Consider the following 144,179-nt stretch of genomic DNA (forward strand, 5'->3'; position numbering starts at 1 on the left):
TTGCCTTCAGAAATGACTTCATGTGAGCAACAGCCTACAGAGCACTGCAGAAGAAGTGGCATTTCTCTCTGAAATCCTCTACCCAGCTCTGGAAATGTTATACCCAGTTCTCAGGGCACATCAAATTCCATGGCAACCGGGATGCTTTTCCCCTCATTTCCCCACACTGATGCTGAACCGCAGCCTTTTGTTTAGAGCGCTAAGTGCAAGTAATTTGAGACGCCTTTCAGAGGGCTCCTCAGCAGCTGACCCAGTAATTTGTACGCATTTCTTGTACTTGGTGCTTTTATGCTAGAGCTTTCAAAATAGATTAATACTACATGGTGGTGAGAAAACACAGCCAGTAGTCCTGTCTACGGTGAGACACAGCCTGGCTCTTACAGATGAGGACACAACCATTGAAGCAGATACATACTGGAGAACTGGCTTACAAATCTCCTGCAGCATGTGGACAACCTCCCATGAGAGTTCACACTTCTCAGCACTACAAGAGGTCTGAAACAAAACCAGACGATGAAGCCTAGCAAAACACTCGGTCTTTCACTTATGGTGCATCTCCAGACCTCAGGTACGGTGTATTTTGCCTCCTCCTAGGCAGAAGAGCCTTTCTGGGCCCGTCCCTTGAGAGGGACGGGCTATGTGTAGCACACCCACAGATCAGCGGCGCAGTTCCACAAGAGTCCATCCTTCACCATTGCTTTGTGCTGCAGGAGCATCCCAATACGCTCTCCACCCCCCACTGCTTCCTACCTGGAAAGCTCATCCCAGCTCTTCCGTTCCTCAAAGCTATGTCAACACGGACACCTGCCCCTGCCTCCCAGCGGTGCTTTATCGCCCGCGGGGCCGCCCACCCGGCCCCGCCCGTCCCTCACGCCCCCGCAGGGCGAGCGCAGACCCCCGGCGGGCGGCGCTCAGCCGCCCCCGCCCCTCACGGCGACCCTTCAGCGGTCGCTTCGTGGCCCCGCCCCAACGCCCCCCAGGGCCCGCTCTCGCCCCGCCCTCTTATCGCCCGGCCGCAGCCGCCTCCCTTATCGCCTTTCTCTGCCTTATCGCCTGCGGGCAGCGACACTGCCACTCGCCCGCCCGCGCCCCGCCAGCGGCAGCCCGGCTCCGCTACGGCGGTGGGCGCACGCTGAGACCCGGCCCGGGGCGGAGCAGGGCGGAGGGGAGCGGCGCCCGGCCCCGCCCGGCCCGTCCCAGCCCCGCCCCTCCCCGCCCCGCGCGGGGCTTTGTTCCCCCGCATGCAGCCCCCGCCCGGGAGGTGGTTGTGCCCGCCCGGCCCGCGGAGCGCCCGGGAGGCGGCGCGGCGGGGGCGCCCCGGCGGCAGGCCCGCCCCGCGCGGTGCCCGCCGTCACTGCCGCGGGCGCTCGGGCCGCCGGCGCCTCCCCCGCCGCGGCGGCGGCCTGATGCGGCACCCGGCACCGCCCCGCCCGGCTTTTGCTCCCCTTCTCGCCGCGAACCCTCTGCTCTGATATCTCCGGGGGCGAGGCGGGGGCGGTGACGCCCCGTGCCCGGAGCGCCGGACATGCGGGGCGCGGCCCCCGGCGGCCCGGCGGCGGGCGGCGGGCGCTGAGTGCGGGCGCGGCGATGCCGATGCCGGGGGGCGACGGGGCCGCGGCGGCCAGGCAGCCCCCGTCCGGCGAAGCGGCGGCACCGCGGGACGAGGAGCAGCAGGAGGAGGAGGGCGAGGAGGATCTTCGCGACGGCGGCGTCCCCTTCTTCGTCAACCGCGGCGGGCTGCCCGTGGACGAGCCCACCTGGGAGCGGATGTGGCGGCATGTGGGCAGGATCCACCCCGAGGGGGACCGGGTGGCGCAGAGGATCCGGGGCGCCGCCGACCTGCCCAAGGTGAGACACCCCCTCCCCCCCCCCCGGGGCTGGTGCGGCGCGGGGTCCCGGCGGGAGCGCCCGGGGCGGACCGCTCCCACAGGGCCGGACGAAGGGAATGGGGAAAAGGCGGCATCCCGCTGGGAGGAGGCGCCCGCATGTCCCCTTAGGAGGCTGGTCTCCCTGGCTCGGGAGCGATCCCTCGGAAAAACGGGCCCCGGGAGTGCTCTTGCGGGAAGCAAAGCCACGCTCTAACTCGGAGTGCGAGAGGGTGCCTGCGGGGCTCTGCCCTGTCTGGTGCGCCAGCAGCACCCTCTTTTTCTGCGGCCTTGCTGGAAAACGGACTTCAGGTAGCTAATGTATGAGCAGCCTGGAGGGGGGATGGGGGGAAATGGGCAATGCCTACAGAGAAAGACTGAATGAATGATGAAAAGATGAGGAGAGTTAAATTTAGAAGAGTCCAAATACTTGAGGTGGGGGGTTGAGACAGGCGGAGGTGAGCCTTTGAACCTGAAGAAATTCGATTTGGGTACAGTCTCTCACACCAAAAGGCATTCTGGAATAGAACTGTGTCAGTCAAAAAAGATTTTTGATGCCAAGCGTTTTAAGAGGACTTAGCAAACGCTTGCAGATCTTATTGCTGGTGTATGGTCAGATGCGATTTCGAAGCATGTTCCTGGCCTTGCAGCAGAGAACTCTACAAAAGAGGAACCACCGACTATTTCACTGAGCCTTGTACCATACTGAAACCTTCGAATGTGAATTCTTGTGATTGTTGCTAGCTGTGTTGCACCTCAGCTGGAGAAAAATCTCTCCCTTTCATTGGCATACTGTGAACAAAAGACACTGCAAACATTTGGTGTGTCACTCCACTGGCGGGTAATAAGAGCATTCCCATTACTCTAATAGGGGAAACTCAGATACAAAAAGATGAAGCTTTTTCATCTCAGGCTTTTTTAGCAAGGACTTACCTCCTTGGGAAAGTAATTTGAAGTATGGAAAAACATGCTATTACATAGTGCACAGATGATCTATACTGCTTTCCATGAGGAATTCTGGAGACGCATGTGATGCAACATCCTTTATGCAGTAAAGTTATAGGTATCTGTGGCAGCAACTGGAACAAATCCTGAGTCCTGATTACAGTCCCTATTCTAACTCCACTAGACTTTTCCTTTTCAGATTTCCTTCCTTTCCTCTGACTTTGTCCTGAGTCTAGGTGAAGGCTGGAAACATGTTTCAGATCAGTCAGAACACACACTATTTAATTTCCTAACCATAAGGACTGATTTGGCCAAAAAAGGTGAGGGAAATAGAAGAAAGAAGCTGTCAAACAAGACTCCAGTGAATGACAGGGGGGAAATACAGTGTTCAGTCCCTTCTTTTGGTCTTACATGAAGAACTTCCACTGTTCTCACTTTATAGTCCTGATCCAAGAGGGTTACAGTTAGGGGACACAAGTGGTCTGAGCTCTTGCAACAAGAGGTGAAACTGAGCTGTTTTCTTTTGGGGGTTGTTGGGTTTTGGGTTGTTGGGGGTTTTTTTTTTGCATCTGCTAGCACGCCTGGGAAATAGACTTATAAACTGTATTCAGCACTCCACCATCTGAGATCCCAAGCTCACTGGGCATATAGCTGGGATGATACTGGAATTCTGGAAACCACAAGGATGGATGAGCTCTGATTCCTTAGCTCCTTCTCCCCTGTAGGGATGTATTTTTATCTTTGAGGGCTGCTTATTGCCATTTGTCTCCATGCCATCAAGTTTCTTTGAAAGGCTGGTGCAACAGATGAGAATCAGGGTAGTAAGTGTACTCTGCAAGGCTAGCTCCTTTGAAAAGCCAGGTTCTCTCCATGTGCTGGAGGGTGAATAGTCCTTTTTAGGTGTTGGGAATGGGACAGTGACTTGCCTACTCCAAAATTTTGGCCATGGATCATAGCCAGCATTGGGTTTTGGGGGAAATAACTCTCAAAAAAGCTGTCAATAAACTAAAATACCATAAAATGATGACTGCAGGAGGCTGTGATTAGGCACATGTTTACTTCAGGGGCTGTGTCTCTCACTGGCGTCTGAGAGCTCAGAGATCTCCTCTAGTCTCCATTTTCTTCCAGTAGATTTGGGGTGAGTGGGCATCAATTGAGCAGGCTTGAGAGTGCCACTCTCCTGTAGGTTGTGTTCTTTCCAGCAACAGGGTGGGGTATTGCTTTGCTTCAAGCTGCTAGAACCATCAAATGGGTCCATGCTGGAAGTACAAAGTGATGTGTGCTTGGCTCACTAAGAAATTATGGATTTTAAATGAGATGGTTATGAGGGCAAAGACAGGAAGAGTTGCATCTAATGGAATCAGACCGAAGGAGCCGGAAAAAATAATCTGTTTTTTTCAGTCAGGCTCTCAACCGAGACTGATACTGCTCCTGTGTTATTTGCAGAAGGAAGAATAGGGAGGAGCTTGGATACACATAAATACCATAAAAGAAACTGTTGCTAAACTAGGCTGGCCAGAAGAGCACCTCTGTGATAATGATAAGGGTGGAGCTTTGCCTGTGCCTCATTCCCATCTGCCTTTCCTCACATACAGCGTGGCCCACTTAGTATATGAAAATCTCGGTTGTTCTCAGCATCCCCTTTCTAAAAGCAGAGTACCAATCCCATGCATATAGACAGCCTGCCAGGGTGTGTGAATCTAGGAGTGGGGTGATGCAACTACTCCACACAAGTGATGAGGGACGAAGGATGTGTTCATTTGGTCTCCTAGGCCTGGCAGCAGTTACATACTTTGAGAATTCTGGGCTCTCTTCCTTGATCTCTCTCCAGCTTTCAGAATAACTAGAGGGAAGTCAAAATAGATCTGATTTCCTATCTTTTCTGTTATAAATACATTCGCCTCTGCTTTCTGAAGGACTGTGAAAACTACCTAATATTTATAGCTCTTTTGAGATGTGCAGCGGATGATGCTGGGTAAGAAAAAAGTGTAAGGGTCTCTCATCGTGTCAGTGTGGGATTGAGGGATGGAGACCCTCTCCTCCTGCTTCTCTCGCCCTATTAAAATGCTATAGACCTGATGCAAAAGAAACTGTAGCCCAGTCTGGGCTGCAGGCCCAGATCTGAGAGAGCACAGTGTACTTTCATCAGTTTAATTACTTGAGGTGCAAAAGGCTCTTCCGCATTAACTCCTCCCCTGCTGAATTGATTGCCATTATGCTGTCTCAGTGTTGCACAGTCCTTTGAGGAAAAGGGGATTTGGGGGTCTGTACTAGTAAAGGGAGGAGGAACTACCCAGAATCATTAGTCTGTGCTGTCAACATGCACTTAATCTGTCTGTCTCCACTCAAAAGTATGAAAGTCTCCATGCCGAAGAAATGAAACAAAGTTAAATAGTCAGCCTGCCCTGATTGTTACCTCTTTCGTTGTTTCTGCTGGGAAATTATTTCCTATGACTCAGTGTGTCAGCTCACAGCATCCAAACTGACTCAGCTTGTGCGCTTCCAGAGATAGCTCCATTCCTGTGCCACTCTCTGGAGCCTTCCCTGCTCCTGCTGCAGCTGAACAAACCCAGTTTCACATCTGCTCCCACCGTGGCTGCATTGCCCCCTGTGAGTGAGGCAGCCAGTGCCTCTGCTTGATGCAAGAGGCAGCACCAGCCCATCTCAAGGTGAAGTGGTTTCTGGTCCTTGCACCGTGGGGGAGCACAAGCAGAGTGCAACCGTGTGGCAAGCCAGGATAGAGAACTGATCTGGCTGAAAACTACCCATGCTTGCTGGCTCAGCTTTCTGCTGCTTCAGGTGCCTGACCTGGTTCACCAGTCAGTTGTACCAATACAGGGCAGAAGAATGAGGTATATGGAAATGAGTGGCCAGAGAAATACATGTGAAGGGTGCACTAAGCAGCGCCAGGCTACAAAACCCTGTCCAGCAGAGGCAGTTGCACACAGCAGAGTGGAAGGCTCAAAGGAAGAACTGGCTCTGACTCACTCTTTCATAGCTGTGGATAGGCCAGCTCTGGGGGAAGTCTGAGGGGGAACTGATGTTAAAAACCAAACTGCTGAGAAAAGATGCGGTCTGATATGAGCAAGGTGCATGCAAGGCACGAGCTATCCTTTAGAGAGAAAATACTGGGCTGTTTCTCCAAGTCTGTCAGTCATCCCAAATTTGTCTTCTTTTTATTTGTCCTGTGGACAGGTCCCTTCTCTTTCCCTAGACACATTTTCTCAGCTGCTGACAAGACTACAGTTATCCCTGTGGAGCAAATGGTGAGGAAAATCTGACTGGACCCATAAGGCTGAGGCCTCAGTGGGACAGCAGTCTGAAAAGTGAACATCTAGAAGTCATTCTTGCACCATGTAATTCAAAACACCAGACACTGCAGGGCAGGGAGTCATGCTGTCAGGCCTGTGGCCTAGCCAGTGCCAACTCACCTGAAATGCCAGGAAGCAGCAGAGGACCTTTCTACCCTTGCTTGCAGGACTGTTCCACCCTCTGGTGATACTGGAAAACTCATTCTCCGTTTTTGCCTTTCTCTTTATTTTTATTTTGTGCATTTCAGTTTCAATACTCAAATGAGGCCAAGCTCCCTCAGGTGATAGCTCTCCTGTCTTGTATCTTGCCTTGTCAGTAATTCTATTTTTTTCAGTGTAACATTGCATAAATGCAGGACCTTTTCACATAGTTTCTCTTGCAGCTCTGTGGTGATGCTTCATTCTGAATCCCTTCCCAATTTCCATTGTGGAAACAGAGGAATGTTTCTGGTGTGGTCACTTTGGGCAGCAAAAAAGGTCTGGTTTCAGAGGAACATGTTCCTTATAGCTGTGTGCCACTGATTTCAGCAAGAAGCTGGAGAAGTTTGGAAGCAGTGGTTTATGTTCCGCTCCTCATTTCAGATTCCCATACCAAGTGTGCCTGTGTTCCAGCCATCCACCCCCATCCCTGAGCGCCTGGAAGCTGTACAGCGCTACATCAGGGAACTTCAGTATCCTTTGCTGTTACCTTACTCACTGGTGTGGTAACTCAGGAAGAGAGATCAAGGGGACTTTCTTTCCCTGTGACAAACAGAAAGGCTCCTTCTGTTGTAGCTGGAGGAAAACTGAAACTTTTTCCCTGAAAACAGGAAGCTGGACTGGGGATAATGTTTTGGTTTGGTGCTTTGTTTCTTTTTCTTTTTTTTTTTTTTTTTTTTTTTTTTTTTTTTTTTTTTTTCCCAAGTTACCTTCTGGTTCTGTTCACTCCATGTAACAAATGGGCATGTTGTCAAGGGCCTTTCCCCACTACCCACTCTTACAGGTCAGTGGCTTTACAGTGGTATTTCGTTAAAAACACATATCTGAGATCCTGACAGCCAGGTGTCAGATGTACCACAAACTGCATCACCTCACTGTTAAGATGTGGGTGAGTTGCGGTGATGGGAAAACCTTCTCAGGTCATCCTACTCAATCAGTGTTCTCTGTACCTGTCTAAATGACCCTCGGCCACTTTGCTTTTGCTCATCTGTGGTATCCTACCCATTTATTTTCAGAGCTGCCTGTGTGACTGTGTTCTGCGAATGAGATTTCTCCCTTCCTGTTGTGCTGGAGAGCAGGTATATGACATGCAAACACAGTCTAATCTCATTGATGAGATACAGATCTAGCTCTGGCTTCAGCCCTAATTCAAGATCAGAAAGCTCACCTTTTGGCACCTCTCACCCATCCAGGGTGGTTGTGCTCTGGATTGGATCCCAGTCAGTCTTAGAATAAGGTACCATGAATGTTTCATTGCTGCATGTATTATGTGCAGATAGGAGCAGGAAGAGATTTATCAAACTGTTCTGCCCTGGTAACCAGAAAGCTGGGCAGAGCATGTGCTGTCAGCATGAACCTTTGGGAATTGGAGTGGAAACCCGTGTGTGCGTATGAGGAAGAGAAGAATTGACAAGGAAATACAGTGACAGTAAGGAGGGAATATAAATAGGAGAAATGCAGGAAAGGGAGGTAGGGATTTTCTAGTGTTGCTGCTATATTTGTGGGATCGTGATTTTGCTGTGAGAATAGTAAATAACATGGAAGTCCTTCAGACAAGTTTTCTTCAAACCCTACTTTCCAAGCTGCCAAGCCCTTAACTTCTTGCTTCCAGGTACAATCACACTGGGACACAATTCTTTGAGGTTAAGAAGAGCAGACCTCTGACTGGGTAAGTGCTGGCAGCCTCTACAGCATTTAATCCTTTCTTTGTTGTTGGAGCCCTGCTATTCACACTGCTTTTTCTCCATCCCCTACCCAAGGTCTAGTGGCACTCAGGGCTTTCAGTACTGCAGCTCCATCCTGCTTTAGGTAACTTTACTGTTTATTGCCTGGCACATAGCTGGGCAGAGCTGCGTCTGGTCTTTCTCAAGAATAAGAGTAGGGGTTTTTTTTGTCAAGAATCAGTAAATCCAGTAAACCAATGATAATGTATTGCAAAAATGTGCATATTCTGCCTGCTTCTAATTGGAATGTAACTATATGAACTTCTGAGGGATTCTGAAATTAGGTCCTGCTCTAAGAATGCTCTGTGGAAGCCAAGTATCTTTACAGGTCTGATTTCATAGCTCTTGTAAGTGCCTCTGCAGAATCTAGGCTCACTAAGCTTTTGGTGACTCATACTTTGAACAAGAAAGGGTATTCTCCTCATTGCAGATTTTGGGAACTGCTGTGCCCCAGAAGTTCCTGGCAATAAGCACCTGATGTTCATTGACTCTCTTGAAGAGCATACAGAGAATCTCCCAAGACTGGCTTCTCACTATTGGTCTAGTCCATAGATTTATGTGACTCTAAATGCCTTGTTTTATAATCAGTCCAATGTCTCCTCCATGGTACTCATTGAACAGAGACTAGGGTTAATGCCAGAGAAGGCTTTATTGTCCTTGAGCCTTGTGAGGCAAACACTGCTGACTCTCGGTCCTTCTAGGGTTTTACTTGTGGATGCATTGGTGTCCATCCAGAACTTGCAGAGCCAGTGCTGTGGTCTCCCTGAGAACCCAGGTTGGCCTGGGAAGCAATTTTGCTGCAACCCACTGAAGAGAATTCCTTGGAAGCAACAACAGTGTGTGGCAGAGACCTGGTTTGGATTTAGTATCTTCTTAAAGAAGATACTTTGTTCTGTTCCCTATCGTCTGTGGGCCACCCTCTATCCTGGAAACCTACCTTACATCTATAGTGCTAAAGGGCTGAACTGGCCACATTGCATAGCATAAGCCCTCTAACTGTCCTCATCTTTCCTTTGTCCCACTCTGCAGGCTGATGGACCTGGCCAAAGAAATGACCAAAGAGGCCCTGCCAATAAAATGCCTGGAAGCTGTGATCCTGGGAATGTATCCTTTCCTCTTGGAGTTGTGTATGTCTGCCCATCCTTGTGTTTTTGCCTCTGCTCTCTTGCTTGTGATGCTCTGAGGGTGATGATACCATTGTCACCAAGCCCCACGTTCCTCCTTTTTCCTCCCCAGTTCTCCCATAAAAACCCACCACTGAAATCCAAATCCAAGCAATTCTATAAAGTATCAGAACTAGTTCTTTGGAATTGCTCCTCCTTCACCAGGAAGGGTAGTGCTGTTCTGGTCAGCTATACAATATCGTAAAAGATAAGAGAACATCTAAAGAAAGGCAAAAACACTACCTAGAATTAGGTCAGGAAATCCTTTGTGGATAGCATTGTTCCCTTACAGCCTGCATGTGTTTTGCATTAAAATAAGTTATGGATCCTCCCCAACTTCTAATTATGATGTATGTCACTTACTAGCTTAGGCAATACTTTTATTAGTTCTAGATATGTGTTGTCTTTAAGTAGACATCTTTCCTAGCTATCTTCCAGGTTTAGTTTGTGATACTTGGGCTATAGGTTCTTCATGTACCTGGAGGGGCAGAGATGGTGAGGGAATGGTTCAAAAGTGGAGGTTAGTGACTTTTTATCCTGAAGGTGTGTGAAACAGTAGCTAGTGACACAGGTGTGTGAAACAGTAGCTAGTGACACAGATTAAAACAAACTGAGGAATAATGCTGCAGTGTTAACAGTTTGGGAGCTATGGAATACAGTACACTTAAGGTGCTAGCATTGCAACTTCTGCATCACAAAACTGCATCAAAATTAACTTTGTTGACTGTTTCCTTGAAGAGGCCAAGTCTGTTTTCCCCATAACCCAGATGAAAGTAGGGCAGCTTGCAATGAGCTGGACTCTTGACCTGGAGAACAAATCCTGTCTGTGTGATGCCTGAATCAATGGGGAGTCTGCAAAGCAGGCTGGGAGGGTCTGGAGCAGGTAGGAAGTGTCTTGTCAGAAAACTGTTGTCACCGGTTGTTTCCTGAATAGTGGCTGCTGTCAGTTACCTCACCAACAACATGACCACACTGGACCGTTTCCCCATCAGCTTCAAAACCCACTTCTCAGGGAACTACTTCCGACACATCGTGCTGGGGGTGAACTTCGGAGGCCGCTATGGGGCACTGGGCATCAGCCGACGTGAGGAACTTATGTACAAAGCACCTGTCTTCCGCACACTGAGTGAACTCATCTTTGACTTCGAGGAGGCGTATCGCCGCTGCTGGCACACTCTGAAAAAGGTGAAGCTGGGCCACTGTGTGTCCCATGACCCACACAGTGTGGAGCAGATTGAGTGGAAGCACTCCATCCTGGATCTAGACAAGCTAACCCGGGAGGACTTTCGCAAAGAGCTTGAGAGACATGCCCGTGATATGAGGCTGAAGGTAAGCAGCAAGGATGGAGTAACTCACTGCTGCATCCACTGTCTGGCCTGGCTGCTGGTGTACTAGGGGAGTGAAGTGACAGGAAACTCTTCTAGATGCACAGAGTAGAAAGCAAATTGGAGGCTGGGGCCTCTTTCTCACTGTATACCACCCACTGTATACAGGCTGGTTCTCTAATGGATGCTTGTGCAGTGCTGCAGTTGTCATTAGCTTGGACTGTATACAGTCCTTGGAGCCATAGCTGTCACTGTAACCTGTTTTTTCTGGCTTTTGCATTTTTGATGCACTTGCTTTGCCTTTTTGTCTTTTTTTCCCCATATAATAAATCATTGTTAGGTTTTTTTGGTTTTGTTATTGCTCATATTGGTTTTCTGCTCATGTAGCTGTTTAATTTTATTTTTCTGGCAGATTGGGAAAGGAACTGGACCACCATCTCCCACCAAGGACAGAAAGAAAGATGTCTCCTCCCCACAAAGAGGTCAGGCCAGCCCCCATCGGCGAAACAGCCGTGGGGACCGACGGTGAGTGGGGCTGCTGGGCAGGAGACCTATCTAGAACATCTGTTTTACTCAGACTCCACCTTGCTGTTTGGTTTTGGATCATTCTGATGTCCTACTGGGTTTCTTTAGAACAGTGGATATTTCTCTGACCTGCAGTAGTATTCTTCCCTAGTCAGTACCACTGTGAGTTTATCATTGCTTAGGGAGTTGAGGGAACAGCTGGGTTTTTTTGCTTGCTTGTTTTGGCAGGGAGAAGGAAAGCAGCTCAAACAGACAGTGATGTTGGTAGCTGACTTTTAACCTTATGCATGGGTCTCAGCTCTGGTGTTTCACAGACCTGTGCCTCAAAGAGATTCCAAAAATTATCTTGCTGTCAGCAAGGTTGTTTTTCCTGATAATGACCTGGGGTTCCAGAGTGGACTTCCTACTTCCTAACTTGCATTCTGTTCTGTTGAGATCATTAAGAGAATTACTGGAGGCTGCAGAATAGTCCTGTCCTCAGTAGTGCAGGATCAGTCTCTCTTCTCTCTCTCAGACACTCTCCTGTACCTTTTCCTGTCCTGCTATCTCTTATGTGCAGCATCTCCTGATTGAAAACAGTTTCTAAAGAGTTATTACCCTCTTTGCTCACAGGCCATCTGGTGAGAAGAAGCCTGCCGATTCCAAAGCCATGCCAGACCTCAATGGGTACCAGATCCGGGTGTGAAGAGAGCTGTGCCTTGTGTGCCTGGCTCCATGGACTTCTTGCTGGCCACAGTTGGGACCTGGATCTACCTGCAGTGATTCTGACAAAGGGGACAGGGGAGTGGGAGCAAAAGAGAGTGCTGATTTTCCCAGGTACTTACTAGTGGGCCAGTCCCAGAGCTGGATCCCATGGGTCCCAGAGGATTCGCCTGCCTGATTCTGGGAGAGGTGGCCATCTTAATTCACTTGAGTATTTTTAAAAAAAAAAAAAAAAAAGAAAAAAAATCTCTACGTTAGGGGGAGTTTGCTTCAGAAAGAATATGAAGTGAGTGGGGTCAGTGGACTTGCTATCTTTACCCTCACAGCAAGCAGATGAAGTATCTTGTCAACAGTACTTCTTCCCTGTCTGCACAGAAGTCTTCAACCGCTGCAAGGCCTGCAGGGCTGAGGGAGAAGTGATGCTGGAATGGTATGGCCCCTGAATCTTGTACAAAAACTCCTGGGTTTGTCATTATGAACACTTTGTTTATCATTGCTCTTGTGAGAGATAGGTCTGAATTTGCTCAGCCTGATTTATTGACCATACAAAGTCTTCTAATCCAGAAAAAACACATCTTGTATGTTTAGTCCCGCCTATTTCAAAGCATTTCATTGTCTCTGAGGGAGTAGACAGTGGGATCATTGCCCACGGCAATGCTGGTGAACTCTTGCTGTTGGTCCTTTCGTGGTTGAGTGGATCAGGATATGCCTATAACACTGCTATATGATAACAGGCACAGAGACCTCAACTGTTCCAGAAATGGAGATGGGGCAGGTGGGGGCTGGTGTAAAACCTGAACTTTGCATCTTCTCTTCATCAGACTTCTCTCTGTTAACTTCTAGTGACTGCTACTCAGAAAGCTTGTGGCAGGCACTTCAGTCACTGAGGTATGAGTTTTATGAGTAAATAGTTAAAGAAGGATGTAACAATGTGAACAGGTTTTACAAGCAATTTTTCCTTTCCGCAAGGGTCTTGCTCCTTCCCCCCTATAGTGTTAGTGCTAGAGTTACATACACCTGTTTGTGAGAAGCCCTGCTTGAGGAAATTGCAGCTGCTTTCCTGACAGCTCAGCCTGGAGCCTCCTGAAAGCAATTCTCTACCCCAGTGCCAGAGCTGTGCTTGTGTCCTGGCTCTTGGGGTTGCTGCAGTATGTAACAGCGCCACTTACACTGCCCTTCCCCAGAGGGCTGGGCTGGGCCTTTCTGCCACTTATGGCCTTGACTCTTCCTATGCTTCTTTTGGGGGAGCGTTGTACTACCGGTTAAGCAGCGTAATGCTTGTCAAAAATCTGGAGTGTTGTCAGACCTCTGTTTGAGGCCTAGGGCATGGGAACAGTGGGATTTCCAGAAGTCAGAACAGCATGGTCTTGAAGTGATTTGGATGCATGGATCTAGGGGATGCAAAAACTGAGCTTGGGAGTGGGAGTATCCTTGAGAGAAACAGTCTTGTTTTATCAAGCACTGACAAGGAGCTAAACTTTCTGAAATACCACCATTTAATTTTGTTAGAACCGGGCTTATTCTTTCCTTTCTTTCTTTGTTAGAAACATGATGGAGCTTAGCTCTACTACTTTTTTTGTTGCAGTATTCCTGTGCCACATCTTCATAATAAGTAGAGCTATTTTGGTGGCAGAGAATGGGTTCTTAACCCCAAACAAATCAGGTCTTCTGTCTAGTAAAGCAGTTAATCCTTGAAGCACCACCCACAAGCGATTTAGCTCAGGCCTTACAGGTTCCTAACTGTACATCCTTAACTGTGATGTAACTTGCAAGGCATATCCATGCCATTGCAGTCTGTCCTTCCAATCTCCCTTTGTAGTCTGTACTTTCCTGCTGTGCTGTACAACCAGGAGGAAAATCTGTAAGAAGGTGGCAGAACTTGCTGCTGAGCCAAGAGAAGGTTAATCCAGAAGAGGATGCCAGTTTCCACAGTGCAGTGCAACACCTGTCCACTCCCTTATATTCCAGCTATATGCAACAATTAAAATTAACAGCAGTAGTGAGCCAAGCACCCATTTGAATGTGTCCTCTGGTAATTTTTGTGTGGCTGTAAATTAACATATTTAGTGTCTGGATTCTAACAATGATGTTAGCTGTAAAGGTACCACAGTTACCTGTAAATAATATGGGCCACTTGGAAGCCACAAACTGCCTTTGCATGTTTGCTATGCAGCGGACTGAAAGTTCAGATGCCACTGTGAATCATATGATAAATACAAGCAGCAGTCAGCAAGAGGAAACTGCATGTCAGGTTTTACTACAGTGGATGAAGTCCATAATTAAAAAAAAAAATTGTAAAAGGTGACTAGAATGCATCCTTGCCATGACTTTGGTTAGTCAATTGGTTAGTTAATTCAGAGTAACTGGAGAGCTCTTGAGAGTAATTAGTAGCTTAATACAGAGAACATTCAATAACTGGACAGACTTGAGCTTTTTTAGATGGAAAGGGGAAATGTGGGGGTGGGAGGAAGACTTTTAAACAGATGGGACAAGTGAGGGGTCAGCTGCAAGTTAATGATGCTTCCTTGAGAGCAGGGCAACAGGGGTGTTCAGCAGTGTTAGATCACCAGGGCAGAATGGCTTAAAACAAAATGCTTTGTTTTACTTTGTAATTAAGTGCTTTCCTGCGGGATGTAACTGAGGCCAATAGCTTAGGAAACCAAAGGAAATGGATGTTTAAGATATGAATGACAGGTAGAGTTCAAGGTCTCTTAACTAGACAAGAACATCCTCTCTCAAGATTTAATTGCACAATTATATATGTTAGGAGGTATTTAATTCTTTGCATGTACCTAATGTTGATAAACTTCTCAAGATGGACACAGGAGCAGACAAGTACCCTCTGCTAGGGTTACTATTTCAAGCTTTCTACTGTGTTTCTCTGTGTCATAGAATTCCTGCTCCTTACTGTTTCTGTATCTCCAGTTCAGCAGATAGCGCAAGAAACTGGAAAAAGACCACAGAGTTCTCCCCTTCTTGCTCTTGCTCCCCCCATCTTTGTAACAGGATGAATCACTTCAATACAAAGCTTTGCTTCCTTCCTAACAAATAAGACCACATCCTTCCATGACAGAGAGGATTAATGCAATCTAGCTTTATGCAGCAAGAAACCTGAGGGTACAGTGCAGGACAAACTTTAGCACTTCTTTCCTCCCCCATCTATTTGCTCTGGTTTCTGATCTGTCTGCCTTTAACTAAGAGGAAAAAAGGCTGGTGATGAGAGTCTTTTTCACTTCTGCAGGCTTTAGAGCTACAAAGAAGGGATGACAATGTAACTCATACTCTTTAGTGCCTGCAGAACAAGAAAGATGGATCTCAAGGAGGCCTATTAATTTTTTAATGTTAAATATTAATAGGGTCACTCATGTAGCTCTGTGATGTAAATTTCACTGCTCAGTAGGTCTCACCTGATATCTGTTCTACAGTACAAGTCCTGTGAACTCTGTGGAAGGGAGCCGTGTTTGTACACTAGGAATGGATAGACACTGTCTGCATTGTATGTAAAGCTGAGTTGAGTTTTGAAAGACTTCAACAAATGCTGACCTATTACTGGTGAAACTATTTTAAATGTAATGTAAGCCTTGAAATAAGAGTCCCTCTTTATACTTTTATGTAGACAAGTCCCTTGATACCTGGCCAACTGCAATTTTTTAATGGGCATATTCATTAGTGAGCAAAACTTTCTGCTACAGCATCACTCTGATACAAACTTTGTATTTTAAAGAGCAGGGTTGGGTGTTCATCAGTTTGTGACATACTAGCCTTTTTTTTTAACTGGTAGAAGCTAAAGGAGTCTTCAGGAACTTAAGGTATGTTAGCAAGTGTTTTAGATGGGAGTGGTTTTTTTCAGTTACTATTTTACATGTGTGCCAGGTTATGGGTCAGTACATAGTATCCTTGGATCTATCGGAGTAAGTGATTACAGAACTGTAGTTGAAACATAGTTTCTGTTCACGTAGTAGCTGTATTGCTGTTATCAAATCTGCTTAACTCGATTAATTTTCTTCTAAGTATTTCAGGTGAATGCCTTAATCAGGTGCCTGCCCCCTAAGGTAGGCTCATGTGTGGTGTTGTATAGACTGGAACATGACTGTCCTTAAAATTTCAGAGTTTAAGAAACCATAAAGAACAGAAGAAAGCTCCTGTCTGCCAAAGGGCAAGAGTCTGGATTAGATTGGCTTGACCTTGCTCCAGTGGCTCTGGCTAATCACTTCGGGTGGTTGCTTTAGCCACCTGCTTCTTCTGAGTGAAGCATTTCAAGTGTCCTGATGATCAAACAGTAGATACAGGCACGGGGTGTCCCAGGTGTACTGTGTGTGCAAGTCTGGCTGAAATAACACCACACATTCCAGTGGCCTTGCACTGTTGTCCTGACAACATTTAGACCTGCATTATGGATTTACAATTTTCCTTAAAAAGCAAGTGCTATTCTGGCTTGATGTCTGCTCTCCCAGAGCAAGGTGGAGATAGCCCCTCTACAGCCAAGCTGAACTCCTTAGGGAATTTAATATTTTTGTCTGTCTTCTGAGCAGGTGTTTACTTGTATCACAACCATTCTCCTTCAGTGGTGCCCTGGCCCTTTCTGCTCAAGAGCAAATCAGTTTAGGCCCAGAAGGCTACTGAATCCCCCATAATCTCTGCAGAGCAGAGCTTCTCTCCAGGTCAGGGTTGAGATGGTGCTAGCGGGACCAGAGCGGTCCCCTTCCATGCACATCAGTATTCTACTCCAGCACTGATACGGTGCTCCAAAACCATTTACATCTTTATCACTGGTACAGCTCAGAACTAAGAAATGGAAAGTTTCTTTCTTTAAGAACAGTATCATGTGTGTCTTTTTGTAATTAATCAGTGTGGTTCTGTGTTCTTATGTAGCCAACACGGAAGTTTTATTTAGATTTAGTTCTTACTGCATTTCCCATGACCCTCATGTGTTGATACTTCTTCCTGCTTCCCTTGACACTTAGACAATAAAATTCCCTCTGTACTGCTCTCAGCTTGTGCAGAGAAAACAAGTTGTCTGTACTGTCCTTCTTTCTGCTTCCCATTCCATGGCAGCTGAGAAGTCAAAGGGACAGCCTTGAGTGATAGTATCAGGCAGATTATGTAAAGATGTCCTGTACTTGCTAGACTAAAGAGGACATGGAAGAACCCTCATTCTCCTTTAATCATCTGAACAGGTGAGTATGTCTGTGCACACAGAGGCAGCTGCCAGAGAGTAAGTATGTATGTATGTATGTATGTATGTATGTATGTGGCTGTTTAGCAAAGGCCAGAACTCACATTTTCCTCTTGAATTGCCATCAGTCAGGCTGGATGGGGAAAAAAAAAATCGGTGCAGGCAGCATCAAAAATTTCAGTCTTACAATACTGTAAGGGTTAATACAAACCTCTGCTTGCACTGCTCAACTCTTCAATGTACAATTCAGTCTCCCTTCCTGGCCTGAAAAGCAATTCTGCTCCAAGTCTGTGTTTAGTGACCTTCCAAACTAATGACTTCACCAGGACTTCTCAAGACAAATACTGGGTTAATAAAGGACAGTCAGCTGCAAGATCCAGTGCAAGGATCCCCAGCAAGGGGATCCAACTTTATTCAGGCTATCATCTTTCAGGCATAACATACCTCTTCTCTCTAGGGAAATGAGTAATAACTGGGACCAGGGCCAGGATGTAGGCAAGCCTACAGTGTGTATAGGAAAGGAATAAACATTCTCTGACCTGTTACTCCAAAGAGAAAGGCACATGCAATAGTCCCTCTTAGTCAAGTTAATTATATGAACAGCTTCTGCCCTGAGGGAAAGTAATTGTACAGTATTAAACATCTACTTCAGATGCTTGCTTGAAAACATCCTCTGCCCCATGTCTTACAGATTTTGCTTTAAATCAGGTAACTCCTATATGCCCTATGGATGTATAGATCAGGGTGATTGCTAGACAGTGGAATGAGAACAGCAAAACAGTGATGTGGCCACAGATTTCCTGCTCCCTTTTACATCGGGTTTTTCCCCTGCTACTGGTTGGTCCTGCAGTTTTAGGTTTTCAAGTCAGTTAGAGATTATGCTGCTTCAACCTTAAGTGGGAAATCTTTATTGTGGGAAGGATAAACAATATGTTGAAGCAGAAAATTAAAAAAAAACCAACAAAACCAAAGCACACCCTGTCAGTTTTTACACTGAGAGGCCCAAGACTTAAGGCTCTCACATGTCTAAAAGCACACTTCAGAAATTCATTCATGAGAGAGTGAGACTGAGTCTTAAGAGCACCATTCATGCAGAGACTGCAGGATTATGGTAGGCAAAGGCATATGACATGCTGTGGATAGCAGGCCATCACAGAATTAAGTTAACTCAGCCAAGTTTGCTTTACTGGATTGTATTTTTATTTTGGCAAAGAGTGAGTGCCATCCTATTTCTACTCTCATTTTAAGGGAGGAAAGGAGGAAAGGAATAACTATAGAATAACTACTGCGGTCGTCTACTCCCAGTTCAAGAGCAGCTTCAGACACTGGCCAATAACTGACTATATAGAAACACAGAAGTAGAAGGCTTTGCATCCAGAAAGAAAAGAAGTAAAAAACTGAATAAAATGGCTAAGGCTTGAAGACAGGTTTTTTGTTTGGTGGTTTGGGGTTTTTTGTGTATAAATGAAAGATTGGATGAACAAATACATCTTTTGTTGTAGCACAAGCCAGTGTCTTGCCTAGCCCTTCTCCTATTTGCCAAACCCAGACCTTGAACGCTGTTGTGTTTGTCGTGTCAAAATTATGAATAATTTTCCAGCTATTATACAAGAGCACAGGAATGTACAGTCTAAATCTGAAAGAAAATAAATAAATTTTAAAATAAATAAAAAGAAAAATAGCTTCAAGACTAGAATGACATTTTCAGTGGAAGTTAGAGGACAACTTGCCTTGACCGGAGAAGCCAAATGTGTACAGCTGACAAAAGGAAGGAGTTTGAGGCAGGCCAGCTGTTAAATCTGTCATCTTGGTTATCATTTTAACAGGTGAGTTCTCTACAGAAACTCAGTATCATAATTTGAAACACAATGCATTACATTCAATTCGGCTTGTGCATTTCAGCATGACAGTGCTATGGGAAGCACTACAGGCCAGGCAGCTACAGTCTGGTGAGATCTGTAGGTGCCAGCCAGCAATTCAATTAGTCTGCACAACAGGAAGCCTGAAAAGAGATGGTATCCCCCTAACGCTTGTGTGCTCCCCCTTTAGGTAAGCAACAAAAGAGTTCATCTGCATTTGGATAACTCATGGATATGTCTGCAAATTTCTAAACAGTACATCCAATAAATGTTCAGTATACTGAGATGGTGGCAATGGGAACAGATACTGGACTGTAGCAACACCCTGCTATGCAGACTGTTTGCCAACACCATCATCAACACATCGTTAAGAGCAGGACTCATACCTTGATCCATTCTTAAAAGAGATTCTGAGATGCTGAACTTCTTACGACCTCTTAGAGACTCCTCAGGGAAGAGACACTAAGGTCAAGTATATTTCAGAGTTCTGCCTTCAGAAAGCAGGTGGCATACAGAGCACTAACAATAAATCTGAAACTCGGGGTTTTTGTTTTATATAACAAGTGTTACTCCCATCTAAGTGTTCGTTTCAGAGCTCCCACTCCTCCCACTTAATTCTTCAGGGGTGAGGAAACCCACTATCTTACATCTTGACACCATTTAAATGTTGCATTTATAATAAAACTTAGACCTAGAGAATTGAACCTATAACTTTTAAATGAAGAAATACAGCTGCAGAAAAAATAAACATTGGTAACTCAGAAAGATAACTGGATCGAGCAGTCATGGGAAAACAGCTGCTGGAGAGATAGCTCATAAGAAAAAGGCATGGAGAAAGAAGATCTCAAACAGCAGCCAAGTTTCATTTATTAAGAACAGGAAAGAAGCTAGAGCAACTATATTGTGTACCACTCCTCCCATCCCATGTAATTGGGAAAACTGATTATGAAGGGCAACCTCCTGAAGCAATGAACTTAAAACTGAGAAAATGAAGGAAGTCCAACTTCTATCTAAATAGCATAACTAAATACAACCAAGCAGCTGTGGTGCAAACTAAGCTGGTTTTTGGCAAAGATACTTTGTCAAATACGTGTTGGCCTCTACAGCTGCATACTCCTGCAGTTTAGGAGGCTGCCAATAGGGAATATACACACGCTGCCAGTGGTCTCTGGCATCAATTCACCTAAGCACCAGTGTCCCTGAACTCTACATCACTACGAAGGTGATGTAGTTGGTTAATTACCTCTGTGACACCTTCCCCTTCTGAGCATTGCAGATACTGCTGTTCTACTTTCATAACCATTTACAGACCCCTCCGTAATTCATCAGAAAGCTGTGTTAATGACAACTCATCATGCATTTAGGTCCAGAAACAATGCTAAGAGCTACATCTGGAATCTCAGTTCTGCATCCCATTACGATGCTCATTACCACAGGCTCTGATTGTATCTCTGGGTGCTACTCTTAAAGCATCACAAAACACATTATTTTCTCCCAAAAACTATATGCTAGTTGCTATTTTACAGTTGGGAACTTTCTACCCACCCCACCTCCAAACTTCTCCTATAATCCCACACAGTCAGAGGCATTCACAGGTCTCCAGATCCATTTGATATTAACCCCAAATTGCTCTAGAACACAGGGATTTTTATTTTCCTGAAACAGACAACCTCCATAAGAATCTATACTAGAGCTTCTGGGACAGTGGTCAAAATAAACACAGAGATCAAGTCTTCAACTCTGCCTTTGTGTCTATGCAGTCACTAGCAATGGTCCTGCATTTCTGCCATAGTTTTACCTATGAGTGCCCAACAAAGCAGGTCTTTGGGAGCTACAAGTCACCCTGGGAGCACTATAACCTCCAGAAGAATAAGGGGACTTGTACTCATACTCCTGGGGTTTCTCAGCACGACTCCATATCTAGTGTTCAAAAACGTAACCATTCCAAGTGCATACCACATTACTTCATGCATGGAAAGGGAAAGCATTAGTTTGACCCGTGCAACATTAGATTTTCCAGCAAAGTATAGCCGGAACCTAAAAACCTCCCTGAGATGCTTCCATGCAATTTGCCCACCAATCAAGGCTTTAGTTTCCATAAAATGGAAAAAGCATTTGTGAAATTGGAACATGGGTCCTCCACCTGAGTTACATCACAGGACTGCAGGGTGCTTCAGGCAGTGCAGGGGCAACCAGTTCATTTGCTGGTGTCCAGTGCACACCTTAGGGGTCTCAACAGGGGGGCGAGCAGCTTTCATGCATACACACCCCCACACACACCCCCCCCGCCTCATAAACTGACTGTCAGGCCCAGCCAGCAATTACAATGGAAGCAGATAGTTAAAAGTTCCAAGTGCCAACACCATGTGTCACAGAATTTTTTGTTGTGCTTTTGGTTGGTTGTTGTTAAACCTTTAGCATCTTCTAAGCTTCCTATTACAATGTTAACAGCAGGAGGGAGTCATCTGCAACCAGGCTGCCTTCTGGTAAGCTCTTTTTGAGCCAGATAGAAAGTAAAGCTCTCAGTTCACCCTTTCCTTCTCTCCCTTTTTCTAAATACAACTGCTTGCAAAATAAGAGTACTTGCAGAAATCAGTCAAACTGTGACATAAACATAGTCATATAAATGCACACCTCTGCATCCCTCCCCATGTACCAGTGACATGCCAGAACTATTACCTAAGGGCAAAATTATTCACATGCCCCCAAGACTGCTGTTCACTTACAGAAACTCTCAAGTGGTAGCAAAAGCTATCCACACATCACCAGACAAATACCACACCATCTGGCAGGGCAAGAAGGGAATATGGAGTCCTTACACACTCATAAGGGCACAGAACACAAGCCCCCCACACACACCTTGTTTTGTAGTTTACAGAAGTGGGCTGTAAAAGATCAGCAGTATTGCTTTCTTTGGGAGGAAGGCAAGGGTTCCCGAATGCAAATCTTTCTTTGTGGGGGGGAGGGGGCAAGACAAGCCCAAGGCCAGAGAAGCCACCTCTGGGATTTAGGCATGTGCTGGGAGATAACAGTTAGGCTCACTTCTTCCCTCTCTTCAACTCTCACTACTTTCTTGTGCAGTCAATTTGCCCTTTTTGACCTCCCAGCCAGCAAAACTTTGTTGAGCAAGTCCTCAGAGGTTCGGCTGCCAGAAATACAAGGTGCTGCAGTTACTTTGTGGTATTTTCTTAGATTAGCAGTATTTTATTTTTCAATAAAGAAAGTAACATTTAAAATATCAAAGTCCCTCAATATGAAGAACAGTGTTTCAAGTCTTCTGTACCTTCCCACAAAAACCTGAGGTTCCTGCCTCCTTTGTGAACAGAAGAACAGACCAATACTGGTCTCATCTCTTAGGGAAAAACTGAGCACCAAATGTCAGGCTGAACTGGGGAATTTACTACAGGTACAGCTCAACTGCTTTTGTACTGGCCAAGCCACTGCTGACAAAACCACACCAATAGGACAACAAAGGTACACTGGGATGCGAGTGACTGCAGTCTGGCTCCAAGTTACACAGCCTTCCCCCTCCTCCCAGTGCATGTCAAGAGACAGGAGTTGATCCTAAGTGTTCTATCTACCTAAACATGGCTGGGTCCAGAAGAAGGACACAGCATGGACTTCAGTCTGGTGCAGGAGATGGATGCTACAGGTTGGCTATTGACCCCTGGCAGGCTGAATGCAATAGGGAGTGCATAGAGAAAAGAACAGGGCAAGTGGCAAGATCAGCTCTTCCATCTGATGGCTCTGCTGACTCTCACATGCCTTCCATTTTCATCTCTCTTTGGGACAACCAGAGTTATAGCCTTCTGGGGTTGTCATGCCTTACAGGGTACTTTTTTCCACAGGATATCCACTGGGAGGATCCTAAATATTTTTCCTAAAAAAGACAAATTAGGTACCATTCTGAGACTGCTGGAAAGGAAGGAAGCCTTCCCCAAGGCCTCTAGGCTTTTGCTGCAGTTCTAGAGCTACTGTTGGTGGCTCACTAGAACCCCTGGCTCCATTCCTGGCAATCCCATTCCCTAGTCCATTAGTCACAGCAAGCAGTTTCTTGTAGAAACTGTTACACCACACAAACCCTTCTGTTAGCAAGTCACCCCTTACAGATTATTAAGTAAAACACATTTCTAAGCAGCTAGCAGATCCAATCTAAAAGGCAACACAACAACTAGCCCCGAAAGGACTAAACTGTAACTGAGAAATTTTAAAAAACTATTGTTTTGGTGTGAAGAGTATTGGCGTATACATCCCATGCTCCTTGGTAGCACTTAAACTAACCACAAGCAGATAGCATTGCCCCTCTTTTCCAGCTCCTTGAAAATCTCACACAGGGACAAATAAACATGGGAGTTACTTTGGTTCCTGTAGCACAAAACCACCTCTGCTAAACAAGGCAGTGGAACGAGGTTCCCTTTAAGAGTTGCTAATGCCTGAATACACTTGGCAGCCCACTGGGAACACAGCTCAGGTTTGCAGAGACCCAGAAAATACCAACACAAAAAACGCTCTGACTCTCTCATCCCTGCTTTTAGTAAGGGTGTGAGGGGAGAAAAGGACTTTTAGGGCATAACAAGGAAAAGGGTTTTCTTGCAAGCAGGTTGTGCAATCCAGAGCGTCAACTCCTGTATTCAGAACAGCTTTTCTTTAGGGAAAGGGTACCAACACTAACTCTCTCTGAGGCTGGAGATCTCCAAGCCAAAGCTAGCCAGCAGGCAGAGATGGTCAGATGAACAAAAATGATTTGGTAAGCCATTTGCCATCAAGAGGACATCTTCAGAGAGAAGAGAAAGACGGCCAAGCAGCTTCAGGGCTCCATCCTTGTACAGCCTGCGACCTGACACAGAAAATGGAAAGAAACATCAACCAGAGATTGGCACTGTGGATTAACTCTATACACTCACAGAGGGATGCTTGTCAATACTTTCCTGTTCTTTCCCTGATAAATGAAGACAGCCTGCACAAACACTACATGCACCTTGGAGCCTAGATGTGAGAGCAGTGAGCATCCTACAATACTGCTGTTCATGGTTTCATATACCTGCAGGCATAGGAAGCAAGAACATGAAATTCGCCAGGTAGTTGCTTACATGAGAAGTTCCTTTCATGCTACTGTGCCCTAGCAATAGCTTCAGTTTTTCCCCTGAGGAGGAATTAATCTCTTCATTCATAACCAGTTCCCCGAACTTGATTCTGACATGACCCAAATCAGCTCCAAGAGAGTTCCTGGATACATTTACATGCAATCTTTCATCAAGACAATTCCTGTTTCAGGTAGCAGAGAGAAAGTGCCATTGTAAGGGAACCAGAGTCACCTCCTTCCAAGAACACCATATGGTCTCAGACAGACCAGAAGTCTTCCAGTCCAGTTCAAGTCCAAGCCTTGAACTCAGGATGCAGCACTGCCTGTTACCAGGAGCACAAGTAAGATATTTATACAGAAAAAAAAGAATCCATTCTGTTCTAGCTTCCTCAAAAGTCTACATGAACCTAAGCAGCCTCATTTTTTACACAGCAAAGATAAGCAGGGTCTTCTCATGGTACATGAGCAAATGTTACTTCCACTTTGTGTATTATTTCAAAGACACATCCTGTAGATCCACTCCAGCTTAATGAAATGCACTGCCCATCTGGCCTGTCTCACAGTCCTCTTCCAATGTCACAGGGATAAGCCCTGCGCTGCCACACTCACCCGCCTTGTTCTCCACAGGCTCTGCTGAGTAGAAAATGTAATCAACAGTGGCTCCAAGCCCCATGGGCATCGTTGTGACCTCTGGGCGTCCCCTCTGTGGCAGGAAGTGGCTGTAGACAGAGGTCAGGTTGAGACCATGCTGGATAACACCTGAACACCTGCACACAAACAGTCACTGTTTACCAAGCAAGGAAAGAGAATTATGCCTTTTCAATACTGCACTCACAGCTGAATAGTCCCTTGCTGATGCAATTGTCTAAACTATTCCTACTTTGTGAGCACATAAAATCTTTCAGAACTATTCACTCCACTTACACCAAAGCAAGACAGACTGTGACCTTTGTCTTCAATACCCAGTCCTGTATATGTCTATGCCCTTCATTCTCTATCTCACCAACACAATGCTGACATAGCAGCACCCAGTTGCTGGGACAGTCCTGGATGGATCTAGCTCTTCCAGATAGCCCTCCTTACTCTCTTTCACTCACATTTATTTCAATCTTTACTTTAGCCAGATTTTCAGTGTTGAGGAAAACAAGGCTGAGTTTGAAGACTGGGGCCATTGAAGGTGCACCAAGTTACCTTGGGATGAATGGCTGGGGATCAGGGTCTTTCACCATGGCAGCAGGCTTGGGCCAGTGTGCAGGGCGGTCTGCAAAGGAGCAAAGAGATTCCAACCAGACCTACATAGATCCCAGAACACGCTGCTCATCCCAAGTCTGAGAAGCTTCTCCTGAAAACAAATTAATCTTTTTGCCCAAGAAGAGCAGATAGCTTCCAGTCACAAGCATCTTAAAGGAAAATACCCAAAGGAAACACCAGCTGTAAGACTAACAGGAACATCCTTAGAGCAGATTAGTGCAAACAACTGAGAAGTCATATTCTGTCCTGCTGAGGACATGTCCATAAAGCATTTAATATTATCAAAGTTCAGGGTATTTCAATCTTTGCTCTCAAAGAAAGGTTGCTTGTCTTAGCCTACAGGCTACTCAAAGGGTGTCTAGAAAGGCAGAACAGAAATGGAGAAAGCAGAACCAACCACGCCACAAGGCCCAGAGGTGCAGCAATGTCTACTGGGTACCAGCTTCCAGAGACATCTATATTGTGGCCATTGTGTATCATTACAGTCTTCAGGTTGTTCTCCACCATCAAAATCTTGAAGCAGAAAAAAGAAATATATGTATGTGCTTCAGCTTAAAAGAAGTTTATAAGAAACAGCCTCAAAAAGAAGCTGAATCTCAGTGCATCTCAAGGAACACAGTCAGTGTGTATGAGGGAGGTAAGAGTGTACTTCTCTGAGCTCTCATAGAACCTAATCACAGTCACAGAAGGCACCTTCTGCCTTTCCCATTCCTTACCAGGCATTACCTCCACCTCATGTTTTCCTTGAAATCATAGAATAATACAACTATAGAATGGCCTGGGTTGGAAGGGACCTTAAAGATCATCCAGTGTCATCCCTCCATCCCACAGGCAAGGATGTCACCCACTACATCAGGTTGCCCAGGGCCCCATCCAACCTGGCCTTGAACATTTTCCAGGGATGCGGTATCCACGACTTCTCTGGGCAACCTGGCCCAGTGCCTTACCAACTTCTACGTAAAGAAGGTAGTAAGGCATTTAGGAAGTTTAAAACCATATCCCCTTGTCCCATCACTATATGCCTGTGTAAATAGTCACCACCCCTCTTTTTTTATAAGCCCCCTTTAAGTACTGGAAGGCCATGATGAGGCCTCAGTGGGGCCTTCTCTTCTCCAGTCGCAACCCTCTCAGTCTGTCCTCAGAAGAGAGGTGCTCCATTGAGATAGGGGCGTTACAAGCTGAAAAGTCTCCTGTTAATACCTGGTTTAGCATCTGTCACACCTTCCAAGAGGACCAGCTGTGGTGGTCGCTCACAGGCAACATCGCAAAAGCGGAACTGGAGCAGGAAGTCACGGCTGTATTCACGTCTCCCTGCAGAGAAAAGTACAGGTTAAAAGAAGAAAGTAATTGCAGCAAAGTCACATCCCTAGGGAACATCTACATATATTTTAGACCTTTGGGCCTCTTAGACCTCTTTGGTTTGAGAGCGGCTTTTGTGCCTAAGCACCTTGATACCATGAGAACAGAAATCACTTAATAACCTACATGTAGAACAGAAGAGATGTGTAAAAGTAGAAGAACTGAGCACAGCTATTGCTATCCCTTTACGAATGCAACAGTTATGGTCAGTACCAATTATAAATGTCCTCTCTGAGACACCACAAGTTCAAGGGACTTTCAAGCAGATCAGTTAGTGTGTAACTCAAGGAAATGTCTGCTGAAAAAGAAAACATTTCTGGAGATCAGGCTGAATACAAGTTCTACATTCAAGATTCTTAAAAAAGCTATTTTGTGTGGGCTCCATTTTTTTAATCCTCTCTACGGATGCAGAGAACAGACATGAGTGTAACTGGGTCTTAGGAATGATTTCTTAACAGTGGTTTGCAAATACGATCCAAAACCATACCCCCCAAACACCTGCAGATGAAAGCTGTGCCTGCTGAACATAGTTTACAACTGCACAAAAGCCTAAGTCTGGGAATATGAGAGAGACACATAGAGCAATTGTTACTTGTAGAGGAACATTCAGCTCCTGACTAGAGAAAGAAAACAGTCTAAATGAGGCTACAGCAATAGATTCTGGAAAAATTGTATTTAATTCATATACCAAGTAGAAGGTGAGAATCTTTGTTGAGTGCCTCATGCACTCAGAGAGACAGCAAGACCCACAAACTGCCCATCCTCAGCAAACTCATGTTGTCAGCGCATACTGGAGCTCACCAAGTTTCTTTGGCTGGCACAGGGTGACATACTGGCACTTGTCTGTTACACCCAGTGAGCTTGGCCACAGTGGGGCCAGCAGTTTCCGTGAATACAATTGTTGGGAAAAGTCTTCCTGACCAGACACCTGCAAGAAGGCCAGAAAAGGAGAGCAACCATCAGTGACACAAAGCAGAACTTCTGCAAGATGTAAACAATGTACACATACACACTTGTCAAGAGCAAGACAGGAGAATGCCCTCACAGAAAGGCACGAACTAAGCCATTCAGAATATGGTGCAGGCATAATAAACCTTCAGCTGCAGGGGACAGATACAATTAGATAAAAGTCACCTGACGAGATACTTTACAGGCATCTTACTGGAGTGATGATTTAGCTTGAAAGCCAACCATGTATTTGATCACAGACACACAGTAAGACATAACCACAGGAGACTCTAGCATAGGTACCCACTTCAAACTTTTTTCAGAACAAACATCCATGTAAAATTTCAGTAAGTCTTGGTGGAGTTGCACTTCCCTACACTTCCAGTCACCCAGGCATAACAACTCCATAGGAAAGGGAAAAAAAGACTTGAAATTAAGTGGTCTATTATCACAAGCCTGCCTCAAGAGAAACCAAAAGAGCAGTGGTGGAAACAAAAGGCATACGCTTGTCTGCTTCTTTCCCCTGCAGTGCTGGAGACATTGGGGAAGATTGCTGAAGAACTTTATTCAGTATTAAGACTATTTCCTCACAAAAGAAAGCATGCAGCCATGCATTTCTCTAGCAGCATGCAATAAAGAGCTATCCAATCCCAGTTCTGGCTGGCAACTACCTTCCAGGCTGGCATCCCATGGTAGGAAAGTTCACCATTTCGGATGAATTTGTAGAGTGGAGAATCAGGTACAGAGTTCAGGTCTCCACACAAGATGACAGGATAGTAGCTGCCTTCAGTAGTTCTTGCAATTTTGTCAATCTCTGCTAGCAGCAAGGCCACCTGAGCCAGTTTGATATCTCCTCGACGGGGATTGAACAACACATGAGTGTTGGCCACACACAAAGGACTGACTGCCTTCAGACCTAGGCCCTCTGGGAGCACAGGCTGTAGCAGCAGCACCAAGCCCACATTATCCCGGTTGAGGACGTCCAGACCAGGCCGGAAGTATTCTATGGGGCTGAGGTTGATCAGCTGGAACCTGCTGTGCTTATAGCACACCGCACATCCATCTGTCTTCGTCCCGGTTCTGCGTTTATAGAAGCATGCAAAGCCTGAAAAGAAACCGTCACCTATTAAAAGGCTTATCCAGTCACTACCTCAGACTCAGCAAGTCTGCATAGAAAAGGTTCTTACTACATTTGGGTACAGCAATATACCCAATTCTGTTCCAATAATCATCCTTTATTATTAATCATTGAGGGTATTTTCTCTCTCCATGTCCTCCTAGGGCCTCTGTTTTGATACTCTGATCATTCAACTCAGAAACATCAATTGCAAAAGAAAGGATAAAGGTCTAGGAAGATAGTTCAGAAGCAGGGCCAGCAGCCACCTGGCAAACAGGAATAGGTCTCTCGAAACTGAGTGCTTTGAAGACGTTAAGCAGAAAGCACTGCTTGGCCAGTCCCATGAGCTGATGTACAGACCCACAAAAGCAGGACATACCCATCTCCTTGAATGTTGGTTCCAGTTGCTCCCAGTAATGGTTCTCTTGCACCTCTTGGAGACACAGAACCTGGAAGGAAGGCAGAGACCTCACTCACTCCACAAGTATTTTACTAGTTACCTTTTCTGGGGGAAGGAAGAAAGTGGAAAAGTACACTCACATACCAACCCTCCAACCAGAAATGTCATCACTGCAACTCTGTCCTGTACTTTCTAGATGAAGAGCAATGACTTTCTGGGTCACATTAGCTTATCATTCAGTTTTCCAGTGATGAGGCAAAAGATCCTTCATCCCACAAAAAGGACTCAAACAATAGAGAAATTCATGGAGTCCTCTTCTATGCAGGCTTCCCCTCCTGTGCTGCCTTAGAAAACTGGTCCTTCTTCCTCTACTTCTGCTGTTTATAGAAGTTAAGCCCTGCTATCAAAGTATGACTAGTTTCTACAATCAAAGCAAGACAGACACCAAAAAAAGGGTCTGTGAAAGTCCTCAAACACTCTCAGAGCAATCAGTGCTCAGTTACCAAGCAGGTAGCATCTTCCTAGGACTTGCCCCCATCTTTTTCTTTTCTTAATACTGTTAGATCAAACAAGGAATTCACATTCTGGTGACACTGAGTAGGGGGGGCTCAGTCACACTTACGTCAGGATCCCAGTGCTGGATCTCCTGCAAAAGGTTTGGAAGGCGGTAGTTCCAGTTCAGGATGTCTGGATGACAGTGTACATAGAGATCAAGGCCCTGCTCAACCAGGTCCTGGGCAAGGATGTTGTAAGACATGACTCGAAATTCAAATAGAGGAGTGGTTTTTGAGACCTGCTCTAAGACACAGGGCTGGACAGAAAGATCCTCCCAGTCTCTCCATAAGATCTCTATATACAAGAGACAAAAAACAAAGTTACAGGCACACTGGGTACCTTGCTGATATTTTGGTTCCCCTGGGACCCAGAAAATAGCCATTCTTGGTCCCTAAGCTAAGGGGACTCTAGCCTCTCAGCAAACCCTCACCCACTCTGGTTTTCAGATGCTCTCTCTGGATACCTTTGGATAGTTGTCTGTAGGGACAGCATAACAAATGACCAGAGTCAAGCATCCTGGAACACCAGACACACTTTTTTGGCGTTTTTTAGAGTATAAACCCAGCACTTGGCTAAGGAACATATACTGATATTCAGACCAGACAGTCTAACAGCACAGAAACCACTAGCTGTGACCAGCCTCTCCTCAGCAAAAACTCACTTTACAGTTTTCACTAGCAGATCCTGTCAATTCTGCAGGGACAATCAATGTCTTAGTGACAGCAAGCCCAAACACAGTAACCTGACCACATTCACTACAAATGCCAATCCCAAGCTAAATATCAGATTCAGAGCCGTTACTGACCATGGTAGGGCACCTCTGTTGGGACAGGATAAAATGGCACCGCATCCTGAATGGGCTGGGCTGGGAGCACTGGTGGCACTGTCTCTGCATCACACTCTAAACTCCAGGCCAGCACAGCTGGGTCATCATTCAGCACTTCCACGTTGATACCAGCACAGCCAGCTGTCTGGTGATCTGTCTGTGGCACCACAGCTGCCCAAGGGGCACTGCCTCCTACAGTCACTGTTTCCTCTGCTGGTAATCTTGCCAGTTCAGCCACTGCATGATCTTGCAGTTCTGAAGAAGCCAAAGCATTTAGCTCTGAGAGCTGCTGATCAGCACACCGGGTGACTTCTGGAGATGTATTCAGGTCACTGAGGCTAGTCATCAATAGCTCTGAACCTTCAAACCAGTCACTAGTGAGTGTAACTGACACTTTCCTCACTGCTGGAACACTCTCACTGGCTGGCAAATTCTCTACTCCTTCCTCCAGCCACTGCTGAAGAAGGGCTTCTTGCTCTTCTGGGACTGATGTTCCTCTGGTGGCAGCAAAGACACCTTCTATCTGGGTGGACGGGCTCTTCGCCAGAAGCACATTCTTTCGACAGGTAAAGAAAGCATCTGTCATTTAAAAACAAAATCAAAATAAGACAGCCAGAAATACTCACTCGTTCATTCTTTTCTGATTCCAATTGCTATAACTCTGTGCAATACAACTATTCACTATAGCAATCCAAACAAGTTACTTTTCCGAGGAAAAACAGTTACAGTCTAAGTAACTTCCCCTGCCTCCTCCAGGATGCTAAGCCACAGTCCACGTCCAGTTAAATTAGTCCAAGTCACTGAAACTGCACACAACAGCAATGGCTTTATCAAATCCAGGGAATGCAATTCTAACTCATGCAGCACCACAGACAGCCAAGCTGAAAGGCTTTGTGGAAACTATCAGCTCTCAGCAATATATGTAAAGGCACAGTCTGTAAAAGTTAGCTGATCAGGTGCATGGGCTAAGAAACCGAGGTCTTGTAGATCACCACTTGGAGCAAGCTTCTTTCCAGGGACTGAGTAAGAAATAGCAGTCAGCTAAGAGAATAAAATATATCACAAGAATATGTTGTAGAAGAAAAACCATTCTGTTACTAAGAGATGAAAACTGAAGACACAGAGGAACCAATAAATGCCTGATTAGAGAGAGTATATGCACAGAAGTAGTCCTGGTGAGAATTACAGATCACTTGATGACTAATGTGGCAAAAAAATAAAACCACTTTAAACTGCTTTTAATGTAACACTTGAAAATACCAATATTTGTGCAGTAAAGTAGAAAAAGACAGAGACTCCTTTCACTTGCATCTATACAAGAGATGGCATTTGCATTTTGCTATGAATTCTGCACAGACACTTGTCCCTACTGTTAACTAGTAATTTCTGTTGATTACAAATCACTTTTTTTCTCTGCATCCCTGGCAGTCAGCCATAGCAGTAACATACAGGAGTCAGCAACATCCATGTATAGTTTTACTATATATTTTGTGTCAAAGTTTTCTGTATGTGCCAGGAACACAGCTTTAATAACCATACTTCTCTCTGTCGGTTTGTAATTAAGTTCATGAATGTCAGAAACACCAATGCACCAAGATAATGTTTCCACACACCACTGGCATGAAGAGTGCTTACAAGAGCCTGTTAATACACAGTAGCAGCTAAATTTGAGATGAGTCAGCTCGCTGCTTACTATGAAAAAACACAGCATGCCAGTCCAGTAGTTGCTACAGGGCCGGGGACAGATTCAGGCTGGAGGGTGGCTTTACATCAGCTCAGTAACCAGGATCTGTGAAGCAGCAGCAGGATCTAGGAAACTAAGTGAAATAGCGATGCACACAAAACAGAAGTCCATCCATGAAATCACCCGCAGGTCCTTGGAGGATCACAGATCTCTGAGCAGCCCATCTCCAAGGGCGTCCCCAAGCCTGGAGAGCAGGTTCGGGGCAGCAGGTAGAGCCCCTACGCAAAGCGCAGTCTGCCTCTGCAGCACAACAGCCGGCAGCTGTTCCCTCCAAACACGCAGCTCCCCGCGCTGCCCGTGGCCAGCAGCCCCAGGCCCCACCTGCCCAGGGCCAGGGCCTCGGGGAGTTCCGGGGCAGCCGGGCCTACCCCGGCCGCCGGGCCGCACCCCCACCTCCGGCCGGGGCGGGGGACGGCGAGGGACATCCCCGCCCCTCCAGGCCACCCCCGCCAGCTCCCCCTGCCCCCGCCGCCGCCCGCCCGGGGCCGGGTTACCTCGGAGGGCCTGGAGGAGCCGCGCCGCCGGCAGCAGCACATAGCAGAGCACGGTGCCGATCATGCCGCCCGGCCCGGCCTCCACCGCCCCCGGCCCGGCCCCGCCGCCGCGCCGGCCCCGCCTCAGCTACGGCCTCACGGCGCGGGGTCGGCGGAGCCCGGCATGCCCAGGCACTCACCGCGTCGGGACCCCGGGGCTGGCAGCCGGCTCGGGCCTGGCGCTCCCCGAGCGCCGCTCCAGGACCGCCTGCTCCCGGGAGGCCGCTGTCCGTGGAGGGACGGCCCCGGCCGGGGTGGGGCCCTGCCTGCCTGCCTCGCTGTAGGGCAGGACCGCGGCCCGGGCCCGAGGCCTGCTTAAGGGCCCGGCAGCCGTGCTGTGCCCGAGGGTGTCAGAAGCTGTGACCCAGGGCTGAGTGACGGTTGCTTTATGGCCCCACCACCCTACAATTTGTGGTTTCCGACAAAAATGTTCACCCCCTGTTCTCCAGAAATCCAAACAGGATTATTTTCCTTTTTTTTTGTCCCCTGGAAAGCCAGCATTTGCTCCAGATGTTACACAGGCTTTTCGAACACCACTGATGATAGCCACGGTTTTCCAAAGCACAACCTCTATGCGGCAGTGCTAATGGGATGGGGGAGACAGCAGAGCAGGAGCGTTCCCTCACCCGGTGCTGCTGAGAGATCATCAGAGGTCTGCAAAATCAGTCATCACCTGGCTGTGAGTACTCTGGCATCTGCAAATGGAGGTCCATCACACGTCGAAAACAGTTGCATGTGAAAAGCGAGGTCCTGGTTGAAGTCCACAATGTCAATGTTTACTTCACAATCAAATGTTTTCAACATCTAAAGACGAACAGATTGAGCTGAGCACGCTACAGCTTTTGACACCAAATACACATTTCTAACGTGTAATCTCAGTAGCCTTCTTCAAAGCTCTAAAATGGGTACCTGCACTGAAGTCAAGATTCGTGTTATCCCTGCCTTTTGCACTGATGAGTGCTGCCAAGCAGTCCTCTTGATGGTCACCAGCTGTTGTCTTATGGGTTATAATTAAATGAAACACTTGGTGTGTGCAGAAAATCATGCTGTGTCCACAAGAGCCAGAGAAGCCAGTGTCCACAAGGGACAGAGAAGCCTGCAACTTTATTCAAGTAAAGGGAGAGTCCACTAGACCATACCCCCATAGGCTCTCTCTCAAGTTTTTGGAGGACTCAGCCTCCTTTTATCCTAAACTCTTGGCCCCATGTTGCCCTCTTCCTTTCCCCATTAGCTGAGGTACTAGGAAGGTACAGACTTCCCAAACTGCCTATTACACATTGTCCTAAAGAATAGAAGCTCAAATTATCTGGGTCCTGCAAAAAATGCAGGTTGATGTTCATGAAGACATTAAGACCCATTTTTAAGACGTTAACACCCATTTCTCCTAAAATCCCCACAGCCATTCTTCCAGAACCTGATTGGTTCTTTCAGATCAAGTCACTTGTGAAGACATTAAGACCCATTCTGCCATCAGTAATTAGCACAATGAGTGTCCACAGCTAGGATCTCAGATGATGTTATAATGTATATAAATAATAATCCTACCACTCTCTTTTTCAAATCCCTGTTTATAATAAACACCACAGACCTTAGAAGCAGGGACTTGTCTCAAATCCCACAGATGTCTCTGGCAAAGCACTGGACTGTGATCACCCGTCTCCTGTTGCAGTAAGCAATCCATCACTGGTTTCTAGTCAGAGAATGGAGGGTGTTCTCCAGAGGAAGGATCTGCAATATTAAGAGCTCATGACTGGGTCATTTAAAACCAGCCTGTTCCTTAAAAGGAAAGATCTAAGAAAAGATCTGCAGACCCAACCCACATCAGAATAATCAGACTGAAATCAGAGAGGAATGTTAGCTGGTGCTACAAACAAGCAACCAACTGTGGCCAAGTAGCCACAGTTGTTTGGCCTACACTAGAAAAATATTTACAAATTTGGCAATAAAATCAAAGCTGACAATGGTCATCTGCTTCAGGGTCAAGCCTTTCCCTGGGTTTTGTGGCATTTTGTTCTTTATCCAAATATAACCCTTCCACATTCTCTAATGACTGGACTATTTGAGAGGCCTATGTAGAACCTAGGGGAATAAAGCCACTAAAATTGTCCTATTCTTGGGGAAATGGAAGTATTTCTAAGTGTATGAATTAGTTCTGCTCAACCTTTATCAGAAAGCTTCTTCTGTTACAGTTTTGGTTTTAGTACCTTAGGAAAAGTCACAAAGTCCTCAGTAAAAAAGATGTAAAATAATAAGCACTGAACAACTTTTGGCACCAACAGTAGTTGGTGGGATGACTGAGTACTTGACTCAAGGCCCCATTAAGTGCTGACATGTTTACAAGCCACACTTTATTACTGAACATACTGGGAATTTGGCAGTAGGGAAGTCTGAGTCTGTTCCAGACTAAAAAGGTGAATACATTCTTGTCCTCATCTCATTTAAGACTGTAACTGCCACAGTCTGATTTTATCATGAAATTGTACAAACTGGAATATGAACTTAAAGGAGACAAGAACTCTTAACAGCAGCCTGCCATGACTCTGCTGGGGGGAGAGGGTGGGAGGTCCACAGCCAAAATCATAGCTGTTCTCAGTTGTTGTGAGCTGACTGGATCCCAGACCGATGGGGTTTCCAGCGCTGAAGGCCACCCTTAGGAGTCAGAAGGTGCAGGTGGGATCACATAAGGGTGATGTGGTATCACAGGGCAACCACAGGCTCTGCAGGACTTTCTCACAACACCAGGACAGCCCCTGCAAGCAAGACATAGGATTCTGCTGTTTATAAGCAGTACCAGAAGAACCCAGGTCTTACAAGTGGCACCATTCCTCCTGGAGATGTTTTAATTGATTCCAAGCAGCTGTTCCTTTATTGTGTAGGTGTGAGAAACTTACAGATCTAGGAGGCGGCTGTGAACTCTTCATTTACAGAAGAGAAAAAGCAAATGAACCTGCGACTCACTGGTGATGACACACAGAATGAGTCTGAGAAGGATCCAGGTGCAGGGTGTACTTACTAGCAAACTCACTCCAGAAATTGTCAGAAATGGCCAAAGAAAAATCAGCAGCAGCTAAGAGGGACTGCAACAGGCTGATCACCAGCTGGGAAGGCTTCTCTCCCTAGGCCAGGCAGCAAGGAGAAGAAGGGTGGCAAACAGGGATCCAGGGTACCAGTGGCCAGAGATGGGAGCTGCCATCTGGGAGCAGCTTGGAAAAAAAAAAAAAAAATCACTAGAGGACTTGCCAGTACCAGCTTCCAGGACACTCCACCCAGCTGCCCCTAATGCCCATAAGAGATGTCAGAGCTCAGCATCTTTTGAGACCAGATCCTGTTTGAGCTCTTCATTGCCCAGAAGGATAGGCAGGGCGTGAGAGCAGCAGGGTTTTCTGAACCTGCTGCTCTCAGGTTCTGCTTGTACACAGCAGAGTCAGGTGCCAGGGCTGCTCACAGCTCTTTGGCCTGACTTCCTAGCTTAGCATAACAGTTTCTCTCAAAGTTATAAACCTCCTTTGGCCTGTCACTTAGTCATTACAAGTTAATTTCTTATTTTCCTTTGTTGTTATAGATGCAATTATTTGTTAAATAATGCAATTACTGTACGGCATGGACATATGTGGGACAACTCCTCTATGCTTGTTTTTCTGTATTTAAATAGTGCATAATGCAATTTATGAAGTGCAGGAGTCACTTCTGAATCTACCTCAGAAGGCTCAATCCACATACTGTGGGACTGACTAATGTACTGGGCACATGACGCATCTCATGAGTTCTTTACATGGGATTTAGACCTATTTTTATCCTTCCTTTTGTCTTTCTCACACTGGAGTAATGCAAGTAAACCCATCATTTGACAAATAAAATCTGGCAGAAGGAAAGGGTCTTAATAAAGGAGATGCAGCTGCAGAACTGGTTGAAATGTGGTGATGTGGGTGCCAGCTGGTGAGTCTTTCCCCCACATAGAACTGAATGAACAGCAAAACTGCTCCACATCACACATCAATGCTAGGTGACACCCAGGAAGGGTACAAAATTACAGGTTAATAGCCTGAAGCTCTAAAGGGAAATAGAGAGTAAGGGAAGAAGGCAGTAAAAGCAGTGACAGGGAATGAAAAGGAAGATTCAAAGTAGAAAAAAAATATGTATTATGCTATTAGCCAGAAATTATTTTGGCAAAATAACACTTCATTATTTTTTAATGCATTTAGTCCCCGTAAAAGGAAATTTTCCAAATTCTCTTTCTTTATAACTATAAAATAAATTAGGAATTGTGGGCAAGAGAAGCTGTATCACTTCCAGTAAGTCTACTTACACTCAGTCCCAATACATGGTAGCATTCAAATGCTTTTTCTTCTGCCATGCAAGAAGAGTATACTGGAAAGCATTCCCAGAGTCTGATCACAAGGTCAGCCCCCATGCCTGGGGAATTGTGAGTCAGTTCAAGAGAGGTAGGAGCAGCTGATATCGGTTTGGCTTGCACATTTGTGGGGAAATGGGATGAAGATAAAAAAATTGCTTTGCCTGGTGGGCTGAGAAATTGAGAAAGGGGACAAAGGCAGCTTGTGAGGGAACAAGAACCTAATGTGGGAGAACTGTGAGTTCTCTGCACATGGCCTGAAGAACTTGAGGAGAGCTTTGTCCATCACTCCCAGAGGGAGCTCATCCCCACACTGGGGCCAGCACCATATGCATACAGTGTTGCAGGGACTGCAGAGCAGGAAGCAGGGATGTAGGAGTACATCCACAGCATGTTGAAGAGGGCCTTCAGTGAGAGGAATGGAAGATCTATCACATCCAGGGAGTCACATCTCTGCTAGGTTTGCATTGACAAACTGAATGTGTTTCACGGCACACCAGAATTATGTCCAAAATGGGTGAGTCTCAGGAGTCTGTGTCACTGGCTGATGCCTCAGCAGAGAAGGCAACGCAAGCTCCTGACACTGACCTAGGGGTTGAAATGGAATGATTTCTGACCATCTGCCCTCACTAGCCTTTCCTTACAGTCAGAGCTGTACTTACCGACTGGTATGTATCCAAAAAGGAGACCAAGGACATGATTCCTGCCAGAATTCTGACAGCCACATGTAATCTGGCTATTGATAAAGGTGGGGGAGGGGGATGTGAATTTCCCTTTAAGAGCTCTCCCTTTGATGTCAAACATCTTTCTTCAACTGCTTTCTACGCACCAGAACTATTTCTTTGTTCTTTAGTGTCTCCTCTAGTTGTTAATAGAGCAGGAGGAGCAGCTAGCTGAAACCAGGGATGGGACTGTGGCCCTGTTTGTGCACTCCTGGTGAAACACTGCATAGCTCTTGTGATCTGCACACCATGGGTTTGCCACAACTGTACTAGTCTTTTCTGGTGGCTCTCCTCTTATTTTCTGCCTCGTGAAGTCAGTCATCTGATTAAACAAGTCTTGCACTCATTTTTGTAACAGTAGGATTTATCCATAATTTAGGAAGAGAACTTTCTAACTTGTTATAAATGGAAGGAAAATCAAAAAACATAGTAACACAAGAACAAAGACTATTTTGTTAGAGGCTTCAGACTGAACTGGAAAATGGCTTTGTTGAGAGGGGAATTTGTCTTGAGGTTAGACCACTGAATGCATATAACAACATGGAGAAATATGAGCTCTAAGTATGGAGTTTGATGAAGGAATTCCAAATGACAGGTTTTTGTGGAAATACAGCCTCCAGCTGCACTGATATGTCTCACTGCAGCTGTGTCAACAACACCCAATGGCCAAGATGAAAATGCTGGGATTCTTTCTGCTGGTTGTAAGCCAGAATGTTCTGAGCTGCCCTACCTCTGCTGGCAATATCAGCTGCATGCTTCAATTAAGATTATAAAAAAAAAAAAAAAAAAAAAAAAACAAGTTTTTGCCTGATGTCAAAAGTTCTCAATTACACCAAAAAAGGTTCAATCACATTGCAGACTGGTGAGAAGCTGCAGCAAGTCACAGGATGTCAAATGGATAAGCAAGGAGGACACATTTACTCCTGGAAGTCTGGGATAAAGGGATGGGGAGAACCAGGGGATGATAATGCATAAGGAGTAAAACTGTACTGCTGTTGCATAGTGTTACTTAATTTTATTAAGTAGCTTAATTTACTTAATAGAGGGGGGGGGACACTTAATGCACCACTCATCAATATACTTTTTCTCTGCAGAGCCTGAGAAGGCCTTCACAGACATTATGGGCACAGAGCCCATGTACTCGGAAGCATGCAGGCTGATGGAAATGGTGCCTTGTCTGTCAGGTTACAATGTAAGATGTAACCAGAAGTATGTATTCTATCACCATCTGTTAAAACCAGGTGGGGCAGTGTTCTTTATCTCTTCCATGACACATCCCTGATAACTCCCTCTGGGGGGTATCTTCTGTTAATGGGCCATCCACCCTCACTGCATGACTCATAAAATTACATTATCCCAATGTGAGATGCTCCGCCCAGAGGGGGGAACCAAGCATTCCTGCCTGGGTATAATCTGAGGTTTGGGACACCACACTCGGCCCTTACCTACTGGGTTCCCAGAGGAGAAGAGCTACATAACCACTACTGGGGCCTTAGAGGAAGACCAGACCCTTCTACAGGATCACCCCTTCAACAGAACCACATCTATCACTTCAGGAGGACTGCAGCCACCACCTAATCGGACTGGTACCGCCACCCTGCCAGACAGGGTGTCAGGTTGTATTCTGACTGTCAGTGCTTCTGTACTACTGCATTTATTTTTAATTTTCCTATTAAATTGTAGTTCTGATTTTGAGTCTTTCACTGGTTTGCTTTCAAACTAGTACACTGTCTCACACTTTATTCAAAATTTGGCCAAGCCTTACATAAATCAGAACCACCATGATCTAGGACATAAAGGTATCAAAGACATTGTTAGTGCTATGGTGGTGAGTAGCCAGTAACAATGGGGGCAGTGTTTTCAAGAATAACAGGAATTTGAGGCCTCTCCCAGGCCTGAAAGTCATCAAGGAGTATAGTGTGGTAGAAAAAAACATAGGAACTCTGAGCATCCCTAATGTTTCTCATCCTCTGCACATGAAAGTTTTGTGTGGCAACTGATGTCCTTTCATGGAGTTACCCCCAAAAGCAACTGATGCTCTTCCATGGGACACAAGCCCTCAGTGCTTCTAACCCCTACAGGGCCACAGATAGGACTGAAGGGACTCATATCCCACTCTGGGTTCTGCATAGGAAGGTGCTACATTCACCAATGGACAGGCCCAAGATGCCTGAATTGAAGCTCAGAGCTGATCCTGGGTCTCCAGGCTGGCACAAAGCAACAGAAAGTCCAACCCAGTCAAAATCAGTCCAGGAAAACATCCCTTTTGTATACCAATTCCCAGTGCCATGGCTCTGTCACATCCCCTGATCACTGGCCTGCTCAAGACCTGAAATGCTTCCTGAAGTTTGGAGGAAATAGCCAGTGTCTGAACATTGAACTAAGGAAACTATCCTCCTTGTTAATTTTGCAGTAATTTTTTGTATGTCTCTGTTTACCTTTCTGTCTTCCCAGTCTGCCTCTGTGTCCTTTTTGGAGCAGTTCCCACTTTGCCCGGTCAGCTCTGGACGCAGCAGGCTGCGGGGGCCAGCCTCCGGAATCCGGGAGACCAGAGGTCTGGCTCGTGGGTCCTTCCACAGGACCGCGGCAATAGAGGCAGGTGGTGGAAGAAGGAGGCAGGCTCAATTGTGGATGAAATCTGGAAGGTTTATTGTGTCTCCGAACAGGGGACCTCGCCTCCCGGGGGTGTCCAGCAATGAGCAACCCTGAACGCGCCTGCCAGGGGTTTTATGGGGGGATGGCGACAGGGGAGGGATGACAACGGCATCGAATCAGGGAAGGAGAAGGATGGGTCTGCGGGATGAGGGACACACAAGGGAACCTATCTTGGGAAAGGAAGGGAGGGATCCTCCCCCCAAGACCAATCACTCGACGCCCCCGCCAGAACTTTCTAGAAGCTTGGGAGGGGTGCCAGAGCGATTGGCAGGGGTCTGGGAGGAGACAAATAGAGAAAGCAGGGTTATGAACACGAAACCAGGAGGGTATAAACTGGGATGGTACAGTAACACGAAACCCAAAGGGGAGACCCGGACTGAACCAAACAAGACACACTCCCATACCAGTCCACCACAACCATTACACAATTAGAATTGGAAGACAACTGCATTTTGGTAGAAGGAGCCATGTGCATAGCAGAGATGTGAGAGAATCATCCCTTCAAGAACTAGTACACAATCTGACATTGTTTGCAGTCAAAATTATTGCTCATCAAGTTCAAGCATCTGAAAGAAAACCAATTTTAACCAAATAACTGTTGTTCCCAGGCAAAAACATTCACATTCTGAAAGTCATGATATTTTCTGCTGCACAACTTTTAAAATGTACAAGCTTCTGAAAAGCAGAAGTGTGCATATAGTGGCGGTCTGGTGACTCTGGAACTGTTATCTTCATTAGCAGATGTGACAGTAATTACCACAACTAGGTCATCCCAGTTTATGCTTAGCCAACAGAAAACATGTTTTGGTCAGGAAATTCCATTCTCCAATATGACATGGAGAAACTTTTCTAACCAGATTAAGGGAATAATGCAAAATGTTCAGATATGAACTGGTGCAAATGTTCCTTCAATTTGAAATTGGGATATACAAAAAGCATTTTGATAGGCCATGGGATCTGAAAGAAAAGATTCTTGGCCAAAGGCCTCTTTGTTTACTGAAGACAAAGATCTATGTGAAACTGATGTCTCTAGGGCTTTATTTGTGTTAGGAAGGATACAGGGTTAAATACACCTATAACCTACACATTAATTACTGTCTGGATAACATTTCTCATATTGCTCATCTTGCATTATTCCCTTGGTATCTTGGGCATTAAGAAGACAGTAAAACCAGTACATTCTTTGGACTCATCCTTCTTATACTCCCTTCTTTTCTTCCAAAACATCTCTAATGAGCACCTAGACATATCAGGAGCTGAAACCATTGCCAGTTTGCTTTTGGATAATGTGTCCTACCTCAATGTTTTTCAGCTCTTGGGGGGCTGTATGCACACAAACACTGATGGCAGTAGAAGATAAGTAACGTGTTTCATTTCAGCCTCTCACCCTGAAAATATTACTCAGACCATGAGCAAAATCAATCTCTCAGCTATGTCTCTGATGGGAACCCAGAGTAACAGTGGAAATCTAGACTTAAAGTGATGTGATTAAATATTTGGCCTGCTCAATTTCCAGCATGTCTGAAAACCAGTCCTTCAAGAGAAACTTAGCTAATTTCTGGAGCATCTCCCACATCTTTGGGTAATTCCACTCCATGGAGCAAAGTAGAATAGTTACTAACTTCCCTATTGGGTCTGGCTGAGATGGAATTAATTTTCCCTATGGCAGCCCTCATAGTCCTGTGATTTGTATTGGTAGATAGAAAGGTGTTGACAAACACAGCAAAGTTTTGGCTCCCAAATCATCAAGCACTGTCTCTCCAATATTGCCCGTCACCATTAGGCAATGGTGGGCAAGATCTTGGGATGGAACATAGCCAGGACAGCTGATCCAACCTGACCAAAGGGATATTCCATACCATACATCTCCTCAGCAATAAAAGCTACTAGAAAAGCTGTGGGTAGAGGGAAAGGACGATGGGAAGCGGCAGCACATTTGTTGTTACAATGTTTGTCTTCTGGTCCACTATGTGTATACACCACTATACAACACCGTGTATGGAAGCCCGACTTTCTGGGAAGTGGCTGGACATCATCTGGTAATGGGAAATAGAGAATAAATATTTTCTTTTCCTTTGCTCTAGTGTGTGACCTTTTCTTTTGCCTTATTAAACTTTCTCTTGACTCAAAAGGGCTTTTTCTATGTTATTTTCTCCCCTGTTCTGCTGAGGAGGGGAGTGACAGGCTTGGTGTGCACCTGGTGTACAACCAAGGTCAACCTACCACAACTTCTTGCAGCCAGATAAGGACTGTGATGGACCGGAGGTTCTACCTAAAAGCACAGCTTTGTGCAGACCCCAGCACAGCACCAAGAGAGAGATCAGTGCATTGTTAACATACTTTTCTTCCCCAGGAAACAACTTTGGAGAAGAGACTGCACCATACTTTGCTGAGGCATTAATAGTGAGTTACCTGAAATCCAAGGTCATTTGCAGCCCTCACTTGGCATGATTTCACTTGGCAATGCCCACATTATTTCCTGGCATAATTCTGCTAAGTGCTTAGTTCAGAAATAAGAGAGGCTGAGAGGACACAGTGCTGTATGAACTACACCAACATTTTTTCAGGACAGCTGTGTGTGTCTGGCTGAGAAACAAACCTTCAGAACTGTGTAAGAGAACACAACTTCATAAAAGTTTGCAATTCTCCAGTAAATATTTTTACTGGAGAGGCTTGACTTCTCTGGATAGTTCCTGTCTCAAAGTCTCTTAATCATTTGGTACTTTCAGAAGCTGCCCTGAAGCAAGAGCTCTTGGTCAAGGGACAATGGTGGGAGTGGAACAGAGACAAGAACAGAATTGCAAGATGTGTTGCAGGCAAGACATGAGCTGTATGAGAGAAGTTTGCGTAACACAAAGTCCTAGTGCTTTTGCTGTTTCAGGAAGATTATCACTGTGATGTTCTATGCCTGTTTGAGGACACACAGTGCCACAATCTCTGGGCTGCTGATGTCCCATGCACTGAAAATTTCAGTGTGTCTGATATCCCTCTTTTTCATCCTCACTTCGGAACCTTGGTATGGCATCTGGCTGCAGCTGGCTGGAAGATCACATTCCCTCTGCACACTTGTCTCTCTGTAGGGCAATTACCAAAGGAAGGAGCTGAACCTCAGCCACAAGGAGTTCTCTGAGAAAGGCGGACAGCTCCTGGGACAGAAGCTCAGTAACTTACTACTTTTGCAAAGCCAGGATGTCATGGTTTAGGAACAGCACAAAAAATGTTCTAGTTTAAAATACAGTGTGAAAATTAAATTCTTTAACCTGCTTCCTTCTAATAATGGAGAAAACACTAGGAGAGGCTACAAGATACAACCACTATTTATTGAAAAATAGTAATAACCACAACAACATTAATAAAAGAGTATATAAAAGAGAGAGTATTTTACCCACCAAATAAAGAAAGACACTTTGCAAAGACAGTGCCCGGCATGGTTAACTTTCCAGTTAACCAGCCTGAAAAACAACAGAAAAACAGGGACAAGACAAAAGCTGGTGGGACCTGAGAGGGTTCTGAAACAGGCTGGGGACTCTTTTCCTGGGCCTGACCTTGTGGGAGCAGGACTGGAATGCTCTGGCTGCAGCTTGGGCTATGGCTGCAGCTCCAGCTGCAGTTATTGTGGCTGCAGCTTGGGGTCCACATGGCTCAGCTGGGCTCCACTCCACGTGGCCACTGCTCTCTCCCTTTTTTCTTTTTTTTTTCCTTTTCTCAGAGCAGCATCTCAGGTTCACCAGCTCTAACCTACAGAACCAAACCAAAAAAACTTCAGCTCAGAGAAAGGGGAAAGGCACCACTGGTGGCAGAGAGAGGCTAGCTCCACCAGGCTGACCCCTGAGCCCAAGCCCAGCAAAAGATGGTGACCCTTCCACTTCCAGCTCCAGCTGCCTGTTGCTGAACCCACACCCCTGCCATGATGTGGGTGGTATGGAATTAAATAGTGCTAGAAACTCCACCACTTTTCTCTATGACCATGACAAAAACCACAGCCTCTTCACTGAGAAAGAAAAAAGCAGAGATTATGGGTTGAGATAGGAACTATTTACTGGAAACAGCAATGAGATAAGAAAATGAACAGTAACAGCAACAATATTAATAACAAAATTATACAAGAAGAGGATGATTTACATGCAAAGAATGCTCACCAACTGACTCAACATAGCACGACCTCAAGACACAGAATGATGGACTCTCTGGGCCCCTGCTTTTCCTGGCCTGCAAGTCACGCCCACCTTCCTCTGGGACGTGAGAGTCCTGTACTTCCACCCCTGGCAGTGACATGAGGTGGTGAGAATAAAAACCTAGACGTGCCTTTTGCTGCCTGTTCTGAGCTTCCCCTCCCAAAGACACTTGCCTCTGCCATGTGCTGTGAACCCCTTTGTTCTAAGCTCGGGCAAAACCAAATGTAACTCAAACTCTTTTAGCAGTGTCTGATTGGCCGGTCACCTCGGGTCCGCCCCCAGTCCTCCCCTTTCCCCTTCTCCACATAAAAGAGAAGATCAAGGAAGGCCCCGCCTCTTTTGGCTCGGCCACCCTTTCTGCGAACATGTCTTGTCGTCTGTTTCTTTTGAAAGCTTCTAACTGTGGGAAATTGAGCGCATGCCCACGTGGGTCCAGGCTCTGCCCCCTCATGGCTACTGCAAAAAAATTAACTTTGTTGTGGCCAAAAGCCAGGACACAGGAGTACAGGCACTGGGGAGCTGGATAGTGTCAGCACAGTGAACATGTATTTCCTTCTCTAGCAAAAGTGCCCCATGACCTGGTAGGTAGTACAAAAAACAGGGCGCCCAGATCCAGAGCTTTCTAGCTGGCTCATAGGCTCACCCTCATCGTAGGTGACTCTAGCAGCTGTGAATCATGTATGGGAACACACATGCAGCATGAGAAACCACAGTAACAGAGCAGTCTGTCAGAGAGGAGGAGGCTGAAAGAGAAGAACCCCAGTGCATATAAAGCAGAAAATTGCACTCTACTAAAATTTCACAGGATCAGAACTGTTGTTTGTTTTAAGCTTTGGATTGCAAAGTTCAGGAGCTGTTCCAGTTTTTCTTAAGTAGCCCAAACCTAATGGTTTTAGCCATTGCACAGTAAGAAGCAAGACTAGGAAGGCACAGACTAGGGAAGGAACAAAACTAAGCTGCCTAATCTGCCTATTCAGACAAAGTGAGAACCCAAGTGTGCTAGTAGTCCTTCAGAGGAAAAACAAACAAAACAACTAGTATTTCAATAATCTCAGGTGCTGTTACTACACTGTGAAAGACTGGCATGAATATCTGAATGTCCTTCTTCCCTCAGTATGTTCAACACACATGCTACCATAATGGCCATAAGCATGTGCTGTGAGCATCCAGTGTTCCTTGAGCATCTCAGTAACATAATGCCTTCTGTTTCATTAATGCCTTCCTTCTCCTAGTTCAGTATTTCCACTGATATGTTATCTCTTTCTAATAAAACTCTATATTTTTAAAATATGGAACAATTAAAACTGAAGCAAGTGCAAGTCAACATGCCCCTGCCTTGAAAAAGCCTGCAGGCAACACAGAGATCAGTACTAAAACTTTTGATCTTCCTAGTCCAAAAAAATGCCTCTCCAAAATTCAAGGTTTTACGTCTCTTCTCTCCTTCCAGCTCACTTGAAGCAGGAGCAGCAGAGATTACTGCAGAATCTGTTTCTTTCTGTTTTGTTTCTTAAAGGAATATTTTTAAGTCAGCTAAATTCACCATCTGCCTCCATCCAACCTTCCATACATGGAAAATTTGGATGAGAAATTCTCTCTGAGAATGCGAAGCAAGTGTTGGCAGCAAGTCCTATCTCTCCCAGTGTCACAGCAGACACAAATGAATTCACACATACCCTGCTCTAAGTAGAGCTTACACCTTGAGGTGTGTGATGCATGTGAATTGGCATTGGCACATGTACAGCTGGGCAAAGCTATCAGATGAAGCTGAATTCCTCTCCTCTGCTAATCAAACATAAGCAGGGTGAGTCTTAATATTTTAGATGTGACAAGGAGAATCTGGCCATTTTTCATAGTGAGAAAAACAGACAGTGTCTATTTATAAAAGAAATCCTCCCTCTCTCTACCTTCCTCCTTCACAATGTAAATGATTTGCTAAGAATTTATTCAAGCACAGGATAAACTGTCATTGCCAAAACAGGGCAATGCCACAGCACTACCTAAAATAGAGGAGTATTACCAAGTCCTGGAAAAAGAAAGCCAAAACTGTCTTCTAGTAAGATAGGGATCAATAATCCCTGAAAGGGCAAAACTGAATCACCAGCGAAAATGCCTCCAGAGATAAGGATTGAGAGCTAATGCATCTTCTTAATCCAAGACCAGACTCTAGGAATTCAGCTCAGAAAAGTCAGCTTGCTTGCAAGCTGCATTCTCAGCTAGATCTAACATCACCATCCTGAAAGCCTGCAAATGACACTATGGTGGTTGAGGGGCATCTTTAAAGCTATTAATGTAGGCCTGTCTCTGGACCCCTCTGTCTTTGTAAATCACTGCAACCATACCAGTCTTTGGGACTGCTATTTCAGATTATGTAAATAAATGTGTCTGCATGCCTTGTTCTTAACCTGGCTTGAGGTAAAGTCACTAGCTCACCCAGAGGCATTCCTCTCTCTCTGTAGCCACTCACATTGTCTTAGGAGCTGATAGCACGAAGGACCTAAACGAGGACATGTCTTCTGCTTGCCCAGGCTAACAAAGAAACTTTCTTTCTAATCATGGGAATGGGGACTGCACATGAGGTCCAAGGAGGGGGAGAGATGATGTTCATGCACTAAGAGAGGCACATGGCAATGCCAACCCTCTAACGCCAGACAGCCAGACTTGGTAGCAGGCTGAAAGTAGAGGACCAGCCTGGGCTCTGATCTGCTGTGCTGCGAAGAGGAGCCAAGAGAATGGGAAATGTCCCGAGGGGCACAACCCCAGCCAGAGAAGCCTTACTAGCAAGTACACATTCAAATGCAGCCCACTGCATCAGCCTTTCCCCGTCACATGACTGAATATGATCCACATCACATCCTTCTGTATGACAGATGTAAGGGACCAGATACGTGGAATTTCACACTAAGAGGCAGAGAGAAACTGAGAAGGTAACTCCACTTGGAAGCTTGCAGACCTCTGTGGGACAGAGACAAGATATGGTGAGATAACAGACAAGCCCATTGAAAGGGACCGCAGTTTTTCCACGTGCCTGCTGAAGAATGGGAAAAAAGGGTCATCCTTGAGGTTACAGTAGGCCTTCTGCTAGACATGACATCCTCATTCTCACCATATCTGGATCTAGGTCTCTTCTTTTACAGATGGCCAGTAATCTCCTGACCACAGAAGATGCCACTGCACTAGTCACAACCATCAGAAAAAACAGATCTCCCTCCAAATTCAAGACTCCAGGACCATACACTATGCATTTTTAGGAAGTGGGTGGATCACAGAGCTGCCCCTTTCCAAGACTGTTTTGCCACTTGCTGTTTGTTTCATTTATTGCATAGTCATTAATAAAAAAAAGTTAGTACTTGACAACCCTTCCAGGAGCCATGAAGAATTTGGCTTTGGTCTAGCTCTGGAGAGGTGCTTGTATTTTACCACATTTCACTCCCTTCCATTTTGTAACAGCAGAACTAGAACAAGGAGTGAATTACCACTGGAGGACAAATTCTGTTCATCCCCTGAGCTGTCTTTCTCCAGGGTAACCTAAGATGCTAGATACTGTGAAGTACTTTGATATTCTGTCAGTATGTCTGAGGAATAGAAGATGGATGCTTCAGGGCATTGAAAGCAAGGCAGTTCTGTTAAAAAAAAAATCCAAATCAAACATTAAAGGGCTGGTAGAAAGGAAAAAGAAACCAAAGAGACCAAATCTTAGTATACTCTGTAGCAAGGTGGGAGCATGACACATACTGTTGTTACCTCATGCGCTGCCTCTATTGCTTCTGACATTGGAGACTGAGAAATGTTCCTAAGCTCCTGAGTAAGAGCAGGGGTTGCATTGAAGATCAAACTTGGGGAGAGACCTGGGTATATATTAATCCAATCCTGGCCTTCCCATCCATCCACTGGTTCTTCATGGGAGCAGTTACAGAAGGTGTTAGGGGCCTCAGGGCCCTCCATCCACGTTTGGGAGCACGATGATGAAAGAGCATTTTCACAAAAATTACATTTGGGACTTGGAACGTAAATATTATGTTCACACTTGAAATAAGCTAAAAATAAAGCTTATGGGCAGTTTTGGATACTCATGTAATGGGTTGTATCTAAGTTACATCTGCATGTGTTTCTTAGTTACTATATTAAATAAAGAAACTAAAAATAAGCAGAATAAATAATATTCATCCATAGTCTTTCCTGAGAGTATCAAGTACTTTCAGCAGAGATCATCTGAAGAACAGGCATTCCCCTAGTGTGAAGATTTTTTCCTGCATAAATTAAGATCAAAGAGAATTATTTTCCAAGTCTGCAAGGAGTCAGGCCTCATTCTTCAAAGGAAAACTAAAACAGGCTGTATGGGTGTAAAGAACTGCATTACAGTAGATGTGGTCCTGCTAGTTTTATTACTAATAACCTAAACAATTAATAAAATTGGAAAGAATAATAAATTTTAGCTAAATTCTAAGACATTAAAAGAGATTATTGAAATGCATTTATTTAATAGGAAACACTTCAGAAACTTCAAGGCAAGGAGTTAATCTTCAACCTAAATCTCACTATGAATCTGCTTTTTAGGGTTAATAATTGTTCTCTTCACCTCACCCTTGAAAAAGTCTAAATTACCTGGCATTTCACAAGATAAATGGTCAATGGCATAAATTTACAATGACATTTCTGTATCCGAATCAAATGCTTGTAGATAATCATCTCATCTGTCTGACAGATTTCATTCCACCCGTGATGTAGGAAGTCTTGCATTTCAGTTCTGAGTAATTGTAAATATACAGTGCCAAAGACCTTATATTGTCTTAAATCTTTGAGAAATTGGTAAAGGTGTTAATCCTTAATAGGAAACTTAAGGAAAGACATAAACAAAAGCCTCTTTTGCCCCTTTTCTCAGTGATGCATGCTTATCTCCACTTTTAAAGAATGAATAATTAGTGTGTCTATAAGAGGAATTTGGAATATGGATCATATCTAGAAACCTTTACATGGGTTTGACAGTACTAGCAATGGTGAAGCAACAGAAAGGCACATTTTTAGCAACAGCTTATTCCTTCTGACAACATTTCTAAGCATTACTGTTCCCCACATTCTTTTTACAATCTACTCTTTATAGGATTCCAACTTGCAGATACTGGCAATCAAACACTTTCACAAATCATGAATCAAAGTAGCCAGCACAGGCTCATCTTCAGCATCACGGTACAAAAGAAATTACTGTTGCCTTTCAGCTGCTTGCATGTTGTTTTTCTGGACTGGACTGACTATGTCAAACATGCAGAAATGCCCAAGCTGGCTCCCTCCAGGTGCTGCCCGACCTCAGCACAGTTTGTTAGGCCAGACATGGTGCTTTGGCTATGCTGCTCCTGAGGCTGCACTGGCAGTCCCCCAGCTTTGCCAGGGGGTCAAACCAGGCTGGCAACCCTGGGGAAAGCCAGCAGCCTTAAAGCCAGGTCAAGCTTTCCTGTGCTGCATTCCCAGGACTAGGTCACTCTGCTACTGTCCATAGTGCAAGGATGTCTGAATGGCTTCTCCAGAGAGCCACTCTGCATCCATCAGACCCTTGGTGCTGAATGAAAGTTAATAAACCCAGCTGGACCCAGACTAGTTCAAGACTGGGCTTGAGTAGTAACAGCCAAGAGCTCCCTGCACAGTAGATGATAAGCTTCTAGATGGATCTACAGAACAGTGGATCTTAAGTTTCAAAAAAAAAGCTGTAAGAATGCATTGATAAACTTTATAAATAAACTTTAGGGAAAAATACAGTGCTTGAACCTCTAACAATGACAGAAACAAAAGCTTTCATGAATTTCCTGAGCTGCCTTGAAACTTTCAACAGTTAAGTATATAACTAACATAATACATGAACAATTCCCCTGTCATCGTGGGTATGAACAAAATCATAGTCACATCTTTCAGAGATCAATCAAGGCAAAGTAAAATTTGTCATAATTTAAATTTAGAAGAATAATTTACAGTGACATCACTAATATTCGCATTGATAGCTTACTTTCTAATATTCCAAACCCCTGAATCAAGACACTGTGCTGCTGCCCATTCAGTAAATGTTAAAACATAAAACATGAACTCTGAAATGCTGAGCTGTCACTACCCTGTTTGAAATTCTTAGGAAAAAACAAATGTTGGGCCTTCTTCTGCTGACTGGAACTTCTTCTTAGGGTTACACAATGAAGCAGAGCTTTGCCAGAAGTTCTTTTCATCCGGAGACACCCAGCCCCTTCCCAGAGAGGATCATCTTTCTTGTCTGGGCTATAAAGCTCCATTTCTGGAGATATTAATCCTTTAAGGTCTTGGGTGATTTTTATTTTTAATTTTTTCAGAACTCTGTGGCACAATGTGGCCATTAACTGTTCAACTTGCAGTCTGCAAGTCCTAACAGAACGGAGAGGAGACCCATCTGGAACTGTCTCAGGGATGAACATGAATCACTTGAAACGCCAAAAATAAGAGATCTTTAGTGTAGACATTTACTAATGAACACCTACCTTGCATTAAGCTAATTTCTATACAAATTAGTAGATCTCTTTCTATCTCAGACATGGAAAAAGAGAATGATGAACACTTATTTATGGTTTGGTCTCCAGGGGTTTCCTGAAAATGAAGAGCAGAGATAGCAGAAGGCACCAACCTTAGGAGAGAATGGCTAATGTATTTAAGAACACAAGAAAGGCTTTGTTGTTCTCTGGGCATCCACACTGACTGCACTTTCTTTGCCCTCTGTACCACAATGAGTTGAACTTTTACCAAGTTGTGGGATTTGGCATGTTAAATGCATCCTGAATTAGATGTCATCTACAGTGAGGTCAAAGGCTGTATCAGCAAGATCCCCAACAGCATCCAAATCCCATGGAAGTGATTCAGGTGAGCTACTGAATTTGTGTCCTTAGCTCCCTGTACACAGTACATATGCTCCAGACACTTGGAGGGATGGAGGTTCAAAGGGGTAAGTTTTCTTCCAAGTGAGAAATTCAGCCAAGTTCCTTCAGAAAAGTAAATGCACAAATAGAGTCACAATGTTCACACATCTCAGTACACACAGACTGACTAAGCAAAGCCTTTGATCTTCTGGAGAAGCTGCTACCTCGGGATCTTAGAGCACTGAGGAGAAAAAATGGAATGTGAATAGGTATTTGCTCACTGTGTAAAACAAACTGATTGATTTCAGGTCTGATCCAAATGAATGTCCATCCTCATCACAAGCCCATCCCAATAGGTGACTGTCATAGAACCTTTCACTGACAGCTTTGCTTTAGCATCAAAATTAAAGTGCTTCATAAAGGTAGGACATGGTATTGCAAAGGATACAGTATTTACTGTCTGAAATAGACATTACTCAGCTTTTCTAGGTCTGCAGTTTCCATGGATAGCAGCAGATGGTGCTGTCCTCCTTGCTGGAAGCCAACGCAAGAACTTGAGCATTGCTGAGCTAAATAACACTTTTGCACTACCAGCTCCACTGTGTTTCTTAACTGCTGTGCAGATTTTCAGCTTAATTGGGTGAGACTTAGCTGTGGATAAGGTTTCAGATGAACTTAAGCAAAGGCTTGGGCTGTTAGCTCGCATCAAACAATGCTGCTGTGCTTCACAGCTAGTGACACTTGTACTACCACGCTTTGCAGTTTTTAATAGCCATTATGGTATTCAGCGTATCCTCATTCAAACAGAAGCAAAATTCAAAGAGTAACTAAAGTGATCAGAGATCTGGGGGACAGAACTGTCTGGATTAAACAGCCTAGCCAAGCAGTGGCTGCTGGGATGAGGACCAAATAACCATATGCAATTGTAAGAAAAAGAAAGTCAGGTTTACTACTGAGTCTTGTTTCAAGGCAGAGGGAGAAGGAGATATAACTGAGAAGAATGGAATTAACCTGAACAAAAGGTCTTTGTTCTGACAAAAGGCTGACTGCACAAGGAGTCAAGAACTCATATCTCTCAGTGATGGGCTGAATAAAAGCAGGACAGATGGAAGAATGAGAGGAGAGCTGGAGGCAGGTATCAGTGGCTGTTTCATGGTCATGCCTGTGTTTTATCTCTGCTTCCAATAGAACTCTTTGAAACAGCACAACCAACAACTCTGAGAACTTTTTTAGGAATATTGATAAGGATGGAAACATAAAGATTTCTGTGGCAGCCTTCTGGAAAGCCCTGATGCAGGTGTGCCTCTGAAAGCATGGCCAGAATGCTCTTCAGGTAGGGTACTGCTCTAGGGAAATCTCTGCTGCAGCACAGCTACCAGCCAGCTTTGCTGGCAACATGATGATGCTACTGGGTCCCTTCCAACTCGGACTATTCTGTGATTCTGTGACTGTTCAGGCTAAAAGGCTAAATTCACTCACAGCAAAAGTTGAGCCTAGAATGAGACCAACAGAAATACCATGACACCCAATAAATACTGCAGATGGCATCAAGGATAATGGACCAACTTTAGAATATCACAGACATCCACTGGTTGTATAGGATATACAGGATCTTGATAGACTCTTATGTCTTGCTGCTACAAGAAAGTAAAAAATAGACATCTAAACCCTCACCTGTACAATGGAGTAGACAGTTGTCTACCTGCCAAAACCACTGTGGTGCTTGGGATCAGTAGCAATAGCCAATGATATTCTTCTACAAAAAACAAAACAAAACAAAAGGTTTAAATTGCCTCCCCACCACCATTCTGGATTTTTTTCTGTCTCTCTTCCTTCATGCACCAGGCCATCTGCTCACCTATTAAAAGACAGCCAGGCCCCACTTGGATATGGAGGATTTTTCTGCTTATAATTACGCAGGTAATTAGCACTTCTAGCACTAGCACTTCTTCTCTTACCAACAAAGCATCCCACTGAACTGAGTCCACAATGGTGAACTAGTGCACAATCTAGACCAGAATCAGACAGCAATTGTGGATTACAGGTGAGTGACTCCTGGTCCATCTTTCTTTTTTTAATTTCACTCAATACCAAATAAACATAACCTTATTCATCTTAGGATGTGAAGGGACATATGTTTTTGACCAGTCCATGACTTACCTAAGTAAAAGGTAGATGAAAAAACTCGTCGTATGCTTAGAAGTTCTGTTGAATCAAACTACAAGTCTTATTTTTCTATTGGATAAACTTGCCGTGAGAATCCTGCAGGAATCTCAGAGCTGAATGGCATTTTCATCCATTCTAAGCCTAAGATGAGAAGCATCAGCTCAACACTGTCCCCCCTGAAGCCAGAGTAAGATTTGCAAAGACAGCATATCTGTGCTGTCAGAACTTTTCCTCTGTCCTCAGGGACTTTTGGTTTTTTTCCTTCTCTCTGATTTCTCTTCTTAAGAGACCTACTTTTCCCTGGAAACCCACTTTCAAACTACAGAACTTCTCATTCTCTTGAAAATGCCTCTTCCTTAGTGCCTGTAGCAATCATGTCCAAGTTCTGAGAGCCTGAGCATTCAGCAGCAAACTCCTAAGAGGCTGTCAGTCGCTGCAGGCTAAACTGCTTGTCATTGGTCCCAAAAGTCCCCCTAGATTTTCAGTCAGTTCTGACATGTGACTCATCAGCTGAAAGCCCTGTTAATCATGCCCAAATATTCCCATCCCTCTGCACATACTAATGGGTTTAAATATATGCTGTAGTCTAGTTTTCAAGCTAGAAGCAATGGGTCCGTTTTGCTCTTAGCCTCCTAATGTTTTCAGAGAGAAGCAAATTACTTTGTTGGGTCCAGTCTTTATTCCTTCACATATATCAGTGCCATACTAAAAGCATCCCTGCTCAGATGCTAGATGTGCTTTAACCTGGTTAATCTTGAGTCAGAGGTTACATGGGGTTCCCAAGTACTTCAGGCACAACTTACAAAATGGTGGTTAAGCAGTAAGCAGATGAAACTGTTGAAACCCAGTGGCCAGCAAAGACTTAATCTGATGTCATTAATGTGACAGAGTTGATATAAGGGGAAAAATAGATACAGATATGTACCCCTTATCCAGCTCCTTGATGCATTTTAGCACTGTAGCATGTGTGAAATGGTAATATTCACCTTGCAGACAAGAGTCAGAAGAGTTGTGACCTTTGCTGTCCTTACTGTTCCTACCTCAGGCTGTTTCCTCAAGATCCTCTCAGCAGCTTTAAGAACAGAGAAGGTTCACTTTACTAGATTAATACTGGCTCACTTCTTTTCAGTCAGTCACTTGAAAGAGCAGGAGCGAGCACAGAAGCCTGTGGAAGGCAAAATTGAGGAGGAAGAGAGGGAAGTGCCATAAAAATGAAGCAAGGAGGCAGGTCAGACAATGCAAGATTGTAAGAGCACCACTGAAAGAAAGCTCAGAGTGGCTCTGGGCTTGGGGAGGCCCAACACTGGGGAGCTCTGATAGTCTAAGTTATTGAATGTAAAAATGAAGCTGATGTTCCATTGCACAGCAGGTTCCTATACAGTCTGGTCTTTTTCTGTTAAGGAAAGATTGGTCCTTTGAAGCTGGTTACCAAATCTGTCTTGCTCTGTATGCTGACAGTGATGAACTTACTTGCAAAGATGAAGGCAAAAGGTGGGAATTGGGAAACTAAAACGCTCATACATTGTTATTACCTCCTTTTGAGGTAAAGCACATGGACAAAGACTGAGGTAAGGGCCCTGCAGTCATCCCCTGCCACCTTGGCAGATCTGACAGAGGGACCTTTGCAAGAGAAAAAAAATAAATTCATGAGAAACTACAGCTCACATTGCTTAAAAAGTTATGGGTGATAGAAATTGTCTTTAATACCTCCATGGGAAAAATATGCTAGAAAGATGGAAGACATAACAGATTTTAAATGGCTTAGATACTGTACTTTTTTTAAACCAACAATAAAAAATACATTTTAACAGTTCTTAAGAAGGAATTAAAGCCTTGAATATATTAGTAATTATTAAAAAATAGAATCTAGAAAAGGTTAATATGTACAGGAAGTATATTTTGCCATGTGAACAACTGCCAACATAGACTTTACACCAAAAATCTTGAAGAACTAGGAAAAGTTGGCCACTTTGGGAAGATCAGCCTTCAGTGGAAAAGAAAAGAAGCTAGTTGCAACTTGGTATCTCTTTCCGAATGGAATTCCCATGTAGAAAAAAATCTTTGAAATATCTTGAAACCTTTGATAGAGTTCAGGTGGCTCCAGTGCCTCATCAGAGGTCAAGATGACTGTGGGCATGATGGCATTGGTAATGTCTGCTCAGTAGCCACCTTCAGAAGGCTTCATCTCATTACCCCAGCAGGGCTGTGTCCTCTGATGCCTGTGAGACTCTTCCAGAATTGACTTGTGATTGCAGTCAGCGCCCTCTTCACCTATGGAATATGTGGGGGCTTGAGATGAAGAATCAGAGCAGCATTTGAAATGCTGGCCAGTTTGCACATGCAGGGGTATAAGACTGTAGGGTTTTCTGTTCTTTTCCTAATCCTTCCTGAAAAGTCAGTAGTGTTTCTTGACTATTGCTAAACACTGAGGTACATTTTCATAGAAGCTGTTGTGGTTTAACCCCAGCTAGCAATCAAGCCCCAAGCAGCAACTTGCTCACTCCCCCACTAGTGGGATCAGGGAGAGAACTGGAGGGTAAAAAGCTAGAAACTTGTGGGTTGAAATAAAGACAGTTTAATAGGGGAAAAAAAAAAGCCACACATGTAAGCAAAGCAAAACAAGGAATTAATTCACTGCTCCCCATGGGCAGGCAGGTGTTCGGCCATCTCCAGGAGAGCAGGGTCCCATCACACATAATGGTGATTTGGGAAGACAAACACCATCACTCTGAACATCCCTCCCCTCCTCCTCCTTTCTCCCACTTTCTACACTGAGCATGATGTCACAGGGTCTGGAATATCCCTTTGGGCACTTGGGCTCACCAGTCCTGGATGTGACTCTTCCCAACCTCCCATGCACTCCCAACTTCCTCACCAGCTAAGCAGCGTGAAAAGCAGAAAAGGCCTTGGCTCTGTGTAAGCCCTGCTCAGCAATAACAAAAACATCTCTCTGTCATCAACCCTGTGTTCAGCACAAATCCAAAACACAGCCACTGGGAAGAAAATTAACTCTACCCCACCCCTAAGCAGCACAGGAGCGTACACCAAACCTGCAGGACCTTGCACTGCGACTCGGAGAGGGCAGGGAGCGGTCGGGGCCCGTCGCTGGGATATGGGAGCCCTCAGCCCCAGCCGGCCCCGCTAACCCCGCGCTCGGCGGGACAGGCCCCGGGGCGCGCGGGGCCCGGCAGTGCCCGCGCCAGCCGCCAGGTGTCAGCACAGCCCCGGCCGTGCCGGGCCCCGCACACCGCGGCACGGAGGCCTCGCCCGGAGCCTGTTCTCACGGAGTCATCCACTGGCCCGGGCTGGAAACGAGCTTAAACATCATCTACTTCCAACCCCCCGTCGTTGACATACATACACCTTCCACTAGATCAGGTTGCTTAGAGCTCCATTAAACCTTAAACACTTCCAGGCATGGGACATGCACAACTGCTCTGGGCAACCTGTTCCAGTGTCTCACCACCGTCACAGCAAAGAATTTTTTACTAATGTCTAATCTGAACCTACTCGCTCTCAGTTTGATGTCATTCCCCCTTGTCCCGTCACTACATAATCTTATAAGAGGTCTCTCTTCAGCTTTCCAGTAGGCTCCCTTCAGGTAATGGAAGGCCACAATTGGGTCGCCCTAATGCCTTCTCTTTTCCAAGCTGAACAGTCCCAATTCTTTTAGCCTTTCATCAAAGGAGAGGTGCTCCATCCCTCTAATTAACTTGGTGGCCTTCCTTTGGATTCACACCAACAGGTCCTTCTTGTGCTGTGGACCCCAGAACCAGATGCAGGTGGGGTCTCACCAGAGCTACTCTTCCCACAACTACTTCATTGCTGCTTTCCTGTGAAGAACAACCAGCAGGAGCATCATTTTAACTGTTGTACAATGTTCCTCCTCCAGCACCCTGCTCCAGAGGCTAGTAGGTCAGTGAGCAGTGGCTGTGACATGTTTTGTGCTGGTCTCACTGGGGCTGTGGTTGAGGAACTGAAGATACCTGACAATTGGTCCATACCGATGTGACAACTCTGCCATTGCTTGTTGGCCCACATGTGTGATGTGTACAGAGAGGAGTCACTGCTACAGGACAGTCTTAGTATCTCTTGGACCCGCCAAAGTTACAGCAGCTGATCCACAGACCTGAGTGTAGATACTCTGCATTGCTGGGGCTGTTGTTTAAAACAGATCATGTCCTAGGATGTTCTTCAGTGGCTCCAAGTCTGTCAACAAACTGTTCACCATTCCCTGGCTATACCAGTGAAAAATATCCATGCCTCTCTCTCCCCCTCAGCCCCAAGAAATCCTTTTTTGAATCTTTTTTTTCAGCTTAAGAGGCATAAAATGAAATACCAACATATGCAGACTCAGAATTAAGGCCAGAGAGTTGTGAACATCTAATGTTTTTATATTTGCACCAAAAAAAAAAAAAAAAGAGTAGGGGTTTTTTTTGCATGACACAATTATTGTTACATAACAGAAAACAAGATCTGCAGCATCCCAGATTTTCCTTTGAAATGAGCTTCCTGGCTTATCAGCAGGCAGATGCTCCATGGTCAGTTAAGCTGGATCAGGAGTGAGAAGTTTCTCACGTGTTTCCAGCGTGGAATATAAGGCAGAGAAAACAATGGGATCTCAGGATACCTGATGGCAGAGAGTGAAGGTCCTGCTTCACTGTCCTTACAGCACCGTTTGTTGTACAGGAAAAGGGTGCATTTTGGAGTAGAGGAGTAGCACACAGACACTGTGCAGTATCTTTGGTGTTTTCTTCCCACAGTGTCTTGGGCTTGCATATGTTACACATGGATCTTTATCTTATGCAAAGTGCTGTTGTGTATTAGTCACGCATTACTATCCCACTTAGGTTTGCACAGAATCAGATGCCCAGTTAAACTGATTTGTTCAATTATCACCCTTAAGTTTCTAGATTAGCTACAGCCATCAAAAATCTTCTGTAAGAAAACAACATAATCAAATAGAGATGGGAACTGGCCTGCGGCAGGTGTCGCTTTAATTTATTTGAGTGTCCACTTAAACTCCAGAGCAACAACAATGTGGCAGCTAGATTGTACCTTTACACCAGGAAAAACCTGCAGGGAGATTGGATGGTTTCTTTCAGCTGAAGATTTTGAGACCACATTTTCATTCCAGAAGGGCTTGATAAATAAAAATTATTTATTTTGCTGGACACAAAATTGAAAGAGATTGAATCTCTGGAAAGGAACTAGATGCAACCTTCTGTCCTACTATGTGGCTTGATGCAACTAAAATTGAGAGTGAAGATTTTGGTCACATGCAAGCAGTGTGGTAGAGGGATGTAGTTGCAGTTTGTATTGTGCAGATCTCTGAGCATTCTCAGTTCAATAAGGCTTTTTTAAGCTTGGTGGCAGCATTTGTCCTCTTGCTGGGAATTCAGGGATAAACTCTGGTAAGACACTGAGCAGGGGCGGTCGGGGAGTAGAACATGAATTGCTTTGCTGATCCTGCACCTGCGAAATGGCGCAGAAGGAAATGGTTTGGCTAGCATAAATTAAGGCAGCTCTGAGACTCATCTAACATATCTCAGGAATTCAGCCTGCCAGCACAAAATTAGACAGTGTAAAAAGCTGGCTAAACACTACATATCTTCCATAGCTTCTGAGAGTCACACAGCCAAGTGACATTGTCAGAGCTCTTCAATATTAGAAAGAAAATAACAGTTTAAGTAATATGCTTTGAAAACACAACATGCCTACCAGGGTATTTAATGTGTTAGCTAGTTTAGATGAACCTTTGTATGTCTTGCAAGGAAAATAATCTTTTTGTAATGAATCCCATCCAGCAGAAAGAAACCTGATTCAGACTAATTTCCTTGGCACCACCACAATACTTAGGACAACATATAAGACATTATAGAGACATCACTAATTAGAATCTCTGGAAATCTCAAAATAAGTATAAAGACTAATGTTTTACGACAGACTATCTCAGCTTATTCAGACTGAAGACCTTTGATCTGTCTAGCTGAACTGGCCTACAGGTTTTTGGCTTTAGCTGCAAGGGAGAAATCTCACGGGCTGCCGAAGCAGGTACACTGAGCCTAGTCTTCCTCTTTTAAACTTAGATCAATAGTTCTTTGTTCCAGTAGCCTCCCATCCATATAAGGAGTGGTCAGGGTATATCAGTGGACATGCGCCCTATGCAAAAGGGCTCCTTGCAGCCATGCACAAAATCAAGCATCATAGGACTGGGAGCATGCCATGTACAAGGTACTGGTCAGTGCAACTCAGATGCTTCAGGCCCCTCACCTGACTCTGTTACAGCAAAGTTACAGAATCTGAAGAGATGATGGAGTGAAAATTTGCAAGAACAAAGTTTAATTTTTTCAGCATGAAGCAGCAGATTCAAGTTAATTGACTGGTACTAATGGTTTTTACAAGACACTGGTAAAGGTCAAGATCATAATAGACATTTTAGCTCCTGAAGATTTATGTTATAGTTGTTCTTTTCTTCTTAAGCGGGTGAGTCCTTACCCATCAACAATACTGAAGCTCTTCCAGAGTTTCTTAATCCAGAGAGCCCAACCGAAAAGACTTCCTTCTGAATTTGGCCCAACAGAGAATTCAATCAAGCCATAGTTCATTCCTTGCCACCCTCTCTTTCTTGTAGGCTGCTGAGATGGCAGCCAGACACATGCCACAGACCTGACAGATTGGTCTTCCAGACATTTCATGAAGACCTTAGTTACCTCACTGATGTGCAAATTAGCTGTGCATCTCTCAAGGGACAAATATGCCAACTTTCATGGCCTTATGGGAAGGGGGTACCTGATCACGTTACAGGAGGACAAGAAAATAATGTTCTGCCATGTAATCTTATTCACAGGATCGCCCTTTCAGGAAACTGAGTATGTGCATTTCATGGTGGTCTGTGTTTCCATCTGGGGTCACAGGATAAAGTGGCCATATAATGGAGAAGGTCTTCAGGATATGATCCTCCATAAGGGACTGAGACTAGATCTAGTCATGATCTTCCCCTGTAAGGGAAAATCAAGCCATTTCAACCGTCCTCTTTGCCAGTGGTTTCTCCCCACCCCATCTTTTTGTGGATCTGCAGTGGGAGCCAGCTACACGGGGTACGGTCGCTGAGGACTTAAGCAGCGAGCGCACGTCGAGTCGAGGGTGTTGCAGAGCGCTCAGCGCCGCCACCGACCCTGTCTCAAGTCACCGTGAGGGCACGGATGTGTCCATGCACCGGCCCCTGTGGGCAAGTGTCTACGCCTTAGCAGCAGCAGGAAACTTGCTTCTCCACCCTAGAGCTGCACTTTTGCCTGCTTTTCCCCCCTTCCCAGCGAGCAGAGGGCGCTCCGCCCTCAGAAGTGGGACCTCGTCACATTCCTGGGATGTAGCTAAACCACACGCACACATGTACACCCTAGGAGACAAAAAACCCGAACTCAAAACTGCGAGCTGAGAAAAGGGTGGTTGAAAGCCTCGGAAGCCCAGGCAGGCAGCAGCGGGCGAGGCGGGCAGGGTGCGGGAGGCCCGGGCGGCGCAGCGCCCGCGCCCCGCCAAGGGCACCCTGTGCCCGGTCCCCGCACCGCCCAGCGGGATATTCCCGCTCCCACCTTATTGTGCGGCGCAGCGGAGGAGCCACAATGCGAGCTACTCTCTGGGGGGATGGGGAGTGGGGGGGTGGAGACAGACACAGGCGGAGTCAGGGCTCAAATTCTTGAACCTTTCACATCCTTTCTGTAATTTGAAACATACTTGTTCCCATGCCAGAACCTTTTTTTCTTTTTTCTTTTTTTTTTTTTCTTTTTAAAATTCCTTCCTTGAGGCTGTGGAAATACATTCAGAGAAGAAAAAAAGAGAGAGAGAGAAAGAAAGTAAAGAAAGAAACGAAGGGGAAAAGCAAGTCCACTACTTATCAGAAGCTCCACAACAAAACAGAGAAACGTGAGAGCCCGGCCCTCCCCAAGCACAACTGCTCGCGGGCTCAGATTTCCTTTCGGAGGGGTCATGGCTGCTGCAGTCACGGGTTTGGAACGCAGCTGGTCCTGCCTGCAACAGGGAGAAAAAATCCTGGCTCTTCTGGAAACGGCATTTGCCTCCTTTCGCTTCACAAGCTCATTGTGCTCAGAGGAAAGGAAGCCATTTGCAAAACGCTTGGGGCACTGGATCCCGGTCATCTTCAGTGGGTCATTCCCCCTCACCACTCCCAGCCCCTTCCATCCACCCTCCCAGATGGCCTGGGAGGGAAGGGATATATGCATATCCCTCTCCTGTGCACTTCAGGTCACACACCTATAAGCACTGCAGTTTATCTCAGCGTGATTAGTATGGGGTGTACACATATGAGAGAGGAAAAGTGGCTGAAAACTGGCTGAAACATTTCGAATGTCCCTAATCACCCAAAAGGGACAAAGCAGCATGGAGTAGCACAGAGCACTCTCTTGCATCAGCCGGGCCACACTGCCCACTCCTTTCCCCCTGGGTAAACCACAGCAGGTGATTGTGCTGGTGCAGCGGGTATTTTTGTTTGTTTTGTGTAAGGAAGTAACAATTACCAGCGACAATAAATGCCTCCTGGAGTCAGAAGTGACCTGTAGCTCTTCAGTTGCATACAGTTGCAGTGCAGCTGCCTTGCCAGTGCTGCAGCACGGCTGCTAAACTGACAGGAGCACCTACCCCTCTTCCCTCCACTCAGGGAGTCACACCCTAGTCTTTCAAACCAGAAAAACAAGGATGAGGAGATACGCTTTCATTTTTCACTGCCATTGTCATAGGTCATAACTGTGTTAATGTGCTATCATGTTGTTTACATGTGATGTTTATGGATGGGTGTGAACAATCCTTAAGAAGGCATGAGATTTTCCAGGAGAGACTCAAGTGGGCACATGTATATCACCTGAAGCAGCTGGATGAGTGCCTCACCAGGAGTCACCTCTGTACACGGGGGAGAAGCCACCCAGAGGGAAGGGCAGTCCGTGTGCACAGGATATAGTCCTTACATGCTGTACTACTCCTCTGTCGCAGCCCCTGCTCTGCAGACCTGGGGCCAGTTGAGGAACTTGGAGAGTATGTTTCCTTGGGTTTATAGCTAGAGAAGGAGGTACAGTACTCTCTGGAAGACAGAGATGGGGCAGATACATTTATTTATTTTATTGGAAGGGACAGTGTGACATTTCAGGGTTTCCCCATAGCCTTTCAGCCACGTGCCCCATGTACAACAGCAATTAGATTATCCCCACTGGGGAACTCCTCTCCTTAATCCAGCTCCTGGCACTACAAGACACCACACTGATTTTTGCAGATTGGCAGGAAACACCACGAAGCTCCTGTGTGCTTAAATACTTCACATTACAGAGAAAATGCTGTTCTGGCTGCCTGAGACACTGCAGCATTTGGGCTCCCTCTCTTTGAGAAGATAAAGCATCCTGATAGCTTAGCTGTGTTTATGCTGAAACTCTCAAGACAGTCTTTGTCTCTGAGCAGGTCATTTGGGGCTCACAGCTTCTTGTGAATGTTGCTCTCAGATGGAAGCCATCCTGCTCAGGGTATCCCCACCATTGCTTTGTGACCATCCTTTGCTCTCAGCCTAGATTCCGGCTTTTTAGCCAATACAACTGCAGCATAGTGTCTTGGTAATCACATTTCAAATGTGATTTGCAAATCACACTTTGCAAATAAGCCTTAGCTACAAACACAAATGCTCTGCTGATTTTTTCTTAGGCATCATGGATACTAAAGGGTTATTAGTGCTCTATTCAAGCCTACGTTGGCAGTCCCCACCCTTCTCTAGATTGTTATGCAAGCCCAGTTGGAGTTGCTATTAAATATGAGACAAGACCTCAGTTAAATATGTATCAAGTTACAGATTTCTAGGGTGTTACCAATTTTTTAGAGATACCACATGTGACTCACTGAACTAGATGACAGACTATGAAATAAGTTATTTCATCTGGTCATATTTATCTGAGCATGTTTGTCCTGCCTGTTTTTTTCAGGTATCACTGTCTCATAGGTAGCAAGCAGGCAAAATGAAATCTGTTCCTACAGGTATTGCTCTCTGCAGTTCATTTTTACTGTATTCCAGTCACACATACTTGATCATACCCTGGTTAGCTGAAATGAAACAATTCAATCCCCTCTGATGGAAAGATTTTGGAGGAAGACACCTAGATATCTTTGGGACATTGTTCAGTGGACAAAATCTGTAGATTGGACTCCTGTCCTAATCCAAATGGTGTGTTAAGAAATTATGTAGAAAAATCAGCATTTGTCATTTTTCCAGAAAATAAAATGTCCTGGAGTGTGCTTTTCCTCCCTGGCTGCTTCCCTGTACCCATCACAAGTCCCAGGCACCATCTGTGAACCTCTGCCAGAGCTCCTGACCTAAAACAAACAGCATGCCAAAGGTAAGTGGGCCAGAGCTTTAGTCTGCAGCTTGTCGCTGTTGGAGTGTTGGGCACCTCTAAAGGGATAATAAGTCCTTCAAAAAGGTAGCTGAAAATTCTCCTTACATAGGGAAATCTCTGTCAGATGCTAGCTAAGAGAGGCATCCTACCCATCTGGCCATACTGCAGAGACAGGTGGCGTTTAGGCCACAAGCCAAGAGCTCCTTAGCTGTTCAAACTGGGGACCTTCATATCTTCAAGACTGAAGGCAAGTAAGAGAAGTTCTTATCTGTCTTTGTCCCTATATCAGATCCTAGTCTTAGGGCATATGGCTGGGATAGACGTGCCAATAGCTGCAGGCAGAAGAAACCTTCTGTTTTATAAATACCAGCTTCCACCCAATTGCCTTTTACATACTAGGCTGGTTTTTCATTGGTGAAGTGAGTTTGAAGAAGAGAATAGGACAGTAAGAAAATGCAGCCCACAGTGAGAGGCAGTGAAGAAGAAAAGACTAACATGACCTCAAAGAAAAGAGCTTAGACTCTCTGCTGACAGAACTTTGCAGGGGTGGAGAGGGAACAGGTTATAACAGGCTGGCTGGAGTCACAGAAGTGCTGGGAGATGGAGGGGTGAAAACTTGGGAGCATATTCTCTCCAATGACTTCAAGCTCTGTGCAAAGGAGTGTGCACTGCTTCATGAGGGGTGAATTGCTTTAGTAGACTTGTCTTCTCTGCTAGCCTCTAGAACTGGTTCCTTTAGAAGAGATAAGAGCATGTAGGCAGACTTGAAATGAGGACAGGAATCCTGAACTCAGCATGAGTTCTAACTGCTTGTTCCAGACACAGGCTGTGACTCCATTCCAGGCTCTGGGAAGTCCAAAGGACAATTAAGCCACACAAGAGGGATCCTCCTGCATCCCTGCATAACACAGAAGCAAGGTGGTCTCTGGGTGACAGCAAGGTTCAGGGTGGCAGGGATTCTTGACCCTTTAACACTGACTTGCAGTGAAACATTTTGGCTGATAAGTCTCTTTCTCCCTCTGATTTTATCTTCTCTTTTAGAAAATGGTGCAAATAAAGCTGAGCTGCCTCATAGCGTGTGGGTATCTGTACTGTAGTAAACAGCCCTCCAAGGAGGGGAGTAAAAAAGGGTAAAGGACTAATATGAGTCTTTGCAATGATCTGTATTCATGCCAGGAAAAAGTATGATCTGCAGTCCTGTTCCAGATCAATTCCCCAGCCTGTTCCAGTCAGCTGTGACTTTTGTTAATGCCTGTCCTGGGGCTAGAAGAAGGCACGGCCAACAGTTCAGTTTGCTTTGACAGGACTGAGCCCTGCCTGAAAACACTAGGAAACCTTCTGAGTCAGCAGCTCACTTGCTCCTACTCTTGGAATAGCTGAGATTCCCGGACACAGTAACTTGACTCTACTCCTGGCTCAGGGCAGCCACAAGCTGAAAGGCAAAATAAAATCCCCTCCTGGCCCATTAACGAGGCCTATTCTGGGTTCAGGAGAAACCAGTCTGACTGATGAACTCCCCTGGCTCAGGGGCTCTGGCTGGGGCTGGGAGAGTTATTCTTTCCTTATTCAGCAGACAGGAGGATGTTAATGGAGAGCATATGGGAGGGGAGGGAGTACTGTGGATATTGCTGGAGGACAGCCAGACTGCATCAAACCCCCAAGAAGCCTATTCTCCATCCGGGCATTGCTAAAACAGGCCATGGAGAGACGAGAAGTCCAGCTGTGATACGGGGGAGTTAGGAAAAAAGCGCTCTGCCTTCCCCAGCTTTTTCACTCCCACTCCTAATGGGACAATGGGGCAGTATTGTCACATAGCCCTGTAGGCATGGTATTCATAGTGGAAGCCTTTCTGGGGAAGAGCACGCTTCAGCCAGGCACCCTGTCCTGAGAGTCATGCCACTTCAGGGAAGCAAGAACTGCCTCTGTGCTTGAAAATGCCATATAATTTATGGTGCTATAGAAATGATGAATTACAACAGTCCTACAGTACAGAGATGGAAAAGCCCTGTTAAGTTCTCCAGCCCATCTCCCAGAGCTGATGCAGTTGCCTCTCAAACATTTCCTGTGTCTGTCTGGACATGTTTAGCACAAGCAAGCAACTGAGGTTCATTTATTTTTCGCTTCTTAATTCTACTTTAAAAATAACCCCCAATGTGATTAATGTAGTGTGCATTGCCCAGCCGCTTGGATACTTCAAGCAGGATGGAACAGGGTGCACCAAAGGTAGTCCACATCTGTCTTACCTTAAAGATAAAATGGAGGACTAGCTAGCGAAGACTTGATCACAGCTTAAACTAAGAAACTTGCCATTAAGTAGGAGGGCAGCTAGAATCAGCTCTGGTAAAAATTAGGTGTGTCCTTTTTGGCTCCTGACAATTGTAATGTAGCCCTGACTGAGGCAGATTTTGGGTATCCATGATGCTTGGCCTTGCATCATTCACCAGAACTTAATTAACTAAGGAGCCTGGCTTGTTTAGCCTAGTGAAGGAGTATATAATTGCAATCTATAAATAAATACTTCAGAGAGTGAGCACATGGGGAGGAGAAAAAAGCTATTTAAAGATAAAGGACAATGCTGGCACAAGAAGAAATGGGTGTAAAGTAGCTATGCATACATTTAGGCTAGGGATTTTCAGGTTTCTAATGCTGAACACATTGATGCTCTGTGAAGGCCAATCAACGGGTTTGGTAAGGCCAAAAGTCAAAGTCAAGTCTGGTTTTAAGAGGTAGCTAAACACATTTACTCAGCCGGTTGTACAAAATGGCTGGCTGTGCAAGGAAAGGAGCTGGGCTTGGGAAGCCAAGAAGCAATGTCCTGAGGCTTTTTGGGCTGCAGTAAGTACAGGATGAGTTCTGGCTAACCAGCTGCAGGCCCCAGTTGGAGCAAGGTGGGGAAAAATAGAAGACTAATAAAAGCTGAGAAATTTCAACTGCACCTTCACACTGCCTTCTAGTACCTGAAGGGGCCTCCAAGAAGGATGGAGGGCATGTAGTGACAGGACAAGGGGCAACAGTTTTTAAGTGCAAGAAGGTAAGTTTAGATTGGCTATAAGGAAGAAACTTTTTACAATGAGAGTAGTGAGGCACGGGTACAGGTTGCCCAGAGAAGATGTGGATGCCCAGTCCCTGGTAGAGTTCAAGGCTGGGTTGGAGCAACCTTGTCTAGTGGAAGGTGTCACTGCCCAAGGCAGTGAAAGGCAAAATAAATTAATAAGTTAATTAATTAATTAATTAGATAGAATTAGATGGTTTTTAAGGCCCCTTCCAACCCAAACCATTCTATGATTCCATGATGATTCTATAAAGCATAGCAGGCAGATTGTAAGTCCAGATAAAACTGGAAACTGAGACTAACCCCTCTCCAAGGACTATGATGGCTTGCTTGGTTTAGAGAGGTTTATGGGGGCAGGAGGAGATTACAAACAACAGGCAGTAAAAAGTATCTGTAATTTGTTTGTGTGAAAACCTAGGCAAGAGAAAATAAGAAAAGAAATAATGATTGGTTTTCCTGTGAGCAGTTGAGGTTGGGAAGCCCTTAAATTTTGTTTTGCCATCCTTAGAGGCAAAAAGATCTCCTCAGCCAGAAAACCTTAAGTCATGAGAACACCTTGTCATGTTCTCCAGTGAAGTAACAGCTCAGCCTGACCTCAGGCTGAGACCAATACATGGTGCTCCTGCATGCAGTAATCCTTTTCTGTGAAGTCATTTGCCAAACAGACAGTGGATGTCTTTCCCCACGGCTTTCCTGCAAAACAGAATATGAGAGACCTTGACCCTTAACTAATGCATGCTGGAGAGGCAGATGTCCAAATCTTAGCTGTCTTATCCAACTGGAAGCTATAACAATAAATCACATACTCCAGTTTACACCACCAGTGCAAACAAGAAAATGGACCTTATACCAGAGAAAGATCTGTTGTAATATAGCATTTTGTTTCATCCTGTTCCTGCTGAGAGTAGAGGGATTGGCAACAGAGAAGAGACAGCTACACAACTGGCACAGACGTCTCGTATTGACGGAATTTTCCTGTGGGAATCTCCTGCCTGTTTGAGTTCTCTCTATGTTCCATAACCAGTGCAAAGCAAATTTAGCAGAGAGCAGAGAATCCATCTTAAAATGCCTTAGGGGGGACAGAAAATACTGTATAAATGGAACTGCAGCGATGTCTCTTCTAATTCTTGTAATCTGTCACCTAGCTGTGGCAGTGATAGGTGCTTTAGAAACCCACAGACAGTCTGAGTATGATTTGATCACATTAGTGGTGGCCTATGCATCAAGAAATTCAGAGGTTTTATTCAGAAAGGCATTAAAATAAAGATGGTTGTGCTTTTAAATCTCTTTTGTCTGGGAAGAGGTTATCTCCTAAGGCTGGCTTTACTCCTGACATTTCTCATTCTTTGCTTTTCTTTACAGATCAGAAATAGAACATGAAATGCCTTGTCTTGCTATTTTCATCATTCTGCAGTCAGTCTCAGCATGAATCTGAGGCTATGAGGGTGGGAGGTGATGAGCTGAGTCAAGTCTGAAATATGGTTCCTTGTACTAGAAGGATAGAGATGTGGTTTCTGTGTAAGTCACCAGTTCAGGTCTTCTTGGTACTGAAAGGTGACAACTGTTATAGGCTCTCTTGAATTGAGGTAGAGGGTTTCCATCCAATTACTAGCGAACTTTATGCAGTAGTCTAGGAAGCTGAGAACTGTGTGCATGAAAGCACCAACTTGTTGGCTGGAGAACAGCACACAGGGGAAGTTTGTCCTGTCACTACTTGCATTTTCCTGACTGTATGAAGCTTAGATATTTTTCATCCGCCATGTTTAAAGTTCTTGCCCTGGTAACCTTCATCAGGTTGAATCAACTATAAAGATAGGAGAGAATATGAGGGGAAAATTTGTTTTCCTTTGAGGGTGAGCTTTTATTTTAGATGCAAACCAACAGATTTTTTTCCTTTGACCTCCAAAAACCAAAGAGAATTTATTGGTCATTTTCACATTTTTAACTGACATTTTAATTTTCTTCACAAAAACACTTCAAACATTGAGGACCTCAGTAAATCTCTAAAGCACATGGTGAAAAGTGTTCACACAGACCGTAACATTGTAACTCTGGATTTGTACAATTCATGCTTATGGTCAGTCATGTCAAGCTTTAAAGAATCTACCAGTTCAGCCATCACGAAAAGGCAGTAAATCTGGATTATGCATTGAAAGTGCTTAGGGAGTCTGGGTATTTATACCAATGAAATGCCAAAATATTTTACTGACAGTCTCCATTTTTTACATTCTTTTAGTAGCAGTTAATTTTTTTATGTATATATATATATTTTAATGATGACAGTTATATTTTGGCTATTATTAGTTTGCAACTGGTTGGGCCTTCTCTCATCAAAACAGGAGTCTGAACAATTTCATGCACATGGCACCTTGGGCAGAAGACTGGAAACCTTACAGATACATGCATGGCCTGGGCTGAATACAGTTAGAGCTACCTCTTTGGAAGCTCTCCAAATGCCATACGTAGAATTCCTGGCTGTTTCCATAGCAGTAATTCACTGGGGTGCTGCTGCTAAAGAACCTCTTTCAGTTCCCAGTGTCCCCACACAGGACCAGAGCTGTGAAACCATGAAGGAGAAAGGGGTGACTCAGTAGGGAATCCTTCTTCTGTATCAGAAGCACTTTAAAGCACCCGAGAGATGTATGCAGCTAGAAATATAAACTGAAGCCTCTGTGGGGTGTCCATCATATAGTGCCATTAAGAGAGGTCCAAGTCAACCCTAGCACCCAAAGCAATGCAGTCATATTAACATAGTGCTCTCAACTGGGCTCCTTAGCTTCTCTTTTAAATGTATCCACTGAACACAGCTACATTTATTTCCTGACCAAAATTAGGTCTCTTATCTAATTTTGAGCACCTCTGTATGATACTGCTTGGTGCTACACAGGCGCTCTCTGCTGGAAGGGTGCCAGGAACATATTTTATTTACAATAGGAAATCACTTAAAAGAGGCCATATTCCTTTTGGATTGACAATGAAATCACACCAAACTGGTGCATAAAAGATTTAAGTATACATAACTAACTCAGACCAAGCTCACTGAGGCTAAAGGAAGAGAAGAAACATGCTCATGGAGTCCAGATCCAGCCTCAGCCACTTGGTGACCCCACACTAGGAAAACTGTATGAAATTTCTGATGCTGTTTTTAAGCAGTTCAGTGTTTCAATCCAGACTGCCAGGGCCCCAATACCCTCACATGGGTCTCCCCCCACCCTGCCCACAGCACAGGACCCTATTTCAGGCTCTCACCACTAACATCGCAGGATGCTGGTCTCCAACTTCCATGGGGGAGCTGACATGGCAGCCCAGCCAAGGCCTGCCCCCATCCCCAGAGAGGTGCCCAATGCTCAGAGCTGGAGCTGCCTTGGTGCCCTTGGCTGGGGTAGTGGGATGAGCCTGGGCTGTCAGGCTCTGCCCTGCTGCCCTGTGGCTTTCCCTGAAGCTCCCTACACCCCATCCCCAGGGAGCCACCAGCCCTTGCTGTCCCCAGGTGCTGATTCCTCTATGCTCAGTAGCTGCTGCCTGGCTCTTTCCTACAGGTCGGGATGTTAAGAAGAAAGGTCAAACTCCAAAGATAACCAGTTAATGCTGCAAAGCAAAACCAAAGTAATGATCAGAACCATGGTCTCCCTCCTCCTCTTCAGAGCCCAGACTATATACTTACAGGCATAATTGAATATAAAACATATACTTAATTGCTGGCAGAAAGAGAAACTGCTTTTGGATTTGAAAGCCCAGCTATCCTCTCACCCCATGAGGAAGGTTTGGTTTTATTGTATTGTCTATTCTCTCCTCTGAACAGCTCTCACTTCCCACTTTGAGTCCTTCTGGCAAGTATTGATGGGCTTCTTTCTTGTTATGAAAAGGATACCATGAACCTGTCATCCCTCAAACTGTTTCTCAGCTCACTTTTGCTGTAGTGTCTCTGTGAGTTAGGTATGCACTCTTAAGATTTAAAGATAGTTAATCCACTATGGTTTGCTGAACTTCCTAAGTATTTACAAATATTTGGCAGAGCAAGTGAGAAAAACTCAAACAAATTACATTCCTAGGTCTGCACCTCTTTCCGAGTATGATATGGTAGTTATGGATGACTTTACTACAAACCCCAGGGGACAGTTTAGGTATCTGTGGGGTATGCCCAGCCCCCGCCCTGGAGGGATGTCTGCTGAGATAAGGAGATTGCTCAAACCTCCCAGCAGAATTCCCCTGGAAAGGCAACCACTTTTTCAGTTACGACAAGAAGAAGACAGACCCAGAATCCTCGGGGAGACCCTATGCAGATCCTTTGTAGCCCAGTGGCCTTTACCCTCTGACACCCACTCCCTGTATCCCTATAAAGCCAGCCCCCTGCCCCTGCGAGGGTGGAGAGATGCCTGTCCCTGGTCTCCCCTTTGCTGGAGTATGGACTAATAAAGCTACTTTGTGCGGAACAGCTACACGAGCCTCTCGTCTCTCTCTGGTCCGGCCTGGAGGCTGCCCTGCAGAGCTAAGCTGAAATCATGAGCTGACAATCACTAAAGAGCTGACAGCCTCTGCATGGGCCCTCCTAGCCAGCAGCTGAGGGAAGACACCGGGCTTTGGGAAGACGACCGGTCAGAGCTTCCTTGGTCAGAGCTACTGACCCCTCACCAGCTGTCATAGGTATCAAGCAGTTTTGGGAAAAAACCCAGAAATTCAGGGATTAGAAACCATTTGAAAAGTTAACTTCTGCCAGACTATGGCACTAGAGGCCATGCAGTGAACCCTTCCTTGCTCTTTGTCCTTGACTGCTCCCTTAAATCCAAGATGCTGAGGCATAGGAGGGCCAGGCAAAGCCAGAAGCTCACCTGGCCAGGTTTAAGGGGAGGCTTCAGATTTGCCCTGAAGATCTTTCAATACAATGCTGGGCCTTGCCATTCAAAAACCAGAGGGACATTATGTTTGCTTAATGCTATATCTCAAAGCAGACACAGATGGAAGACAACTGCGTTCAAGATCTGCAGTATTACACAAATGTTTGAGTAACAGCATCATGTGCTGCTGACCCTGAGGAGAAGAAGTCTGCTCAGGTAGCAAGAGAGCCACTAATTCTTAGGTGCTGTAGTAACATCAATGTCAATAGACTCATGCTGTAGGAAGGCAGCCTTGTGTCCTGTCTCAGGGCACTCTGCGGGGCATTAAAAATAAATCCATACCGTGGCAATGGTATGGAACATAAGGGTGCTTAAAAGGGATCTTCTTTATTTTCAGGCCCTAGCCATACAATCTGAGCCAATATAGATGGCACATACAGCCATGTGGAAGATTTCATTCTTTCCAGCTGGTCCTCATTACCATTTTCTTTCAGTAATTTCAAGGAATACTGTAGCTGCCATTTCCAAGTCTCTGTCAGACTTTCTTCCAGAGAGAGGGATTCAGGTGGCTTTAGTTGTTCCATTTTTTGTCACAAAGAAATCAGACTTCTTCTCATACAATGTAATAAGAGTACTGTGTCCCCATGAGGGACTAATTCTCATTTCCTGGCTCAACACTGGAGGTAGGTAACTTACAGAAATAATTCTGCAATCTGTGACTACTGTTGCACACTGGAGCTGACACTCTTAGGAGAAGACTTAGAAATGAATTTCCTATTTACAAAGGAAGCCCAGTGTAGTCAGGACTGGCTTGTTCCATAAAGAGTACAGAAGGACTCCCACAGCACTACTAAAATAATAGGAAGAGTAACAGGGATTGCTACAGGAATGAGTCGTAGGCGTGCAAAAAACCCAAAGGAGGCACTGATTTTGTCAGATGCACAAAGGCAGCTGTCACCTCCTCCCAACGGCCGTTCAGGGAGCGGATGGCGAGCACTGCATAGACAGCCATCTTGTTTCTAGTCAGACTCAAAAATCCTTGTTTGCCAAGTAAGAAGGAACAAAAATGTGTTGAGCAAAAGATTTAATTTCTTGGTGTCTATGGGGAAATCAACAGACAATGGGAAGCAACATAAAAAGCACATACATGAAAGACTGTTATTTAAAACCAGTTGACATAGTCATTTTCACTGGAATCTGGCTGGCTGTAGCCAGTATTTAATTCAAAAATTCTTCAGGAATGAAGGTCTTTTGCAGGCCAGCTTTATTTGGCTGGGGTTGGGTTTTGCTTTTTCCCACATCCCGCCTGCTGAAGTTAGAGGTTGATGGCAGGGAGCCCGATTCCTCCGCCTTTTCCTGTGCTGGACACAGCCAGCCAGCATCACCTCTTTGTTAAATTGTCTGCTAGAACTGCTGTATGCAGAGAAGCTGATGTGAGGCAGGGAAGGAACAGGATCATCTGATCTCCCTTCTGAGAACAGAGGAAAAAATTATCTGAAGGACAATCCATAAGGAGTCAAAGAAGTTAAAGAAACCACATACAGTCCAGAATGGGCTATCTGTGGTCCCATGGCAGTAACGGCTTTCCTGTTTGATGAACCCATAAGCCATTAAGGGCTATAAAAAAGAGGCTTTCTTGCACAGCAGACAGCAGCAGCAAAACACTTGCTCCTAGAACTAGACAGTGAAAATAATGACAATTCTGAAGAACCTTTTTGAAGCACTGACCAAAAAAATTTACATAATAATTTTCTATCCTGTAAGAAAAGTACAGTTGAACAAATGGCACTTAGAAACTCTGCCTTTACAAATGGGGGATACAAAAATTAGTCCTGCTCAAATGTTCAGCAACACATAGCAGGTAGAGAATACACAGCAGGCTGGTGTGGTTGAGCTACTCCCACGCAAAGCCCCTAACATGACAACAGTAAGGTAACCAACCCAAAGCCATCCTTAAATCAATAATACACTCCACTCCTCTCCCTTGTACACCTCACTTGGTCTCATTCTGTCTCCTGGGATGTTCAGCCCAGGTCTGCTAAAACTGAGGTATTGTCTCTTGTTGACTCTGGCAGGCAGGGGGGCGGGGAGCAGCTGATATGGCAACTCCAGATGTGCTTTTTCTATTCTTTGAAACTGTTCATCAGAAAAACAAAAAGCTCTGTGTTGCCATGGAGACAGTATCTCTGGCACTGATGTACGCAGTGGGCGGCAGCAGTTCCCGGCTGCAGAGACGCCCAAGACCCGGTACTTCAGTGAGCTCCTCACTGCTGAGCATGCTCAGAAGCAGAGGGTTCAAGCTTGGAGGACAGGCAGGACTTCCCCGAGGTGGCCAAGAAAATGAGAAAGTGGTGGATCCAAGGATCTGTGGATTTTGCACCTGAAAAAAAATGTCAAAGTGATGTTAAAGTGAATTTGGAGTCAAGGAAAAGCTGTACAAATCCCTGAGAGGCAGTACACAGATAAAGCTGGTAGCCTCTTTACAGAGAAAGCTGGTAGCCTCTTTTGAGATAAAAACATTTTCAGAGATTTGAATTATTGTGTTTATAGAGCTAATACTAGCAACAGCGGAGAAAATAAGCAAGATCTTTTTGCAGAAGGAGATTTTTTTTTTCCAGGAAAGCAGTGAAAACTCTTTCTTTTGAATCACTTAGAACTTGTATCTGCACACAGTAAAGGAAATGATCCTCTGCTGGTCCCCAGGAGACACATGAAATGAGACCAATTAGGATTTCTCCAGCTCTAAATATAAGGACTGTGCAAAGACATACTTTACCCTTATTATGTTTTAAAGGGAAAATGAATAGTGTGTGCCCCAGCTGAATTAAAATCAGGGCTTGCATTATGTAAAAAACCAGCGAAGATTATCTGTTCTGTCCTTAAAATCTCTGAAAACATGACCACAGGGTTACCAGATCAGCTGGGAATACCTGTTATGGAGGCCTGTCTTAACAGTGTCCAGTTGACAAGACCTCAGAGAACAGTGTGAGTAGCAGGTCATCCATCTGGCCATGAGTACATTGCGTTACACAGGGAAAGAAATTTCACTGAACCAGGGATGTGGTCTCAATAATATGAAACTGCTACCTCTTGTAGATACTGTATTTACCATATCTGATTACCACTCTTTTCCCAGGCAGATTCTGCTACTGATCAGAGATTATCCAAACTATTTTACAGCCCAGACCTTATAAATGGGCCACTTTCATTTCTGTTGTAAAATGGTACATCCTAATTGAACTCACAGAAATTACTTGAATTATAACAACATTTCTCTGACTGTTTGGCTCTGAAGTGGCCAGTAGGACAAGGATCCACAAAGTGTACAGAGTAACCTCACTAATAAATATTAGGCTACGGGATTGCTAGAAGAATTGAGTTGTGGGTTCTCCCATGACACAGAAGTAGATGTGACCTTCTGGATGTGCTTGCAAGAACACTGGAAAAGGTCTGGAGTTCTGCCCACTCTTATCTACATTTTTCTTCCCGAACCAGTTTTGCTTCATTACTGTTCAAGAAACTGAGAACGGCTGCTGATAGGAAGAATCCCTATTAGCAGAGACACCCTCCTGGAGGTGGTAAGGAACAGACATTAGGCTGCTGTCTAAATCATGTAGCAGTCTAGCTGGCCAGGGCTTATTCCTCCTGACATCTGCTTTCTGAGGTACTGCCATCCATATTAGATTCCGTCAAAAGCCATTTTGCCACCAAGCTGAGTAGCTTCCTGGGACATGCGTCACTGCAGGGGGCCCACCATGCCCCATCCTTTGTCCTGGAGAGATGACATCCACCCTAACAGCAGGGACTGGTGGGGGTTACAATGCCTTTATTCAGAAGCATTGGAGATCATTCCCCCATGGAGATACTCTGCATTTGGCTGGCTAAAATGAAACAAATCAATCATTTGCCACTGCAGAGTTAGAAATGCAGACACTCAGTTTGCCCAGAAGCTGTCTAACTCAGGAGAGTGTTCCCATCAGGGCTCAGACACAAAGGTGTCTGAGTGGACGATACCTTTTTAGATGCATCCAAGGGAAATCTATGCTACAGGATGGGGCATGGAGAGTTCAGTAGGTGGTGAGGAGTGACCCCACAAACCAATGCTATTTTGGGCACGTGATATAGCCAGAAGACTCATCTGGTATTCAAAATTGAATTTCCTTTCCTGGCCCTAAAATAATACGTGGCTCTATTGGAGAACCATGTGTTAATTGGTATTTCAATTTGACCAATTTAATTTTGCTTCCTAAATTTTCCGTATCATAGATGGTTGGATGCAGCATCCTGCTACTTCAGATGTTGCATAGCATTGCTATGCTGTGTTAAATAACTTCCTTTTTCCTTGCCAGAAATAGCTACATTTCAACAGTGAGTGAAGAGATCAACATTTATCGTTTCTAGAGTTTCTCGTTGGGATTGCTGAAATGTATAAACATAAACCTGTTTTGATTTTGCTGTCTGGAGAAGCAGCTGTTAATAGGGAGGAGCATCCAGTATGGTCAGTTTAGCCATTCCACCAGAACCTGTCAGGTAAAGGACATTTCTGCCCAACTACTCTCTCCTTAATCCTTTCTGCTGATCTCTGTATTTAGAGGACCTGAAAGACACTACTCTGGAGCCTGAGGAAGACAGGATACTTCACTAGTGCTGTTGTAAGCTGTGTTTTAGGCTCTGTGACAGAATACTGAGTTAGTTTAGCAAGCTGATGGTGTTCCCCTTTCTTAGGAGTCAGCCCACTCAACAATAATGGAGGCTGAGGGACCAGTCAGAGTCTCTGGCAGGGTGACTGGGAGGGTATTGCTGCTGGCAGGAGTGTCTGAAGCGCTGAATGTGCCCAGCATGCCAGTGAGCTATGTTCACTCATCCGAGGGCTGATTTAGCTCAGAGGTGGTTCATGAGACCTTGGCCCCTCTCCAGCTCTAGCCTTTCCCCTTCTCTCAGGAACAGCAGCATGGGTTAAAAGCAGAAGGACTGAAGAAAGCACAGCCTTACTTAACCACACATGGAAATAAAGAAATGTCTACAGCAATATGGGGAATTAAGGGAGAGGAGGTAAAAGGAAGGAGGGAGATAGGAGAAGAGAGAGGGAAGGAGAGGATGGCAGGGGATCTTTTGCAGCCCTGCTTACAAGGTGCGGGATAATTCATGGCTCTTGTTTACACTGCTCCACACCACATCACAGACATTCCTGGTTAATGGCTTCCATCTGGAGCAACCATGTGCTGCCCAGCCTCCCCCTCACCATGCTGCCAGCAGAGGAGTGTCTCCCTCCAGACCTTCCCACCCTCCCACCTCTCACAGACTGCTGTCACTGAGGGGATTGGAGCATGGGCCGTCTATTCCCAAGACATTACTGTCATGTTTCCATGACCCAGGATAAGGGGGCAGGGATATACCTCAGACAGCAGAAAGCCCCATTAATGTGGGGCCCACAGGATGTGCTGGAAATGCAGTGCAGGGACACCCAATCATTCTGCACAAGCTCAGCCTAAGTCCAGCAGGGATTATTAGCTCCGGCTCAGCATCAACCCTGCTGGACCTGGGCTGCTTCCCAACAGGACCACTCAAGTGTCTCCACATTGCGCCTCCCAGCACCCTGGGTTTGGGAGGGTTTATTAGCTTGGGCACAGTGCCAGACATGAGCTGCCTTTCTGCATCTATGTAGTCCTTGAACTAAGTGAGTTTCACCGTGCTCAGCGCACAGTGGAAAGAGACCTGCTCGGCTCTAAGGGAGTCCAGCTCTAGTCAGGTTGGTACTAAGCCAGGTTTAACAGGCCCTGCTGAATCCAGCAGGATTTTTGTGAAATCTCTCATGTGTCTTTGCACTGTAGTTCCCAGCCCTCCCAGCCCCAGCAGCAAGGTCCTGAAACAACCCCACTGGTTCTACCTGGGCCAGGTTTATCAGGTTGGGATCTACATTTTGCAGAAGTGGCCAAGCTGCTCAGAGATATGAACCAGATCTGGAAGCAGTAAGGCCACAGTCACACAGTGCAGCACAAAGCCTCTGTTTCTGAGTCCTGCCAGACCTAGCCTGGCTCAACTTTCTCTGCATCTGTAGCAAAGACTGAAGTGCAGAGGCAGAGCTGTGTGTGGGCTCCACGACCAGAACAGAGAGGATGGTGGAAGTCAAAGGTGCACAGTGGAACCGGAATGGCCAAAGGAGACAGAAGCAAAATCTGCTGCAGATCTGAGTGCACTGCATCCAGAGGATCCAGCCTTCAGCTGGCCCAGTGGACAGCAAATGCAGCCTGAAAACCGAATTTAGACTGCCATGACATGCAGAAAATTCAGTGAAGTTGGAATCAAACCCAGACTACCACAGCAGTTAAAAGCTAATTTATTTATTGAATGTCCTACAAGGTCTTTGAGGTGTGGTCATGGGTTAAAGGGAGAGACACAGGAAGATCAGCTTCTCACTCTGCTCTCTTTGTTTGTGTCATGCTCTCTCTAGATCTCTTTCTCTCAGCTAAGCAATACATTCCCAGCATCTGTCAAGTCTGATCTGCTCTAAGCTCCAGTGAGAGGCAAAAGAGGAGCAGAGATGGGAATGAAACAGAATCCCGGTCTGTGACGAGGCACTGAGACTCCTCACCGCGCCCCATGCGGGTTGCCCTGTCATAAATCATCATTTGTCAAATTCAATAAGCATCCTTAACACAAAAATGATGCTATCTCCTGGGAGCCTCGAGTGCCTGAAACTTTGCACAGATGTGGAGATACAAAAATATAAGGGAAGAGGGGAGGACAGGGAGGGAGGAGGAAGGAGGACAGATTTTGCATGGCAGAAAGAGTGTTCTCTATTCTCTGCTCCATTCCCATCCCGCTGCCCTCCACCCCACTGCCACACATGCAGCCATGTATGCTGTCTTCCTGGGAATGCTGCAGACATAGCTCCTGGCACATGTTTTGCATCCTCTAAAAGGAGAAAGCAGGCTGTGTATGCAACATGGAAAATCCATCTACTTTGGGGGTCACAAGCCTACCACAAAAAGCTTCCCTGCTAGCCCAGAGACATGTGGATGGCAGGAGGCCCCTGGGGAACAGCTTCCTGCTTTGGACAGAACAGGTCATGGGGCACATTTCATTACAAATCATGCTGCTGCCGTTTCCACTCCCTGCCAGCAACATGAGAGCTGTAGTCTCGGTTAGACACCCCATCCCTTATTGTGCAACAACAGGAGGCTGGAGAACAGGGCCACCTCGGGGGGTTCAGCTGTGAAATCTCACTCCTCAGTGGAATGTGCTGCACTCTGGCCAGAGCCACAGACCAGCACTATTGTAAGAAAAGGCTGAGTGCAGGCTGCTGTGAGCGCTGAAGCTTGAAAGCAGGCTCCATTTATGCACATACAGGTTCCATTGCACCGTACATTATCTATGCTTAAAATGCCACATAAAAAAAGGAATATATGCAAATACCCACAACAGCCATTTTGTCTTCCCCTCCGGAGTACAGTGTCTGTCTCCAAAATATAAAGTGTGAGTCTCTGAAGCTGCTTGAACTGAAGTAGCAGACAGAGGTGACAGACTAGCATCCTCTGCAGATCAGGCACCCATGGGACACAGATACCGTCAGACACATAGCGTCATGACCAGCTGAAGCTTAGTCCAGCTGCTCGAGATGCATCCCAGACAGGGTCCTGCTTATGTGACACTCACCAGCATGACTGACATCTGGGCCAGGGAGGATAAAGCAGGCTCAAACAGCCACACTCTGGGGCTTTTGCAAGTGAGATTTGGGCACAGGGAGACAGTGCAGTGCTCCTTGGTCGATGGCATGCTCACAGGCAGGCTGAGCTGCACAGCTTTCTTTGCACTCACTCACACACCCTTGTTGTCAATGAATCATTCAGGTCACTGCAGACAAATCTCTAACCACCTATCACCATTTATCCTTCTAAGATATGTGTGCTACAGAGCAGCCATTTTAGAAAGAGTGTGAAGCTTTCTGAAATATTTTCCAAAGGCTATTTTGAGTGCCTCTACTTGCTGAGCCACACAGATACCCTGGTGCCACAAACAAATTGCTGAAGTGGCAGAGGGAAAGTATAAAGCCACATTAAAATTCCAAATAAATATGAAAAATACCTTCAGGAGATAAATATGCCTTGACTTTGAAGGTCAGAGTATTGATCCATCTGAAGGCTAGAAGCAAGTACTTTGTGCTGCAGTTGTGATACTCCACTTGCAGTTTTTATCATTATTGGCATTATTATCGCAGTAGCAGCACCTCAAGGACCTATTCAGGATCCAGATGCCATTACAATAGGGACACTGAATTCAAATGAAGAAATGTGTGATGAACAGTCTGATTCAAAACAAAACCAAACTCTACATGACAAAGCAAGCACAGCAAATCTTCATGAATCAAGTTCAGTGCCACTGCAGCCAGACTGCTCCCAGCACCCAAGCCAGGATGTTAGAGAGGCTGTAGGGTCTCTGTACTGTACCACAGTCCCTTCTGGAACGGGGCTATTGATATACCCATGGATTAACTCCATCCTGTAAGCAGCACGTTAATCACAGATCTATGCACTTGAACTACCTTTGGGAATGCGTCTCAACATGCTCCTCTTTTTCACTAAAAAATTTTGCATGAGGAAAAGGAGAGGAACAAGGATATTTGGAACAAGGACCAGCCACCTGATCCCACCAGAGCTCTGACAACATGCCTGATGCCAGGTGGTCCCCAGCAAAACAGCCGCCTCACCCACAGGCAGGTGGAAGGTACGTGCCTGTGCACTCACTGCAGGCATGCACAGATGGAGAGTACGTGGCCTGAGCTGTCACTCTGTGCAGGCACAGATGAAAGGCCCTGTGCAGCCTCTCTGCACGTGGAAGATGCCGCATGCCTGGCTGGGTGCTGGGCCCCGCACACCCCGCGTGTTCAACACACTCACCCCACACGGCACCCTGCCTTCTGCCCTGGCAGCTGCAGAACAGGACCTGCAGCTGAAGGCAAACACCTTTCTGCCCAAGAGAAATGCAAAAGGACTAATTGTAACCTAGGGCACATGAAGAGGAGGAGAAGGGAAGCACAGAGAGATGGGCTGCAGCAGAAGCAGCAGGAATTCCTGGGAATAGGGTATTTGTTGAGGCAGCTACCTGTGCTGATCATGTTTCTCCAACAGCAGTGGGTTAACCTGAGTTAACCCAAGGAAAGCTAGCTTAGGTGTGCCTCTGTGTTCTGCAAATACACCCCACAAATCCAGTTAGAAGAGTATGCCCAGAGAAACCTCCTGAAAGACAGACTATGGTATTATATAGGTCAGTTATTTCAAACACAGAAATGATTAGCTGAAACTGGGGGGAACTAATCTTAAAGAATAAATCAAATCAACTTTTTCCCCCACCATAATTCCTTGGAAATAGCTTTCCAACAAAATAAAGCTGTCTTTTTTTTTTTTTTTTTACACCTGCAGGGAGATACCAAACTCAATGACTGCTGGTGTTACACGTCTGAATCTTGCCTAACTTCAGTTGTAAGCCAGGTAAATTCTGCTTGGTGAAAGAAGTAAATATTTTTCTTTAGACTACCTTCTAAGGAAATAAAGCTTATGTGATTGTGCTGCTGACACACTTCTCTCCTTGCTACCCTTTTAACACTGTGATTTGCTGCAGTTCAATTCGCAGGACCCTCAGGCAATTAAATCCCGGGGAAAACCTCATGCAATAAGTTTCACGAAAATGAATGGCTGGATCAAGTACTGCAACCCAAATTAGTGTCTCCACAGAGTTCCAGAAGTGGGGCAAAATCTAACTGCAGTACACTCTGGTAGCAGCCAGCTGACCAGTGAGCACACAGATAACTTGCGTATGTGCAGTCTCCTACCCAAGTGGGGTGTAGTAAAGATGTAGAGATGACATGGGCTACTGTACAAACTAGGGAGAAGGGCATGAGTTAACAGGAGATGAAGCATCACTCATTTGCAGAAGATTCTGTCAGCAGCACCCGTTCAAAACTGCTTGAAGGTCTGCACTGCCAGAGGCAATCTCAATAAAGACTAATCAATAAGTTACAGTGTCTGTAACTCTGATATTAATGCAGGAGGGGAAAGGAAAAGATGTATGTAAATATTTTTCACACATGGCTCCACAATTTATGAACAAGCTAGTCATACCATACATGTACTCATTTATCTGTTCATATCCTCCATTTCTCCTAAGACCCTAGGGTACCGATAGCAAAAGTTCACAAACACAAAGCAAAGGTCATAATGCTGACAAGATATCTTTATTGCTAGACAGCTCCCCAACCTACCCATGATAAATTAAGGCCCTTATTCCTGCTTAACCCATAACCTTTGTAGTAGACCCTGAAGGTCAGCCATGGCAAGTTTTCCAACCTGGGGATGGGAGCAGATATGAGATCCACACTCCAAGGTCCCCTCTCTTCCTATACAAGGTGCAAATCAGTTCACATAGCCTCAGCAGTATATCCATACCCCCATACACAACACAGACACACTGAATACTTGCACAAATGCACTGCAGTGGAGATAAAGCTAATAGTTTACATGCGAACACACGCCCAGACATGTGTTCCTTCCTGGAGATGCCCCCTCCCCCTCATGCTTTGCACATTATATAAGAATTTTATTCTGTAGTATGCTCTGAGGAAGGCGGCATTTTGCCAGATTTCAAAATAGCCTCATTTATCACCTAAATCCCCTACGAAAGCTAGGGAATAGGGTTTGTAAAACAGCCCAGATTAATGAGGCTGCATCTACATCTTAATAGCTTTTGTGTGTGCACAGTGCTTCGATCTGTGCTTGTGAGCAGTGTGTATTTCTGTGGTTTATGGACTTACTTTCTTCATCTTACCAGGTACATCTACATGTGCTGGCATTCCTGCCTAATGCTGTGTGCCTATGCTGCCTGCGCCCAGCACATAAAACCTCCTTCCCTGGCTGTAGCTGGTTATGCTGCATGCAGGTGGAATTCTCCCTGTGAGCACCTCCCAGTTTGCAAAGGTGATCTGTGTAGGGAACCTATTTATGCCTGGGCTTTGATATCCATTGGTATACTTTTGTGCATGTTAAAGTCACCACTTCAGTGCCGACTCCTTAGGCAACAGAGGCCTATATTTCTTCTCTGTGTTAGGGGAATTTCATTTTGATGCTATATACAAGAATTCTGGTGAAGTAATTAACAGAAGCCTCCGGAGGCTTCATTATGAAAACAAGGCTCCACGTGCCAGATTCAGAGGAACCTTGTACTCCTTGCAAACTCCTCCAGGCAAGGAGGATATTGCAGCTGCAAAGGGAACATAACCCAGGGCAGGGAACAGCAAGCACCGATGAGGTCTGTTTCTCAGTCCTTGAAAACAGCTTTAGCAGAAAGCTGCAAAATGCAGCAAATTGAAAAAGGACATTCCAGATGGGATCACAAAATAAAAGGGCATCAGTTCCACTGACAGTGAAGATTAATTTTTAAATTACATACCGAAAAACTCTTCCAAGAGCATTTGACCTGTGTCAATGTAGGGACTCCAATCATCCCTTATGCAGGACAGAGGGAATACTTGGAAATTCCCCTTACAGAGTTTACCCCGCGGCTCTTTCTTAGCTCCTTCTCCCTGGATTTTTTTCATCCTTTCCTTATCCATTTCTCCTTCCATGTCTCTGATGAGGAACTGCTGCTGCTCCCTTCCTCCCGCCCCTCCCTCCCCCTGTTTGCTGTCAGCCATTTCACTTGGCTTTTTCTGCTCTTGCATTCACCAGAGCTGAATTCAGTGACAGCCTCTTGGCAATTTCCCTTTGCTGGTGACTCAGGTAATTGGATCTGGTGCCTTGGGGAGCTGCCAAGCATGATGTCACAGCTCTGCAGAAAAAAATAACCTATGTAATTGCTTGATACACTAGCTAATGTCTCATCCCCGTGGAGGGAGGAACTCTGAGTTTGGGGGTTGCCAAGATTTCAGAGACTCGGGACTCTGTGGTCGAAGTGAATAAAGAATTATCTGTATTTTTTGTTTACACATGTTCTTGTTTGTTTACTATGTGATTATTAACTGTCCCCTGACCAGGGAGTCTGAATGTTCATAATAAATACCACAGTCCCTTTATGAAAAGGGAAGGACTGTGAACCTTTCATTAAACAAAAGAAAATGGGAATGAAACATCAATACAGTACAAGAATGAACAGCTCTATGCACAATGGTGTAACCCTGCATCAGGGTTTATTGTGCCCTTTAATAACGTTTGCGTACCAGCACTTAAATGCACTTGGATCCTTGATTTCTTCCAAGATTGCAGGGAAGACATCTGTGTTTTCCTAGCTGCAAGGAATGGATTTGGCGGACAGGCTATGGATAAGGAGGGATCAGTGTTACTCTCAGGGTAGACACGAGAATGTATCTGAAATTCATTAAGTGAGGCAGCAACATGAGAATGAACTAATGGGTGATTCCTGCTAATGCACTAATAAAATGGAACTGAAAGTTTCTGGCTCTTCCCTAAACTGCCCCATCTTGTTTGGAAAAGAAACCCTTGGGAATTTAGCATTCAGAAGAAGCTGACTGTTCCAAGTTCTGCTTTTCAGATGTTTTATGCTGATCTTCCTTCTTTTGTAGACTTAAGGAATCCAGCCAGCAAGGATCTGGCGTAGTGAGATGTTTGGGCCTCAGCTCTCTTCCCACAGTTCATCTGCAAGGCTGAAACCATTGCTAGAGGTATTGATTGTGGTGCCAAGAGGAGGGAATGAGAGTATGAGAATTCAGAAAGGAAATCTTTGATTGTCTTCCCTGCATGAAACATTTTCCTGAAGCAAAATAGGACCTAGCTTTGCTTGCAACTGCCCCAAAAGACCTCACAAGAAAATTGAAGCCTTGTATAAGATATGTTCTGCTCTGGATCTCCAGTATGAACACGGGTTAGCTGCAAGAATGTTTTTGTCCTCTCCCCTACTGCAGCTGGAGTGACTTTGAATGATCTGGAAAACTTAACAAGTCCTGAGAAACAATCAATCATTTTTTGATAGGTCACATTTTCCAGCCAGAGGAGATCTGTCCTGACTTTCTACCATGCTCTGGCCAATTCAGCAGATGATAATTACTATTCCACTGAGCTGGTTCTCACACAAGCACAAATATCATATTCCTCAGCTCTCTGTCATAGGTATTTGTTCAGGCAGGTCACCAAATTTGTGTTAGGTCTCCTGCTGTGTTCTCTAACACCCTTGTATTTCTAATCCTGCCAGTCCAGGCCATCCCCTGGACTTCTGTGGCTTTGATGAAGGGATGAAGTTTCCAAACTTTGCTGCATTAGTCCAGCCCTCCTGGAGTGACTCACTAGTTTAGTTTCCTCTTTAGATGTTAGACCTGTGTAGTATTGCGGCTGTTCTGGGTGGCTTGGAAATTATTTTGAGAGAGTCTGGAATAAAGGCAAGAGGGTTTCAGTTCCCATTTTTCCAGACTCTTGCCTCCTCACACTCTGCCTTCCGATGGCACGCTGTTATATAGGGATCTAAACAGTATCACAGCTGCAGAAACCTGCCATGCAGATGGCACCACTCCACTCCTGGAAAAGGTGTTAGAGGTCTTGCTGGGGAGAAGAGGCCACACCTCTCTAGCCTCTCCTTAGGACCTCAGGTATCCATAATATTTTTAGCTGGCTTGTCCCAGTGACACCACTCAGACCTTGGCAGCACAGCTGATATCAGCAGGATACAGTTCAGCTAGCTGGAAGGATTGTCACATGGAAGCCTCTTCAATTGTTAAGGAATTAGCAATGGCCTTAGAATGATTATTTTTAAAAGGGGGAGGGAAATGCAAATTTTCATCACTTCTCCTATTAGGGCAATTTAAGTACTAAGTGGAGAAGCAATTTGCTCTAGAGAAGCCATTTGCTGAGAAGTCTCCCTCTGTCCCTCAAGGGACAAGCCTCCCTCACAGCTGCAGAGAGATGTCCACTGCCATTTCCAGGACTACACATACAACTGGTAGTGTATCCCCTCAATAAAAAATGTACAAGCATGTATGTTTTGTGACATGAAACACAAATCCATACCATTTCAGCCTCTCAGATTTTCTCCTTGGATCAGCTGAGATGTTCAGTCTAGTCATTCAGATATTTATTGCTTCTGATTTCTTCACTTGAAATTCCCAGCCAACCAACAGGAGTTATGTATGGATATAAGGACTTGGAAGTAACAAGTGACCTGTGAATAATATTCATCAGCGTAAAAAAACACTGCTGTATTGTGACAAGGCCTCAGCACAACAGGGAAATATGGACACCTTATTTGGGAGCTGGTGTGAACACAGACAAAGATAACACTAGCAGTAGAGAATGCATGGGAAAACAAGCTATTCCAAATGAAAGGAGTGGATCCAAAGGCAGCCTGAATAACTGCCCTCAAAACCACTTTAGGAGACTCGAGTCTGCCAGTCTGAAGACAGGGTGAACATACAGAAAGGGGCATCAAGATCAAATCAACAGATACAGCCAAAAAGAGCAAGCTAACTACATACTCAGCCCTAGGGCAGAGAACAATTACAGCAGCTGACTGCCTCGGCAAGCCCAGAGATCAAAGAACAAAGCATTATTAATTACTGCCATTATAATCATTAGCATAGTGCCCAGTAGTTCTGGTCATGGACCAGTACCTCATTGTGTTAGCCAGTGTGCAAATAAAGAAAAGAATGGGCCCTGCCCAAGGAATGCCGAGTTTCAATATTAAATGTGAGACAGCTACAATAGGAATGAAGAGGACAAAGAAGTGATAGTGTCACAGACAGAGGAAAGATGCTTGGAATCCAGACCAACAACTTGGCTACCTCCAGGGCAGCCTCTCAATTACCTGGAAACCAGCAGGTTGCTTAAAGGTCTTTACAATGCACTCTGGTTCTTTCAATTCAATGAGATGGTTTATAGAGGTGCCAGATATCCATGGTTTGTCTCTTGAAACAGCAGCTGAAGGCATGTTTTACTTCAGAGTAAAAAGAGGAGAATGAATCTCCACCTAGGAAAAGGCTGATTGAACTCTGGACACTGCAGGTGCTGTGCGATGTCTTCCCCATGCTTTCCACCACATGCTGCTTGTTCCAATGCTGCCCACGAGACAGAGACCACGTGTAATGTTTCCCTGCAACCAGGGCAATTGCACTATCTCTTCTCAGAGTAGTTCACAGTTCTCACCTTCCAAAAGCCACACTACACCTGGCACTTCTTCCTCTCAAAGGAGGAAGGCTGAAAAGGCTGTTCATCCTTGGGTGGTCCAGGACTGGTCTGAGGCACAGCTGGAACTGACAACTGATTCTTATGAAAGAGGATACCAGATACCACTCGCCAACACTGCAGGGATCAGACGAGTGATATGCCCCTGCACTGGAACAACTGTCCCTGTGTCATTTCTCCGTCTTTCATCAATGACAACATCCATTCTATTTTCAAGGTAATAACGGAGTCCATGATCTTCCAAGTGTTTCTAGTCAATGTCGTGACTAACAAATGGCGGTATTTTTGATCCTCCTCTAATACACCCCCATGAAGAGTTTACAATGTTTCAGACATCAGTCAGTGTAATCTCCCCATCTCTAATCTCTCATCTCCCTGTCATGGTCCATTACCCCTGTGTCACCAGTGGAGAGGATGGTGCCTCATACACAGAATGACCTACTCAGAGCCACAGAGCCAGTCAATGGTGACTCTGGAATTTGAAAGGAGAAAAGACATGTCTGTCCACACTGGGTCTTCCAGCTCTAAGCAGAATTCTCCCACTCCCATGTGATTCCCTTATAACCACATCTGTGAAAATGTCCTGCTTAAAGCTTCCTTTTAATCTTTCTTCTGATGTTTCCACATTCTTATTTTGTAATGGTCATGCTCACATTTTGCTCATTTTCCCAGTGCTCTCATAACCTCCTCAGATGGAATTTTTTTCCCCTTTAAAAAGATTCCAGCCACTTCTTGGAACCCTCTGTATTTTATATATCTCTAGATCAGACTGTTAAATAGAGCCTATTCCTCAGTATCTGAATATCTCATAATCTTTAATATATTCATAATGACAATATCCCATGAAGGAGACAGATATTACTGTCTGCATCTTAAAGTCAGGAAGCAGAGGCACAGAGGGACTAACCATAACCACTAGCCAGTGCTAAGCATTAATTGCAACAAAAGTCAAGGACTAAAACAACCAGACAATTTCAAATTCTAACATTGCTGTTCATTTTCTAAGACTGCTTTCTGAAATTGTTAAGGGGTCAATTCTTCCATCTTTTATCTGCTGTCATGAGGTTGTGTCCATGTAACAAATCTTGAAAACACACAAAAGGAACAACAGCCTGAAGAACAACTGCACAAAAAGACACTGTCCCTGTGCTTCCAAAATGAGATATCCTAACAGCAAGTAGCAGGGTAATTGCCTTAGTATTATTCTCCCCACCATGGCTCACAAGGAACCAGATTTGGTTATAAGGGCAATGCTGATTTGTGTAATATCTCTTTTGATATTTGTGTAATATTTGACTGCTTTCCCCAAATACAGTCTCCAGCTGGCACTGCTGGAATCAGAAAACTCAGCAAGGTGGACCAATAATCTGACCCAGCAGGACACTTCTTACACTGATACAAAGGTCTGGAAAAGTAAAAAAAACTCCATTTCTTTTGTAACCATTCTTTATACTGGAATTTTTTTGTTTATACTGGAATAATATTCACTGTGTCCCCTTTAACGTCTCGGTGTCACCACTGATAACAATGTAGGAATTGCACCTTGGCCTATGCCATGCAATGCGTCTGCAGCCCTTCTTCGTATGAACTGTCCCAAAGGAAGGGCCATAGACTCTCCTTCCTTCAGTCAAAGACTGCAGGTACTGTCCCTAAGTGATCAATTGCCTTGCCTAGACATCAGAATATCTTCAGCACAGGAATGTAATTAAGACACATCAGTGTATCTGTGTTAGTTTATGGGATAAAAATGAGAAGCCAGATGTCTACCTAAGGAAGTATATAAAGACCACATGGTCTGGTTAGATGAGTGACAATGATTACACATGTCTGGGAACAAGGCTATTAAAAGGAGGAATGAGGAACTTTCTGAGGCTGGCAAGCATCTCAACTGGCCACCTACCCAAAAGATCAATTAACTGCTCACCTCATGCAGTTCACAGAGAAACAGAACAGCATACCAAAGGGCATTTCATCCTCTGGTATTTCATCTCACCTACTCAGAAAGACACCTTACAAAGAAGCAAATTGCCCTCTTAGCAGACTGTGGAAGATGCCTAAGTGACTAATTTAGGCAATGTCCTAAGGTTTAGAAAGCTAATGTTAGGCGAGGCATATGCCACCCTGAATCTTTCATTTTTATTTCTGTTCAATAAGCTTCAGAATACCAAGACAATTCTAGTGCACTGGAGAATATAACCTGAAGTGTGCAAATACTTACAGAGCTAAGTAGTATTTCTGTAGATTTCCAGGCTTCTTAGCCTGGAATTAGTTCTGTGAAACTGGGAAACAGTGAAGTATAAAAAGAAGGTGACACAACTGATACCAAACAAAGTGACAACACAGAATATCATGTCCCATTGAAAACATCAATGTTGGTTTTAATGCATTTACAAATTTGGTTGGTAAGATAACTAGTACTGGTACAATATATTTAGGTTTCTGTAAGGCAGCTGACTTTGTCTTTTCTGGCCTTTGATAAAAAAATATCACTATACAAATCAATGCTGCCCTTACTAAACAAATTCAATTCCCACTCAACTGATGCATCATTAAAAAGTAATTGTAAATGGAGGATTATCATTATATGTGACTTATTCTACTGAGCACCTAAGAAATCTGTTTTGAGTGCAAAATTACTCAATATCTCTATTAATTAACTAAAAGAAAAATAGAAAATCCATTAGTGTGACATAAGAATTGGCAATAAAATAAATAATGACGGGTCATGATAGTAACAAAGATCCACCTGGAGATCTTTGTAAGGTGGGCTTATCCAAAAAACACAAGTCTGATTGCAGTCAAGTGCAAAGTCATAACTAGCACAAGAGCTTCCAAAATGGGAGTGTCTCCAGGACTGCAGGGATCTGAAAAAATATTCCAAGACGATGAGAGAAAACCAAATACACACATCTGCAGGAAGGATGCTGATCAGCTGGAAAGGTTCTGAAGCAAAATACGGGAATAATATGGAAGCCATAAAACACAGCCCTCTGTAACAGATTGGGATGCTTAATCTGATCATTCAAGGTAGTTTGTTTATAGTCTCTAAGTAGATATATATAGGAAAGAGTTCTGACAGTACTTGACTGTGCTGTTTTTAAGAAAAACAGGCATATCAATATTTGGTGGTTTGAATCAGACACAAGGAAGATTTAGATAAACAAGTTTGAACAGTAAGGTCAATTATCTTGTCTAGGATGCAGAAGAAATTCTGCTCTTGGAGTTCTTTAACTCGAGAGAGAGCTTAAAAATATGCTCCCACTCAGCCCTCGATCATCCGTCACACAACTGATCCAGAAACACCTGCTGAGGATCTATGTTTTGGGCTACAGCCAGCACAAAATAACCTCTACGATCTTTATGTTCTTCAGCTGGTCACTTGTGGAACAGTTAATGTTAAAGGGCATGGGGAGAGGAGTGGGAGCTGGGTATCCTCATGCCACTGGCTCACTAAGTTGAACAGGGATTCAGAATAGAGGGATACTGAACTCAGGAGAACACAACACTGTCAGAAAACAGACTGATCCCCTCTTCTTCCTTGGACTTCACTGCACAGCCTCTCTCTAGATTGATTAACCCCTGCCTATCCTGAACCACTGTCACAGCCCAGCTATCATGGATGTGATGGAGGTACAAAGCAGAGCAAAACCCAGATCACTCCCTTACTCACTGTCTTACCACAGCAGGTAATCATGTTCATTAGTAAGGTCATCCAGCACAACTCTATATGCAGTACTGACAGAAATGCTACAATTTTTTTCTCAATCTTTTCATAGGAGCCTCTGGAGTAAGTGAATAACGACCCTTATCTTAGGGCAGGCCCTGCATACCCACGACTATGCACAATGTGTGTGGGGAAGAAGGTGACAGAAGCGCAAAGCCTCTGACTTGCAGCTTTTCCACAGCCAGGACTTGTGCCCTTATTCATTGAGAGGATGACATGTGACCTCTGCAGCCACGGGGTCACAGGGAAGCTATCGAGGAGGGCAAATATTAAAACTGCTGTCAGAAATACATCAAATATTTGAAAGTAACACTGAGGGGATGGCAGTGCTAAAGGTGTCAGCAGTTCTTTACTTGTGTCAAGGGAGAATATTTGTATGTACTTGTGTAACTGTCCTCTCTGAATATATGATGAGAGCATAACACGAAATGGAGGGGGGTATGTACATGCAGGGATTTTTTTTGCTTCTTTTGTGTTTTATAGAACCTGACTATAAACAGCCGTGACTGCTGATTTGAAACGACCCCAAGCCAGACACCACACAGCCCCCTGAAATTAATTGAAATGAATCTTTGCATCACTCTGATTCTGGGATTTGATTTAGGCTGGGTATTTTTTTAGTTGTTATTGCTGTTGCTGTCGCTCCAGCTCACATATTCCAGTTTAGTCTTGTGGGACACATGACACTCAAAATTTGGTAAGTGTGTGGCAACGGGTTTTGCCAATAAGAATCTAGGACACACATCGAGGCAAGAATCAGTCTTTCATCCCTAAGACTAGATGTGGCAGAAAACTTGATAGCTGCTGGTTCACGTGCACTTAATCCCTTCACTCCTGAAAACTTTCTTGACCAATCTTCCCTTCAGCTGCTCAAACTCCTGTCTTATGCTAATGCTATACACAAAGATAAGATTAAAAATCAAGTGCCCTAAACAAAAGTATATTCCTTCTTCCAGGTATATTATATTTGCATACCAAAATCAGTTCACAGTTTATTAAATACAATTTATTAAACATTTTTCAGGGCTAGAGACACAGAGTTGGAAAGGCAAAGCTTGAGGCATAAAGCTCATCAAAATAGCTGCAGAGAAGTGGGCAGCCAGGAGTTTGGAAGCCTTTGCAGGTTCCGTGCTTGTCCACAAAAGCATGAGCTATCCTCTGGTCAAAACAGGACAGGGGCTATATCGATTTGAGAGACAAACTGACAACCTCAGTTTAACCGGTTCGTGTGCCCCTATTCTGAGCTTATAAGAAAAGTTATATAGAGCTATTGAAAAGAAATCAGCTTACAAATAAAAATATGAATCAGAAAATTCTCATTTCAGTCAAATAGTCAAGTAAATAGAAAGTAAAGACATGTAGGACCATAAGGGCTCTCAAAGATCGCTCTTGTTCTATGGCAGTCTATCTTCGGAGTTCACAGAGCTCTGTCTAATCTATGCTGACACAAAGAAAAGGACACCTTTACTGAATCAGGTTTTGGCCATTTCTTCATTTACCAGAAACTTACAAATTCTGATCTTTGATTAGGACCAGCACAGACCTGGAGGCTTCTTTTAAAATCCTAGCCACCCCTTTGATAGCAAACAGCTTAGGGTTAGGGTTAACCCTGAGAACTTCTCCTTCAAAATGTATCTCCACAAATTGTGCTTCTATTTCATAATGATTCCATTTACTCACATTTCTGCCATAGACTTAGAAGAAGGTTAGATGAGACATTGAAATCCTTACTGAAATACAGATATATATACCTATTATTTTGCCATTCACTGTTAGGCAGTTACACTGTCAAAAAGGGATTTAGATTGCTTTGACATTATTTGTTCTTAACAAATGAAGCCAGGTAGTCCTAGATTACCTTGATATCCTTTAGGTGCTTATGAATTGATTATTTGATAATTTATTCCAGTGTTCTTTCAGACATTGAAGCTAGCTGACTCACAATGTCAAAGTCTGCTTTCACCCCTTTTTAAGACGGATGCTTCCCTGCCCTCTATTAATTCTCTTTAACTCCTCCATACAAGTATTAATGCTGAGCAAGCAATTAAGTGATGAGATCAGCCAGTATCTCATGACCCACTGTGAGGAATCTCATGTTAATACATTCCTGACTTGGAGCCCTGTTGTGTATTACTGAACCCTGTGAGTTGCTCTGCCTTCAGAAACATCTTTTGCTCATTTACTTCAGAACAATAGCTAAGGTTTTCAAATTTTTCTGTAAATGTAATGCAGTATAGTCTGTAAAACTAGATTTTGCTAATGTTAAAATTCACCAAAGCACTTTGCAATTTAACCCTTTCTGAGGAATGGGGATGCACCCTGATTTTGCAGGTGGACTACTTTATATATGGAAGAGGGAAAGAAGTTTTAGGTGGACTGTAATATAGTATAGCAGAAGTAGAAACAGATTGTTCTACCATAGATGAAATAAAACCTGCTAGTAGTTTATACAAAAAGATCTAGGGAAGTATTTTGTCTGTTGGTAAGGCTGAAGTGCTACAAAGAGCACTGTCAGGCCTGCTCTGCGTCAGAAGAAAGCTGGACAATGGAATGTAACAGCAACTGAGATTTCATTAAAGATTTGTGCTATAAAATGATAGTGTATATGTGTGTTTTATTTAGATTTTTATGTTTTATTTTTAATTGATATGTTCTAGTATCACAAACCAACTAATGATTAACTACCCTTTTTTAAACCTTTATGACACTGACACTAAAGCATGACACTTCCATTAATTACAATCCTATTACAATCCTATTGAGTGTCTTGAACTAAAGGTTTGTGGGCCTTCAAAAGCTTACGCATGGGAATGCGGATTTCTCTCCCCATGACAGACTCCTTACATTGACATTAATATAATCTCACAGTGGTCCTGAGATTGCTCAGTATCTGTGGACACTGGTGTTGTTTAGTACTGGTGACCTTTGGAAGAGTATATTACTACAGTAATTTTAAAGCTCCAGGATAGAAATATCAGAAAGGCTAAAACTTACACGACATGAAAAGCTTATGATTTCGGGTGCAATGTCACATGGATCCCTGATGCCATCAAGTCAAACGCTCTCACGAATTACATTAGGAAACAGCTGCAAACCCCCTGGTATAAGACTTTGTTTTGTTTATATACTGCACAGAGCTACACTGGCCTAAGCTGTATAAGCAGACACATCACCTATATAAGCATCTCTCTTTGTACTGCATGGAATTCCTTTCTCCATATGCTCATAAACTCTCTCTCAAGAGTATCTGAGAGCAGAACAATGCATGGCATCCCACTGCGCTGATTTTCTTTCCCACATCTCAGGAAAGGTAAAACCTTTTTCTTCATTGTAACTTATTTAATTGTATTTTCAAGCTGCTTCTTTCCTCACTCCCTCTCACTGTTTTAGCTCTTTTCACTCGTGCTTTCTTTTAGTCTCTTTTTTCTTTCACCTTCTTGTCTTTTCTCTGCTGTTTTCAGATCTGTCTTCAGTAAAGCCAGAGAAAGGAGATTTATATCTTCAAGCAGAGTGATCTGTAAAGCCATGACCCTGCTTACAGAATGCCTTGTCTTTCATTATCCTAAGGTTCAGAAGAACAGTGCTATCAACATGCAAAGAAAGAGGCTTTTCTAATATATTCTTGGATAGTTTCACAGGTGGCCTTGAAAACAAACATAAAGACCTAGAATTGATGTAGAAAGTAGTGGGGGAAGGCTGAAGCCTTCTGGGGCTCTTCACATGACTTCTTTGAAGGCAGAGGAAGCAGCTATTCATGTCCATGTCATACGAACAAACATTCTTATGAGCAAAAATAATCCATTTCAAAGGCTCTGTAATTATGACCAGTGTCTGGAGTAAGCGAATGTTGCAGAGCTTAGCTGGAGCTAGAAGCCAGCACTGCAGGCAGGCCCAGGAGATTGAGTACAGAGCTGCCAGCACTCTCCATACCACAACCAAACCTGAACCTCTGGTGAGGACTGTCCTAAATTTCAGTAACAAATAGGTGCACAGGAGCATCTCTTCATGGGCCACTTTACTATCTTGTTTCAATGTGGGAGGTTCAACCCCAATTAGTAGCTTGGAAGATCTGAGTGCTTCAGGGATGTTATTGATAGAACTGGATGAACAACAGTATGGCTCAGAGCAGAGCTTGACCTCTTCTTCAAAGCCAGTGTTAAGACTTCCTGTCATCTGCAGCCTAAGCTGCTCCTGGGCATCCCTTGCGATCCATCCCAGCCATAGCAGACATGTGTCTCAAATACAAGTGGTGACTGATGCTTTACAACAGATCTAAGGGGTCTTACGATACCAAAATGCTCTAAATTGGAGAATGGGGGATGTTGTGTAGCATCTTAGGTCAGAGTGTACTTTTTTCATTGTGTTGCTGGTGGCGAGCTTCTGCAAGCAATACCCAACACAGTTCCCTGTACACTGAAGTGCTGGTCACTCTAGGGGCATAAAACCACTCTTGGTTAATGAAAAAGAGTGATTCAGACGTTGTAACTGCAAAATTTTTTAAGCACAGCATGCCTGTAACTGCATGGAGTGGAAAGATAAGCTTCACCATACATGTCTTTCACCACCCATGCAGGCACAGCATCAGACCTTCCAAGTCTGCGTTTGCAAGTAATTAGAAGCTTCGTGTGTGCGTGTAGTGCTTTTTTCCCCTCTATTTTCTACAATACCTAAACCACCATATAAATTACAGCTAGAAAAATTGTATCTGATCCCATTTAAACTGTTGCTTTACAGTCAGTATTGAGCAGCTTCTTCCAGTCCCCAAGCACTTTTTTCCTAGCACTTTTGTTGTGTCCCTCAGGCTTTTCTTACATTTGGCGTGATGGAGATTGCCCACATCCACTTTGAGCACTTTAGACTTTACTTGTTTCTATATTGCTATGTGTATGATTTCTTATTATCTTTCTCAAAACACCTAACAGGTAAGTTTACCCATGTCTGCATTTGGCTACACCTTACATTTGTCTCCATAAACAAATTTAATATGCTGAGAGACCGCCTCTGTGTTGATTTGGCCAGAAGTGGATTTAAATGTGCTACTGACCTTATGCAATAGTTAAAGCTCCTTCTTGGAAATAGCCATAGGTACCTATTTTCTCCCACAAAAAGAAGCTATTGAGTTGAAAACTGTCTTTTTAAGGATCTCAGAAAATCCCTCCTTCCTGACCTGAAATTGCCCTAGAATTCAGTTGGTTTACTTGTTTGTGAAAAACACCTCCTGCCATGCTGGCCAAAACCAATTAATTTCCTGCTGGTCCTCCCCTGTCTACCTCTGTCCACTGTTGGTCTCTTATTTTATTATTAGACTGTGAACATTTTGGGGCAGAGAGCCTTTTTTTTAGTATTATGGTTTACTAAAACAAGTGATCTTGACCATGGGTAGGACTCCGAGGTGCTACTGGAAGAAAAGTGACCACAAAACTCAAGTGCTCTGCATCCTCATTTGGCAATTTGCAATTCAGAGTTTGGCACCTCAACGCTCAACAGAGAAGCAGGGAGACTGAGCTCTGGAATCATCAGTTTTATTATTAAATGTTAGTATGATTAGCTATTCCTTTGAAATCAGTGATGTGTCTAATGTCAGAGAAAAGACAGGTCCTATACCGTTAGGCTTTAACAACCTAAATGTGATTATATAGCATGAGATTTGAAAGCCTGAGTACATGTAGTTTGTTGAGTGTCAAATGTGGAGCAGGAAACAAGGGTAACTGCAGCATCTGAGGGAGGCAAGTATCTCAGACAGATAAAAGGCAGGAGAATAAAAAGATTTAAAATATTAAATTGGGAGAAGGAAAATGCAGGATGCTCATGAACAAGCATTCCCTCCCTGTGCAATGTGTGAAACTGCAGAATACTCTGAAACCTTACAGGGCTTAATAAGAAATATCACCAGTTTCAGTTCTGGGCCCCAGAACTGGAAAGTGCTCACTTTACTTGCCTGCTCATTGAACATATTTATTTACTGCATGAAGAGAGTGACCCAATAGTGACCCTGCAAGGAATGCACTGCACAGATTTTAAGCATGTTCCTACCTCTAAATGTGGGGGGGGAAATATGGTGAAACGGGCAAGCACAAACAGAAAGAAAACTTTGTACAGAATCACTGCCTGTACTGTTTGATTTTTGAAATGCCTCCATGAGTGGGAGGCAGACGGAGCTCCCAGGGTGCGAGGTAGCTCTAGCCCTGCGAAAGGAGCCCCGAGCAGCAGCGCAGCGCAGCTCCCGCGGGGAACCAAGTCCCGCACAGCCACCGAGCCTGGCCGCGCACGGCCAGCAGGCTGTGTGCTCGCTCTGAGCTGGCCCCAGCTGCTGCTCCTTGCTCCTTTGACGTGTATGTGTGTGTTACATGACTATAGAAGGAGCAATCAGTCAGCTCCCAGGAATCTTAGCAACAGCCGCGTCCCCAGAAAAGGCTTGTAGCAGCTGGAACGGTGATGACTCAGCAGCATGGTCTCTCTGGCCTCTTGCTGATCCCTGGCAAGGACTGCAGTCCAAGTTCTGGCTCCCTTGTTTGGGTCAGTGCTTTCTTGCTGGCACCAGTAGATGAATTCCTGGATCCTGCTGGCCTTGGCATTCGAAAGCAACCAAAAATTAGCCGATAGCTGCAGCCAAAAAAGTTTTTTGTTCCCTTTTTTCTTTAACGACAAATTAAAAAAATAAAATCAAAACAGAACAAAACTGAACAAAACCCACAGAATCCTGTTAGTACACTGTAACAGGAGACAAATGGCAGAGTTCATCTGTGGCGGATGTGTAGGGGAAGATGATCACATGCCAGGAGGCCCACGTCCCTGTGGTCCCTTGGGGAATGAAACAGATGGGTGGGTTGGGGCTGGGCTGGAGACTACACAAAACATCACTAGAAGGTTTGGTTTTCTGTGCCGAGAGTTTGGGGCTGTGGTGTTGAGTAATTCTGTCGACATTTCACCTAGTTCAAGTCACTAGTGCGATGAATCTACTTGGTCTCGAGTTGTTTTTGACTCCAAGGATAATGTTAATATCACAGACTTCATCCACCCTCCTGCGGTAATTCCACAGACGACCGAGAAGAAAAATTGGGATTAAGGAGTCACGGGTCAGGACTGCGGCGTGTCTGCACGGCGGGAGGAACCTTGTGCTGGAGCGGTGAAGGGACACAGGCGTGGGTGGGCAGAAGGTCTGCAGGGTCCCCGGGCAGTGCTGCCGCCGGGAGAGGCCCCTGAAGAGCCGAGGGGGAAAGAGAGCGGACAAGAAGGGGCCACAAGAGCCGGGACGGGGGGCTGGATGTCTGGATTCTTTTGGCAGAGGGCTGCCGGGAAGCTTGCTGGTCCTGTGCCAGAGCTACAGCGAGCTCCGCTTAGTCCCTCCCTTTCACGGGCACTAAAAATTCATCCTGAAACAAAAACATCCATGTGTGTGTCTGTGTGTATAACAATCTGCCTTCTCAGCAGCACCACCACCACCCCGGCATCGCTGGCCTCATTACTGGGAGCAGGAAATGAGTAAAACACAAATGGCTGGGGAGGAGGCAGGAGGGGCCGCCCCGCTGCCGGCCATGGGGGTTGCTGGGAGCTGCCGCGCCTTGGTGCAGATGTCGGAGACGTCAAATGTCTGCCGGAAATTACAGCTCATGTCGGGCGGAGAGACGTGTGCTTCCCCGGCTGGGGAGCCCAGCGGGAGCCCCCTTACCCCGCGCCGCCCTCCCCGCGCTGGGGCCGGCAACCCCGGCCCTCGCCAAACCCAGCTCGTTAAATTAGTTCGACTGGAGAAAAATGCACGTAGGAAAATGTCTCGGAGCAGGAAAGGGGGAAAAAAGAGAAGAAAAAAAAACCCCAAAACAAAAAAAAAAAAGAAAAAAGAAAAAAGAAAAAAAAAACCACAAAAATCAACCCTTGCCTGGAGAGGGTCGCGGGGGGGCCGGGACCTGCTGGACGGGCGGCCCGGCAGGGAGGCTACGGCCACGGCCATTGCAGGAAGGCGGGGAGGAGCGAGGCGGTACCCCCCAGCCCCGCGCAGGCCAGCAAAGCTGCCGGGAGAGGCCGCCCCCCTTCGCTCAGCAGCCCGGAGCGTTTCCCAAATAAACGCGGCAGCGCGGCCTCTGCGTCGGTTCGGGCCGGCACCGAGGGCGGCGGGGACCGTCCTGCCCCACAGCCGCGGCAGCGGGGAGGCGAGTGTGCCGCACTCAGATCCGCAGTCCTCATAGCGGCGACCGCCGGCAAAAGGCTGGGAACGTGGGAAAGTGACCGGGTGTGCACAGCGAAACAGGTTACAGCAGGGTGTTGTAAGTGTAGCAGAGCGTAAGAGCATTCGGATGCCCTGGGCAATGTCTGCCAGAACAGCAAGAGCAACACCTTAACTGCCTCAAATAGGAAAGAGCAGGGTGCCTCATGGTGCGATTCCAGCATTACTCACCCCAAGGATCAAGCGCTTCCCCACCCAGTTACATATGACCAGGAAATTACAGGCTGCGCTGCTCCCCGCCTGCCTGAGCAGCTGCCATATCATATGATACACAGCAGAGCGGCGTGTCTGATGAAACAGCACAGCAGTGTGTGCTTAGTGAAATGCTAATGTTTTGCGGAAAAGACGGGCTGGGCTGGGTCAGACTCTCATTTGGTATCCTGAATGCATGCTCCCTCTTGCACATTTTGCCATTAATTAAAGTACTGGATAAAAATGAAATCCTAATCTTTCTTATGCTTGCTGCTCACTGATCTTCTTCTAGTAGACTCCACAGCCAGCCCTGTGTGGCTTAGGTGTTGCAATTCCTCTCTCTCTTACTTCATCCATCCAATTTGTGGACAAACTAATTTTTCTTCACAACCAGTATTCACAAAATCTTTGTTCCTATAGCCATTGTATCAAGGGCTCTGCATCTCTCGTCTTTATTACTATAGCATTCATATCCCAGATCAGACATGCACCTCTCCTCTCTGCAGTACACAGCAAATGGAGCTACAAAGGTTATCTCTGCAGCACATGGTCATGTCCCTGGCTTGAATGTATCTACTACTTCCTACTTAACTGTTTAAGAAACTTGTAACAATGAAAGTCACCTGTGCAAGACTGTGCATCCATCTTTTCTGATATGCTTCTCCCTGTCTCCTCCACTAATAATGTGAGCTTTTGCTAGCCCTGCCAGTCTCCTCACGCCCTTTCATGCCGTTCTCTAATACCTCTTTGCTTCACCTTTTGCAGCAGCATCTCTACTCAGGTCAGCTTTCTGCAACTAAAGCAGTCTGATCTCCTACAGTTTTTTCTATTGATTCTAAGCACCAGTTAAAAGCTCTTTCTTCCATGTGTTTTTAAGAGCTGCAGCCTGTGTGAATTTTCTGAAGTCTGAGAAAATACAAAGTCCTGTTGCAACCTACTTCCGAGCTGAGGAAAAGAGTCTTCTCTTGGCTTTTTATTTTAATGAAATTAATTATGAGCCAGCTTCTCACCCATCCGATTTGCTTTTAGTTGACCAGTGTATCAAAAATCATACATGCATCTGACAGACCTGTGATGTCATACACTCTCCCCCTACCAAAGATCTTGTGATCACACAAACCTTTCTTTGCAAAACCAGGCCTAAATTGTAACTGCAAAACCATGTGCTGCTTCTCATTACACCCCTTCTATATTAGTTGTTTTCCTTTCACTATTGGTCTGTGCTTGCATTTTTAGATCTTCTGCTTCTGAGGGCACGGTCTGGGCTCTTTTCTGTTCCTGCAAAGTGTTAAGTGCCTTATGGGCATAACAATTTAATTAGTTAATAACTACTAACAATTTGCATTAGTATCATACTTCCTGCCATGTCACATCAGACCACTGCTCCAGCCTGTCAAACATGTACCTCTATCTTGTGGTGCTCTGAATCAATTGTCCCCCAGTGAGGGCCTCGTGTGTTGTAGTGGTTGGACACCCAATTCCAGTCTCATTTTGCAGAGTCTGTCCAAGACTTGCTTGTTCTTAATTACTCCATTGCCCAGCCAGTCTTGGATCTGAGCTCCTGCTGTATAAAGGGACACTCTTGGCTAGTTGAGGCTGGTAGAGTATCTGACAGAATGAGATTAGACAAACTGTTCAGAGGAAAGGATGGTGGCTCTGTAACACTCCCACATGGTAGTGATCTAGGGTAGAAAAAACACAAGGATTAAGTAGGACTTCTCACTGACCCCAGTCCTTCTGTGCCTCCCAGCACTGTGGTTCGGAACTTCCTTTCACCCAGTTTCCAGGGCCTTTCTGTTTCTTAGAAATGTCTCTTTTTTCTTTAAAATCCAGTATTTGCTTCCCTAATATCATGCAGTAGCAAAATCCACAGTTTATCCTATGATGCTTTGCTTCAAGGAGGGATAATCTGTTCTTGATAACATCAAGTGATTTTTTACATCCCGTATCAATCATACTGAATTATGAGGAAAACTGGGAGTCTCCTGGGAGGGCTTGATGGCTTTACTGTGGAAAGAATCAGGAATGTGAGACTTGGGTGAAGAATTTCAATTAAAAGGAAGCCAGGAAGACTTTTGAGACATGGTGGACACCTGTATTATATTGTAAGAAATATTTTTTGTTTGTGTATCTTGTATTTCATACTCTGCACCAAGCCTTTTTCAGCAGAGAATCCTACACTGAGAATCAGCAGATGGATGATTCAGACAAAAAAAAAACACATTCAGGAGGGGAGAAATGCGCTACTCCTTAAAGTTGTTCATTTATCTACTGTTTGGTCTTCATAGCCTGACTGTCATCCTGCCTAGGAACAGGAAGGCAGTTTCAGGCAATGAAAGCAGTATGAGAAAAGAGATGGAAGACTGCATTGCCACTTGAGAAGATTGCAAGGATCATTGAAAGTGCTGTTGAACTGGGAAGAGCCAGAAACTGAATGGTTCATTGTATGCAGCTGGAACATGGTGAACATGCTGCAAAGGCCTTCTCCTGGGAGATGACTCTGGTCACTGTTCCTTCCATAGCAGCTGGTGCCTGTAGGAACTGCACCCTCAACACAAGTTGCAAAGGTGGCTGAAGACCTGAAAGAAATGCTGGTGCACCTGATGTTTATGTTACACTGTTCCAGGAGTCATGTGAGATTAACAGCTGGTAAATGATGGCATACCTGGAATAAGTTCTCTGTTGGCACTCTTGGGCAATATATAAGAAGAAAATGTGCATCTCAGTACAGGCACACTTAAACCATATGAAGGAGACCTGTATTTTTGGAATGACAGGTCCTCCTCCATGTCTGGAGCATGACCTAGTTGGTGACTGAGATATCTGTTGTTTATAGGCAATGATTCCTCAGAAACAAATCAACTAAATGAACAAACTGGGTGATAAAGTAGAGCCGAGAACTGCATTGTCTTCCTCAGAGTCGTAAAAATTCATCCCTTTTACAACTGCTGAGTGCTTTGCCAATATCATGCCAAGGTGAGAGCAGTGGGGGAAGGGAAGGCTATTGAAAAGGAAAATAAATAGGCCAGGTAAACAGAGCTGCTGCTGCTGCTGCTGCTCCTGCAGCAGCCGTTGTTGCCATGGCAACCGAGGTGAAGAAGAGGAGGGGGTGGAGGAGGAGGGAGGTGGGTTGATCGATAGTCCTGTGCTGGCTCATCTGGCTTCCATCCACGTGCTACTACAGAGGGAGAGAAAATCAAACAGCCACACGCAGGGTAGCCAGGTCTCCAATTCGATACATGGCAGCAGCTTGATCAATAGCTTGTTGGAAGGTGGGTAATTGACTTCCCTCCTACCCAGGAGAAAGTGGTGCAGTGACAGAGATGTGTTCGTTAGCTACTGATTCTCAGCTCTACTTTATTACCCAGCTTGTTCATTTAGGTGATTTGTTTGTTTGCTTGCTTGAGATCCCTCTTCAGTCTGATTTCTCCCTGTACCTGTCAAAGATGAGCACCAGCTGCTGGAGCAGAGCCAGAACTGCCCCCAAGTTTCTGAGTTGCTTTCCCTCTCTTCTCCTTTATCCTTTCTTTGCTCATACTGGTGTTTTTATCTCACATTGGCAGAGGTTTTGACAGGGAGAGCTGGAAACAGGAACAACCTTTTCTTCTGGGATTTCTTGACCTTCCTTTCCTGGGGTCTGGAGGAACATAATTATGGCTCATCTAAACACAAGGAGCACAGTAGCCCCTCCAAAAATTAAATAATTAGGTCGATTTTTGCACCTCATAAACCAAGAGAATTATAGGGAGAGATTTAAAACTATTATGTTTGTATGTCTGCCATTTTTCAGAGGAATTATCTGCAGAGGGTGACTAGGTGATGCTATCAGAAAAGACAAAAACCAAAGAGAGGTATCAAAGGAAAGGGCAGGAAAAAAGGGCATGCTGAGGAAAAAGAAAAAAGAGGAAGATGGAGAAAAGGAGAGATTTCCAAGGAAAGCACATATTCATGAAGTACTGAGAAAGTGTAGGCTAATTCTCCATTGCTACCTACACCTGGGCAGGGAGCCTTGGCACAAGGTACCCATTTGACCTTGAGGCAGGCAATGAGGCACTTTGTAAACAAGCCTGTATGATACAACCAAGTTCACCCTCATGCTGAACAAGCTTCTGCAGATGTTATCCAACAAAACATAGGGGAATTTTAGTGGCAAAACCAGGACTTAATGTTTTATATTTTCTATCAAAGCGAGCAGCTCAAACCTCCCTATCACCTCCTTGGGGCACTAGGAACATAATTGACTTCAACAGGAAAAAACAATGCCATTTTGTGTGGTGCAACACCCGTCCATCTTTTTGCTCTATAGTTGTCTATTGTCCAGCTTGCTAGAGTCCTGGTTTGCAATGAGCACTTAGGGATATAGTAATAATAAGAGCAGTAGTGTCCATTACTGGGTAACCGATACTGCTTTGTAGAGCAACCAGCCCCTTAGGGTATAGCTAAGAAGAGGCAAACACACAAGAAATATCACTTCCTTCAGTTCCCTGGATTTTTCTTGGAGCTAACCCATCTAAATGCACTGATGTTCAATTTTACTTAGCTTCTGAATTAAAAATGAAAACTCAACTTGCTTGGAATTCTGCTTCCCTTAAGTTAGTTGGCTGCAGTCCAGCTCTCAAGGCTTGTGCTTTTAGAGCCTGATCCAATCCCAGAGAAGTCACTGAAAATTGCTCCACTGATTTTAATGAGTCAAACCACTGCATGAGGAGTAAGCTATAATCTTTCAAGGCTTTTTTTTTTTTTTAATTATTTCTTTTATATGCTTTGAAGCACCAGCAGGTGTATCTCACAGACGCTGGATGTAAATCACAGTGGGAAGAGGGGGCTGTGTGAGCACAACTGCTCCCTGTTGCATAAGCTAGAAGATGCAGGTTAATTCAGGTGATGCTTACAGGGTAGAGACTACAGCTCTTTTCATTCCCCAGTATATCTGCCTCTGGAAATATTTACAAACCACCCAAAGATGCCTCTGTGCCCTGCAGAGTGTTTTACTTTGGTTCCTTTGTGAGTGGGAAAATAAGAGCATCCTAACCTCTGGGTATAATTTATGGCAGAAATAAATAGCAGGATGATAGAACAGCTCTAAAGTAAAGTACTGAAAATATTCACCTGCCAGCTCTCCAGAGAAAGCAGGCAGGTGGGTGAGCCAGGAACAAGTCAGACTAAAAGCCTTAGAGGAATAGAGTAGTTTCTTCTAGTCATAAAGGAACAAAAAGTGTTTGCAGCACCTGCAGGCTGTTTCCTCTCTTGAAGGAAGCTGGGAGGTTGAACAAAGTGTTATAGTGACAATGGAACAGTCTGTAGTCAAATTTGCACTTGGGCAAGATAAATAAAAGGACATATAGTATTCAATATTGCAAATGCCTGCACTACCTGCCAACAAGAAGCATATGTATTTGCTGAGTCGTTATGCCTGACACGCACTGAAAAAGTAATGGGGTACATGGAAGACATGGGAAAGGCAGGATGGATCCCTTACACATCAGTAGGACTCCAGAGAATCAGCTCAGTGAGTCTTGCTGCTTAATGTGCAAATTCAAGGGCCTGGCTACTGAAACATAGTTTAAAATCTGGGAAGAATTAGTTACTCCAAATACTCTGTGAGCATATGTACAAGGGGAATAATGTAACACACAAGCAGTCTGTGTCTTTCTCAAAAGGGACCTTCCTTAAAGGGCTCTCTGAGGCTACATGGGAGTTGTAAAAGGACGTATCTTGTCTGCTTCTGCACTACTTTCACAGCTGTATCAGAGGCCCTGAAGACATGTAAAGCAGAGGATTATGGTAACACAAAGGATCCTGTATCCTAAAAAAAGTGAGGAAAATGACTGTTGGCTGCACAGATGAAAGGTACCAGTGCAGCCATTCTGCAGTGCACACCACAATGCTTACCCAAGGCCTTGAAACAAGGAGCATGCAGCAAACCCAGGAGTGTCTAGGACGGAGTTGTCTGACTGGTGGTCTGTGATCAGGCCGTGACATTTTCCTTTGAATACTATCTTGGCAACAGAAGAGCTAGGAAAAGCTGATTAAGGAATCCCTTGAAGGCCATTTGTAGTTCATTCCTTCGAACTTGAGCCACAGGCTCTTCAATTGCTTTTGTGTCCAGCTAGGAGGGGGAGGGTAATCTGGAAGGTTGCTTCTCACTGTACCCGCATATCATCACAGCATCCACAAGGCATCTGAGAGAAGACAGTGCTGACTTTGGGTCCTTTAGCACTGGAAAAACTGGATACCTTGGTAACAACCTGACAAACTGTTCTAGGAAAAACACAGAGAACAAAGAGTGCATAAGAGGATCATCTGCTTTTAGAAGAACAGCCAGTGGGCATGAGGCCGTGGTCTTTGTAAGGACCTGCTATAACTGATATAAGATTGGAACAATTCTTGGGAGGGTCATTGCAGCTCTCAGATCTGCTTCAAATCCACAGAGTGTGACAGTGGCTTTATTCCCTTTACCTCAGCCCTAAGAGTGACTTGTGACCTGGAGCACTCAGCATGCTCAGCTGAAAGTCTGTGCTTGTGCCTGAACAAGCAGCTGTGTACATCCTGGGTGTCCTACATTACACCCAAAATGTGAACAGAGCCTGAAGTGTCTGACTTGACCTTAGAGCACCTTCGACCTGAGAAGCTGGGCCAACGCTCATCAGTACTGTAACTTGAATTCTAAGCTCTTGTGCTGCAGAGATGCATTGTTGTATGATTAATGGATGCCATTAAACTAGAGAGACTCTTCAGCCAGCAGTGAAAACTCAAGAGAAATACCAGGCAGTCAGCCACAGTCAAGGGAGCTGAACCAAAAAAAAAAAAAAAAAAAAAAAAAAAAAAAAAAAAAAGCTTGTGGTTTAAGAAAACTGACTTTCAGTCTCTTCAAGATTGCTCCATTCTAAATTGTTAATACACATTGATCCACCTTAAGAAAGTTGGTAGGGCTGCCTTGTGCCCGTGAAGCTCCCCAGGCAGGAGGAATGGTGTGAGTCCCACCAAAGACAGGGCATGACAGAGGAGTCAGTCAACACTGGTGCTACCCTGACTCCTGTTCCTAGTGGGAAGGCAAAGCCTGGACACTTTGCTCATGCTACCTCAGGTTCTTTTAGATGTAACTGGTCACACAGAGAGATTGATATCAAGAAGAGGAAGGTAGCATGCAGCTGGTAATAACTTCAGCTATGTCAGTGCATCTGCTCCACTGGTGGTAGAATCTACACATGCAAGGATTTGCACTGAGAAGAAAAGTTAGCTTCTAATTGTAATCAAAAATGCACTTCAGTTAGGTCATCTGAAGCAAACGTTGGTGATCCTTTGGGGGTTTATAGTGCTGATAACTTGATCACTGGTCACAGATGCTTGAGTAAAAACTACTTGAATACAGACAAGAAGTACTGCATATGCTTTTCCGGCACACCACAGAACAGAGTGAAATTTGGGCTTATTAAGCAACTAAAATTCCAGTTACTTGTGAAGTTGGACCATTAGGTTAACATTTGATGATTTCTCATGCTATGCAAGAGGCCAGCTGTTCACACCAGTGAGAATCCAGAACCAGGGAGGATGTGACAGACAGAGCCTAAGGAGTGGGCAAAAATGCAGCTCAAAGTCCTGGGAACCTGGAGAAAAGCAGGCAGCAGGTAATAGAAGTGTGTGAGGAGGGTACACCCCTAAGCAGGCAGGATTGCAGGTGCCTCCATCCCTGCACTGCCACATGGATGGTTTTAAGGTAGAGCTAGTAACCATAGCAACAGCACCTACCAGAGCTGCCAGCCATTAGGATGCAGCTCCCGAGGAGGGTAAAGAGCGAGGCTGACCTACCTCTGCACTAACCCCACCAGCACCACAAAGCGCTGTCCCAGGCCAGCTGTGCAACTCCCAGGCCAGTTTTCCCTATAAGCAGGAAGTCCAAGAGCTCTTCACTTAAGATCCCAGTGAAAGCTGGATCCACTGAACAGCAGCTCCTGATTTGAAGCAACGCTTAACTGATTTTTGGATTCCCAGGAAATTAAAAGATACTGAGCTAAATTTTGTGGTGTTGTGGGACATGTCACAGGACAGGAGAACATGCAAAAGCATCCTCAGCAGAAAAGAACAGAGGCATCCCCCTTTTCTGACATACTTCCAGACAAGAGCTTTTCTTTCCCCTTGCACCTGCCTTGCTGTCTTGCTTTTAACTACTACTGCTTCTTTGCTGTTGCTTTTTGTTCTTACCCCTCCTTTCAGTGCTCCAGCAAAAACTTCTGCTTTGTAGGCATGATGCCAATGAAAACTGATGTTTACTAGCTCTAGTAGGGTTCATTTTCCTGCTTACACAGTTCACACTTTCTCCCAGAGAGAAAGAAGTTGTGGAGGAGGGAGGTTGCCATTAGCAGGATTAAATGTCAGACACCTGAGAAAGCTGACACTGAGGAATTGATGGAGGCAGCTCTTCATGAACAGGTGGCTACATCATAACCTCTTACACTTGATACTACCTAGCCCCAGGCTGGCAGCCTTGGTAGAAAGGCCAGTGGCCAAATGGGTCAGAGACCTCTCATGGCAGGCTGGCTTCTTCTAGGTATGGACTGAACTGTACTGCAGTGACTGACTGCACGCTCTCACCAGTGCCTGCTTCTTCTCCTTCTCTGTTGTCATCTTATCTGGACTGTGAATCTCACATCTTTCAGCAGGATAGAATTCGTCTTACATTGAACACCAGGCATAAAAAATACAGGGAAATTGTTAGGCTCTGATAAACATTTTCAGGAACAATTTCATCTTACTGACTGGAAATTTGTGACAGTTCTGAGCTCAGGCAAATCAAGCAAACTGCTCATTCTGATACTGTGAGAGAAAGCAGCAGCAGCCAGAGAAATGGAAAGATCGACAGCTAATTGGAAATGTTACATCTGCTGTTTATGCAAAAGGCATAAATATTTATATCCTGAAGGCTGACTTTTGGGTTTGCTCCTCAGCAGGAAGATATTTACATTTTGAATAAAGACTTCTTTCTTTCTCCTTCTCAGTAAACGTGAGAAGTTTATTATTCCTTTAAACAGAAACCCATAGCCATGTCCTCCAGTCCTCTTAGTCACATGCATGCAGATTCCCTTGGCTTCAACAGAAATTACAGGTGTGTGCAAATTGTGACATCCATCTCCCTCTTTATTACAGACAGAAAGTGGGTTGTAAGACTAAAATGAAAGGGCAGGAACTGTGATCACAAAATGAAAAGGCAGAAAATGCAGTGACAATTCAAAGGAACCTGAGATAATAAACTGCTTTTCTAAGTCTGCTTTTGGTAAGAAAATAATCAAAGTTTGCACCTTGAAAGATTTTGTAACATTAGCTGTTGATATAGAGCAAGGTAAGAAATACTTGAAAAATTTAAGTACAACCCTACATTAGATTAAGCTGCCTTCACCACAGTGTGATGAGTGAACCAGCTAACAAAAGTATAAAATCACATATGCAGTGATTCTAGAAAAGCAAGGGAAATATGCTGAACCAACCAAAAGTCTTTTACCCTGCAAACCGTTTTGTGCCCTATCTGGCCTCCATTTCTCCTGCTTCTCTTTGCTTTTCCTTGCCCCTGTACGTACTGAGCCAGGCTTCATCTCCCTCCCTGTCCTGTCCCATACCGCTGTGCCAACTGCATTGCCCTCAACTTGCTCACCCTCCTATCCTGTGGTCTCCCATCCTGCTCCACTCTATTCTCATCTCTGGCTGCTTCCATCCTTGTTCTCTATCTCAAACTTCACCTGCTGTCCTACTCACTTCTCACCACATGTGCATTTTAGCACATGTGGCTTCAGCCTCCTCCCTCACCCCTATCATTTCCCAATTTGAGGCTGTCCTGCCTCACCTTAATACTACTCCATCTATTCTTGTCATCTTCTCTCTCCATCTGCTCTCTTCGCCCAGTCCCAGTGTCAGCCCTTGTGTCTGCCCCTATTACATTCTCAGAAGACCTCAAACCCACACATCTCTATGTGGATGCTGAAACTGTTTGCCTTAGTCTCTTCTACAGCATCATTCATTTTTCATTTTAATCATTCCTTCTGATTAACTGTAATATTAAAGCTAAAAAAGAGTTACAGATAATAACAAAACACTCTGATGAGATGTAGGATGTTGTGGATTCTTCTCTTTAGTACTTATCAAACACACTGGCCCACTGCTGAAGGCCAGAGTTAAGCCTTGGACATCTCAAACAGTGCATCTTGCCCCCTATTTAACGATAAAAACTATGCCTCTGCAGGGACTAGAGATTCTCCAAAGATATGATCTCATTATTTGAAAGCACTTGTATGAAACATGGTTAGCTTTATAGAAGGAGAGCCTGCTGTGACCGAGAGGGATACCTGACAGGGATACCTGGCAGGAGTACTGATTTGTGGCTCTGTGGCATGGAGCTACCAAAAAAAAATTGCAGAGAATTCATATTCCCAAAGAATTAGCAGACCAGGCCAAAGGTATGGTGGAATTTACTTTCAACTCCTTTCTAGCAATCACTGGATTATTTTCAATGACTTTTCCCTTGCCTCTCAAAAAGACCCCCCAAAAAAAGGGCGCATCAAGATCATGAGAGGATGTTTGCTTTCTCCTCTGGTTTGCCCCTTGTTTCTAAGATCCAAGAATCTCACAGCAAGATTTTATTTTAGTTTAAGGGAATTTTTTGTGTGTGTTTCAAAATGCTTTGTCCTCTGGGACTATTTTTTCTGGCTCCCATCGTTTCTGTTTCCATGGCAACTACAGCTGGCTCAGATGTGCAGTTGCCATGGCAACTGTCTGGTCCTCCTTTCAAACGACGCATTGAAACAGGAATGATATTTGCATCCCCAATGCTGTATGGAACAAATCTCTTTCACCACACATGGGGAAGACATAAGACAACTGTATAAAATCAGCACAAAATCCAATTTAAATCCTCTCAGAGAGGGTTTTAGACAGCTGGCGATATGAGAGAATTGCAAAGAAATTGGGCTTTTCCATTGAAGGGCTTAGGGGGAGGCTGGCACTTGACTGGCATTTTCAAAGTCTGTTCTGGGCAAAGTAGTATGCTTGGAAATACCCACATGGGAAGAGCACAAGATATTCCAGGAACAGCTAATTCATGTAAAAGCTACCACATCTTACCTTCTATAAGATCTCAAATTATCATGTGTTAAGAAGTACATCATAAAATATACCTCAGTATTTCAGCCTAAAGAACAGATCAAAGCTTCCATTACTCATGATTGTATCTTGGATATGACTACTGTTAGGATGCCTGGGACCCTCTTAGGTAGGTACTGTTACAGATTTGCAGAATAATAACACATATCCAACTCATGTCCCCCTCTCTGCTTGTCTAGCCCCCTGTACATCATGTGGGAGGTGCCCTGTGGATGCATGGCAACACCACAAGGCACCATAACTGCCTGCTCATCACAAGCCATAGTACCAGAGGTGCATTTATCTTCTGTGACATTAGGTAAAAAGGTGACAATAGTAGGATTTATTGTGTGGCACATGTAAGGGCTTTGTCTTTAACTTCCTCATGTCATCTACACGTGCCTGCATTCGCTTTGTTGTTTGTCTTCTTCTTCGTTTTCCTTTTTCTGTATCTTGTTGCTACTGTTAAGACAAATTGTGAAGAAAGGCATAGACAGGTCTCTCTGCAAGGCTCTGCTGGTTCTGTCCTCTTCACTTGTCTTCTGTAGCTTCCCTAAAGATTTTGATGTTCATAACAGGTTAACAAAAGACAACAGCTGTGCAATGGAGTACTGTGGGGAAAATGAGTGTATTTCCTTGGGGAAGCAAGGAGTTGGCACCTTTCTTTTACACCATCAGCAGCTGTCCCTGTGCTGTCTTGGGCTTTGTCATGCTGCTGGGCTGAACATGGTCTCCTGGAGGGGTGCAGTTGAATCTGAATGTTTTGCTTTCCAAGTAGGCACTGTCCCGGCTGTCTCGCTTGCAATAGTCACAGTCCAAAAGACTGAATTCCTGAATTAGTGCATGGCTTTGAGGTGAGGTAACTTTGGTATCTTTCCCATCAGCCAAAGCAATTTAAAAACAGTGCTGTTAGTAGAAAGGAGTAGGAAGGAGCAGGAATAATGAAAGAGCAAAAATTACCACAGAGTCCAGGCAGCTGCTGCTAATTATTTATCTGCAGCATATGGGCCCAGCTTCTCTTAGGGCACAGGGCATATACAGCACACCTTCTTTTTAAACAATTTTGCCCTATAATGTTTCATCCAATTCTACTGTTGTCTCCAGAACTTACTTGGTCCCATTAACCAACAGAACATTGTAGACAGCCATGAACAAATTTATTCTACCGTCTAATGTCAGAGGAAGATCATTATCCTTACTGGATAAACAAGACACATAAAAGCCAGGAAACTTGCCTAAATGCAGGTGGTCTACCAGAGCACAGGGACTGGAACTCAGGAGACCCTCTAATTAGGCGTTACATCCCGTCAGTGAAAGCATCCTCATCACTTCATTTGTGCCCAGAGCTTTTAAGCAGTAATGCCTCTGCCATCCAAATACAGTAAAAGCTTCCATGTGTAAATAACGGGTCAAAATAAATTTCTGAATAAGGTGCTAAATTCTGCATGGCTTTCCTTCCTCATTTTGGGGATTTTCAGCAAAACTCACCTTTCACTCAAGAGTGATGGAATCAATATGTTTTTCCATCATTTATGTTGGAAGGAGCGCCATAATACAATGCTCCTTCAATTACAGAAGATGGAATCAATACATTTCACCTCCATTTATGTGGTTAAGGTCTAAGTCAGCATGGCCCACCCTGTATTTATGGGGGTGGCCTTAATACAGCTCACTTTCATTTAATGGGGAGGAACTAATATGTCTTGCTTTCCCTTACAGGGGGTGGGAAGAAAAGAATCAATAAATCCACCATCATTTATTGGGAGGGATCTATAGATCTCACCTTGATTTACCACAGAGATCAATATCTCAACCTTCATTAAAGGGGGTGGTATGTTCAAATAAATAAGGTTCATCTGCTTTTAGAGCAAATTGACAGAATATATCTTTCCATGTATGTGGAGATGGTTCAGTATGGCCATCATATATATAAGGCTTGGACAGCACATGGTTCACCAGCTAACACAGGGATACATGTGTTTCAGCTCAACAGCAGGACTGGGAAGACAAGGGCAGGTTCAATACAGTGGGATTGTGGACTGCATGCCGGAGCTTCTGACTTAGAAATCTGTCTATGCATTCCCATTTGTGAAAGGCCAAGGTTCAGTTTGTATTAGAGTGTGTGGAAGCCCCTGGAATCAGTGTAATATATCTTCCTCTACAGAAGACAGTCTAAAGGTGGTTCTTCATTTATGCAGAGGTACATTTGGTGGGCTCCCTCATTTACAAAAGCTGGATTCACTGTTCCTTACCATGCTTAATAGGAAGCTAATATGAACTGTACTTTAATTGTAGGAGCAGAGAAAGGGGTATGATGTATTCCAGGATGACAATATTGTGGCAGCCTATCTGAATGTCTGAGAAGGAAGTGCTTCTTTACAGCTCCTTAGAGCACAGTGAAGCAAGAGGTAGTGGGTATACTGCTATGAAGAAAAGGGAAGATGCACAAGAACCAAAGCTACTTTTACATCAAGTCTGTTACTGGCATGATTTTTCTCTTCTGCATCACACAGTCTGCAGAAAAAGCTGATCTCTCTGCATTTTAGAGCTGCTACTTCAAACTGCTTCAGGTTTCTTGTCTTTGTCTCCAAAAGACACTAATCACCACCCTTCATATCATCCTCCCTCAAAACAGCTCAAAGCACAGCTGAAAAGAGTGCGACTTGTCCTTTAATCACCTATTAAACATCTAACACCACAGGACTCTTGTGGACACCACAGCAGGGAGCATTTCAAATTTAGGCTAATGATTTGATAGGAGCTCAGATTACCAGTGAGTGACCAGAAGTAAATGCTAGTTGATGCAGCCAGGGGGCTTGCATGATATGAGTTAGGGGGCATCAGTACAATTCCCAGAGGAGATATGTCAGAACAACTTAGGAAAAAATATCAACCCAAGTGCCCACCTTGTTGGGTTTCTCAGCAGGAAGCCTGTGGACTGAAAGGACCCCAGAGATTGAACTGCCCTGTCACTTTTCATTATGTGCAATAGCTGCACAGCATCCAAGCACCTGCAGCTCCCCTTTCAAGGTGAAAAGATAAAAAAGCAAATAGAGAGCACTTTAATATTACCATAAAAATACAGTGTATTGAAAACATGGCAATCCCTGCTGACCTCTCCTTTTTCCCAGGCAAAAACGGGAAATGGGCAAGCATGAGGTGAAGAACCAAAAGCAGACTGGTTTTGACTCAAACTAACTGCTTCTTTTGGCTGGTGAAAGGGTGCAGCAGATTTGTAGGAGGCAGATGGGATGTGTCTTTTCCATCCCTGAAGTAGCAGGAATGTTTATTTTCATCACTGCATTGCATCAGCATCACTGCTTCTCCATCCTGGCTGCTTGTAGTGCTGTACATAAAACTGTGTGTCTCTGTGCAAAAGGACTTTTCACAGTCTGCCTTTTTATAATATGATAGTGGGTTATCTAGGTAGACAGACAGAATGTGAGAATGCCTATTTGCACACAGAGTATTTCTATTACAAACAGGATAAATCCACAGTGTGTCCGTCTCTTCCAAGGTTCTCATGCTACCTTATGCTCTTGTCCTCAATGACACTACCACTTCCCTTTTTTTGTTTATTTTCAATTCAAAATATAACACCAGTGTTTCTGAATCTCCCTTGCTTTATGCCCTAATGTCCTGGCTTTGCCCCCTGCCTTCCTTCTGTTTCTCTCTGGGGTCTTTCTTTAAGATGCCCTTCCTTAGACCTCCAGGTAAGCTTCTCAATATTGCTAAAAAATATGGAGAACCTCCAGTCACATCTATAAACATATGTAATGTTATATTATATCTCTTCCTAGTCTATTACAATGATAAATTAGAGAGTTATTCTGTATGTCACCCTTTTTTCGTAAAGCTTTCTGAGAAATCTTCAGCAGCTACAGATGGATGTGTGAGTTCTGATGCTACTGAATTCTTGAGGTACACAATACAGGCAGAGTCTCCCATCACTACTCAGATGAACTCCTGGAATGTGATTTGGAAAAGGACAAGCCATGTGGAGGGGATCCAACAGGCTACTTCAGAAATTATTGCAAATTCCATCCAGAACTGGAATAAAGCAAGGGAAGGAATAAGAATATCCTCCTTAGGGCAGAAGTGTGCCTTAATTACAGAATATAAGAGACCACACGGTATGATGATGGGCTTGTTAGAAGAATTTGAATTAATATCCAGCTCTTACATGCTGCTTTTTGTTAGAAGAGTTCAAAGTGCTTCACCAGTGGCACAAAAATGATGATATTTAGCCAAAACCAGCCAGTGGCAGGACCACAAATGGAAACCAGCTGTCCCAAGCATACTGGGAGTATGTGCTAGTTCCTAGCCATACTTTCTCCCATAAAAGGAATAAGAAATGAGTTCAGCTTCTTGTATGTGCCAGCTGTAAATAAGCAGAAGGACACATATGAATTCTTTCAGGGGTCACCTTCACAAAAATACCTGTTTTCTGTAGTTCTACAAACTCTTCTCCTAGGAGTACACAGTAAAGACTGCATGACAGAAGTGCTCACCATATGTGCTCCCCCATGTTTCTGCCTTTGTCTACCATAGCAGCCAGTGCAGCTTGGGCACAGCTTAGAGCAAGCCTAACCTGCAGAGAACTCACTCCACTTCGAACTGAAATCAACAGCAACCTTCTTTGTCTTGGTGTGAGCAGCTGAGCAAATTCAGTGCAGTGATTGAGAGGTGGTATTTCGTGATCCACAAAGTATTTTAACACCTTTTCATCGTGAGATGACCACGCAGGCTTTTTGCACTCTTTCCATATCTATTTGATTGTGCTTTCAGTAGCTGTAAACAGGGACACAATAACAGTCTTCCGTCTGCACGGAGTCTTGTTCTGCATTATTCATACATTGCCTTCCTGTTTCACACACTTATGTCAGTCCTCACTCAAGCAAAATTCATGCTAAATGATTCACGCTCTCTTTCTCTGTGTGTGTCTTTCTCTTCTCCTCTGTCTTTGAAATGGGAATGAGAAAAAAAATTGTAAAAAAAACCCTCTATGATTAGACTTCTCTCTCTCCCTTTTTCCTTCTTCCCTCCTCAGCTAGACCCCAATTCTCAGAGACATCTATATCTGGTCTCTTGATTTTAGTGTGTCTGATGAAGAAGAAAATGGAGCAGAGGAGCCATCATTGTTTAAAAGTCTCATCAGTATTGTCCTGTTATGCACTGATTAATCCTAATTTCTGAGATTAAAGAAAGAAACCCCCCATCTGTATATCGTCTTTGCTGCTGCCAGAGATCTATCTTCTCTTTCTCCTTTCCCTGCCCTGTCCTCAGGATGTTTGCCCTGAGAAACTTCCACACCTATCTTAGGAGCATATTATTTGCTCCAGGGCACTTGCCAGGTGCTGTGCAGTTCTGTTTTGCTACTTCCGTTACTTGATATTCATATGGGTTTAATAGAAGGGCCAGCAGGAAGGCACACATTGTGGCATTCTGTGTACAGGGATGAATCCCAGCTTTGTGGTTAGTCTTTTTTGACTTGCATATGATGCAGCTGAATGCTTTAACCTGCAGATGCCTGACTGTAACTCTTCAACATTACATCAAGAGATGACTGAGGTGCTGATGATGGGTTGAAGAAAGCAACCAAGGACACTGGAGCCAGTTTTCACGGTTCACCCCATAGATAAGGTATCAAGGCCAGAATGATTTTAGATTATCATACATGCCAGTGTCCAAGACAGCATTTTTCTGTCTTAATATGGCTAAAAGGTTGCAATCGTTCCCCTCAGAGCAGAAATCCCTACTGTCATCTATGATTTACGTCATGCTCAATGTGCTCTAAAGCACTGCATCAGGGAATGTACTCTCAGTGCACTAAGAAACTGAAACTACTGCTGAATGCAGATGACTGCCAGCTGAATAGACTTTCTCACTGGGAATTACCAATGCTTGCCAAACTGCAGTGGGTGGCCATTGCTTTTCTTGGGGAATGTGAAAGGTTCCTTTGGTTCGTTAGAGCCCTGAGTAAGACCAGTGTAACTGAGAGATGCCTGCCTCCCACTGGGATCCTGCAGTGCCGTAGTCAGCAGAGACACTTCTGCTGATGCCCTGTCTGTAGTGACAAACGGGCTGAATGCTTCTGGCAGGGAAAACCGCATAAAAGAGTCTTCATTTAGGGGTTTTTTCCTCCTTCTGGTCCTGAAATATATTTGTATTTTACATTTCATTTGTTGCATTTTAGTGTCTGCTACAAAAGCCACCTACTTAACTGGACCTCTGGAGCATGAACTTTCCTTCAGGAATCAACCAGTTAAGTCCAGTTATACTGTTACCTTTTCTCTGAAACTGGCCCATGCCAGAGGATTATGGGGAAGGTGGAGACAAACCATTGATGGCAGATGGTTTGAGTACAAGAATTATTGCAGTAATACAGACAGTAGTTTTCAATTACAGAATTTTGCTATATGGGGACTTTGTAATGTTGCTGAGAAATTATTCTTTGTAAGGATTTGTACTTCTTATCTAGAAATGAAGCAGGTGTGGTTTTTTGCATTGAGACAACTAGGGAATAAAGCAAGCAAGAAGGACTTACTTGAATGAGTTTTTTCCTGATATTGATAGTAAATGCTCTTTCATCTTTCTTATATTCTTCCTGGTTAAAGCCTTTTGAAACAACGTGAACATTTTCTGTGGTATTTACAGTTCAGATGCCTGCAAGCACATCATGGTGCTTTTCCACATTAGCCGGTTTTTCTAGCAACATCAGCCAAAGGAAGCTGTCTGCTGCCAAGGAGGTTCTGCAGTTGCGAAACTGTGAAGAAAGACACACCAAGAGGAATGGGAATTGTTTTATCCCCTCCCAACCCTGCCCCATTCTGTGCAACCTCATTTTCAGAGCAATGATTATCCTGACATCTGGGTACCCTCAGTTGGGCTTGCTCTTACTGGACTATATCTATCAGACCTAGCCTCTGTTGCTCATGATGCAATTTCTGAGTGTTTTCTTGGCTCCGTTCAGGTGTGGAATCCTCTTTTTTGGGTTAGGACCATCTTCATCCTGGCCTCCAACAATGGGTGGAACAGTTTCCTCGCCCTGCCTTTCTCTGCAATCCCTACATCTAACTGTTTCTCTGGGGTGAAGAGGGAATGCTGAAATTTGTGATGCTTTGTTTCCCACCCTACCTTTTTTTTGCATCCAGAAGTCCTCCAGAGACCCAAATCCATCTTCTACACTGAAGCAATGCTGGGGAAGGGGAGGGACTGCAGACTGATTTTCAGGGGACTGCACTGTTCAGCAGAGGGACTGTATCCAGGCAACCTGCTTCCCCTGCCTGAGACAAGGACACACAACTGGAAAACTAAGAAGAAGCTACTGTAAAGAGTGGGCTCCATTGGGGCAGTGGGGGAAATGGTGCAGGGGGGAGCCATGTTATTTTGAGCAGGTTATTTCTGCCCTGGCATCTTCATGACACTGGACCCAGCTACAGTAGCCAACAGAGCCACCCAGCTGCTCCTTTCCAGGTCCCCACCAAGAGATGGGAAAGGGAGTGGCTCTTTCATTTTCCCATAGGATGGGCATGGGGACAGGCTTGCCCGGCCTTTTTCAGGAGCCATTCCCCAGCTCCTGAGTGAAGAGGAGTGTAGTACACTATAATCCTGCTTCCTGGGGCACAGTGAGAAAAAGCCCTATATTGTTTGGAAAGCTCAAATCCTGCACTGTGATGGATGGACAGACAAAACAACACACGCAGGCAGAAGATGCTGTGAGACATCAGAGTGGCCCGTGCTGAGGTCCTCCACAGACAAGCACCTCAGGAGTTAAAACCTCCTTTATTGCATTGCTTTCTACCTCACCTGGTGCAGGTGAGTCTTAGATTCTGCACACCTGCTTTGACCAAGGTCCTAGGATTTGGGCCCAGCTTCAGACCTCACCTGATGCTTTACCAGCCAAGAGCCAGGGTGGGCTGCCAGCAGCTCTGCAAAGCACAGGGAAAGCCTCTCCACAATGACTGTCTCGATTCTCTCCCTAAAGGCAAAGACATGAATTTTTCCAGGACCCAGCACCATCTTGCTTGTCAGCTGTTCATTGTTCACTGGTAAGTCTCATCTAACGGCAAGGTAAAAGGTATGTCCTTTAAGTGGAGCTGCCTACATGTCTTCTGACAACCTCTGGAATGTGGGTCTGGTTTTGATATTTAGGGACTCCGCAGGGGATGAGGAAGCCCATAGCCCTTTGGCAAGAGATCCTCCAGGCTTCCAAACTGAGGGAAGTAAAATTGCTCTTCGTTCCTGTTTCCTCTTTTTCTCAGTCATGCTCAAACAGTGCATATTGTACTTCACCTCAATTAGTCCCCTTTGTTTACCACAACTCTATTGTATCTCCCCATCTCTCTTCCTACTCTTTACTGTCTCCTCTTCCCTCCTTCGTATGGTTTTTCAGATCTGAGCCCCATCACCCTGTCTGCCTGGGCTGGCAAGACTGCTTAATAAGCAGAGCTAGGCTAGGAGGGGCTCCTACCCACGGCTCAGGCATATCCTGACCTTTCAAGTGCCTCTCTCGGAGGAGTACCTCCGTTGCCTGCCCTTTGACTTTTTTCAGTGCTTTTTAACCTGCGACTGAGTAGCTCACAAAGTGCCGTTTGCCAAGAGGAGAGAAATGAACTGGGGGGAGGAAGGGGAGGGGCAAGGGGCTTGGAAAGAACATTAAGGAGCTAAAAATAACCATGGGTCAACTCTAAATGAGCCTGAGGCGCTTCTCCTCCCCCTGCCCCCAGCTGATGCCGCAGTCAAAGAGAGGACAAGCAGCCATGAAGTATTCTGACTGTCTTCAGAAGCGGCACCTCGCCCTTCCCTCGGGGCATGCCTGCTGCCAGGACGGTGATTGCTACACTGCTGTGGAGAGAGGAAAACAAAACAAATTAAAAGGAATCTGCCCCAAAATAACCCCTCTGCCTCCTGGCACCACGTCAGCCACAGAAAATTTTGTGAACCACAGATGTTAGGCAGGAAAAGACCTATTAGTTCCCATCAGCTCTCCAACCAGGAGGTGGGAGAAGGAGAAGTTAGGGCCAGATTATCCCCTCCAGACTATTTCAGTCAAGTATATCAGATAGGAAATTCTCTTTAGATCAAATAGACAGAGACACAGCTCTCCACAGCCTCCACTTTGAACACAGTGACTCACTCCCCTTAAGGTATCCATGCAGGTCTGATTCAGAACGGCACATAGGGATGAAGCAAAGATTATAAAGCACCATGAAATAACATCTGGTGTTTGGTAAACTCTAACAAAGGACTAAAAAGAAAGTTTTGAGTGTCCTAATCCATGACTTGCATGAGGAAGTTTCACCAGCTTGTGTGAGAAATAAGGAGTAAGAAACACAAAGCAGAGGCAAGTGTTTCAAATGTGTCTGGGGAAAGTAGTACTACTAATTTAAACACACTACAAATGGTATTTTAAAAACCTACATATAAGTGTAAAGATAGCAGAGGCCAGCAGAGGTAAGAAATGCATGTGCAGCAATCCAGTGTTTAACTCTCATTTCCCTTCTTTCAGATCCCTGCCTATTCAGTATACCAGACATCCTAAAGTATTCAGCAAATGAGGACATCATCAGCCTTCCTTCCAGTCCAGTGAATTGAACCAAACTCAGATTTCAATGTCTAGTTTCCCTCTCCAGTCTTCTTGCAGCCTGAGCTTATGCACAAGGGATTTAGGACTACTAGAAGGCTTGATGTTTTTTCAAATGCATGTCCTGCTAAAGACAGTGATGCATACCTTGCCAGCAGATTTCACAGCTGTAAGCAGATAGATGAGAAATATCAGTATGTAGATATAATGAATTGTCATCCAGATTCCGTAGGAGAGTGCTTTATGATTGTTTATGCTTTTCCCACTTTCATCAGTGTTCCTGTGACCTTTCTGCTGTCACTCATCTACTTCCCCATTCTTCCTGCTATCTTCTACACCATCTTCTTGTCTGTCCCTGCCATCCAACTTCTGTTCCTCTCATGCTTTGAAACTTTGGAGAGAGAGCTTAAGACAGGAGCCAAAGGATACTAGCCAGGTACAGAGGATGCAGGCAATAGTGATGAAAAGCACGATCACACAGATTTGCCATGTATGGTGCTACATTCTGGGATTAACTTCAAGGTCTGGGGAGCTTTTTTTCTCTAACTATTTACAGTATAAAACAAAAATAAATGAGCAGCTCTGCAATGGAGAGGGGAAGTGGGTGAGATCCTCACAAATTTTGTGAATTCCCCTCCCTTTGACAATAAAATGAGAAAGAATAAAATTGGCTACAGAACTGGCTACTTCCCATGTGTCATCAGCCTGCTGTACAGCCCAAGAAAAACATGAAGTTCAGCCAAGCTGAGACTTCCCAGCTCTCAGACTGAGGACATTCCCACTGTGTTCCCTGAACTCTTCTCTAATGGCCCTGCTGACACCTGTGCACATCCACTGTTATGACATAAAGGTGGGGGAAACTGAACCAAGTAAATCCAGGGACTTGCGAACAGATGACCCAGCTAGTTACCTCTTCAGGCAGAACTAGCTTGTACAGAGCACAAAAAGGGGATAAAACAGCCCAAGAGCCGTGGTGAGGGAGATGGTAAACTGTTACAGTGAACAGGCCTAGAGGACTTAAGAGAAGGATGTGGAGGTTCTTGTCACAAAGCCCCAAGAACAATTCATCTAACATTTGCCAGGAATACTGTCCTGTGGGGAATAAGGGGATGAATGGAATGATCTAATCCTACCTTCCAATCCTGTAAGAAGCCTAACTAATCTCAGACACTGGTTTAAAAGGTAGTCTGCAGGATGCTCTTACAAGATGCTTCCTGAATTCATTTTCTCTTATGTCTTAAAGGGAGACTTCTAGCTTAAGACAGTACTGCTTGACATGGCTAGGGAAGTGCAGAGCTGAAGCTGAGTCTGTGAGAAAACCCCTACTCAGCAACACCTTTATTTTCAGTTCCCAGCACCTGACACTGGAAGGCTGCCATTCTCCTCTAATCCCACAACACAAACCAGACCAGCCTTTTCCCACTGCAAGCTCCCTTGAGATACCATCATTGCCTTTTTTCAGAAAGGCAACCTGGACTGTATCAATGAGTGGGCTGGTGTCCAGCAGAGAAGTGTGACTCATTCTTTCTTTGTCACAATCATAAAAGCCACAATAGGACATGTTGCCCCTGATGGCAGGAGACAGGAGAGGATGACCCAGAAGGTCATCCTAGAAAAGCATTTCTTCCAGTCCTGTGTTGCTTGCCCAGTGAAACTGAGAGAGAAACAATGCTTTCAATGTTGAGAGAGAGGATCAAGAGACTTTAATTTGTCCCTGCCTTGCCACTAACTGTGTAGGGTTTAATGTATCTCTTCTATTATTTTACCTGTAAAACACAGGCACTAAAACACACTAAACACAAGGGAAGTGTAGAATTCAATGAATGGATAATTGTGTATCTTGGGAACAAAGTATGCATTTGCAATTAACTGAAGATATTCTCTATTGCCACCAGCCTTTGTAAAGCACCTTCATTGCTCAGAAAGAAACATATAATACACAGTTAGCAGCACACATTATTAAATTAGTCATTCATCCTACAATTCTATATGCCAGCATATTTATAATGTGCCAGTTGGTTTGGTTTCTAGGTGAGAAATGCACAATATTGAACTCAAATTAATGAAATCAAATACTTTACATATTTCTGATTAGAAATGCTACAGATTATTTCCAAAATTATATTGTTAACAACATATGGCTTGCCATGTTCAGGAGGTTTTCATTGCTGCAGTTGGTGGTACAGTTTGGGATCCCCAAGACAAAAGATGTTACATAAATACCAATGCAAAAGTACTTCAACAGTTTCTCACCAACAAAACCCCAATGGCTTTGTGCATACTTTGCATCGTTGTTTATTACTATTACTATTTTTATTGTAACTTTTTTGAAAGTTAAGTAATATAATATATTAAGTATGATTATAATTATTATTCCAGATTCTCTGGTATATTTCCTTTAAGATGGGACCTCAATCCCAATGACTGCCTCCCAGTTTGGGCAGTTCTATCTTATCCCACTTCTCTCCAGTTTCAGCTGGATATTATCTGATTCCATCCATAAGAGACAATGAAAATGCTACTCTGTACTGTTAAATAATTGTCATGTTCAGCCCTAGGAATGACTATTTCAACAATGGGATAAGCAATTTCTGTATTTTATTTGTAAACACTTGGCATATTTCGAATTAAAATGCTTACCTAAAGAGTTAATTTCAAGTATTTGTGCTTAGTGATGTTTATCCCTTCTCTTTTAATTTCTTTCTAGTCCAGATCCCCTGGTCTAAGTGGGAGGGAGGATTACAGAACTCAAATTGTCTTTAAGCTACTTAAATACTTCAGTAATTCTGAGGCTAGTGGCAGCTCAGTTTAGCTCCTAGGGATCATACCAATGGCATCACCTGCTCAAACAGGGCAGAGCTAGAAGATGGTACCAGCAGATCTGAGCATTCATGGGCCGGATGAAGAGAAATCATCCACCAAACTAAGATGGGGAAGCACAGTTGCGGGATGAAAGGGCAGCAGCTGTAAGAACTGAAGATTTCCAGAGGCAGTTTTTAACCACTGGTTTGAGAATCAGCTGTGATTTCAACAGCCACATCTACCCAACTGGACTGAACCACCTCCAGCACAGAAAAGGCCTCAGGGAGAAGATGAAAGTTTAATTAATTAATGCTTGTAAAATGCTTTGAGACCCTCAGATGGAACACACCAGAGAAGTAGAAAGACTTAATTATTTTTACCACTGATATTATGGGGGGCCATTGATAATATCTTATTTAGATACTATAGTCCTTTCATTCTTTTTAGGCTGGATCTGATCTGCACATGGTATCTGAGACCTAAGAGCAGCTAGCAGAAGTGGTGAAATTATAATCTCAAGTATTTGGTTTCTAAAAATATCTTTTCAGGGGTATACACTCAACATTATGTCAGACATGCTGCTAAAAAGTAATCAACCTACAGCATGAGTACACCTTAAACCAGCCACTGAATTGTGCCTTTGTCTCCTGCCACAGCAGTTCTTTTTCCCTTATTTCCCTTTACATGATTTTGCAACAGGAAATTTAGCTATTAGCTAAATGGCAGCAAAATATTCATACTGACATTATCAGAGTTAACCTACTGAATAAGCACAAGGAGATACTGGCTAGTTTAGCAGGACAGGAAAAGAGACTCCAGATCCTTTCACCTCCATGTCACCAGGTCCAGCCTGGTGCAAAATAATTGCAAAAATGCCATTTGACACCTTTTTGGCATGCTGAACAAAATGAACTGGGCAAGGGAACGATGGAAAAATCTCAGCCCAAGTCCCACTGGGACAAGTATCAACACTACAAATGGCACTGCTTTCCAGGTCAGAAAAGAGGCCATTGCATTCCTCAGGCACATTACTTCCAGGAGGGCAGGAGGAATAATGTCAAGACCATGTTAAAGAAACTTGCCCTGTTCTGCATGTACTTTTTAGACTCCAAAATTAACTGAATACCTACTGTCATAAGAAATACCCACTTTAAAGAGCAGAGGTGAGAAAGTGGATATCAGTCAGACAAGGTACTGTTATTTGCAGGCAGTTTCCCAGAACTAGCTGCTTTAGGAGTGTGCTTCAGGAAAGAAATGGGAATTACTGCTAGTAACAATTGGTTGTAACTCCATGTTACTAAAATACATCTGCACCCTGCACTGTATCCATCCCTGGTTTGTTTGCTGCAGGAAGCATAGCTCATTTGGAATGAAATTCAGTTGAATGAGTGGCTGATTCTCAAAGTTACAGTATCTTAGACGCCCTTGAGTCTTTGCTATAACACTTGGGCACTACCTTGTCCTTAGCCTTTTTTTTTAATGATACCCTGATGCCCCTTCAGATGTTCTTGTAAATGCTGCAGTCAGCATGGATCTTACTGCCATAGCACATGTACCTCATATGAACAAGTCTGGATTTTTTAAGCAACTGTGTTTAGCATATCACAGAATTGTAGAAAGTTAAGTGCTGCAAAATTATGGAACTAAAACTGAGGGCCTGAATGTGCAGCAAAGCTACCCTGAACTTTATCTCTTGTGATAAAGAGATAAATCACTTTCTGACATTCACAAGGAAGGCTAACAGAGAGACAATTCAGCTGATCTTTGTCCATGGTTCCTAATGGGATGCATATCTGATAAATTATGTGTTACATGGGATAGCCATGGTTTTTCTATATGGTGCAAGACTTACAAAGTTTCTTGGTACTGCAGAAGTCCAAAGACAGGCAATTAGGACTCACTGTTTTCTTGTATCTGTAATGGTTTGAATCCTGGATTAAATGGGTTTATTCCTTGTAACTCCCTGTCTTGGCTGACAGGATGAGAAAATTCACAGGTTAAAGTTTTGAAGCTCAGGCACAGCAGCATAACCAAAGTGCTGTGTAACCACTGACAGGATGAGCAGAAGGAAGGCCCCATTCCTTGAGAGGAGAATAGGAGCACATAGATGGCCACAGCTCCTCCACAGCCACATTCATGTGTAGACGTACAACCCTGGCCCAAGCCCAAACTACAGTTAGACCTTTTTACTGGATGAAGAATTGAAGCATGGAGGAAGGGACACCCAGATTCAAAAGCTATTTAGACACCTAATTATGCAGATAGATGCCAGCTAGTATTTTCAGAGAACACTGTTCAGCAGCTAAGAGATCAGTAAAAATCTGCCCTAAATCAGCCTACGGCCAAGCAGAAAATCACAGAGGTCAAAGACAGAGAGGTCACCATAGGAATAGCAAGCTGCTGAGTGTCAGCTGCTCTGCAGGAAGCACCTTGGTGCGTACTCCTCTCCTTTGGTAAAGGTGAAGTAGTGTGAGGCAACTTGTCTATCAACAGAAAGGAACAAACTTTCTCAAGTTTAGTGTGGCACAAAGGTGTGTAAATGGATATGGCGCTGCTAGTCTCTCAATACAGAGAGGACTTACAAGGCAGAGCATTACAGTTCCTAGAAAGAAATCCAACAAACTCAGAAAATAAAGCATTCTGACCTACTTTCACCTCCACTAACCTAGTCCTTCCTTAAAAGCTTAAGTAGATACATTCACTTGTTGCTAGGCTCTCAGCAGCAGGATTTGAAGTCCAGGGATTCCAGTTACGCTTAGCAAAGGAGCATGTAGTGGTGCCCGGAATACAAAGACATTGTCTCTCACCCCCACTCTCACAAATAGGAGGACTGGTAGCTTGAATGCTTTTGCAGCTCTCAGTTGAGCTCAGCTTTTGTGAAAGCCTATAAGCAGAGAGATGGGTCTCCGAGCACCCAGAACAAAGCCCACTAAACCTTCACGGGTCACAGCAAGGCCTTTCAGAGCTGGGGTCACTACTGAACTTTGCCTAAATCAGCCTGACCAGCTTATCATAAATGAGGATGATAACATGGTAGTGTCTGCCTTACCAGGGACAGGGATATGCAATGGGTGAAGGTGAGGCTAAAAAACCAGATGTACTTGACCTTTCTTCTTGGGTCCTCTGAGGACTTGCAACTCACACCCTGTCTGAGAGCACTGGTGACCTGGTCTCAGAGGTGGAAAGACAAGAGGAGATGCACAGGATTTTGACAACAAAGTGTGTTTGTAGTTTCACTAGAGCTGAATCCAGGAAATTTCATTGTTCACAGCATGGGCCATGACCGCAGCAGCCTGCTTTGGAGGCAGTGACCTCTGCCAAATGGTGACAGAACTCAGCTCCTACATTCAGCTTAATCCCGACCTGCAGCTCCACCTTTTAGCCCCTGGCTTCCCAAATCGCTTTGACAAGACACTGAACTCCTGACCTACAGAATCCTCTTTTAGTCCAGTCCTTATCCCCCCCCCCGCCCCCCGTCTCTATCATTTCATCACCCTGAGCTCTGCCAAAGCCTCTCACTCTGGATCTGTAACACCTTTCTTACTCCAACACTGAATATACTAGCAATGCCATTCTCACCAGTAAACTCTTCTGCCCGACCGTTTCCAACACCCCTTAACCCTTACAGTACCGGCTTTTTTAGCCACATTGATGGGTTAAACTACACCCCTCCCAATTCGAACTGCCTCTGCTACTACAATTCAGGGCTCACCCTTCCTCCTGCTGTGTTGATGCACCTCCCTCTAAAGAGGCTCTCAGCATACTTTATTCTTAATGGCTACAGCCTGCAAAGATGCTGAAACAGGAAGCCAAATGAATGCTGTGCAACCTTGGGAATGCAAATTCCATGTGTTTGTGAAGTCAAAGCAAGCCGTTTCCTTCCCCAGTCTCTCCTCCCTTCACAGGCGTGCAAGCCGCAGCTAATAGGAAAATACACAGGCACACACAAAGCTTTGTCCATGCTAATTGCCAGGAGCTGAGGCTCAGTCATCCTGTTGACTAATTTGTCAGCCGCTGCTGACTCAGCAATCTTGGAGGGCAGTTTCTCTCAAGCGCTTAAGTGCATTGAGAAGTAAATGGTTCTTATTGTTCTTTCCTTCCCTTCACTCTGGTATCTGTATTTGTGGACAATTCTTGCCCCGGGCTTGACCTTGGCTGCAGCAGCGACTAGAGGGCTGGGATTGCCATGGCTAGTGGGCCTCTCATTAAACCCTAATGGAAAGAACAGGCTCAGTAGTGGTAGGAGAAAGGCGGGGGAATGTGTGACCTCATCTGGAAATAGCATGTACTCCAGCAGGGTAGGACAGAGAGGCGAGAGCTGACCTGAATTATGTGCACTGCATGAGTTAAAAACAAGTGAGACCAACAAACTGGGCTGTCTGGAACAAGCATCCCTAGACCAGCCTGAAATATGCAGGACTTTCTCACTGAGTGCTGCCTCTGCCCTTTGCTTGAACAGCAGATCTGGGGATGAGCCCAGGCAAAAGTCCTCAAGCCAAAGGGAGAAACTGCTTCTGGTGGACTGCAGATGACACGGGAAGAGGCAGAGGCATCCTTGGGCGGATGCTGCAGGCAGGACAGACACCTGCAACCACTCCATGCAGCAGCAGCGTGCAGTTCTGAGCAGCCATGCATGAGGGCCATCCCATATCCTGGCTGCGTAACAGCTTGTTTGCAGAAAAGGTTATTTGAAATGAGATACAAAGTAGAGGAGGAGACAGAAAACAAAGTCCTACAGAATTCCCTTTACCCCAGACTGTTCATGGAGATCAGTGCCCCAAAGTGCACAGGTGGGACAGCCCATATTGCACAGGCATATGTACCCCAATGCACAGTGGCCAAAAACATGTCTTTGTCCCACAGCTGCATGAGCCCATGCACACTTTTGAAGAGCACATATCTATGTGGGGGGAGAAACGCTACCACATGTTAAACTCATCTGCACACATTTATTTGTACATGAGGCTTCTGTTTGTGCATATCCCTGGTGTATCCCTGTCCTGAGCATACCCAGTAGCCCAGCTCTGCCCACAGGCCTAACTCAGTCCATCCCTGACCAAGTAGCTCTGTCAGTACTGTGAAACTTTGACTTAGCTGATAGCAGCAGAGTCAAATCCTTTCTTGGAGAGCAACAAGCAGAGCGCATTTCTGCAGTCACTGCAGAGAGAGTGCTGTGAATGCATAATACTTGTTGGCAGAGCAGTACAGACCGGGATTCTGTTGGAGTTTCGTCTGCAGATGATTAAATAATTCATTATCAATAATATTGAGAACTTTGGCAATATTTTCACTGAATAAATATTCACAAATACATTTCCATTATTTAGCTAGCTTTGGCTCTGTCACATTCCATTTAATATGCAGCTCTACCCGACTTTGCTTCCAGGTAGGAAAATAGGCTGGAGCCTGTAAGATGTGTGGATCCCAGTAAGTTTTAGCCAGTTTTGCAGTCAGCAGGTGGCATTTATCTAATTGTCTCTTTGTGAGAAAGGGCTTTGCTATGCAATGTTTTCCTAAGCATTCTGGGAATCCCGAAAGTGTTTATTAAGAAACCTAGGCATTTATAGTATGTACAACTTCTGTCTGCATTTTCTTTAAATTCTTTTTTTTTGGTAACATCTCAGAAATAGCAGGTTTGCTGTTTTTCACTTTGACCTATATGCCCTGTTTATTGTATTTTGAAGAAAGTACTCTTCTTTTGGAGAGTATTCTGCATGTTAGTAACATCAGTAGGTCCTCTGAAGATAACAGGCATGGTTTTTTCTGGGTCACTGTTTTGAGAAAAGCCTTAGAAAACAAACCTTCTATCTTTCTCCAGCTGCCAAACCAGATATGAAACAAAATTTTGCAGGCTAGTCCTGTGGGTTTTTTCCTAAACATCCTCAGTATAGCCTGCTCTGTTCCTGACTTGCAGGAGTCTAGATCATTGTTAGGCTGTTAAAGAATTTGCTTTTATTCCAGGCTTTCTGAAGTTTACTTTTCCCATCTCTTTCCATCCATCTCAGTTTAGTTACAAATCTCTCTCCTCCTGGGAATTTCTCTGCTCTGCTAGTGAGTCTGCGTCCTTTTATATGGCTCATAAAGAGCTCATGGACTCCAGGGAGGTTCAGAAAACTATAATGAATAACTCAAAAAAATAATCATTCCACCATGTAGAAATGCTGAGAGGCTCTAATTTCTATTGAGGACATATCATACAAATGTGGCCCTTCTAAGCCAAACCTATTTTAAAATAGAATATTCCAACAGTCACTGGAAGACTTTTCAGAGACAAAAAACTTCTCACTGTCCAGACATCACCTTTATTAAATGCCTCATCTAATTCATTGGGATCTCTCCATACTAGGCATAATACCAAACACTAAAATATATCAGGTAGAGAGAAAGATGAGAGTGATGAAGTTGAGACCTGAATTGTCACAGAAAATTACTTCATAATGTTAAATTGGACTCATGGCCACAATCCCATAAAAGTGGGTATTTATCACAGGAAGAGACAGATTCCTAATCTTGGCTGTATTCTATGTATGTATTAAGTTCAAGGACAGAGGTGGTCTTACACCACCCTTAGTGTCACCACTCATAATGTGTTGCATTCTCTGATGTAAATTAGAGCAGGCAAAGGAGTCTTACTAAAGGGGTTTGATTTTTTTCTAGATGTTGCAAATCAGTCACAGGCACAAAGTCAAGACCCTTTACTGTTGATGGGTTCACAAAGCCTGGCAGTAAGAAGTGCCACAGTACTTCTCTCTGTCTGGAGGAGTGAGACCCTCCAGCAGTCAGTCTAGGACCTACACTAGACCCCCATCTATTCACCAGCACCACATTGCAACCTGCACCTCTTGATCAGCTTCACAGTGTGAAAGCAATAAGCTCTTTGGACTGCTTTGTAAATCAAGAGTTAGAGCAGACTAGGCCTGTACTATTTTTTATTCCCACTGCAAAATGTTTTCCAAATAAATGTTAAATTTTCTTTCCTTGCCTGAGAATGAGGATATTTCTCCAATGTGTGAAGAACTCATGGAAAAGGAAAATCCTGCCTTTTTTATTTTAATGGGGGTACTTTCATTTTATCTATGAAAGAAAATAGTTTATTCACCCATCAGGTTCTCAAGTGAAAATAATGATTGTTATTAAAAAAATGTGAAGCCCAATAGAAAGAGATGAAAACATGATCCTGAAATGCTATAGTCTGTTTCCCCTTTTCCCTTTCTTTTTTTCCTTTTTCTTCACTTTTCCTCTGCCTCCTAGTCCAACACTTTCTACCTTCTCTGTAGTAGGAATCAATGATTTCAGTAACACAAATTTTAGCACCAAAGACATCTGTAAAAGCTGGGTAGTTTGGAGCCAGGGCTCTATACCTCGCACCGTGCTTCATTTTAGTTACTGCTGACATATCCTTCAATCTCAGCATGGGATTAAGTACACAGGTTATCAGACAATTCTATCCCCTCAGTATAAAACTGCATCACTGGGTTCCCACCCTTTTTCTTCCACTTCAGTGAGCTGCAGATTTTCCCTCCTTCTATTTCTACTTGTGATACCATATGCCAAGAGCATTAAGTACATTGCTCCCTTCCCATCCCCATCCCCATCCTCCCAGCTGCCAACCCCACCCTTGATGAATGAGGTTGCTGAATTGTATTCATAGGTCCCATTCTACTCTGACTGTATAAAATTAAAGGTTTACAAAATCCAGTTCTGCTGCTGTTGCCATGGTGTCTAGGAAAGTCTTGAGAAGCACAGGCAATAGCAAACCAGGCCTAGTTTTGCATAAGGGACTTCTCTGAAGGAGGGAAGAGGAGCTAGTGCAACTCCTGTGGATTTAGGAGACAAGTAAACAGCTTCTCATGAAAGGAAACAAGCAATTTCCCTGGAAATTGCATGGGCACTTGTCTCCTTTTCAGTACCTTGGCTTGAAAGGGGGAATCCCTCAGTCTCTCCTGCCACATTCCAGTGGGGCTTAAATGAATTACAAAAGAGCAACAGGGTACTTCTCCTTTGGGTGATCATGCTTCTGGTAGTGCAATGCTGAGGAAGGCTGAAGGGACAGCAGGGAGCTCCCATGTGTCTCTACTTTTGGGTGACAGTACTGAAACAGGACAGCCAGGCTACACCACCAACCACCAGCATTTTGGAGGGACTTGTCTAGCAACATTAACAACATTAAAACATGAGTCACATTGGTCCTTAAAGCCTCCTCCCCCATCAGTTTTCTCTGAGGGATGGCTTTTTTCTCCTGATTTTATCTTCCCCTCTTGCTACCCTCCTGTGTTCCCGTCTGGCCTGATCTCTGTGGGAGCTTGGACAGCTCTCTCTGCCTCCAGTGTGACATCTGGGGTTGGCAACACCAGCCTCCATCCCACAGGGACAGGCTTGTGGGGGTGATGTTTGGTGAATTCATGTCTACAAGCACTTTGAGGTCCTCTTACCGCCTCACTATAGAAGATGACTATTTTTATTGCTGCTGTCCCTCCCACAGGCTACTTCTTGGACTTGGATCAGTGTGATGCCCTGCCTAAAGCTCTCGTGCCCTTTATACAGGGACATGACAGTTCCTGAGCAGAGCCTCCTTCACACAGGTTATTTCTGTATCAGAGGTGCTGCACACTAGGCTGCCTAAATCCGGGGCAATCCAGGAAGAGGTGATTCCTCCTCTGCCTTCCCTGCTCACAGCGCATTGTCACCTACTCTGTGAACCAGGCCAGATGCTATGCTGCAGCTTTGCTTTTACTTGGGGAATTACATGCTAAGATGGTCCCTCCTTCCCATCCCCCATATCTCCAGTCACAAAAACAGGCAAATGCTTGTGAGCTAATCCTGTGCAGAGACTTTATTAAATAAACACAACTGGTTCTGGTGACTTGTTTGTTTGGGGTTGCTTTTTTTTTTTGTTTTGCATTTGCTATCTTTGGAAAGCTAATCCTCTGGAGTCCACCCAGCGATTTCAGTCACCTCCAAATAACACTTACTAATAATCTTAATAAATCCATCTCCTAAGCAGCACTCACTGTTGCCTGGCACTGAATTACACAGAACACCTCAGAAGCTCTGCTTCAGATGACACCTTTGTTTATCTGGATCATAAGTGCAATAGAGCACTTGCTCCATACATTCTCAAATCTCCTCGAATGGCTCTTTCGGGCAGTGTGACTGCCAGTGAAGAGGAAGGTGGTCAGGAGGATGTGACTAGCAGGCTTCCTCTTTTCCTCCGCCCTGCTCCAAGCCAGCTCCTGAGCACTTCTCACAAGCCTGCTTATATCCGGCTTAAGAGAGACATAATAAATGTACGTGTAGCCATAAACAGAGAAACTGTTTGATTTCTATGGAAAAATGAAAGCTCATCATCAAAATAATGGTCCTGATCAAAGCAGGGAAACCTGGGGACATACTCTTCACACTTTTGGTGGCTGGTCTAACTACTCATGGCAAGAGATGGGGTGTCAGGACATAGACATTCTATTCTCATCTATTTACTTGGCTTTGTGAAATTGGGACAAGTAATAAAAGCAGAGATCCATCAGGCACCAAGACTAGATCATAAGCACTGTATGTGTCTCAGTTCAAACTGCAAACCTAACTCTTCCTAGGTTCCATAGCCTAATTTAGGGTCCCTGAAAACTAAGCCATGCTCCTGTTTTTAACATTGTCTTTCCCCTGGTACTTGCAGACCTTCATGCCTTCTCTGCTGATCTCATGCTGAACATGCTTCCTCCACTTCACTCCTGAAGAACTTCAAACTGGCACGCAAGTTCACACAAAGACTCCTTCAGTAAGGCTCCATTTCCTTCAAAACAACTCTATAAGAAGCACTGCTCTGCTTAAGTATTATTAACTCCTGGTGGTACTGATGGGAAAATTAAAGATCCATGTGAAATGACTAGCTTATAGCAGTGGCAAATCAGATACTAAGGTAGCAAGAGGACTGGAGATTTTTTGCATTTAGATCCTCAGTCTACACAGCCAGACCCTTTTGAAGATCTTAGTTTAATGATTTAATCACAGCTTATTATATGCTCTGAAATATCTGGATGACAGACATTATGCATATTACCACTTTAACTTGTCTGTATGTCTCCTTTAGAGTGGCTGACACTACAGGCAGCTTCCTTATTATACCACCGGTGAAATCCAATGCTTGCTACAGTCTGGCTCAACTTCTTCTGACTGGTTTTCAGTATTCTGTGTTTCACAGAGAGAAGAAAGCTCGTGGGAAAGATGCCAGGGTCTTGGCTTTGATTACACTAATTGAGAAGTGAGGCAGTTCCAAACCTCCACCAGCAGAAAGTGATAGAGAATTTTGTAGCACTGATGCCCTGTAATACTGGAACTGGCACAGCCAAGGCTGGGCAGAAACAGAGAATCCTATTTCTAATACAAGCTCATCCTTACTTACCACCATCTCTTCAGAGTCAAGGCAAGGTTAAGCCAAACACTAAGAGAATTAAGAGGTTTGCAGTTTTTATCCTACATTAACCATTTGGTCTCACCCCTCCAAGCACCCTCTAAGGATTCTATCAGCTAAACCTTCTTCCAAGACCCCTTTGAGCCATTGGGGAGCTACAGATTTTGGGGAGTTTATTTTTGTTCTTCTTCCCTGTGTTGTGCCCTCTGAGATTCTGAGTGCCATAAGCAGAGGCCATATGAAGGGGAAAGGCACTAAACCAAATTGCCCTCAGGAATTTGCTGTGTTAAGAACACTATGAGTTGTTAAAAAAAAAAAAAAGGAAAGAAAAAAACCCAGAGATTACTGTACAAGAAACATGTTATAAAGAAGGGACTGATTGTGCAGGCAGGATAGATTACATTTAAAACATTTGTTATGGGAGCAAGAGTTTGCAATCTAATGGGGAAAAAGGGAGAGAAAAGAAAATAAATGATGGGAAGATAAGACAGAAGACTGTAGACAAAAGAGTAAGAAAGGAAAAGAAATTGTCTCATTTTCTTTTTCATTCATATTTCTGAATTTTGAAGCACTTTCTCCACAAAGTCATAAACAAAATGCAAGCTATCCCTACATTTCTTTTCCCCTTAGTGTATAGTACAGGAAAACTCATCAGTGCACATAAAAAAAATGCAACTTCTACACTTAAAAGGAAAAAGACTGAGCAATGCAGACACAGAATGACAGATAAATATGGAGATGCACAGATACATATGGGCATAGAGCCACAGAAACACAGCACCCACAGACATGAGAAAGAAACAACACGATACCCATGTGCTTGCAACAGACCCCCCCACACACACACATCCTGAATAAAAGCAGCAATAAAATGCTTCTAATTACTAGAATCTTGCACTACCAGACCAGCTTCGCTATAAAGCAAACAAGAAGCTCTCCTTGTCAGAGCTGTACTCCTCGTCTCTGCCAGCCCGGCATGGCAGCATGCAAAGCCTGCCGCATGCTCTCCCTCTTCCACCAGCCTGGAGTGCAGACACCCAGCTCAGCCAAGGTCTGTCTCTGCTGTCAGAACTTTTTATGTGGTACTAAAAAACTCAGCAAGTTTCAGACGGCTAAAACGCTGAAATCACTGCCTCTGACTAATCTTCATTTTCTATTTAAGCTGCCCTTCCCCCTCCCCCCTCTTTCTCACTCCGTGCTGATTACATGCAGCATTTCCAGGCACAAAAGCGAACTGTATTTTAGCTATGTGTACATGACTGTACAATCTCCCGACCAGACCAGCATGTGCTTTTCTCGATGACAACGTTAAGACAGATCCTGAGCGTTGGGTGGCAAAAGCTGCAGCCAGTTTCCCGTAAGTCTATTTCTGGTGCAATGCAAGTGCATGAGCATGGGGCTGGATGTATATTTAACTCCACATGCTTTAATCCAAAGAGGTCAGGAAATAGGAGCATGAATGCTCTTGTTGTGGCAGATGGGAATGTGTTGGATTGCCCACATTGTCAGGCAAGGGGCCCTGGGCCTGGAGGTAGTGCTGACATCATTGTCTCTCTCTGGGTTTTGCCTGGAGCTCCAGACACAGAGAGCGGTGCAGACAGTAACCCTTTCCTGCCTGAGCGCCCATCTACCATGCTCTGCCACAATCTCCTCTTTGTCACGGTATCTGCAGTCGCAGCCAAGGCAGCCTTCAAAGAAAATTGCTTTTGGCCTGCTACAGCTCTGATATTTCCCTTCCAAAAGAAATAAATTGTATCAACTCCTGGGAGAGAAGGTTAAACTTAATGGCAACGTGTCACCTCGGCTGTGGAAAAACACAAGCCCCAAAAGAAAACCTTGGCATTTATCATCATTCAAATACACAGATAGGAGTGCACAAGGACACAAACCTTCTGCTATAAACACCCGAACCTAAGTAAATTTAGGAACTACATAAAAACTTGACATTTAAATACCCTTGACTTAAGACAATCATATAAAACCAGGAAAAGGAACAGGCTCCAGCCTCTGCATCTTCAGTGCTTCCAGTGGTTTTCAGACCTTCAGGAAATGGCTGAGGCTGAACCAGTCCAGTTATCATTTTGCTCTGCCCCACCGACACTCCTGTTTCTGATCTTATGCTCCCTTTCCCCCCCCCCACACAACCTGTCCCTGACACCTCAGCAGGTACCCCACAATGTCAACAGCTCCCAGGGGACTAAGCACAACACTCAGCAAGTGTTAGGTCTGCAGAGACGCTCTGGCAATGCCAAGGGAGTATGCAAATAAATCCTATAAATCAAAAAAGTCAGAGCACGCATAAATATCACTGTGCTTCCATGCATTGTTCCATGGCTTTTAAGCTCTCTTACAGTTTATCTCCCCCATCCAGACTGATGTAACAGCAATTTAGAGAATGTGAACCAGCAACACCCAATCACTAGCTCTTGGGAATCTTTAAAAGTACCTTTTCTTGTATATAATTTTCTTCACCATTCTTCTCCGTGGTGGAATGGAAACAAGCCATGAAAAGAAGAATGTTGTACAAAAACAATTTCATTCTGTGTTTGCACTTTTCCACAGACAGCAATCCCCTTATGATTTGGGGTCATTTTTTCTTGCCTGTTCCTTTTTATTCTAGCAACATAAAAAAAAGATCCTTAAAAAAATACTCACTCACTGCTCAAATAACAGAGAAGGACTAACTCCCCTTGCCCTGGTAATGCCAGAGAATCCCACAAAGCACACTGACCTCTCCTTCACTCTCCCCTGCTCTGCCCAGGGATTACAGCAGTCTCAATACAGGCTTGTCCATGCATGGGCTGTGATTCCCAACCACTGCATGATCTTTTATGAACGTAATTTCAGCCTTATCCACATTTCCTGACTTCTCTGTATTCCCATCAGACTGCTGATGTAAAAGTAACCAACATGGTTAACACTTCAGAGCAGGAATTTTGCATTTTTACCTATCTGTAGATGACCCTACAGCAACACTGTGTCATAAAAAAACCCAAAAAAATTTGGTGGCGTGTATCTGTGCATGCATTGAACTGCAAAGGGGAGTATGAGAAAGAAGACAACAGTGGTTTGAAGTACAAAATATTTAGGCTTTTGTATCAGGGTTTGTGAAACTGAAAAGTGAGACAAGTCTTCAGTCTCACCTGCAGCTCCTCTACAGTATAAATTAACCCCTGCCTGAACACAGGGCTATGAATTTATTTTTCACACACACATAATCCTTAGCTTCATGTGGTAAAAAAGGCAAAGGCAGAGTATATGCTGCTACCTGCTCTCTGGGCAGCATTGCTGCTGGGGCTGTGGCGAAAAAACACTGTTCAGACATAGTACTTCACTTCAGCTCCTGTTCTGCCGGGATCCACATTAGTCCACAGGTAGGTCAGAATTAGAGGAGTAAAAAAAAGTAAAGAAGTGGGGGCCCACTTTCTGCCCCTGTTCTCCTAAACTGCAGATAACTAACTATTCATTCTCCACATTCAGTGCCTCAGGCAATGGAGTAGAAGACCATGAGGAGGTGTTTAGAGTGCCTTGACTGCAAAAAAGTGTGAGGCAGGAAAAAAGTGTTAAACTTGCACTCAGTGTCCGACTTGATAAATCTCCATTAGAAGATATTGGCAAAACCTTGTAAATTTTAGGGATCCCCTGCTAGCTACCAAAAAACCCAAAAAGTTCTGTGGTGAGTATGAGCTCAAAGTCTTCCTTTCTAAGGTCCTGCCTTAAGTAATTTGACAAGTACCACTCCACAAACCTCGCATTTGGACTGCAGACCGGCCCAGCCTTATTCAGTTGCCTTTCAGTTCCTTGATGTGGTGCCAGTGTAACCCGTCCCGCGGGCTCATGGCCGAGGCTGTGCGCCACACAGCCCCGGTGAGTCAGCAGTCCCGAAAACACCCTGCCAGTGGCTGCCTGGCTCGGGACTACGGGAAGAAACCCGCCATTGGCGCAAAGTGCATGTGCACATGCCTGGGGCCGCGCCGTGCGGGTAGTTTGCCTCAATTTACACGGTGCGGGTTTATTGTGTGTGAACCTACACGCATGAGAGCGAGGAGCAATTTCGGCAGGGATCACCAGAGGGATTTTTTTTTATTTTTTTCCTAAGAAAGGGTTAACCGGAGTGCCCTTGCTGAGCTCCGTGTCTCCTTGCATTCCAGGGTAAATGGTGTTTTGCAGAGCCCGGTTACCTATGGCAACAGCGGAGAGGAATACTGCAGGCGATCTTCTGAATCACAGGATTTACAGCCCATATGTTTATTCTGCAGTGAAACACTTCCAGCCCTGCTTCTGATGTGAGCTGGGAACCGCGAGAGGGCTTTACAGTGCCGTTTAAAAGGCAATGTGAGCTGGAAGCGAGGCCTTTTTAATCAAAGGCCAGGTTCAGAAAAGAAAAACATAGCAGAATCAGAGGAGTTTCCAGAATGAGCTCCAGTGTCACCAAGTACCTGCAGTCACACGCGCCGCCATTAATAACCTCCTCACAACTTCGTGGCTACTCTCCGAATTTCTCGCCTCTGCCTCAGCTCTTGCACAGCCACCCTGGGCCAATCGGCAGCACGCGGAGGCTCCGAAGCCAGCGCGGCCAGGGCACGGCCCCCTCGGCCGGAGCCAGAGCGGGCTCTCCGGGGCCTGAAGGCGCCGTGCTCCCGCTGGAGCAGTACCTGGGCTGGGCACTGCCCCTGCGGCAGCGAGAGCGCAGGAAAGCATCTGCTTTCGTTCTGTGCACGTACTACTGATTTACTGACCACTGCATGGGTGGTTTTCCTCATGGTTTGATAAACATTTGAACGGGATATTTTTAAATTATCACAACTGGAGAGAGCACTTTGAGCCTGTTAAGAATGAAGCATATTTACGACAACATTTGAAAAACAAGACTACAAATACATACTTTTACATATAATTTTGAAATGCCACTGGCTTCGCTGAACTAACTGCATTTCACCTCATCCCTTCTGGGAAAATAAGCAGTTGCAGGCCTGGCTAAGCTGTGGTGGGAAGTCATCTGGGAATTCAGGAAGCTAACAGCACGAGCCAAGGAGCTGTGGTTGAATGTTTGAGCAAAGATTCATTTCACCTAACTCTAACCCTCAGAAAGTCCAGAATCTGTTTTCAGCTGCCTCTGTAGTAAGCAGAGATAAATTTAGTTGCTCAAAGACAACTCATCACACCTAAAAGAAAGACCTGCGTAGCTGAGTGTGTGCTTGCAGGTGCATCTTGCAGTACTGGAGACAGTAACGCAATCTCGGTACAGGCTGAGGGCTGGTCACTGTAAACACAGATAGACAGACACATCAGACCAAACCCATATGGAAACGTCCAATTTATACTCTTCTTTCTGGAACTTGAATGCTCCCATATGTTACTACTTTTTTCTTATGAAATTTGCCATATATGCTACATATTAATCAATCTATCTCAGAGCATGGGACGAAAACATTATCCAAGCTGAATGAAGAGATGGATGTTTTGCAGGAGTCTGCTACTCATTTCTGAAAGCGCAGAGGCAGGTCATTCCAAACTGTACTTGCTGTAACCTAGGAGGAATTTGCCTTGCTGATAAATATTTAACAGTCACGAAGGACTTATCTGCTAGTCCTTGTATGGACACTCTTTCAGCGAGTTCAAAGCAGTACATGCCATTTTTCAGGGCTGCAGCTCCAAGTGCACTTTTTTTTTTTTTTTTTTCAGAAAGGGAAAGGAAAATTCAAAGTAAGATACAAAACAGTTGAATCACAGGGCTTCTGTGTGAGTCCTTGGAATTCAGAAATAGGCATATGTGTTTAACTAAGGTTTTTGTTCCATTTAGCTAAAAAGAAAACATTTACTTCATCTTACTATTTTTCTTTCCCTCAATTTAGAAGAGAAAACAGAATCTGAGTTTATTGATCCATTGAAATTTATTTGGGAAATTGCTTTACAGGCTGGACTAAGATAAACAGTAATTCATAATATATGCAGCAAATGATCATGCAAATCACAGAAAAAGAGTGAGTAGAGGAGAGTGGGAGGAAGAATTCATCCCTTAGATGGAAAATGAATGGGTCTTTAAAACAGGAGAACTGGCAGGGAAACTGCCTGCCTATCTGTACATTGCTTTCTCAATGAACCCATCTATTGTATATAAACATTAAATACAAAATTAAAACTTCAGTTCAGTTTTCCTTTTCATCGTTCCCAGGTTCAGCTTTTTTGTTTGTTTGTTTCTGGGTTGTAGTCAAGCTTTCCTTACAGCAGGGAGATCTACAGGGCAGCAGGCTTCGTATTGTGGAGTGAAATCGCTCAAACTTCAGATGATTTTGGTCAGATGGAGGGAGGGGTCTTTCTTTTTCCCTACAATCAGTCCTGGAACTTGCCTTGCATCTGGCTGAGGTTGTAAGGTTTTAGGAAAAGAACTGGCAATTCTGCTAGCAGGAGGAGTTTTGCATGGTTAAAGAATGGAGTTAAAGCAATCTTTCCCACAAAAGCATGTGTGCGCGGTTGTGTTCGTTTCTCATTCTCCACCATTTCCTGAAAACAGGGCATGGGGAAAAAGCACATAGACACATAACATTTTTCCATTAGCAGAGCAAGCGGGGGAAGGTAATGGTTTGGGGGGAGGGGGCGGTAATCAGAGATCTGCTTAGTCTTCATAGAAAGAAAAATGCCTGGGCGCCTGCTTTGCCATAAATTGCATCTGGTGGTTGGAGCTACAGCAAGTTATTAAATTGACTGCATTAAAGTCATAATTCAGCAGGTCAGCAGCACGGTCTGCAACCCCTCCTCCATCACTCCTCCCAGCCCCTTTTTCTGAAGGGACTGAACACCCATTGCCTGAATCAGCTCGTGCTGCTGCACTTGGTGACTTTTTCCCTGGGAAGGGAAGGAGAGGGGAAAAAAAGAAGGTGAGCTCATGCTGCTGAGTTATTTTGCATTGCAGGGTCAAGTAGAGATGGTGCTGTGCACCCAGGCCTTGGCAATACAGGAAAAATCTCACTTCCCAAATGTAGCTTTCTCCCCACAGCAGCAGGGTGACTCCCTGGCTCCAGGCCTGCTCGTTCTCGGTAAATTGTTCTCCCAGCTTCCTCGCTGGGCTGGGAGAGGTGGAGGAGGGGAGGAAATCAAGATGTCAGCATACCTCAGGGTCGGGGTTGAAGGCAGAAGAATATATGTTGCTTGTGCCTGATCAGATGGAGGGATGGGAACTAAAACAACATCCCACAAACCTCAAGATGGATGCTGGAGCGGGGGCTATAAACAGCCAGCTTAGTGGAAGGCGCTCACTGTCGAGGTCAGATGCTGGCTCGGAGGAGGCAACATTTGTCTCACATTTTGTCTTATTATACTTGAGCTGCTCCCTCCTTGCTGCTACGATGAAAGCTGCCTTCAGGTAATAGCTTCCATTTTGTTTTCTTCAATGAAAAATCAGGCACATACTACACTAGTACAAAAAGGTTCAGGTGCCCGCAGCAACTTTTCTGATAACAACCTTGTGCACGTGTGACTAAAAAGAGACTTGTAGGGGAAAACCCCAATGAACCCCAAAACTAAAGGAAAAGCAGGTTTTCATCTCAGCCTCCCAGTCTAAAACTCATGATTTATTAAAAAACAAGATTTTTTAAAGTGAATCACCTTGCAAAGATCCTTTTAAACATCCTCAAATACAGAAGGTCATCATAACTAGGATTGGATCACTTTTTGTAGATGTGACCCATTTCTCCTGTTTCCAAGGGAACTGAAGTGCCCTGGAGTCACCCTTGCACCCTCAGAAAGTGCTCTGTGGCTCTGTTTTTATTGGCCTGGCTGTAGGGAGCACAGCAGGCCACAGGGTGCCTTTCTTCGGATGCTAAATATTTTCTTAATGAATCTAAGGAAGAACACTGAAGCTGAAACTGCTGAGATGACAAATAGGTGTATGAGGTCATCCAGCAGTGGCAACTTGAGAAAAATGCCAGGTTTTCAGTACATGTTCATGGAACATGGAAAACAGCACGCAAGAGGAGAAAAGCATGCACACTGCTATTCTCTTAGCAGCAAACATTCCTTGCTTAAAAACCAACATGCAAATGTGTATTTTTCTGCAGATTACATGTGTTAGAGACGCTCTAATTTTTCCTTCTGTTTTTCACTAGCAGTATAAATATATACCTCACAGCGACTCCAGCAGAACACTGGGGGATGGGTTTCTTCTGATACACAGGCTCCACAAAATTGTCACACAGCTCCCTTGATGCACAGCCACACATACTCATGACTATGGAGAATAAGTAGAACATGCCACTGCCTTCTGGGTCAGGGTGTTTTGGTTCCCATTGAGATTTTATTATAGGCTTGAGATCCTCTGAGAATTAAATCCGCTGCTTGTCTACAGAATAGATAATGGCAGGGCAACCTTCCCACATCACTGCCTCCTGCCAATGCGGCTCAGCCCTGACCTGGCTACCATTCATGACTGGACAGAGAAGAGCTCATTCTCTGTATCCCATTCATAGCCTTGTTTTTGCAAACAAGGAGCAATTTAGAATCCAATTTGATTTTTTTTTCAGAAGAGAAACCAGCCAGCAAACCAAGCAGGAGCTGAGCTGCAAGCCACTAAAATGATTTCAAATAGATTTCATGAATACAATGTGGGTGACAACAGTGTCAGAGTGCTAGCGATCTAAGGGAAGTAAAGAATTAATAATACAAAATTAAAATATAGAATCTCCCATACCCATACAGAGCTGCTTCAAGCCTTGTGTATGTGGCATTCAGTGGGGCTGCTTCAAAAACACTTGTCACTTTAGTCTCAGTCTCTATCATTTACTAAAGCAGTAGTTGCAATGCCCTAAGCACATTAGAAAAGTAAGCATGTGATGGGAAAGCTTGTATGGCTGAAAGCTCATCTGTATTTTGCAAGACTAAAAAAACTGAAAAAATATATTGCCTCTGCCTACAATCCTCTCTCTAGCTTGCCCCTCAGTCATGTTTGTGCTTCCTGAGAATGCCGCAGTTCAGACAAGTGCTAGGCACTACAGCTGCGATTGCCGTATTTATTATTCTGAATGCCACAGCAATGAGACAGACATTCCTATGTGAGGTCTACGATTTTCCCCCAAATGTGAGGATATTAGTCAAGCTCCCATCACAACGTGAAAACAGTGCGCGTATTTCCAGTGTCATTTCCAGCAACAAGAGGGCAGCAGGGAGCCTCCAGCAGAGCTCGGGATCCAGCAAGAACAGACGGGTGTCAGCTCCTTATTTCCAGTCTCCTCCGGGCAGCGATCATAGATTCATAGAAACGTTTAGGTTGGAAAATGGAGGAAAGCCCACTTCTTGCGGAATATAATACAGCCAAACTCCAAGAGAATACACAGAGTCTTACCATGTTTCTCAAGCAGATGGACTTAGGGGCATCCTGCTCAGGCTCTTCAGGGTATCTCATACTTGTTTCTTGTTTCTAAAAAATCTGATCATACAAATAATTTTTATTCATCAAGCGTTTATGCTGTTTCACTGGACTCGTAAGGGACAAGCTGAGCTCCTCAGAATTTAGATTTTCAAGAAGTCAGGTGCTGATCTTTCATATATATAATTTTACTTGGTAAATGTACTGGGTCTCACAATTAAAGTGGGTTTTGAGGCTGAAACCACCATTTCAAACCTGCAGGTGCATCCTCACCAGTGGGACAGAAGGACCATGAATGTAATTTCATTTTCTACAGGAGTCACCATGGGGAGTATCCCTATCAAATTCTCACCCCTCTGGCTGGCTGTCCACCTCCCTCACAGCCAGGTGTACAGAAATCCACCCATGGCCATGTGTCCCCATTCTCCCCTGAAATGCCCGATAGAGAAACTACCTGTGAAATGCCCCTAATATTTTGGAAGCATTTAGTGTGCACAGCTGCAAAAAAACTACTTGCAGAGGCATTATAGATGTGTTTGGGAAATTCACAAATCAAAGGCAAAATGTGATTATTCCTACTGTTTAGACAAAAATGTAGAGTAATATTTGTGAATAAATCTGAGAGCAGCTTCACTAAGCAAACTACAGTTTAGCCAGATCCAGAGCTGCTGTCATTCCCTGCGACAGGCCTTCTCAGTAAATCACAGCAGCTGTCCCTCCAGTGCCAGCAGCAGCCGGGAACACAAGGAACCATTTTTTCCCTTTCCAGCGTGGAAGCAACATAGGAAAGTCACAGAGCAGCACTGAGTCAGGGCTCTGCGGCACAGTAAATTTCTGAGGCTGCCTGGTATTCTAGGCACATCTTACGGCAATAAACTCCTCAGCATCATATCCCAGCCAGAGAGAATCTGGAGCAGCTAAAAATACAGCCTCTGCATCTCAGATGCTTGCACACAGCAAACTACTGCCTGTGACCTCCACACCCTCCTCTCTCAGTGCACACACACACCCAAGACAGCTGGGGATTGGCCCCCGTTCACAAGGCAAGGACAAGAGACAGCACTCTGTCTAGATTGTGATGGGCATTACACACAAATTTAGGAATAAAACTGGGCATCTTGTAGGAAGGAGAATTTCTTCTTTCTTGGTACATGAGAAAAGTCAGGTGGGTTCTGCATTGCCTTGGTGTTTGAGGCATTTTGCTTAGCACAGTGAAACACCCCGAAGTTTCCGGCATTAGCAGGCACTATAAATCTCGAGGACACCACATGTGTCACTGGATTATATATAGCTCTGCTTTCACATTGCCAACTCCAAAACACCACACAAAGAAGAAGATAATGAAATATCCACCTCTCCAGCCATCACTCTCTAATCTGAAACGGCATTTCCAGGAGCCATTTTCACTCAACCACGGAGTCTAGGAACAAACATATTCCCACCCTCCCACTCACTGTCAGACAGCCCCACAACTGGCATGCACGTACACAATCACACACATATTCATTCTCTACATTTCTTACCAAGAGATACAAAAAGTCTCATGTATTTGCAGTTTATCACATGCAAACATACACATCTCTCCCCTTTCAGTCATGCAAATACACAATCGAAAATGCATTCTGGGTTAAATTCTATTTTCACTTATGCTATGCAAATATAAAAGCTGAATACTTCCATTAAGATAACAGATTTACAACTGTGTAACTGAGATCAGAATATGGTGCTGACTCTCTCATACATAAATTTCCATAGTTGCTCCTGAATTTGTCTTT

The 144,179-nt window shown here is 44.6% G+C and overlaps 3 protein-coding genes across 3 annotated transcripts; 2 read left to right on the forward strand and 1 right to left on the reverse strand.

The window, feature by feature from the left end:
• The first annotated feature begins 1,495 nt into the window (after positions 1 to 1,495).
• VASH1 (vasohibin 1) lies at positions 1,496 to 16,765 on the forward strand. The gene is made up of 7 exons (XM_082282832.1): positions 1,496 to 1,848; positions 6,704 to 6,792; positions 7,932 to 7,988; positions 9,073 to 9,147; positions 10,154 to 10,535; positions 10,944 to 11,056; positions 11,669 to 16,765. The coding sequence occupies exons 1-7, from the start codon at positions 1,588 to 1,590 to the stop codon at positions 11,739 to 11,741; spliced, it is 1,050 nt and encodes a 349-aa protein (XP_082138958.1). The 5' UTR covers positions 1,496 to 1,587; the 3' UTR covers positions 11,742 to 16,765.
• A 1,061-nt stretch (positions 16,766 to 17,826) lies between these two features.
• Positions 17,827 to 32,642, reverse strand: ANGEL1 (angel homolog 1). Its single transcript, XM_082283521.1, has 10 exons — positions 32,571 to 32,642; positions 30,312 to 30,911; positions 29,574 to 29,800; positions 28,931 to 29,000; positions 28,106 to 28,539; positions 27,288 to 27,414; positions 26,328 to 26,438; positions 25,068 to 25,137; positions 24,486 to 24,643; positions 17,827 to 23,630 (listed from the first exon to the last, which is right to left on the reverse strand). The coding sequence occupies exons 1-10, from the start codon at positions 32,632 to 32,634 to the stop codon at positions 23,461 to 23,463; spliced, it is 2,031 nt and encodes a 676-aa protein (XP_082139647.1). The 5' UTR covers positions 32,635 to 32,642; the 3' UTR covers positions 17,827 to 23,460.
• Positions 32,643 to 35,231: 2,589 nt separating this feature from the next.
• Positions 35,232 to 54,747, forward strand: LRRC74A (leucine rich repeat containing 74A; the record flags this gene model as incomplete). Its single annotated transcript, XM_082283469.1, is given in 11 exon segments — positions 35,232 to 35,279; positions 39,406 to 39,510; positions 40,745 to 40,820; positions 40,823 to 40,848; positions 41,560 to 41,640; positions 43,418 to 43,499; positions 51,289 to 51,342; positions 51,345 to 51,376; positions 52,414 to 52,507; positions 53,356 to 53,416; positions 54,672 to 54,747. Coding segments are annotated over 11 exon segments (735 nt in total).
• Positions 54,748 to 144,179: the final 89,432 nt, after the last annotated feature.

The sequence above is a fragment of the Coloeus monedula genome (assembly GCF_965178545.1).
Source record: "Coloeus monedula genome assembly, chromosome: 6".
Lineage (NCBI taxonomy): Eukaryota > Metazoa > Chordata > Aves > Passeriformes > Corvidae > Coloeus > Coloeus monedula.

Coding starts and splice junctions, on each gene's coding strand:
- VASH1 (XM_082282832.1), top strand. CDS start 1,588: ATGCCGATGCCGGGGGGCGACGGGGCCGCGGCGGCCAGGCAGCCCCCG. Junction 1,849..6,703: donor GCGCCGCCGACCTGCCCAAG/GTGAGACACCCC, acceptor TCCTCATTTCAG/ATTCCCATACCAAGTGTGCC. Junction 6,793..7,931: donor CGCTACATCAGGGAACTTCA/GTATCCTTTGCT, acceptor TCTTGCTTCCAG/GTACAATCACACTGGGACAC.
- ANGEL1 (XM_082283521.1), bottom strand. CDS start 32,634: ATGATCGGCACCGTGCTCTGCTATGTGCTGCTGCCGGCGGCGCGGCTC. Junction 29,801..30,311: donor AACAGAGGTGCCCTACCATG/GTCAGTAACGGC, acceptor TCTTGTATATAG/AGATCTTATGGAGAGACTGG. Junction 23,631..24,485: donor GCCTGTGGAGAACAAGGCGG/GTGAGTGTGGCA, acceptor TTTCTGTGTCAG/GTCGCAGGCTGTACAAGGAT.